The sequence below is a fragment of the Ctenopharyngodon idella genome, chromosome 10, assembly GCF_019924925.1.
Source record: "Ctenopharyngodon idella isolate HZGC_01 chromosome 10, HZGC01, whole genome shotgun sequence".
Classification (NCBI taxonomy): domain Eukaryota; kingdom Metazoa; phylum Chordata; class Actinopteri; order Cypriniformes; family Xenocyprididae; genus Ctenopharyngodon; species Ctenopharyngodon idella.
Window position 1 is genome coordinate 13,549,023 of NC_067229.1, and position 144,179 is coordinate 13,693,201.

At 37.3% G+C, this 144,179-nt stretch overlaps 6 protein-coding genes across 9 annotated transcripts; 2 read left to right on the forward strand and 4 right to left on the reverse strand.

The window, feature by feature from the left end:
• The first annotated feature begins 1,283 nt into the window (after positions 1-1,283).
• On the forward strand, positions 1,284-9,755 carry zbtb37 (zinc finger and BTB domain containing 37). The gene is made up of 4 exons (XM_051907773.1): positions 1,284-1,803; positions 3,334-4,307; positions 4,640-4,739; positions 4,973-9,755. Exons 2-4 carry the CDS (start codon positions 3,364-3,366, stop codon positions 5,492-5,494), a joined length of 1,566 nt encoding a protein of 521 aa, XP_051763733.1. The 5' UTR covers positions 1,284-1,803; positions 3,334-3,363; the 3' UTR covers positions 5,495-9,755.
• Positions 9,012-14,299, reverse strand: serpinc1 (serpin peptidase inhibitor, clade C (antithrombin), member 1). Its single transcript, XM_051907774.1, has 8 exons — positions 14,135-14,299; positions 12,233-12,597; positions 11,938-12,153; positions 11,723-11,860; positions 10,959-11,177; positions 10,698-10,872; positions 10,290-10,354; positions 9,012-10,179 (listed from the first exon to the last, which is right to left on the reverse strand). Exons 2-8 carry the CDS (start codon positions 12,590-12,592, stop codon positions 10,000-10,002), a joined length of 1,353 nt encoding a protein of 450 aa, XP_051763734.1. The 5' UTR covers positions 12,593-12,597; positions 14,135-14,299; the 3' UTR covers positions 9,012-9,999.
• Positions 14,300-14,543: 244 nt separating this feature from the next.
• On the reverse strand, positions 14,544-39,050 carry rc3h1a (ring finger and CCCH-type domains 1a). Its single transcript, XM_051907771.1, has 20 exons — positions 38,881-39,050; positions 33,530-33,965; positions 28,508-28,628; positions 27,864-28,103; positions 27,606-27,781; positions 26,694-26,894; positions 26,293-26,425; positions 26,076-26,194; positions 25,604-25,716; positions 25,238-25,525; positions 23,428-23,630; positions 22,990-23,342; positions 22,744-22,905; positions 22,125-22,271; positions 21,283-21,487; positions 21,115-21,199; positions 20,927-21,020; positions 20,620-20,751; positions 19,871-19,962; positions 14,544-19,471 (listed from the first exon to the last, which is right to left on the reverse strand). The coding sequence occupies exons 2-20, from the start codon at positions 33,758-33,760 to the stop codon at positions 19,315-19,317; spliced, it is 3,252 nt and encodes a 1,083-aa protein (XP_051763731.1). The 5' UTR covers positions 33,761-33,965; positions 38,881-39,050; the 3' UTR covers positions 14,544-19,314.
• Positions 39,051-39,576: 526 nt separating this feature from the next.
• stil (STIL centriolar assembly protein) lies at positions 39,577-51,274 on the reverse strand. The gene is made up of 17 exons (XM_051910650.1): positions 50,947-51,274; positions 50,627-50,713; positions 50,419-50,526; positions 49,428-49,543; positions 49,137-49,315; positions 47,078-47,319; positions 46,910-46,993; positions 46,674-46,760; positions 43,862-44,009; positions 43,495-43,604; positions 43,229-43,355; positions 42,127-43,116; positions 41,919-42,054; positions 41,634-41,835; positions 41,344-41,488; positions 40,953-41,239; positions 39,577-40,874 (listed from the first exon to the last, which is right to left on the reverse strand). The coding sequence occupies exons 2-17, from the start codon at positions 50,710-50,712 to the stop codon at positions 40,151-40,153; spliced, it is 3,771 nt and encodes a 1,256-aa protein (XP_051766610.1). The 5' UTR covers position 50,713; positions 50,947-51,274; the 3' UTR covers positions 39,577-40,150.
• A 753-nt stretch (positions 51,275-52,027) lies between these two features.
• eps15l1a (epidermal growth factor receptor pathway substrate 15-like 1a) lies at positions 52,028-87,548 on the forward strand. Of its 4 annotated transcripts, none has more exons than XM_051909884.1 (26): positions 52,075-52,116; positions 53,612-53,653; positions 53,779-53,868; positions 53,957-54,004; positions 54,083-54,178; positions 54,257-54,322; positions 54,417-54,542; positions 55,563-55,622; positions 56,338-56,580; positions 56,657-56,814; positions 56,901-57,057; positions 57,401-57,463; positions 58,029-58,114; positions 59,926-59,998; positions 63,866-64,027; positions 64,118-64,315; positions 64,545-64,709; positions 70,017-70,122; positions 70,358-70,408; positions 76,850-76,986; positions 77,076-77,136; positions 78,262-78,344; positions 78,536-78,626; positions 80,889-81,094; positions 83,721-83,737; positions 84,420-87,548. In XM_051909884.1, the coding sequence occupies exons 1-26, from the start codon at positions 52,090-52,092 to the stop codon at positions 84,487-84,489; spliced, it is 2,682 nt and encodes an 893-aa protein (XP_051765844.1). In that variant the 5' UTR covers positions 52,075-52,089; the 3' UTR covers positions 84,490-87,548. The 4 variants fall into 4 exon arrangements, with proteins under 4 accessions (XP_051765842.1, XP_051765844.1, XP_051765843.1 ...); XM_051909883.1 differs by having other exon boundaries at positions 80,889-81,047; XM_051909882.1 differs by lacking the exon at positions 83,721-83,737 and having other exon boundaries at positions 52,028-52,116.
• A 3,262-nt stretch (positions 87,549-90,810) lies between these two features.
• On the reverse strand, positions 90,811-93,585 carry klf2a (Kruppel-like factor 2a). The gene is made up of 3 exons (XM_051910529.1): positions 93,235-93,585; positions 91,883-92,795; positions 90,811-91,745 (listed from the first exon to the last, which is right to left on the reverse strand). Exons 1-3 carry the CDS (start codon positions 93,304-93,306, stop codon positions 91,570-91,572), a joined length of 1,161 nt encoding a protein of 386 aa, XP_051766489.1. The 5' UTR covers positions 93,307-93,585; the 3' UTR covers positions 90,811-91,569.
• Between the last annotated feature and the right edge of the window lie 50,594 nt (positions 93,586-144,179).

Genomic DNA, 144,179 nt, shown 5'->3' on the forward strand with positions numbered 1-144,179 from the left:
TACACTTAAATTATAACAAAATTTAATAACTCCCAAAAAGCACAAAAAACAAAACAAAAAAATTAATGTAAATGTAGCTTCGATTCATGCACAGAAGCAAATATGTTCACATATATGAGCAAAGAGCGCCACCTACTGGATACCTGCTGAAATGGCTTCTTCATAGCGTCACCTTTTAACGCAAGATAATCATTAATAATAATTCATTCGCAAAGCTTAAAATATCAGGCATAATAAATGCTTATCATGTACACATTTACACTAAAAATACACATTTACATTTAAATGGATGATATATCGAGATTTTTATGACACGCATCCAGTTTTAAGATGGGTACAGTTACTGCAATCAATTTGCTTCTTTACATTAATATTCTGGATAATTACCATGGCAAGTATGGGCATGCAGATCATTTATTGTTTGACCTTAGATGTACATTTTCCTCTATACATCCACATATGTTTTAATCTTAATCTAATATGTTTAAACTTGATGAAAAAAGATTCATGAACATGTTGAGTAAACTACCTATTTGGCTTACAACCACATTTTTCCCCTAACTAATAATCATTATACTTATTAATGTTATTCTAATAGCCTACTACAAAAAAAAAAAAAAAAAAAAAAATCAACCCTCTAAAATTGAAAACGTAAGTTTAAATGCTGCCTATCACTTGGAATTTCACTACTGATGAAGAACATTTAGATGAAATGATTGTGACATGTTAAATAGATGGAAACAAAGATGGTACTATAACACAATGATGAAACATTTTTACAGTGAACCAAATCATTACTAAGAACAATATAATTCAATATTGCAATGATTTGAATGTGGTTCTGAACACAGTGCAAGTCACGGATGGTAAGGTATAAACAATGGATAAATCACACAAGTTTATTTTAGTTAATGACTAATACATTTTTTTCATGGGTTCAATGGGTTCAGTTTTATTTGAATGGGCCTTGCACTGACCTGCAACAAGAGTTTATTTTACATATGTGTAATTTATTCATTAAATGCAACATTAATGTTCAGAACGGCTTACGGTATTGCAGTAAGTAAATATCTCTTCGTGTATATCTTTATACTCCCTCACACATACCATAGAGGAAGAAACTGTCACCAAAAAATGCAACCAAACTCTTTACCCACTTTCACGGCGATGGTAAAGCAAAAGCATCATGGGAGCACGAGTTCTTTTCGCCGAGTTTCCCTATTGCTTGTTGCTATGGCTGCGATGCGACAGAACTACAGCTCCCAGAATGCCATTTTCTGTACATTGGCTCATGTTATACATGGGGGAATAAGAGAGCGGCGGAAGAACCGAAAGCGACAGCAGAATCCCTGGCGATAAGTATAGCGATTAATAGTGATCGTGAAATGGGGGGAATTCAATGCCAAATCCTTCAAAACAGGGTGTCGTAAAAGAAAAAACGCATTTTGGTGTTGTGTTTTTTAAATATAAATTTGGCGTGGACTGGGGTAAGGCACCTCCCTGCCTTCTCTGCGCCGGGGTGTGTGCGTGTTTTTCGGGTAGGCTTCATCGCATCACCGCGCTGCAGTGTGTTACTGGAACCGAACTGAGGTGCCACGCCGCCGGTTACAGCTGCCCTGCGCCGTCGCCCGATACTATGTCAAAAACAGAGAGAGACAAAGTAACACTGCGAATCAATCCTACTGACCTATGCAATGAAAAAATGGCAACTTTGCTCTCTAACAGCTGTGGTTTGTAGCCATAAAGAAGTGCAATTGTGCCGAAAAATATAGTGGAGCGATTTTTGTGCCTGGTATTAAAAAGGTGAGGTAAAAATGTTTGCATTTCACTGCAAATGTAACTTTCTTTCTTTTTTTTTTTTCTTTCTTTTTTTAAAAAAGGGGGTCACTTTACATTACAATGTTACAGTTGCAATCCTACTGTTTAATTACATAACTACCGAATATTATTAATGAAATATGTATGTATGGTGTTTGTAAAACGGCTTGTAATTGCACAAGCTTGTAATTAAACAGGTTGATTAAATTTAGTTATCTATCATTAAGCATTATAATACAAGTTTTTCAGCATGTTACATTGTAATGTAAAGTGTTACAAAAACATCTTGTCAATTGTTAAAGGTGAAATGTGTAATTTCCGTAAAAATAATGGGTATGTCCACTGGCCGAGAGATCCCTGCAAAGTGGACTATACACAGGGTCAGGGTGTTTGGCCACTTAAGGTGGAATTTTGGATTTGCACTGCAAATAGCTTAGGAAACAAATGTACAGTTATATGACTTTACAGGAAGTAGAAAAAGGAAATGTACCCATGTGTCTTGAATATATGTGTCATGAATATATTTACTTTGCTACAGCTCTGAACGAAGATGCCAGTCATGTTTGTTTTAGCCAAACTTTTTCTGTGTCCAAAATCCCATACTATCATAGCGTGTACTATATTTGATGAATAATTGACTAGGCTGACCAACATTCTTGGTACCTGTAGTTCTTACATGTGAAAAGAGCCACCCGGCTAAATATTTTTATTTGTCAGCTTTTTGACAGCTCCTCGGTTTCACTTGTAGGACAGAAAAGTGGCCTCTGGGTGCACTCCTCAGTCTCAGCAGATGCAGTCTGTCAATTTTGGATAGTGTTCACCTACTGTTACTGCTAGTGTTCACTCATGAATACTGCATATTTGGACACAATGCACATTTGATATACTGCTTTTTGCATACTATTTAATTAAAAAGATGTGCATTTTGTTCAGTTGTTTGCAAGTATAAATTGCTGTGATTATTGTAGGCTGTATAACAATTAGAAAGACGTCACTTTTTTTTTTTTTTTGCTAAACATAAAACAGTAATTTGTTACTAAATATAAGGTTCTCAAATATTACAAATAACTATTGAAATATGCATATAAAAAATACAGTATTATATACATTTACATATTTGAAAGTATGGTAATGTATGTTTATTTCTGCAAATTGACCCTACAAGGCACCCTGTGAATCGGAATTCAGCTACTTACTGTTTTTCAAACAGGTTTCCTGAACACTCTCCCATCGGCCATTGGTCGGCCATTGTCTAAACTCACACCGCAGAGAGACAGTGTTCACACATTTTGTGGGAATTAACCTTCAAACAGTTAACTTAGTAGTTTTCTCTGTATATAGAGTTGGGATAGGAGAAAGTACTTTCATAAACATCATCTTTAACATCGTTTGCTAATAATGCAGATTGTCAAGTCTGGGATGTTGTAATGGATTTATTGCTGACATGGTCAAAAAAAAGTCCAACTGTGACAGTCTTGTCCAGCCTCCTAAACATTTCTTGTTTTTTGTCAGCAGCTTTGAAAAGCAGCGCAATAGGCAGCCCGCATGGAACGAGCAGGAAGCATTCAACTTGATATTCCAGACTTCAGCAACTCCGTCCTGTCGCACCTGAATCAGTTGCGAATACAGGGCCGTCTGTGTGACATTGTGGTCAATGTTCAGGGCCACAGTTTTCGTGCCCACAAGGTGGTCCTCGCCGCCAGCTCCCCTTACTTTAGGGACCACATGTCGCTGAGCGAGATGAGCACCGTGTCCATATCAGTGATCCGCAACCCAACCGTGTTTGAGCAGCTCCTTTCGTTTTGCTACACGGGACGCTTATGCTTGCAGCTTGCTGATATCATCAGCTACCTGACGGCTGCCAGCTTCCTCCAAATGCAGCACATTATTGACCGCTGCACCCAGATTTTAGAGGGAATCCACTTTAAAATCAGTCTATCTGATGTGGAGGAGGAGCTCGGGAATGGGGCCCACAGGACCACCAATCAAACCATTGAGTCAGGAAGAGGCGGGACGGTGCTAGGTGGGTCCCGCTCCCTAAGTCCAAGACATACCAGCTCCCGATTGATCAGCAACACTGGGGTGATCAGCATCCGTGATGTGAGGGAGGTCCGAGAGATCAGTCCCCCTGGGGAGTCCATGAGCCCCCAGATAGTGGAGCACAGCGGCATTGGCTCGGAGGAGGTGGGATCTGGGAAAGAGCCTATTCTCCGTATTAATCGAGCCGGGCAATGGTATGTTGAGACGGGGACTGAGGTGGAGAGAGGTGGAGAGGAGAATGTGCGGATGGTGGATGGGTTTCGGATTAAGACGGAAAGGATGGAGGAGTGGATGGGGGCGGAGACCCAGGCATCGGCGGAAGAGGGGAGCGGGGCCGAAGAGGGGCCGACAGTGATGATTGACACCTCAGGACGCAGCACACTGGTGCAGGAAGGAGGAAGAGGCGGGAAAGGTTCTCAGCCGTCCAGTAGCTTCAGTGAAACAGAAAGGTGTGTAAAATCTTTTGGAAGTTCACTTTCACTGTCAAAAGGAAATAAAAATGTACCCTATTTATTTACATTTTTAATATACATTGTCTTATTGCACATAATTCATCCGAAATTCTTTCTTTATTTTCCTTTATCAAAATGTAATACCTTTCTCTACTTCTAAAACATCATTCTCTTTTGACTTATGTCACCAAGCCATCTTACTTCTCAGCCCCTTCCCTTCAAACTTGTTTCATGATCCAGTCAATTCTAGATGGATAAAATATAATAAGTCTTATTCTGTCAACAAGTGTGCTGTAAAAGATTGAACCCGCACTGTGGTTTTCTTTCAGGTTTAGTCCAACAGGAAGTGTGGTGGTAATGGCTGATCGCCAGAGAGCCAAGAGTGAGTCCCCAGGAAGAGTCGACGATCAGAGACTCCCCACCTCACAGGTAGGCCATCCTAAATGTAGAAGACTTGATCAAGACTTGACCTTTACACTTACTTAGTTTCAAATGAACATCAGTGAAGCACACCTTACCAAGCAAATAAGACACTGTGGATTGCTTGAGTTGTGGTGTGCCTGAGTTAGGAACCATTTGAAGTGCATTTCAACTTGATTTCAATGTGGAAATTGGGTGGGGATCATGAAAACAAACAAAAACCTTTCACCTTTCCCCTACAGGGAGAGGAACAAGCTGTGTTTGACATGGGGGGATACGAGGAGTACTTACGAGAACAGGTAGGTGACCGGTGGTTCCGCTACAACCCCCGTCTCACCTGCATTTACTGCTGCAAGTCCTTCAACCAGAAGGGAAGCCTAGATCGTCACATGCGCCTACACATGGGCATTACCCCCTTCGTCTGTCGAATCTGCGGAAAGAAGTACACCCGCAAGGATCAACTCGAGTACCACATCCGTAAGCACACAGGAAACAAGCCCTTCCATTGCCACGTCTGCGGCAAAAGCTTCCCGTTCCAGGCTATTCTCAACCAGCACTTCCGCAAGAACCATCCAGGCTGTGCTCCACAGGAGGTGTCCCACAGTGCCTCTCCTGAGACCACCACGGTCACCTCCCGTGGAGGCCAGAACGAAGATGAGTCGCCCTCCCAGGAGGAAACCGAGGGCAATGGTGGAGGAGGAGGTGCCGGCTCATCTTTCGGAGAAGGGATCCAACCTTCAGTATCCACCACTGGGCCCGACTGAAACGCTTCAAAGGAAAACATTGCAAGTTTAGGGAGACACAGGACAGTGGGGTCCAACAGGACCTTTTCTCCCTCTGTCCCTTGTCTCCCGCCATCCACACTGAAGTTGGAAGGAGTTGAGCGAGCAGGAGGTTCTCTCAGCTGCTGTCAACAAGGAACGGATAAAAAGGGAGTCTTCTGCATCCTACTTGGATGAAGATCCTCTAAATTTTTTTTCACAAAGATGCAAAGAACAGTTTGCTAGGCATAGTATTCTCTAGGGATTAATAAATGGTATTTCCGCTTTAAACCGCATCTACCTTCACCATACAAACTGAACAGAACGTCAATATATGAAGACAAGCCACACTCCAACAACCTCACACACCACTGGATGCAGTGATTTTTGTTTTCTTTTTTTTTTTGTCTTTAGTCTTTCCTGTCTTTTATATGTTACTTTTTTTATATTTTTGTACTACTACAAATCTTTCAGGATAAAAAAAAAGAGAAGCTCTAGCTATGATTTGGTCAAATTGCGTTGAAATTGCCAAAATTCTCTGTGCCAGAAGATGAGTTTTAAAATGAGAGGACATCGTAGTCCTTTGCTACTTTGCCTTGAGACAATCTTGATAAAATTTATCTGGGGCTAGACTTTGCGTTCCCCAGCCATGGCAAGCTTAGGAAAACGGGTTCAGTTTTTTATTAGGGACCCTCAGGTCTGACCTAACATCAGATTCTTGATTTATTTTTTTGTTTTGTGTTAAGTGCCGATCCGGCCTGCCATAAAACCGAAACACGTTTCTCACACTTCGCCTCAACGCAAGGAAATTGTAGTTGTAGAACTTTGGGTTTATAGCGAGAAACGCTCAGATCATATTATTTTACTGTTTAATGTTGGTGGTAATACTGTGATATAGGCACGCTGGTGAAAAGATGATGGTAGAGTACAGCAGTTCCATATGTATTTATTCACATTTAATTCCCGTTAAGGCCTTCATACATCTCCGAGCTCAACAACTCAGCTGCTGAATGTTGACGATAGTGAAATAAAACACAGGAAATTCTTCAACCTCAGATAAGCTACAATAGACCGCTCAGTTACCTCTCTCTCACATCACTACGCAATACCGATCTGTCGCACGCAGATGCGTGGATGCACTCGGCCGAATTTTATGTTCAGTGTTTTTTTCTTCTCATACTTTTTAACTGCTTATAAGTCGCTCATTGAGATTCGCACGTCTCACCAACTCGTTTTACTGGTCTGACGATATTTTGTTTGTAAGAATGTGTTTGAACAGGGGGGAAAGGGTCTCTCAGAGGGCGTAACCTTCTTCCTTTTTTGTGTCAAGTCTTGCAGGCTTGGTTGTCGATGCCGTTTAGGAAAACGTAAATCGTATGTCTGTGATGACTGGGAAACATTGAAATGCCACGGAATGACTTTGAGTGTAAGATTTCCCTTCATCTGATGGAAGGCACTTTAACCTTGGGGTCAAGTGCCTTTACACTTGGCTTATGAACAGATGTTTCCAGCTGGTGCTATGACGTGAATTTACTGAAGCATTCAGTAACCAAAGGAACTGAAATTTATTGTGGAAGTTCTAAACCCTTAAGATTTGGAGGGCGAAGAGCGGGAAAAAAAGAGATTACATCAGGCACTTAAAGAAAGGGTGGGGGTGTTTTTTGTTTTGTTTTTAGAATATTTGTATATCTATATACATGTCACTTATGCATATTTAGACAAATTTATACTTGTAATAACTATACAGAGGCAGTTTCTAGAATGATCAACAAAAGCAAAGGTGTTTTAAGCGAAAGTAAAGCTGTTATCATTTTTATAAGGCTGTGAATCACACTTGGTTGTGACTGATTTTTTTTAGGAAAGGTTTGATGCGTATTATAAAAATCAGCTACTGATGTTTCCAATAGGGATTTTGTGCACCTCACTTCATATCAACATTACTTTTACCGTTACTCACATCTGTGAACACAGGTCAGCAGGTAAACACTTCTTACAAATATCAGGAACTCACTGTTTACTTTTTGTGTTTACCTTTTTGGGTTGTACCAAGCCGATTTTCTTACTTGGAATTCTAGCTCTGGGTAACTTGGGTCAGCATATTTCACAAGTGCAGCAAAAAAGAAAAAAAGAAGAAGAAAAAAAAAAGAAACGACATACGTATGAACATTTCCTCTCAATGTAAATACCCATGCCTCAGAAGCAGTGGCAGTGAATTACAATCCTGAAACTGTATAATTTCACGTTTGTTGTACAGTGCAGAACCCAGGTAAAGAGCATGTTGATATTGCTTTTATTTGTCACAATGCAACCTCAAGATAATAGAAAAGGGCAAATAATTTTGTCTGTAAACAACATAATCATAACCTACTATGTTACAATATATCAAGAAAATAGTTTTTTTTTTTGTTTGTTTTTTTTTTTAAATGCCTTTGTTTAAATTTAGATTTGGGGCATGGGCCTGTTTTGTGTATGCCAATCATATAAGGGTGATAGTGTTTTAAATTATCTCTATGTGAATGAATTAATTACAATTTAATAACAAGGGATCTATATCTGTAATCAGTCATTCCAATTATTGTACTGCACATCTTAGCAGTCTAAATTTAATCATATTAATTTGAGTTTTAGGGCTAATGATAATTTTCAGCATGTTTCCCTATGTTGACCTTCAAAACATTGATGGTTGACCAACCTGTCTGTTTGTTTTTAATTTTAAACAATATTATTCATTCAAATATTATGTGTTTGGCTTCTGTATTTGTTTTTCAAGCTTTAAATAACATGACAGAGGATAGATGTGTTGCTACAGTGTATATATTAGACTGTAATATTTAATGTTTCTGTATGACAATACATCTACTGCAGTTTATTGGTATTGACTGATCAAGTCATTTCTAACCAAATTATGTCTAATCCTAACACAGTGTTACTGAATGCGTAGTTCCATATGGAACTACATTTGAAGCAATATTTCACCCCATTTCCAAAATTGCCAAGTTGCTTTCAGATAAAGTGGTGCAGAATTAAAGCGCACCATAACAATCGCAACATCAAAAAAAAAACATCGTTCAAACGATGACCAATTGATTTCGACAAGAAAAAAAGAAAAAACTGTGTGTCCTGAACTTGTAAAGCAATTATGCATATTGGCAGATGTGATCAAATTTGTGTCAGTGATCACATTTACCTCATGGTTTTTCGTTTGGTTGGTTTTTCATGGTCTGGCTTGTGAAAAGTGATGCAGTGCATGTCTCTACTTAGTAGTTTTTTTTTTTTTGGGAAGACCGAATGACAACACTGAGCCATATTTACAGAGTTTGTTCAGTCTTGTCGCAAGTCCCTCTGGAGCAAATATTTTGTACTTGCAACACTTTTTAGAAGTGGACACTTCAATGCAAGTAGCCTACATATATATTTCAACACTTAGTCTGTCTGAATAAGCAAGCAAATATGATGCATTGTCAAAAAAATTGTCAGTTGTTTTCTTACCTCAAAAGAATCTTTGTACAAGAAAACAAGACATTGTTTTTCTACTGACCCTCAGTAGAATTTGTTTATTTGCATGTTGTCTGTCTTTTGTAATGGCCAAACATATAAACATTTCCAGGCATCTAAATTTGCACCAAGAGAAGCCAAAATATTGACATTAACGATTTGTCTTGCTATATTGTTTTATCTTGCAAAAAGCAATATAGTCTTTCCACGTGTCTTATATGTTAATCACTTTAATTTAAATCATGCTTCAGAAAATATTTTATTTTACATAACCATGAGATAAAACAAAATATAATAGGTATTTTATTCTTGAAAAAAAAAAAGAGTCAAATTCCAAAACATGAGCATTATTATCATAGAAGTCAATTTCTCTGATTTTATTAGCAAACCAATATATTTATTGAAATAGTAAATACGTTTAAAATTCTAGAAATTATATTCATAGGCGATTAAGGTATAATTGCTTATTTGAAATTAATCAGAGTTTATGATTACTTAAAATTTGAGACTTTTCACATTTAAAGAAGGTACAGGAATCAAAAAGATTAATCATTATTAATGTGAATGCCATTTTCACAATAACCACTATGTTTTTTTCCTTACTGGCAGTGTGTCAAGTCCATTCTTCTAAATAGAAATAAAGCACTTTAAGTGTAACTGTGAAGGATTTTTGATTATGTTCTTTAAATGTATAATTATGTAAGCCCAGATTGTGTGATACTGCTAAACCCAAATTTCTAATATGAAAAATAAACCTGTTTTATCCTTGTTCTGTGCCTGTACATATTGTTTTTATTTTTTAAATCGTCTTTGCAACCTCTTGCTCCTCAATGTATTTGTTTCCAGTGCTTGCTTGGTGGACTGACAAAAACAACATATTGTTACAAATTTTATGTTCATTATTAAGCAATGAGGCAAGAAACAAGGCAGCCTTGTCAAGTTAAAAATTAACCACAAGGATGATCAGTAACCGTCCTCATTGCCCATCCTGTCAAATCCATATCCAATCCATATTAGCTGCTCTCACAAGGATTTGCGACTCGGCCTGTGAAGATCAAGGCGTTGATGCTGGCCTCACGGATCAGCAGAAGGAAGGGCCGGTCCGCAATAAAATAATCCCGATAGATGTTTAAGGAACGTCCGGTAGCCACTACTGCTGTGGCGGCAGCAGCCTCACTACCTTCCTCGTTAACCTGAAGAATTGGAAAATCAGGCCGTTGACTAAGAAATTGTGTAAAATTTGGTTATGCTAATCATAAAAACAGGCTATTTGATTTTACAAAAATTACTGAATGCATCTTACCTCAAGGAAGGCCTTATGGTAGGCGTCAGAGATGTACAAGTTGGGCCCATCACCGGCAACCATCCCTAGTGCAACATGTCATGGGGCAATTTTATTGTGCAGTCATCAACTCAGTAATTCGCCCTGACAATGAAATTCCTGCCATTTTTCAAAACTCATGTTTTTTTCCCCCATGGAATACACTTCCATACAGCAAAAGTTAGAAGTAATCACACCAAGATCCCTAAAGAACCATAAAAGTAGTCTATATGACTTGTACTCTACATTCCTAGACTTATGAAGCTTTTAGGTTCTACAAAAGGAAGAAATTCATACAAGTTTGGAACGACAAGATGACAGAAGGTTCATTTTTGGGTGAACAATCCCTAAACAACAGAAACAAGTTTTCTTATCAGCCTAATGTCATACCTGGGAGACTGGCATTTTCTGGACTAAAAAGATCTTCAAGGCCCATTTTTGTCAGCTGCTCTTTGAGGCTGAAGCTGTCCTCGACACGGAAACGAGGAACCTGCACTGAAACTGAGGTCTCTTTCATGGCATGTAACCAACCAACAAGTTTCTTGAGGTTCATGTTCGCCACCACCTTAATTGGATGCAGTTTTGTTATGTAGGACTACAGGAGAAGATCTTTAAGAAAAACATTTTGTTTATTGTTTATAATTGACTTACTTCCGACAGGTCTGTACCATCAAAAGGTAAAATGAGCACCATTGTGATGTCACCACCACTGTAGGGCAATTCAAGGATCTTCACTTTGTCATCAGTGATTTTGGCATACTGGAATTTCTTCTCTTGGTACATCATGGGGACTGGACACTTGTGTGTCTCGCTAACGTGAAAGTCTGACTTTAAAACATTTTGCTTATCAAACTTGTGTCTCCATTGACCCTGGAACGTAAAAAAAAAAAAAAGATTGTAACAGAGATTCCAAGTCAGGAGTCCAATCCTGCTCCTGGAGGACCACTTTCCTGCAGAGTTTAGCTCAAAAAACATGCCTGGAAGTTTGTAGTGAACCTGAAGACCTTGATTAGCTGGTTCAGGTGTGTTTAATTGGGGTTGGAGCTAAAGGTGTGTTCATGCCATGTCGTAATTACTGTAACGATTCTGAACTGTAAAAATCCTTCACGTGCTTGTAGAACTTGTAATTACAACGTGTAAACTCATACATTTCTGAAAGCAACCACGTGGCTGCTGTACCACCTGACCACTGCAGATTTAAGGTGTGTTCGACTTGAAGCAGCACTGTGCAGACCAATTGGTTTACGACATCAGAGCGATTCGAAAGCATACAGTGCTTTATTTACGGTAATTACGACATGGCGTGAACGCAGCATAAACTCTGCTGGAAGGTTACCCTGCAGGTGCAGGATTGGACCACTGTCATAGGTGGAAAAACTGCATCTTAACAAGTACCTCTCTGCATCCTCACTTACTTTGAAGTAGATCGCGTTCACCAAGACTAATATGGTGTTGGTGTCTATTGAACCTTCAGGCAGGGTGTCTTTTATTCGGTTCTCCGTCTTGTTGGCAATCCATTCATTTATCGCCATCCTCGAAACTTCCGGTTTCTCCTAGAGGGCCAAACTTGAATGATTAGTATAAGGTCAAGGATCTGATACCCTACATTAGGCACTTATGGAAACGTAACCTTAAAATCGAGAGGCATCAACTTGGCTCCGTAGACCATCTCGCTGATGTGCTGGAAGGACTCATTAAAAAGCGTGGATTTGTCTCCAAACAAACGGTTTGCAGAGATCAGTTCTGTTGTCTCATGCTTTTTGCGGTATAGCCGACAGTTCAGCTTGGCGAAGAAGTAGTGAACCTGGTCTGATGTCTTCTCCTTTATCGAATCGAAATGAAACACCTACATGTGAAGGATAGAGAAGGTGTTGAACTGCTTCACTGATCAATCTTTATTTGGAGTTAAAATTACTTGACCTTACTTTCATGAGCTGCTCCAATGTGCTGTTACAAGCCCCTAGCTTCGTCATGGCGAAAGCTGTTGAGATACTAATTGGCGACAGAAAGATGTTTTCATCGCTGGACTTTCCCTCGGCAAGCTGCTTGAAAAGTGAGAGGGCGAAGTGGCTGTTGGCTTTGGACAGTTCCCACACTCGAGGGTTGGTGCCAGCTGGGATCTTCTCGGGTTCTTTGGTTGGTTGTAGCTCAGGATATGTGTTTCGGTAGATGCACATTGGCTCCAAGGGTAGGTCTTTGGGCTTTGCGTTGCAGATATCTTTGGTTGCCTGGACCGAACAGAAGGCAAGTACCCACAAAGCCCACGTACATGCCAACAACTTCATCCTGTCTGAGGTGGAATGAGAAACCCACCCAGGAAAAGTAGTTCAGTGCAAATTCTGGTGGTCAGTGGCGAATTCGGAAGAGATTTAAATTTGTACTTTGTAGAAAAGTAGTGTTATGGAAAAATGTTCGCTCTTTGCCAGCTTGATAAAATCAAATCTGCATTGACAGTAGGGGTGGGAGGAAAAAAAAAAAAAATCGATGGATGCAATCGTGATGCATCCATCGATGCATCACGATTCTTTCTTCAACGATTCTGGATCGATTCTGAGAAATTCAGAACCGATTCTGAGCTTAGTTTTAATTCAGATGAGCGATGACGCTGAGTGTGCGTTAGAAACACCCGCATTCTGCTCGCTTCCAATTCCTCACACACATACACCACTCGAACCTTCCGTAAAATAATCTTTCATAAAGTTCAGAAAGGTTGAAGCGAATTACAATTACAATGACATTCGCGGGCTTCATTGCACGGGATGCGCTGTGAGAGACGTGCGCTTTGTTTGATGTTACACAAATGTCCTTACAAATGCTTAACGAAGGCATCATTCATGTCGTTTGGAATGCAGTGGACTAATATATTTAAAATTAATTTAATTAATTTCAAATGCTGACGCTGTGAAGAGTGCTCGCGCATGCGGCTGTGCGCGACTCCGTGTAAGTGGTTTAATGTACTTGCGTCTCAAAATGGTTTTATGACGCAAAATTAATGTAGCCTAAACATAGCCAGTTTTGTCTTAAGCGATTAAATGGACAGGACAAACCGCATTACTTATTATATTTCAAAAGAGATCCGTGCGTGAATGCAACTTATTAGATCTCCCGCTGTCTATGATTTAACAATCAAACGACAGTAAACATGAGAAAGAAAATGTTCAGATAATCTTAAATAGCACTCTTTGTTTATTGCTTGTAATATGTTTCGTTGCTCCTCTTTATTATTTGCTACTTGCTTGTATGTTTTGAAGTTATATTAGTTTAAAATTTTTAACATACAAATGTTTTAATTTTTTTTTCAATTTCTAATTATTTCAAAAAGTAGGCCTACTTATAATTACTTATGTAAGGTATTGTAAATGTAAGGATTTTAAGGTTAAGTCAGTAAACTAATTAATTAATAAGAAAGTAGATCAAGAATCGTTTTGGAATCGGATCATGACTCCCAGAATCGGATCGTGAGGTGACTAAAGATTCCCACCCCTAATTGACAGACAGTTACCAGCTTGAACATTAAAATTCACAATGGTTACAAAGAAATAAAACCATTTTAAGTTTAATTAGGATAGCAAAGCTAATTTTGCACTTTATTATTCATACATTGCTAATTTCCCAGGCACAAATTAAGGTTCCATCAGAATTAAAATGTACTACCAATGGCTAACTTACTAATAAAGACTTCTTAATTGGATCTTGTCTGAGGTGAAAAGTTCCTCATTAAATTAAATGTTAATTCACAAATCACCAAAACACTTTTACAGCTGTTCCAACAAAACTGCTCTTTTTTGATCAGAATATTCATTGCATTTATGAATCTTTCCACTTACCTGATGTTGTAGTTTTGTTTCTTTTTAAAGACAAGTTTTAGGGCAATGTTGTACTAAAGTAAGCAGCAAAGTGAAGCAAAACACTGCTCTCTGGACAGGTCAGTGCCCTTAAGTGTACTGGAGTGACTAAAGAGATGAAAATTTACTCAAAACAACCTTTGAGCTATTGATTGGTTTTGTTAGGTTAGTCACAAGCAAAGCAAATATGATTCATACTGTAGAATCTGTTCAAAACATTGTTAAAAGAACTATTTCAGTACAAATGTTTATATCAAATGCCTTTTGAAGCCTGAAGTGAAACTATTTTGTTGTTGACAGTGGTAAACTTAAAGGGTCTTTTGTTCAATGTTCAGCATCAAGTGGTTGTTGTGTAAAAGTACATGAATTTGTAAGAAACACCAGAAAGGAAAATGGTTTACAATCTCATTTAATCATAATCCATGCCAGAATCACTGCTGCACATAAAATACATTTCTTATTAAATAATTTTTTCAAGTTTTTTGATATCTAATTCAAAAAATCCAGTTAGTAATACCCCTGCCCTCTCAAAGAAAAGCAATTGTATTATACAAAAATGCAATCCAAATTTTCACACAGTGAATTCTTGTACAAAGAGAGAAGAAAAAAAAAAAAAGGTATTACAACTACATCCACATTGGAGAAATATTCTAAACATTCCTTAATGGAGTATAATATACAAACATTTATTTTCTTATTCAGGTTTAAGTTAAAGTGTACCTTAATTTAAGCAGTCTATCATGAGATAACATGGGAGAAATCATCAAAAACAATTATATATCCCAATGATAGGAATCATGGTATAAAGACCACAATGCAACACCCCCATCTCAAGGAAAATAGTCAATACATGAGTGCAAGCAATGAGTTTCAGTGGGAACAAACATACAGAAATGAGGTGGACAGACAGCACTCTCTTTGGACACACCTGAACACAAACACACAATCATTCATTTCAAAACTACTTCCTACAGCTATAAGCTAAAGCACTAAAGCCTGTATTTGTGCACAACCCTCATGTTTTCAAGTAACATTATGACTTCTCATAAATCTACTACGTGTGTATGTGCATGACGCATACTTTCCCCTCGAGACCAGGGAACGATATGTACCATTAATCATTTATCTGTGTGGGAAAACATACTACAATCTCTGGTGTTTCAGGCACTAAATGTCAAAATTCAGATTTTAATCATTCCTACTGTCTCATTTTTACGATGTTCGACACTAATTAGTACTACATTCGTATTGAACCCTGAACACGGTCAACAATCACAATAAGAAAAGAGTTCCAGTGAGGAAACACTGAGGCTTTTTAATAGACACTGATCATAAATACAAATTTTTTTTTTTGTTTTTTAGAAGTCAGTATTGGGTGGATAAATCTCACGAATTAGTCATATTTCACCCCAAAAGAACTTTTAAAATTTTGCAATAAAAAAAAAAAAAAAAAAAAAAAAAAAATCACATCTTTAAGACCATTTATTTTTAGACAAATAAGCCAATTTACCCCCCCCCCCCCCCCCCCCCCCCAAAAAAATCATTTCCACAATGCAAAAAAAACATTCTCATTACTGTAATACAGTAACAAAAACATAATTCTTTTTTGAAAAATAAAATCAGTATAAATTAAACTATAAATACTACAATGATGTATCAATACTTTTAAATTTTTACAATTACTTGTGCTAAATATCATGAAAATAAAATCCACAAAGCAAAAAATAAAAGGCCGCAAAAATAGGATTCATTTATTGCAATGCATACACACATACTTTAACTTTGGGATGAAATGTGACCGTTCTATGACAGGTTTCATGAGATTCACCGTAGTAAACATTTTGGTTCCCTTTTCAAATCGATAGTGATTCCCATTGGCTCGTCGCGTGATCATGTAAATGTTGCTTTGCAACAAGTTTAAAAGTGGGTTTTCAAATGGCTGACTTCAAACACAATTTCAAAACCACAAGAAATTAAGCCCTTCTGCAAGTGTTCATACAATCTGCGTTTCGTTCAAGGAAACAATGAAAAATCAGTCTCAATTTGGTACAAAGGAGCTGTCGAGGACTGTATCAATGGCTTTTATGAGAACAGTAAACCTTGATTTGTTTACCTGTATCAGACCTCCAATAATGTCATTAAATATGAGCCTTGATACTCTCTCTCTGAATATCGATATCAAACTATGACAAAATTCACAGACTGTCCTTGTTTTCCTGTTCCAATTTAGACTCTTCAAAGAACCCTAACATCAAAAGACCACCATCACACCATGTAGCATGCTTAAATACTCAAGTTCACTTGCACAAAAGATACACAAAATGGCTACAACAACAAATGACCTGGCAATAAATTCCTTTATCTCAGAAAGGATAGGCAGTACTCAGTTTGGCGGTCTAAAAGCCTGCATATTCGAAGAGATCATTTAATATAAATGCTGACTTAGACTGAGAAGAGTTGAATATTATAAATAAAGATGGTTCAGCTACATCTACACACCCAATATGTGAATAACTGCAGATCTGCATAAAGGCACAGTCCTGAAGTCTTCAAGTCTCGAAACAGACAATTGCAGTCCTGAAAACAAAAAGAGTGCACAATGGGACAAAGACGTTTACACCCAAATACACTAAAAACCAACCCTGAGATAAAGACAGGTGTTCCTTTAAAATGAAAAAAATGAAGATGACGTTACCCAAGTGAACCTAGAACGCATCCTAGATACTAAAAATTCCTACAAGAGCATTTCAATTCACCTTCGCCTTTAACTAAACGCCAATAAAGTTTGTAATCCATTTGGCTTCAAACCAACATCAACAAAAAGCTTCTGCTTTTCTGTTTCTTTCGAACAAATTTTGGGTAAATTTGTGCTATCCTTAAAGTCTACACTGTGCATCACAGTTCTGTTACCTAAACGAAGAAATATCCAATCTTGACGATTGCTTAAATGTCAAAAGCTCAGACCAAAGCCACAGTAATATCGTAATAACGTAAATAAAAACAATAGAAATCAACTCCAACTTAACAGAAGTTCCACCAAAATAGGTGCTTTTAAGGTTGCGGCAGAATGTCTCAAGAGACTATTATATGCTAAAAATAAAGCAAACTAATTTCCAACTTAAAGCTAAATTATCGAGGCATGACTGTGTCTTAAGTGATGAGATCTCACCACCAAGGAAGCGATCTACATGGAAGAATGCAAGTTTGAGATTTACAGCGCAAGTGTTTTGATAAACCTACAGCAGTGTTGACTGCAGATTAGCTAACGGAAATATGACGATGTGTTGTGTACCTTAACGATAAAACAAATTTAACAGTCCCATTTTAATGCAATTGCTGATGAGCCTAAAAATGCCAAGGTTCAGGCAGAATCTGAGAACATCGTCGTCTAGCATCTTTGCATGTTGTTTATTTTAGCTAGTTTGATAATGCGTTCACACGCCAAAATATGCCCAGAAAATTAAAAAATGTCTGCAGATTCTACAAACTTTGACTTTTATACCCAGCAACACAATGTATAAGCCATAGGCAGTCACTCTTGATGTTTTTATGTGCCAAACGCCTCACAGTAAATACATTTATCACGAAAAAAAAAAAACAGAACTGGCTAGTGGTGGGACTGACATAAAATATATTTTTGGTTGGGTCAGAAAAAATTCCCAATAATGTGAAATATGGAAATATTCTTGATTAGTAGATTGGCTCTCTTAAAAGATAAGGAGTCCAACTCTTTCTAGTTTAAACAGCCAGACAGGTCACATGGTGTAACACAAATTACAGGAGCTCTGTTAATCCCCCATCAGTATTTGAATGAAGTTGAGGAGGACTGTGATGTACACGGTTGAGCCCAGCCTGTAGGGGAATTCGATCGAACCGGCCCATCAAAACAATGGTCTTTAAACTTCAAAGATGTAACAGAGAATGAAGGAGAGTCTTGAGGCGGCTACAGCTGGATCAAAGTCTTCGTTTTTGCTCTGAATATACGCTACATCTTTCAAAGTGAAAAAACCGCATACACGAAAAATGTGGCTTGTTCTGAAGATCGTAATTTCACTGACAAAGTGAAGAGAAGTACATACGCATTCTTACAACAGAATGCATCTTTATGCATTATCGTAGCGGCTTTCTTTCCATCCTCAGGATGGAAAATTTATGTATACCCACTATGAAAAAAACCAGACTGACCTGGATTGTTATTTCTATCCACATCCACAAAAAAAAAAAAAAAAAAAAAAAAAAAGAGGCTGAATAATGCATCCCTGAGGACATTACGGCAGAAGATGATGATGATTGCAGGCGGTTCAATCGAAATCCCCCAGGCAGTGCAGTGTAATACACTGAAAACAATACAAGGGCCCTATTAAGACTCTTGGGGCTTTTGGGTTAGTTTGGAGTGCAATCAAGGTCAATTCAGTTAACATTTGGATTTACGAGCATTACTGTAACACACAATAATGTGCATTGTAACAATCACACTGTAAAAGCCAAAATGAAGCCTAACGTATGAAACATGACACATAATTTTGACCCTCATCATAAAACAAAATGGTTTCTGTTTGGGTGAATATGCAGCAAGTCTGCAGTTATAGTAAAAAATGATGAATTTGAACACTGTAAACTCAGAAGAAGTGTAAATGCCACACCAAGCACAAAAAGGAGCGTAACTACCGAAAACGTAGCACATTATGAAAAAATGAAATTTTGAAACCCAAGATAGTGGATTAATGATCATTAAACAACATAAGTGAGATCATGTTATAGATGTTGCCTGACAAATACTTAAGACTGAGGATATTTTGGATTCACCCTGATTTATGAGGCAATGAAAAAAGGCTTGTCTCAGGAAAAGCATACAAAAGAAGAAAATACTCAACAGCAGATACTGCTGTAAAAAAAGGAACTAAATCAGGGCATGAATGTGCAAGTCTCTTGAGGCACATGCACAGTGAATCCCACCCAAACTCCACCCATATTTGCCTGACGGGTGTTGGAGGGTCAGCGGAGGAAGCTAACGATCAGGATTAAGCGAATGCATTGGGGTGTGTTATACAGCGATGATGGAGCATCCTGCTCCAGAGGGTTAAACCTGGGACAAGAGAGCCACCTGGTTACTGAGCGCTCCGGTGGTTTGCAGAAGGGGAATCTGAGGTAGAAAAAGCCGACTAGGAGTGGACAACTCCGTTCTTGGGCAGATCAGGGCTGCTGGCCACCTGTTCAGAGGACAAACTGAGAGATGACGTCTTGCTGGTCAGTGAGGACATGCTGCTACTGACAAGACCGCAGTCCTGGACCAAACTGATGGAGCCGTTTAAGCCCTCACTACAACCAAAGAGAGAGAGAGAGAGAGAGAGAGAGGGGCAATAAGAACTGCTGTGATGGACACTATAAACCACATTTATGTATTTAAATTTCCTTAAATGTAGTGGACGTAAATCATGTACTTCTGAAAGCAAATCTGTTATTGGGTGAATCTCACAAAACCGGTCAACCTGTCAGGCCAAATTTCACCCCAAAATCAAAAATAAAGAACAAATAAATACAACTCACACACCTGAAATGTTACTCGTAGAAAAAAGAAGGGAAAAAATACAAAAACATCAAAAAGAACAACATACATACACACACACACACACGTATATATATGTGTGTGTGTGTGTGTGTGTGTGTATAACATTTTTTATTTAAATAATTTTAGTGAGATTCACTTCTATATTTCACCTAAGAGTTAGTGGATGATCCTCTCGTTGCAAAGCGTGTTCGTCTTGTCCGTTTTCGACTGAGACCCGCTTGTACTTGCCATCGTGGTTCTCCTGAAGGCAAAATACTTTAAGCTCAAGCACAGCGATGTAAATCACATTATTTTAACACTTCCTTAATGTCATTAAAGGGATAGTTCACAATATGCACAGTATGCGTATAGTCGTCCGCTGGAAGCTAGTTATTTGAATTGATAAAGATTTAAATATGGATATTTTTCTTACAAAAACGCACCCCTTCGCTTCAAAAGGCCTTTATTAATCCTCTGGAGCCGTATGGATTACTTTGATTATGGATGGATGCATTTTTTTTTTTTTTTTTTTTTTTTTAAATGCGGCCCCCCATTCACAACCATTATAAACCTTGGAGGACTAAGGATATTTTTAAATATATCTCAGAGTGTGTTCGTCTGAAAGAAGATAGTCATTTACTCCTAGGATGGCTTGAGGGTGATTAAATCATGGGATAATTTTCATTTTTGGGTGAACTATCCCTTTCAGTGAACAGTAATAAAGAAGTCATTTTATACTCATTTTATACTCTACAATGCCAAAATAATAATAAAAAACACTACTTTTACAAATGACCTTGCTTAAAAATTGATTTTCTGCTCAAGAAATGCCAGTGGCCTCATGAATTATTCACAGGTAATAGAATATATTAATTATGAATAATTAATAGAAGCTCTATAAATTGCATGTCTCACTAACCATGGCCATCTCCTGTGTCCTAATGTCGATCTCTCTCTCCACCTGGTGCAGCTCGAGACTCAGCTGTTCACTGGACATACTCCCAGAGGACCAGTCCACTCGAGGTGGCTGGGACATCACTGAGCTTGGCTTCTGCCAAAGGAGAGGTTGAGATGCTGAATCATGATATTTTTACATTACACACAAACACACACAGACGTTACGGGGGCAAAACGTCCTCACAAAGATACTTTGGTGCCATTTAGTTGGCTCGAACATGTTGCGAACAGGCCTTTAAAATGACATCCATTTAGATGGATAATCTCACCTCAAGGCTGCGGCTCTGAGTCTGTTGACTGATTTGCTGGTTGACCTGCTGTAGCTCCATCCTCAGCTGTTCACGCACCTGCACAGCAGGGGATCTGCAGGATGAACGGAAAATATTTTGCTCATTTAGGACATTTGCAGATTAAAACTAAACTGAAACTAAGCGAAGGGCGGGGCAGGGCAACATACCGCTCGTTGAAGTGCCCCTGAGACGTTTGGTGCGGCTGGTAGGAGTCGCCGCTCCACCCGCTGTGGTTCACGTAGGTGTAGTCAGCTTAAAAGAGAAGACAAAGACTTTTCAAAAAACTGAAATAATCATGCCATTAGCAATGCTGAGACAAAGCATGAAGAGTTTACCAGCGTGTTTGGCAGAGTTAGGCAAAGGCGGCATCGTACTGTTTGGCGGGTAGCCCGGTTTAGACGTGCGCGAAATGGCTCCAAAACGAGACACAGTCGGCAGGGAGCCAAAGGGAATGATGGGGTCGTCGTCTTTCACGTCTGCCGCTCTGCGTTGAAGCTCCAAGTTGTGCGCTCTCAGACTTTTGCCTTTGTCTATATTTTGCTGGGAGAAATGGTTACAATTTAGCTGAAGAACTTAACTAAATTAGAATAAGCATATTAGAATATGCTTACACTCATTTTCAGCATACTATTTAAATATTTTCAACTTCATTGGTCAAATATTTAAGAATATTTTAAAACCGCTTACATGGAATAAGCCTGAACCATGAACAAAACTCAGTGGTCCTCTGTTAATATATATATGGCCTTTGGTTTGTCAACAGTATGATTAGTACAAACTAGACAGAATAAACACTGATAACCTTTTGTAATGGAACAGCCACTGAAAACAGCTCAAATTTGAATGTGAGGGAGAAAACTGGACAAAATCTACTTGCAATGCAAAGCTTTTCAGCTTTAATGAACTCATTTACATTTTCTAATGCAATTCTTGCCCATAGAAAATTCTAAATTACAATGCTATGGTGTGTGGTTGGTTGCCAGAGAGCTGCTATGCGGTTGCTAGGGAGTTTTGTGTGGTTGCTTTCAGCCTCAAGTCAAAAGAGCTTCTAAGTTTCTATAATATTCTTTTCTCTAGAAATGGCTCTAGAATGTCAATTCGGCTGTTTTATTGTCAGGCAGGTGAAAGTCATAGAAATTTACCTGCTTGAGAATCCCTATAAACCAGCAAAACTTACTGTTTCCATGGAGTTCATGCCCTCTTTGGACTTCATATCTTTGCTGCCGATGTAGGAACTGAAGGTGTCACATGACCAAGGGGAATATGAGGCAGTGTAGTCCGGATCCCGGAAGTGTCCAAAACCGTGGGAGTTCTCCTCCATGTACTGCGAACGATACAGACATTGCAACTCATTACCAAACGCTACCTACTAGGGCTGCATGATTTTGAATTTCGAACTGGGAAAAAAAAAAAAAATTCTAATAAAAATTGTGATTTAAAATGTGATTTTAAAAAAACTCCATATTTGATTTACTAGTTTGTAGGTCTGCACAATTTGACTCAATTTTGTGATTATATACCAATATGACTATAAAATTCATTATTACAAATTATAATTAAATAAAAATATAACTACTATAATATTTCTCTGTAAAATAGAGTATTTCATATAATAATAATAATAATATTTTTTCACTGTAAATAATTATTATATTTTACTTTACATTACAACTGTAAAATTACAAAACTAGTATTTATTCTGAATGTTGAACCATTGTTATTTATATTAAAAGTGCAGCCCTACTACCTTCTTCTTTATTATCATTATTATTTAGTGAAATATTCTTCTGGCTCACATGGCTCTGTCCCCTCATGTCCTGAGGGTAGCTGGGGTCGTACGAGTGCGAGGAGCCGAAGGGTGGCGAGGAAACAACCTTTCTCTCCTCCAGCTGGGCCATGATCTCCTGTCTGCGACGGTGCAGATAGTCGAGGGAGGGCTGTGCTCGTGTGTAGGCATTCTGGGGACACATTATCAGGTTACGTTTTGTTTAGGTTTGAAATGGGACCAGTGCAGTTCAAATATTGTAAGCAATGGATCTTACCCTGTGGTAATTCCTGATCTGACTGGAGTGGTTATAGTTCTCTGTGGCATATCTTTCCTGAGCTGATTCCGGCAGGTACGAGGCAGCGGCGCTTTGGGGCTGTAGTGGCGGGGGAATGTCCGGACTCCTTCGGACCATTTCCTCCCGTGGGGTGAATGTTTGGGGATGGGCGTAGGCTGAGTGGCGACGGCCATCGTGGTGTGAAGGGTATCCATAATGGGAGCTAGGGTTGGCATACTGGTGCTTTGAGGAATAGGAGCTGGGATAAGAGTCCGGATATGGTGGCATGCCTGGATCTGGAGCGGGATGACGGGTGTAGCGTGGGTGGACGTGGTGGTGGGGATAAGGATTACCTGTTGAAATGAGAAAAATTGAAATGTTTTCCATCTAAAAATGCAACATAATGTGTTTTTAAAAAAAATTATAGTGTTTTTGTACCTGCAGGGTACTGGGAGGATTCATATTGGGCGGATGGTGGCGGCGGCACTCTAGCTTCAGAGTAATACAGTTCAGACTGGTGTGGTGAATATGGGTAAGGAACTCTAGGCACAGCAGGCATGTGCTTCTGTCCGACTGAGCCATCGCCAGCCACCCTAGAGAGGGCATTTGTAAGCATTCCTGATTTTGGGATGGATTCCAATCTGCAAATCAAGTGAGAAAGTGCAGTCACTCTGCAGTCTTGCTTTTTTTAAAAGAATAAAAAAAATAAAATAAAAAAAAACTCAAATCAATGTCCATTTATTTATTTATTTATTTATATGGCAAGTAGCGGTGTAATAAGTTGAATAACGTATTAGATAGTTTAGTTATCTAATATTAGTTAATATTCAAACGAAAATGAGAAATGTTGTCTTGGCAACTAACTGAAATAAAATAAGTTGAAGCAGTAAATTACTAAAACTGAAATAAAAATAAATTAAAGCTAAATAGAAATATAAAAAAGGCAAAAAGCAGAGCTAAAATGAAAACAAAATATAAATATAAAAGCTGATTCAAAATATTACTAATAGTATATAAAATGTAAATAATATTAAAATAACACTGATGTACAATTAGTCTATACTGAAAAACTAAAAAAATAGTGTTGCTGCTGCTACTACTAATACAGTAATAATAATAATAATAATAAAAAAGTGAATAAATAAATTCTTGTGTCATAAATAACACTATTTTGATCAGTTATTATTTTAAACATTTTACAGATAATATTTAAAATATTGTTATTTTTCACATAGCTCTTAATACATGCAAATATACATATTCCTTTATATTTTAGGAAGGTGAATGTGATTTTACCAAGTACATCCTTGTTGACCCTGGAACAACATTCCAATCAACCAATCAGGTTTGAGAGATATCAAGTTAATATCAAGTTTAGTCTTACAACAAGGGTTAAGGGATTCTACACCATTCTTATTCATCTATCATTAGGTTTAGGAGTAGGGATAGGGTTAGGACTATGTTTTTTAGACAGGAATGTTGTTCCAGGATCAACAAAAGATGTTGATCCAGGAACATTTCTTACTTGGAAAAAAAATCACATAGACCGTTGTTATGAGCATGAGTCGTTTGTTCATTTGTTCTATTCTGTCTTCCTGTGTATATTGTCTCGTGCATGTTTGTGTTACAGGTGGGCGGTTTCCTGTTATAACTTGCTGGAGGCTGCGATTGGGTCTCCACACCTGACTCAGATATAAGGACCACCCCAAACCTCTGCCATTATTGTGCCATAGTGTGTGATTGCGTACCTCATAGTTATTTGCTTCGCAGTGTTGTCGTTTTGACTAGTCTAGAGTGTCGTACCAGAGAGATTGTGAGTGATTATTTGCGAGTGTGATTGTGATTTCGATTTGTTATATTTCTTGTTAACTTGACCCATGCCTGTTTGACTATGATTTGGATTCTAAGTTTGCTCCAAACCAGTGTATATATCTGTAAATATACTGTTATATAGTTTTTTGCCAAATTAAAGGGATGTAGGGGGTTTGACGCCATTTTATTTTGTATATCTTTTCACTGTGTTTTTGGTTTAGGGAGGTAGGTAAGTTTAAGCTGTATTTTGTTTTATTTATTTTCGTTTTAGGAAACGTAGAGATTAAAAAAAAAAAAAAAAAGATTGTTTTATTTGTTATTTTGGCCTTGTTTGTCCCTGGCATCTCTCAGGTAAAGACACTCTCTCTTTTCCTGTTACAGCTGACCCTTAGCGGTCATAACAACCGTGCTAAGTAACATGAATCAATAAACTTACGAGTCTGGAGGTGAGCCAGGGGCACTGAGGCTCCCCGAGTCCATCTTCCCTGGTTTGTGTGATGGCTCATAAGACGGGTCCGAGCCTCTAGAAACCAGGTGGGCCAGAGTGGATCCAGGTCCTGCTGCTAGGATGCCGTTGGTGATGGAAGAGGGTTTGCGTGGAAGGCCCTCCATCTGCAGCCCCTCGTCAGATAACAGACCAGCGGCGAGGTCCATCTCGTTCAGCTGGGTCAGGGACTGACTAAGCTGTCGGCGCAATCCCAAACGTTTATTCATCTTACGGTACCTGTCATCAGAGAAGAGAAGGTGAAGCTGGTGCTAAGGCTTATTCCGTAGTACTTAACATACTTAGCATGCCGCTCACTTTTCAAGCTCTTCCTGAGAGTGAGCGAAGGTGCAACTTGCTCCACGAGGACAGCCGCCTTTTTGTTTCATGTCCCGACACATGTAGGTCTTGTATTTGCTGTGCTGAGGTGGCTGTGGGCAGGAAGTGAGATATATTTACTTTTTATTTCTGTGCAAGGTACTTGAATTAATTGAAAATATAAAAAGAAAAGCTAATTCAAAATAATAAATACTATAGTAGTATATAAATACTAAAATAACACTGATGTATAGACATTTAGTCAAAAACTGTCTCCCTCTACCTATTTTTATGCAAATTGTGGGATATCGCATAAAAAAAAAAACAAGATGGCCAAGATGTGCATACATTATAAAAATGTGCATAAAAACTTTTTTCTTTTATTTTAATCAATTATTTAAAAATATTAATAGTTATTAAATATTAAAATGTGGAAAAGTTAATATTTTATGTTTGTAATCTGGTTACCAACCTGCTGCTGATCACCTCCCTTTTTGCTATGGTTCTGGATGAAATCCACCAGGCCGTGAACAACGGTCCGCACCGCTTCCAACCCTTTGGCTAGCTGCTCCCATGTGGGTGCAGGGGCATCTATCAGTGAAAAAAAAAAAAAAAACAGGCATAAAGATTCAGACATTTATGCATAATGGCTGTACTGACAAATGCGTGAATAGAGCAGGCCGACAGACCTGGGCTGGGGTCGATGTCAGCCAGCAGCTCCAGATGGGGTCTGAGGCGGTTGAGATTGGCTGGATCTCCGGTTCTCTGAAGGGCAATGGTGAGTTCCTGAACACTCTGAGCAAAGGATGCTGGTGTCTGCAGCTGAACAACACAAAGCCACATAAACACATACTTCACATACCATCAGACAAAATCAACGTTTTACGCACAATGTGACATTTGCTACACCCTAAATGCGCTCTCTACATAGGGAGGGGTGTTACTGGAGAATTTAAACATGTAACACTGGATAGTACCTACAGCGCCACCTAGTGAAATCTTAAAATAATACCTGGGAAATTATATGAACTTGATATGTTTGTAAAATGTAGGGTATAATTACTTCACATGCACTTCTGCAAGTTTATACCTTGTCTATAATGGACTGCATGTGGGACTTGTGGGACTGGTCGCCGTACAGTAGAGATGACCACTGGTCAGGGGCGATACGCAGTCCACCCTCCATTGCAATCTGAACGATCTGAGAGTCGTGTTCTCTCCGAAGAGCCTCATATGTGCGAAACTCCTCCTTCAGCTGCATCAAGGAGGAATCCTCATCACGTTTAGTGACCTGAGGTTAAAACACATAAAATGTTATATATTTTATTATATATATATATTATATATATATATATATATATATATATATATATATATATATATATATATATATATATATCTCATTATTCAATGGTTACAATGAAAATGTCATTTCTATAAAACTGTCAAATATATATTTTTAAAATTTACATTAAACTACATTTGATCATATATAAATATTACATTAGATATAATAATTTGATATAGAATAGAGTTTACAACAAAAAAGCTGTCATTTGAAATAAAATTTAGTGATATAAATGAATTAAATTGTTTGATGTTGAACACACATCACCACACAGCAAAGTACAATCTGATTTAGACAATCCTTTATCTGTTGCTGGTTCGAATGGCACATGCATATTCGTTTAGTGAAGTTCAAAAGAGATTTGCTTATGGAAAAAACAAACGTAAGGAAATGTGTGCCTTGAATTCATTCAGTCATGTTCGACAATCACTAAACTTTTGCCTCGAAAACACTGCTTGTATGATAAAATTATTTTTAGAAATGCTTAATTTTATGTTTTAGAAAACAGGTGCAATAGTCTGGAAACAAATATTTCTCCATACTCTGTTTTCTTTTTTCCATACTTATCCAGATCTGGAAATTATTCAAATTAAATTCCATACTTTTCCAAACTGCTTAGGAACCCTGAATATCCTAAAAGAAAAGTTGAGGCACCTTAAAGCAGGAGGCCCTGTAGAGGAGCTGCACCACATGTCCTATGCTGGTTTTTGAGGCCTGAGGAAAACGTGGTTCGAGCCTCTGGACCACAAACAGGACCAGAACCTTCCGTGAAAGGGCCGAACCATCTTCCAGAGCGAGAAGAACCAGCTTCAATGCTTCTTCCTGCATGGCTTTTGGACGACAACCAATTTTTTTTAGTACCCACAAATGATTTCACCGGCCTGCTATCATGTTATGGTGGTAAAATCTTACCAGGGCCAAGAAACTGGCAGCCTCTGGCTCTGACGGCAGCCCACAGGTTGGAGGAGAGCTGCTGGGGGTTCTGGTGCTGGAGGATGAGCTCAGTGACAGTACGTTCACCCAGAGAACGGGCCGCCCGCATGGCCCGGATGCGGCCCTCCTCCTCCACCAGCTGGCAGTGCACCAGAGTCACCAGCTTCCGCTGCATGGGCCTGCTGAGCACGCTCTGAGTGGCGCCATTCAGCCCTGCACCTGCACACACCAAGACCAACAAAAAACCAAGCGTTAACTGAGCCTTTTCACTGATTACTAAATAACATGAAGGATGATAAACATGGTGAATTGTTAGGCATATAAACAATTAAAAAATAATAAATAAATAATAACAATTATAAGATATAAAATATAAATTAATTATATACATTAATTTATAATATAAAATAAATAATACAAAATTAAACAAATAAAATATTGAATATATTTTTAAAATGCGAAACCATTTTTTGTTCCTTTTTTGCGGTGCAATCGCAATCTAATTATATCTTGATGCTTTTGATTACATATGAGCTGATGATACATCTCTTAAAAACCATAAAGTATACGCTAACTTGTACTGAATAAATGAACAAAAGGGGTCATGTAAAATGGCAGGGGACCTCTGGTGTTGCTCAGGGGTTTAAGATAGAGTGCCAGGTCTTCCACACATGTGCGGGACTCCTCATAGTGCTTGACGTCCTCTGCAGCTGTCAGTAAGGTGACGGGTGGAGGTTTGGATACCTGCAGGAGAAAAACAAAAACAAAACAACATTTGTCTCTTACCATACTAAAGATAGTTCTCGTCTATACGGCATTAAAGGCATTCTTCACATAACTGACCAGCATTTGATGGGACTGTGAACATTCCTCTTTTACAGAACACGTTCACACCCACAGCTGCATCACACCGAGCAAACATGCTCATAACAACATGTGTTTTATAATCAAAAACAGAGAAACAAGGAAAGACTGTTTTGACCATGATGTTGGGCTGTCATGGCTATGAGGTTTAGCTGATTAATGATCATATAATTAAGCTTTGGGTCTAAAAATTTATAATGGTAGATTGATTTTTAATTATATATGATTATTATATAAGATACACTACTGTTTAAAAGTTTAGGGTTAGTAAGTGTTTTTTTCCCCCTCCATTTCAGTAGTGTATGACTGTCTTAGTAGATAGTCAAACTTAGATTAAGCTTCATGTTTATAATAATAAAAAAATAATTGGTAACACTTTAGTTTAGGGTCCAATTCTCACTATTAGTTGCTTATTAGCATGCATATTACTAGGATATTGGTTGTTTATTAGTACTTATAAAGCACATATTAATTCTGCATGTTCATATCCTACATCCCTTAATCCTACCCAATATCTAAACTTAACAACTACCTTACTAACTATTAATAAGCAATAATCAGGAGTTTATTGAGGCAAAAGTTGTAGTTAATAGTTAGTTAATAGTGAGAATTGTAGCTTAAACTAAAGTGTGACCAAAAATTCTTTTCACCATCAGAAATATGTTTGTTTTGACATGAAAATGTTTGAGAATTTTTATGGCTTAGTACACAAATATTGCACTGGGTATAATGGCATGAATAATACGATTTTAAATATTAAAATATGAAGAAATACTTCAAAATATTTCTCTTTTTCATCCACTTTGCGATTTCCAAGTCTGATTTCCATACTCATTGTAATTTTTTGGGACCCATTCCAACTGAATAATATATTAATATATTATTAGTAGTAGAAGTAATAATAATAGTACAAACAAATATTTTACTGCTATTTTTGGACATTTGCATGAATAAAGACCTTTGAGTTTCACGGTTTAGCTGACAGATTTTTAACAAATATTCCACTGGGTAGAATGACATGAATAATATGATTCAAAATACTGAAATATGAAAATATTATTTAAAATATTTCTCTTTTTGGTGATTCACGCTGTATTTTTTTTGGAACCCATTCCAACTGAACAATATATATTAGTAGTAGTAGTAATAATAATTATTATTATTTTCCAATAGTAAAATTTTCTGTGCTAACTTCTTTACTTTTTTCATAATTTCAAGGAAGTAATTTTCTGTGTGTAGTTGCCCGTTTTTAACATTCTGCTCATTTCAGATTTGAACAATTGCTTTCATCCACACCTCATTAGCTTTGTGTGAAAACAAGTAAAGCAAAATATCTGCAGTTACGCAAATGTGAAAGCGTGGCATTTTTGGGTTTGCTTAAATTCCCTTATTTGAATGCAGTGCCCAATGAAGCGCTCAATGACTGTGGTCATCTGAAATAATCGTGACTAGACAATTATGTAATAGTTGCGACAGTCATACCTGACACCGAGTGTGCAGAATAGAGAAGTCTTTTTACAGACAACACTAGGAATGACAGGCAGATGTTGATTCAACTTCCTGGTTCTCTATTGGCAGTGTGAGCCAGGAACCAATGTGTTTTACTGCATCCTGTAATGCATTCTCACACTTCGGTATGTCACATCAGGGCTGAAATCCAACCAGACCGGAACGACCGCGAGCTGATCTTTAGAAACCCGACGCCCTAAGCTCCACTTCGCCATGCTGCACTTGACACGTTCTGCTTGTCCTCTTGATTCAGAAACAAGTGGATGCAGTAAACACTGTGATAAACATGCTCCACCTAAAATACAATTGCTGTACTGTTTGAACGATCAGTGCGGTCTAGTCTCTTTGGCCCTTTGCCTCTTGCTGTGATTGTTATCATGATAATTCTAAAAGGAAAAAAGTACAATGTTTGAGTGACAGGGAACCACTGTAGTTTTACTTCCTCACTGTTATGTTCCATATGTTTTGTATTTTGTTTGTTTCCTCCCTCTCTTTTGTTGTCTAGTGTAGTGAGTGACGGCTCGATTTGGTAGTTAGTGATTTATGTTAGTTAGTGTGTGGGTGTTCGCCTCCATTGTACTTTTGGTTATTTATGTAGTAAGTTTAGTTAAGGTGTCGTATACGCCGAAGTTTTCGGTTTTGTTTCTACATTTTATTTTTGGTAGTTAGTTTAGGGGCGTGGGCGCTAGTTAATGGGGTTTTGTTTTGATTATTTTTTTTGTTTGGCGACACCCTCGTTTTTTTTCTTACTTTTGAGTTTGTTTCTCTTGTATCGTCCAATTTCCCACCCGTGTCAATAAAGATCGGGTTATTTTTGCAACCCTTGTTGTCTGGTCTGCTCTTCCTCACACTGCAACAGCTGCATCTCACCTAAATGTTGCGTTCATTCCACTTAACATCTGTAAACTCGTAACACTCATCCTCGCAGTTCAACAGTTTAGATTGAGACTTGGGGGCACAACTTCATCCATATAAAGTCAATAAAATGAACGTGTTGTGCACCGATGTGCACTGGGCTGGCACACAGCAGTGCATTAAGGCAGTGTTTCCCAATCCTGTTCCTGGAGGCACACTAACACTGCACATTTTGGATGCCTCCTTTTCCTGAGCCATATATTTCTGGTCTTGGAGTCTCTACTAACAAGCTGAATTGGGTGTGTTTGAATAAGAACGGTTGGAAAATGTGTAGTGTTCGGTGTGCCTTCAGGGTTGGGAAACACTACATTAAGTGACCGTACCATTTACCATTGTTCTGTGAATTTTTGCAGGTGAAATCCAGTAATTTCAATAGTAATCTCTGCGATCGGGAGTTTTGTGTGAAAGCAAAAGGTTTCCCTGGAATATTTCGCTCAGGTTCAGTTTGGTCATGAAAATTCAGGAGTTGTGGGACTTGCACGGGCATTGTAGCTGTGCATTAAGGTGCCGTCATATTTTTCATTGTTCGGCAAATTTATGAGGGTGAAATCCAGTGATTTTAATAGGAATCCACGCAATCAATTTCATGTGGGGGCAAAAAAAAAAAAGTTTCCCTTTGCAGACTCTGCTCATGTTCAAATAGGTTGCGAATTCTTGAGTTGCAGGGCTTGCATGGGAATTGTAGCTGTGAATTAAGGTGTGGTCAAATTTACCGCTGACTGGTGAAATCCGGTAAAGTCAATAGAAATCTACACAATTAGGAGTTTTATGTGAGAGCAAAAAGCTTCTGTCGCAGATTTTGTGTGTGTTCAATTTGGTCATGCAAATTCATGAGTTGTGGGACTTGTATGGGCATTGTAGCTGTGCATTAAGGTGCGGTCACATTTATCACTGTTCTGCAAATTTTTGCAGACGAGATCCATTAATTTTAACAGGAATCCACACAAAAATTCATGCAATGGCGTCACATTTAACGTTGTTCGGCAAATTTTCATGGATGACATCCAGTCACTGCAAATCAACGCACTCCTGAGTTTTGCGTGAAGGTGAAAAGTTTCCCCTCGCAGATTTCGGTCACGTGAATTCAGGAGTTGCATGGCTTGGAATGGCTGGATTTCATTTCAATAGCAATCCACAAGATAGGAATTATGTGTGACGGTGAAACTTATGCAGATTATACTTATTAGGGCTGCAATTAACGCTTATTTTCACAATCAATTAGTTTGACTGATTATTTCTTCGATTAATTGGATAAAAAGCCCAATTCTCTTTTTTATTTTAATGACAAAACACCCTATTTTACATCCTGCCCAATGCTGTCCTTCAAACAAACGTGCCAAATGAATGCTATGAAAACATATATAGTGAACATATCTATATCTATGCTAAATGCAAAAGAGCTATAAAGCAAAAGGACAGTTTAAATCCCTACATTAAAAATGAAGACAATAATCAAGATAATAAAGAAAAACACAAACTCAGTGTTAACAGATAAGAGGAATGTTCTGCAGGAACAACATTCACTCTGGACACAGTAACCTGTTACTGTCATTTCTTTATCCTGTAAACGTAAGAAACATCTTACATTTATATTAAATTACACACTGTTATCCCTTCACAGTTACCACTCTCATAAAATACTTGAATTACATGTCGACTTTTAAACCTAAATTTAACATCCAACAACAGATATTTCAGCAAAATTAATATTTTTGTGTTGAATTTTAATTGTCTCACTCTCTAATGCATCCTGTCTGTTCGCTCCTTCATTAAAGTCTGAAGTATAATACAGACTGACCCTTAATACAAAATGGAAATACTTGCTTGAATTTGTAACACTTACAGATAATGATATAACTGTAAAATGAAAGTTTTGCGCTGAGAAAACATAACACACATTCAACAGCACACGCATCTTTCAAAGCGCCTGACAGGGCAAGCCATGTCAAACATTAAGCTATCGCATTAGCTTGAAGCTTGAAATAAATAATTCTCATGTTTTAGGAGCTTGGATCACATACCTTTGCCGCAGCAGCTATTCCTCAACTATTTTTAGATGCATTTTGTCCATAGAAATGCATTATTCAGTGCCGCAATTTGATGCGTTTGGCGGAATTTTTCCACGCACGGTGGGCAGACCCGACTAATCGATAATGACATTCGTTGTTGATGATTTTCAATATTGATTTTTATCGATTAGTTGTTGCAGCCCTAATGCTTATTATGTTCAAGTTGGTCATGAGAATTCACTGCAATAACCAACAGAAAACAGCTTGGTTTGAAAGTGACTTCTATGTGAGCTGTGTGACTTTTTTTGTCATGAAATTTTACCAATGCGACTGCACATTCAGACTCACCTGGCCGCTGACAAGCTGCAGCAGGGCAGTGTTGACGGGCAGCTGCTCGATGTCCGTGCTGATGGCGGTCTGGTCAAATGGGCAGGCCTTGCGGTGCAGTTTGTTCAGGCACATTTTGCACACGGTGTGTCCGCAGCCCAGGCTGATGGGCTTGCGGTGGCTCTCCTCGAAGGTTTGCGTGCAGATGGGACACAACAGAAACTCGGTCCATTGCGGGGCTTGCACGGGCATTGTAGCAAAGAGCGGTCTGTGATGCACCGGTCCCCAAAATGTTCTCTTATTGCTGCATTTGTATCAATGTGCGTTTTGAGTAAAGCAATACGGCGCTAAGTCCTAGAGGTTCCACTGGAACCGATAAAGCTCTTCCAAAGATCACAGTTCTTAAATATTTCCTGGCATTGTGGGGGCGTTCAGCACATAGTGTGAAAAACATAACCTGCAAGACAAAAACAAAAAACAATGTGTTTAATATATAAAAGATGTCTAGCTCATCCCAACATGCCAAATTAACTCAATTACGCAACGTTAATTGTGTCTGGAACCATTATTTTATTCAAATAAAACATTAAAAATGCATTTCTAATACATACCTAAACTGAGCCTCATTTATGAAACATAAGCAGAACAAACTTGTGTGAATCAATGTTATTACATTTCTTGCTTTATATGGAATATTGCAGTATTTATTATAAATGATTTATCTGTGCGCATTTTTTTTTTTTAATTCATGTGCCCTTGTAATCTTTAATCAAAAATACTTTCCCTCCCTCTTGCAGCGACATCTCTTCTCTAATGACATGTTTACTGGTTTGAGGGCAGGACAACCTGTCACTCACACATGAGATCGACCAATAGCAAATCACAACAATCCAATCAATTCCCAATGGACAAAATCAAGTCATGCCCTACTTTTTTCTTGTTCAAGAAGCCGTTTCACTCGGATGTACGTCACAATAGGGAAGAAAAGACTATCACAACTTTCATTTCATGATGACTTTAAACTAAAATAACTTTTAATGAAAATAAATAAATGAAGTTTCACAACTTCAAAACTAACCAAAATAAAATAAAATGGTCTCAAATTAATTTGAGTTTTTGATACAGAAAATAACCAAAAAGGTTTAAAATGTGATAACCAGCCTTTAATTAAACAGAAAAATTAAACTGTCATTAATAAAAAACAAAAAAAAAAAAAACAAAAAAGAAAATTCTAAAAGTTAATAAAAACTAACAAAAAATAAACTAAAAGGACATACAGCAATAAAAACAAAATTCAGTCATTCTTCTTTTTACATAAACTGTTACACTGAATTGAAAACATAATTTAAATTATTAATCAAAGATATATAAAACTTTAAATTAAAAGGCACAATATGTAATTTTTTGCCGCTAGAGGTCGTCTATTCAAAACAAAGGCGTAGCTTGATGATGCAGAGTTTGAGCGCGGAATCATGGGAGATGTCGTCTTCACCCCACAGCTGGTGGAAAAAAATCCGTCGGGACTCAGGCAGAAATCATGTTCATGGATGAGATTAACGTTACTGTAGTTAATATAGAATGATGTTATAACGTTACTCAGTGTGTTCGCTCGGCGGCTGCTATGAGACACTTGTTGCACACTGCAGTAGCATAGATCGATATTAGAATATCATATTAATAAAATCAAGAACACGAGATTCAAACAATAAGACTAAACATGTTGAGCTATATTACAATGATTAGTTTTCTATCTATAAATGTAACCAAACAGTTGTTACCTTGTCTAATAAAACAAAATTTATTAAAGGTTTTTGGCGTTTCCATGGTTTCTACAAAATAAAACCGGAAAGCGATGGTAATGCAAATATGATGTCATTGATAGGCGACGCACGGTCCTGGGTAAAATTGCTTATTTCTCTGGATTTAAACATTCTTGGAAACATCTGGGATAATGTAAGTACATAAGTCAACAAAATATATAACACTGTTCTAGTGGTTTTAAGATATTTTAATCCAAAAATCTTACATATTGCATCTTTAAATGGCATCACAAAAAAAAAATTCTGCTCACTTCATAAATAAGGCACAATAACTAATGCATCACTTTTGATACCAGGAAAACTTCATGATATTCAAAACTTTGTTTATTAAAAAAAGCGTTCCATTTGGAAAAATAAGTTTAAATTAGTTTAAGTAAAAACTGTTCAGTTAATAATCAAGAATTGTCCAACATGAATACAAAGATCACAATCACTAGTGCATAAAAACATATGACTTTATGAAAAGGAAACGATTTTTCCTTTTCGTCATCGTAGACATTCTTATCACTGACCCGAGTACAGTAGGTTTATTTTGGTATCAAAGAATAGCAACCAGGCAAGATCTTCTGGCCATCATCACATTTAAACCTTTTGGCTTCAGCCTGACAACGTCTCTCCAGCATGACAACATGAGCTCTATGAAACATTCAGTCCTGGGAAGTCCAAAACAGCAGCAATAACCTGACTCATCATTTATTACAGCTTAGTCTGCGTACCGTACCTTAGTGCTGCCCAATATAGCCATTATATAACCAAAACAACACCTCCACCACACAAAACCGAGGGGATTTCAAATGACTAATCGTGAGTAAAGTGCAATTGCTTTGACCGCTCCAGCGGGAGACAACACAAGGAAGTGTTTAAACTCAAATCAGGTTATGTGCCCCGCGCTGTGACTCATCTGACAAACATCAAATCTGCGTGAACATGTTTTTAGGAGCGAAGTGGCAGGAATTCTGACCTATAGGGAACAGAAACATGAGCCATAACAAAGATCACAGTTTCTATCACATGCACAGCAATTGCACACTCACGCTTCTGTGACGAAAGGAAGCCGAAAATAAAATTATAGGATATTGAACACCAGTTTCCTTTCTGAATGTTGGAAAAATGTGTACAAACCAACACAAACTATTCAGAACTCCACCTAATCGCAATGACGCCATCAAGAACGCTATTTTAACTTTCGCAAGGATTCCTGCAGGTATTTTTAAGTGTGCGAACTGAACCCTTAAAAAATTAATAAATAAAAATAATCAAGTAATATACAAAAACACTATATATAAACAAGAATAATAGTGTAAATAGTATAAATATATATAAACATTCATTGTCTTACCTAATGGGTGCATGTATATATATATATATAACATTCAAATATGTGCTGTTATCTACAGCAGCCACCCATGCGACTAAGGTACTTCCTTTTGTGGCAGCCATCAAAAGCACCGTTTTAGATTGCCACACCCACACATTTCTGTTGTAAAATCATTGGTACCAGGATTTCCTAAGAACTATAATTAAATTCGGTGGGTGATTGAGGAAATGGGATCACTTCGCTCTCTCTCTATATAAATATTCAATGGGAACACTTTGCGCGCTCTTTCTCTCTCTATATCAGACAGTGCTTAAATTTATTAGACCACCTGTCAAAATAAAGACAAAACAAAACTTAGGAAATTGTCAAAAACTTGTTTAAAACTAAAATTTTTACTGTAATTTATTAGGCAAATAACAAACTGAAGCAACTAAATAGTCTTTATTCACACAACCAAAAATATATTATATTTTATTTTTATTTTGTATGGCCTCCTTTGGCCTTGATAACGGCTTGCTTTCTTGCTGGCATTGTTTTTATGTACTTTTCCACAGTCTCTTTTGTTATTGACTTCCAAATAGTTTCTAGTTGTTCTCAAAGTCTTGCTTTTGATGAAACTTTTGTGGGATATATCTTTGAATTGTTTAAATGACAACAATAATTAGCCTATATTTTAGCATTAGAAACACTACTGTAAAATACTAAAAATTATTTTGGTAATGACCAATACTGTTAGTTTAGGGCAGCTGAGGCACAAACCTTGGGTTGTGGTCTAATAAATTTGTTAAGCACTCTGTGTGTGCATATATATATATTATATATAAACTGTATCTCCCAGCATCTTCAAACAAGGAATTGATGCTGAAAATGCTGAGTAATTATGACAATGAGACCTGTTTGTCAACTAGATGTGATTAAAGGTAAAAGTATTTAATATGAATCAGAAAGGTAATTTACATGCCTGACACTGGTGTATGTGATACGAAAAGAAAAATATGTTCAGATGCCAATGCAGTCATGGAAAAAATTACCACAGTTCAAAGCATGCTGAGACTTTATCTCTTGCCATTTGTCTATTGGAAACCCCCTAAAGCAGGTTAAAAAACATTTTAAGCTTCACTTATCATCATTATCAAGAATTTATTTATATAACTCAAAGTGATTTAACAATATATAAAACTACATCCACCCTACACACTGCTAAAAAAGAGACAATAAGCACGTGTGCATCATCATATTCCCATCAGATTTAGCAGCCAAATTAAGCAAACCAAAAGGATAATTATCAAATGAAACTTCAAGAAACTCTTAGTCAACACGTCTTAAGAAAATCTGACTTCCATGTAATTTTTTGCATAACATCGAGCCTTTCAGGACAGGAAAGAAAGAGACAAAGCCCTTTGACTAGAGTTGGATGTAGCTAAAATATAATAAAACACTCGAGTAAAACCCAATAGAACCCAATTATATCTTAAAATATATATATATAACATATATAACCTACTCGTTTATTTAGCCAAATGCCACGCTATAATGAAGAATCATTACTTATTTAAAAGCTCAGATTGTCAAACTGTTATGCTAGTCAGCTAGCAGGTTAATCAATAGCCATTTCTAATAAAACAAAAACACATTAGTAATACCTACCAAGCACCACGAGATGTTTTCTACATATAAACATCGCATATGAAATTTAAACTAATATATAAATGTGCATTTGGACAGTTTAAATCGATCGGAAATTTGAATATTAAACAGCTAGCCGGTGTGCTAACAAAACAAAGCTTGTAGCGTTCGGCTAAACGTCATTTGTTCAGTTAGAACGAAAGTATCGTGAATACCTTGATATTTGTAATAATATTTTGTTAGTTGAATCATTTTAAAAGCATACAAACTGAACACTAACCAATAATAAAATATATTCTTAGTTTCTTACTGAATAATGTGCTCGTGAGCGTTAGCATGTATGCTACTCCGGTTGATGCATCTTAGGTAACGCTTACAACGCTCATTTGTTGTTGTTATACGCGTTTCAGTCGAATTACACGAATATTTAACGATATTCACTGCAGAAATGTCAATTTTAGCGTTTTAAATGTGATTCAAGCAATGCTGTTTCATTCCTAAGATATACTCGTCACACTGTTTTAGCCTCTATAAACGGTATATATAAAAACAGAACTTAAATCGGCGATACATCTACATGATATGAGCAGTACAGTGAATATACTCACAATATTTGGTTCAGCTCAATCTTCACAGAAGAACGGCGAGTTTCGCCTGCTGCTGTAATGAAAGTTTCTTTGGACTGTCTGACTGAGTCTCAGCGCTCAAGTGAGAGAAGTCCAGGATTGCGCAACCGGAGATCATCCACAGATCAAGATCGTGTCCTGCATTGAGTTAAGAGTCTCAAAACCTATCTAGACATAATTGGTATGGTCCAAAATACTGTTTTATCCCAAAAAACGTCTTTCTAGGTTTTGAAACACAGCCCATCATCACTGATGAGCCTCTTTATTTTTGGTAAAGAGTGAGGAGAAACTCAAGAGGTTGTGTCTGAGCTTGTCTATATTCATAACAAATATTTTGAAGAAAATGGTTCTTGTGCATGCAAAAGTCACAAACATGAAGCCAACATGTTCTAATATGGCTGTTAAGGTAGTCCAAATGGTGTTTAGTAGTTTGGTATGCGGTTGCCAGGGTATTCTGGATGTAGAAAACCATCTTGGGTGGTGACTTACCAGCACAAGTCAAAAGAGCCTCCATTCTAGCCCCTGGTTACTTTTGTGTAAATCTATGCAGTTTTGTTGCCAGGTGTGTTTGCCAAACATTTACCTACTAATTAGTTGACTGAGACATGTTTCTCTTGATCTATCAGGATATGTGAACAAGGTTGTGATGGTCAGAGATAAAACAAAATGAAGTTGAAGTTATATAAAAGAATATGAAATTTATTTAAGAGACAGATACATGTACATAAAGTCATTTAAAAAGAACATACAAAACACAAAGATTAAAACAAACAGTAGTTCTCCCTCTGAAATTGAACATGCCAACTTTAGGTAAATCAGTGGAGTCAAGTAATGCCAAGAAACAAAAGAGAAGATTTTGAAAGCGTTTAAAAATGAGTAAAGGGAAAATGAAACAATACTGCCTTAAGTGAGTCACTTCATACATGACACTAACTATTTGCTGTACATGACACATAAGGAGTCATCAGGTACACAAAAAAAAAAACCTTCAAGCTTTCAAATGAAATAAGATAAAAAAAACATTAAGGCCCCTTCGGGTTAGACAAAACAAGACGAAATTTATAGAAATAAAACATACTTAAAAACATTTACTGAAAAGGGTCTGTACACTTTTAAAAATAAAATCATGGTATACTATGTAAACAAACAATGGAAGACAAATTTTTGAGGATTGCCTTAAAACAGAAAGACATTCCTTGAATCCCTTTGACACACACAAACGACCCAGTGACCATTTGGAAAATGGTGCATTTTAGAAGAGCTTAGGCAGCTGCCGTAACCTACTCAGATCCAGGAAATTTCCCACCGACCCCTGAGGCTCCATGACTTCCTGCATCCTCTGGTTTTCAGTTAGCGAGGACCTACGTTTAGGCAGAACGTTTTTTGAGTCATTCTCCTTCTCCGTGTTTGTCCCGCCATGCATAAGCAACTGCATTTTGGGCCGCAAGTCTCGAATTAACTGCTCTTGAGAGTCAACAGGAGACATATAGAGATTGGTGACTGCCTTGTTTGTAATGTTTTTGAGAACCGCAGAACTTTGTTCTTCGCAGTCTTGCCTAACGCTCACGTTCTTGGACGTTTCGTGCTGTACAGAACACCCGAGAGCGGAGTCTACCAGAACGGCATCCTCTTGCTCTTCCTCACTACTGTTTTCTCCCTCAATCAGTCCATATTTCTTCATGTACTTACAAGTAGCTAGAGACATATTGCTGGGGGACAGCATACTGAGTCCAACGCTGCTCTTTTCAGCAGCGGGTCTTCTCAGGAGAATTGCGCTGGGGTCTGGATGTGGGCTGGATGACTGACCGCCCAATGAGAGTCGTGATAGTTGCGAGTCGCTTAGGTACTTAAGTGCAATAGCGTTGGCCTCCAGGCTGAGGTCTACACTGCCGCTTGGTCCCCAAATGCTGGTCCCCATTGGTTCGGAAAGAGCTAGTCTTGGAATCACTGCATCAGGGTTTATGCAAGCGAGGGTGCTGAAGAGCAAAAATGTGTTAGAAACACAATTTCAATCAAATGCTTTGATTAAACAATCTGTCAGACTACGTCTTTACCTGGCACTCTCCACAGTTGCACGTGTCATCTTTGCCTGGGAAGAGTCCAAGTCTAAGTTCACCCCGAACTGTTGGAGTTGTCTCAACGTTGCACTTAAGACACGGTCCTGACCTGGTGGACTGGATCCGTGCTTTGCTTTTTGAGTTTGGGGTATGGATGTTGTTGGTGATTTCCTTGACTGATGAACTATAGGGGACAGACTTTGTCTGTTTGAGACACTCTGTTGGTCTTGCTCTACCTTTTCACCCACAGGCATGGAGTCTTGCAGACGACTTTGCACTTGACCCTGGAGCAGGAATTAAAATCAAAGTTGGTTTGAACATTATTATTATGTCAATTACAAATTAAATATGTGAAAATTGCAAATAAAGCATAAAAATTGGGCCATACCAGTAGTTCTTGGTAAAACCTTGGGTTGTCCATTTCTCCATTTTCAGACAATTCTTTACTCTGTGACTGCGAGTGATAATACATGCTAGCACTCTCTCCCAACACTGGACTCTGAAACGAATGGGCTCCAAAACCAGACGACATGCTGAATAAGACAAATAAAGACACAATAAACATGGTCTGGAAAACAATAAAAATGTATCTAATAGCCTTCTACAAACCAAGTATAACAGACTTTTAGAGGTTAACAATTGCTAAAAAATGGTTTCAGAAAACATAGGGCTCATTACTCGTGTTGTGGAGATGCTGGATGTAGAGGAGATCCTGGACTCTGCTCTTGGGAGTAATGAAATGCATTTTCAGATCCGAGTCTGGAAGTGACTGTACTGTCGTTTTGACCTTCAGACTTTGGCTCCATCTTAGTTTGCCAATCCAGACTTGAGGCCTCATGTGTGGGGGCCTCCTGGGGAGCGGTCCAAAACAAACTCGCCCCTAAATAACACACAACAATAGACAAGAACTTCATGACATTGAAAGGAACTGATAATAAATGCAACAACCTTCCATCATATTACCTGTTCCTACAGCAACACTGACACTTGTTCGTTTGGGTGGAGATGTTGGCGTCTGATTGGGTCTTTCCTGCTGAGCATCATGTTCACCAGATGATACTGGAGTCGTCTTGCTCTGAGACTCAAGGAGTTTTTGAATCTGTTGAGGAAAGTCTGTTAACAATCAGCAATGACAGGTCAACGCTAAAACATTTAACGAACTAATACAAACCTGGAGTTGAAGTAGCTTCAACTGACGCTCTTGATCCATGAGCATCCTGTACGCATCAGCAGGAAGGAGACCCACAGGGGTGTCCTGGACTTGGCAGCACTGGGCTTGACAGGAAGGGACTTGATCAACAGAACCTTTGTTGGGGTTAACTGTGGGGACACACGGACTGGGCGATGGAGAGTAGTGAACTGGAACAGCGGGATGGCAAACAGGACTTTTAGTTGGAGATATGCGACAACCCAAAGATTGCCGAGAAGGTGAGAGGCAGTGATCCCCAGGTGGGACACTCTCAGCGCCACAATGAAAACCACAAGGATTGTGCACAACGGTGGGATACACTGGTGGCCCTTGCCAGTTGTTTTGATACATGGGAACATTGGTGGGTTGGCTGGTGCAGCAGCTGCAAGGGTTGGCGGCCGGGGTGCTATGGAAAAGTCTGTGTTGGGACGGATGAGGAATGGGGGTCTGGCTAGGCATTACTGAACTCTTTCTGGCACTGCTGTGACCCGATGTTGGAGGTCCAGAATAAATTGATTGGGTTTTGGTTGGAAAACCTTGCGAAGAACGGTGCCTTTGTTGATGAAAAGAACCATTGGGCGAAGCAGCGTTCTTTGTCGAGGAAGAAGATGAAGATGATGATACAGATGATGCTGACGAGCCATCTCTTGATCTTCTTATTGAGGGCAGGGATTTTCTACTTGCATTGGGTTGTGGTGTTTGTTGTCCTGGATTAGGATGTAGTTTGTTTATTGGCTGAGAGAGGATGGGAGTTAGTGGTCTTCGGATTGGGGGAGGTCCAGGGACGCTACTCTGTTCTGGAGGCCTCAACACTGAGAGGCCCTGGTGGGCAGGACTAATGCTTCTCCGCTGGACATTTGATAGGCTATGAGGAACAGGAGTTGAGTCTTGTGTATTAACAAGACTTGCATCCAAAAAGCTGCCATCTAATACCATAGAGAGTTCTGGAACTGAAGGATGAACACGCCTAGTCTGAAGAAGAAAGAAGAAGAAAAAAAAAAAAAAAGACCATTTGAACCTGTTAATCAAAATCTAGCCTGAATAGAGAGGTATATCAGGGGTGCAAGGCCATAAGTTAACAGACCTGCTGACTGACAGGATGAGGGTTTGGAGATGGCCGAGGAGAGAGGTCTTCATCTTCTACACCCGAGTCATGATCACTGATAGACAATTTATTCTGAGGAGCAGCTGAAGATGCTGCAAGAGTCGTCCTGATAAGACAAAGCAGATGTAGTGTGTTATATTTCTTCTTGCTTTGGGAATATTGTATTCTGTCAGATAAACTAAACAGCCAAAACATAAATCTTAATTAAATAAAAGTTAAAATTTAGAGAAATAAAAAGACTGTACCCTGTTAACACAGTCTGAGAGAGCACTTCCTCAAACAGCACAGTTTCCTGATTTTGGTTCTCAGCACTAAGCTCAAATTGTAGAGGCCGTCCTTCTGAAGGCTCTACATTCTGTATTGCAAAATACATAGTGTGATTAAAAACTTTTAATAATTAAAAGCAACCCTAAAAACCAATTAATGTAATATGTACAACACAAAAACCAAAGATCAATTGGAAAAACACAACTGCTCTAAAATACTATTAATTTAATACACAATCAGATTACATAATCAGTACAGATTGCATGAAAAGGGGAAAAATGTTTCCAATAGACCTTGGCATATTGAAATTTAATTTGTCGAGTACAAAAGCAGAGACACACTGACCTTGTAAAGCGTGAACGACTCTGTGCTGGTGTGCAGCTGAAAGCTCATTTGCTGCTGTCCGACACATGGCTTACACTGGTAAAACTCCGGATCCCGGTGAGTCAGAGAATACAGGACCACCAGGAAAGCACCTCCCTCTGACATCACTCTGGAAATCCATCAGATGTAGACATGACCAGGAATTTTTTATTTTGGTAATACTAATAATAATAATTTTTCAGAGACTTCACAAAGATTCTCGCAACACAAAGAGATCACATTTACTTTGATTAACATCAACATACTGAAATAATTTGAGCAATAAAATTAAAACAATGCTATTATTTCATTTCTGTAATATGACCAGAATCATGATTATTAGGGTTGTAACGATACATTCACGAGTCGATACGTATCGCGATACAGAAAGCATCATGATATTTTGAACAAAATAAAAAATAAATGAAACAAATTCAAACAACAGATTTCCAAAACATTACTAATTTTCAATAACATTGTTGTACATACAACTTAAAGGGTTAATTCACCCCAAAATGAGAATTCTGTCATTAATTACTCATCCTTATGCCGTTCCACACCCTTAATAATTTCATTCATTTCCAGAACAAAAAATGAAGATCTTTTTGATGACAGAATGGTGTCAGATTTCCTTCCATTGACTGCCTTTGTAACTACCAATTTGATGCTTCAAAAACTTCATAAAGAGATCGGAAAACTAATCCATATGAATCGAGCAGTTTAGTCCAAATTTTCTGAAGAGAATCGATAGCTTGTTGTGATGAACATATTTAATTTGATGACATTCTGTCATCAAAAAGATCTTCATTTGTGTTCTGAAGATGAACGAATGTCTTACGGGTGTGGAACGACATGAGAGTGAGTAATTAATGACAGAATTTATTTTGGGGTGAACTAACCCTTTAATAAAGAATTTACAATATTTCAAGATTAAATTGTACCTTCTGTATGTAAATTAACAATTGACTAGGTGCATCACTGAACAATAAAACTGAATTTTAACATGAAATCAGAACTAGGACAGCTGAAACCTAAGAGATAACTTAAAGCAGTAAAACAATGGTGACACCAGAATAAAAATGATTATTGATTCTGAACCTGAAAATACAGAATTATACTATACATATAAATAATGCAAGCCATTTTTTTACTGGTAAAATCAGACATTTGGCATTATCAGGACCCACAAATATTGCCCCATTGCATTATTATATATTATATTCAACAATAAATATAGTAGTTGAAAAGACATGATGAGGGTGAGTACATGATGACACAGAATTTAAATTTTTAAGTGAATCATACTTTATAAATACAGTAAGCTGAGTCTTGGATGAAACTAACTATATCACGAGTCATAACGTTTACATCAATGATACATATCGTAGCATTTTTATATTGCAATATCTCGATATAACGATGTATGGTTACATCCCTAATGATTATACCATGAAAAGTGGGTTAATTTTTTTTTTATATATATATATATATATATATATAATAAAATATATATATATAAAAAAAAATTAACCCACTTTTAGGGCTGTCACGATTCCTTGATTAAATTTGAGTAATTGATTTAAAAAAAAAAAAAAAAAAAAACTCAATTGCAATTTGCCCATGTCGAATAACTGGCAAAATACCGAAAATGGCGAGAATCGATGAACCGCATTATTAAACATTTTTCAGAAGCTGCAAGATATATTAGAACCACTAAAAAAATCATAATATATCATAGTGCTACTGTGAAATTCATTCATTTATTCAGTTAAATAAATATATGCCCTGCGGGTGAAACGCAACGCTTTATTTACATGCATTTAGGTTATGAGTTTCTTTCATCTCAGAGCAGCATCGTTCACAGTAAATGCTGCTCCACACAAACTCAGTCTCTGCATGTGCTGTTTGTATGGGTTTCCAATAACGTGCATGAGGGAATGCTTAAAGTCTGACGTGCTTTGTGTTTCATGCGAAGGGTTGCATTATATAATGTTCATCTGGGAGCACAATGTGCAGCATTTCACCAGATTTGTAATGTAAAACATTTACAAACCTACACCAACACAGGAGAATACATCAATATGTTTCTAAATATGTGAACCGTTCACTGCGATTTCAAAATAAAAGTTTAAACCCTCGCTCTGAGTTTGCATGTTTTGATGTCCACATATTCTATGTGTTATTAAAAATATTAAGGATTAAGTGGACATTTGAATTAAATGTTGTTTGGCCAATATTAAGGATTTGATCAAACTGTGTAACAACAGCAATCACCAGGCCGTTGGTGCTCTCTGCTCTGCAGGCATTTGTACATGACCTACATAAGTTGATTATGTATATTACATTATGTATTTTAACAGTGTTGTTAAATGATTATTTGCTTTTCATACTTTATCTGAACCAATTATTATGGCCTCACTGCTATTATACCTAAGCATTTTCATTTTAATGGTTATTATTCACTTAGGCCTATTTTTATTGCCACAAAAAATTATCCAATTACTCAATTAACTGTCAAAATAATCAACCGATTACCAAAATAATTATTAGTGACAGCCCCAATTTTATTATTTAATTTTAAATCAAATGTATTTTATAATATTTTATAGTTACAAAATCAGAAAATTCATTTCAGATGCAGAAAAAGTTAGTAAATTTCTTGAATATTATGAAAACATTTTTAATCATCATAACATACACAAAACCATACACTTTAATTTCATTTTGTCTTTAAATTTGACCCCTTCTTGGAGCTAACTGACTTGGCAAAAGAGCAGATGGATGAGACACTCACTTGTCTTGGAGGGCGGAGCTGTGCAGGTACCTCAGACACCAGGCCCACACCAGGGGATTATGGATGTGTGTAACGCCACTTAACCATCTGTTGCACGAGAACAACTGTTACACACCTACACTGAACATCTTGCAGGAATCCAAGCATGTAATTAATGTGGCTGAATTATAATACCAGCCAACAGGCTGAATAAAGTAGTAAGAAAGTCAACATTTCTAAACAATTAAAGTACTTACATTCCTACTAACGGGAGAGTGTATGCCTTTGGATCAGATTCAAGTATGAGGAGAAGTTTCCTGGTCTGATCCATAGTTAGAAACCTGAGACAGAATGTCACATTTTAAAACACAAAAAGATTCTGAGGATGAAACATGGTCATATAAGGAATTAGAAGAGCTCCTTACCCACGTTTCCTGCTGTTTTGGGTCACACCTGCTGGGCTGCTGAGGTTTCTGGCCAGTGCGGTAGGGATGACAGGCACTGCCCGGACAGGGACGGCATCTAGCGTGCAGGCCAGAGTGACAGCCGCCCAGGACAGGTCAAAGGTGAGTCTGTCCATGTTCTCGGAGCAGCTGAGACGAGCTCGCAAAGTCAGGAGTTTGGACAACTCCAGCATCTCTTTACTGCAGCAGAAATGCTGAAGCATCTAGAAAGAGGAAATAAGCATTAGAGGACCACCATTTAATCTTAATGTGCATAAAATGTTAAATAAGATGAACAACAAAAATGGCAGAATGAAATAAACATTTAGTTTACCCCTCCCATCCAAAAAGGTTTGTTTTATTTGAAGTTAAAGAATGAAATGGATTCATAAAATCTCCCCCACACACAAATGTTAAATATAACATTTAAATATATGAAAATTAAAAAAAAAAAACTAATAATTTATTTTAATTTAATATTTATATTTACATAATAAAAATGGTGTATTTTAAATTAATATACCATTTAAATGGTTTCGGGGTAAGATTTTTTAATGCTTTTGAAAGAAGTCTCTTAGGTTACGTTCACACTGTAAGCCTTAGAACTCTGATTTATTACTCAGATACGATTTTTTGTTTGGCTGTTCATATATTATATATATATATATATATATATATATATTTTTTTTTTTTTTTTTAAACGTGGCCAATATCAGATTCGAGTCTGAACAGGTGACGATCGTGAACTGACCCGCATGCGCAAAAGAACAATAACAAAGATGACACGCAGCATGAAATTATACAAAAGTAAACAAGGAAGTTACAGAAATCAACATTTACATGTTCATTTATAAGGTGATGTGCCGTGGAAGCCAGTAAATTTGCGTGCAAGTGATAAGGATGACGCAGATGAGGAGAAAGAACAAAGTTCTCATACAGTTTTTCCTCAAGTTTTGCTTATATAGAGCTGTCAACATAATACTTACGAGTATAACAGCTAACCATCCCTCCACTGACTAACTTCGCTTTCATATCCATATCTTCCATATTCACAGAGTGACCAAAGAACTACCGGTATGTAAAACATTTGGAGTGACTCCTGTCAGCGCAGAATTGTGACAAATGCTGATCTAGAGTGATGTAATGGTTGCATGAATTCTGATAGGACTGACCAGACTGAGGTCACACTGCAAAACATCAGACCTGTATTAGATTTGGGACCACATATGGAAGTGTCCCAAATCAGAATCAAAAAGATCAGATTCCGTGTGGTTTGTGCTGTTCACACTGTTACAAAGAGGAAAAAAAAAAAAAAATGGGATTTGGGCCACAGTCTGAACGTAACCTTATGTTCTCCAAGGTTGCATGTATTTAATCAAAGACATTAAAAACAGTAATATTGTAAAATATTACAATTTAAATAAATAACCTTTTCTATTTTAATACATTCTAATGTATTCTTGTGATGCAAAGCTGAATTTTCAGCATCATTACTCCAGTCTTCATTGTCACATGATCCTTCAGAAATCATTCTAATATGCTGAATTGCTGCTCAAGAAACATTTATTATTATTATCAATATTAATATTTCTCTGGAAACCGTGATACATTTTGTAGGATTTTTTTGATGAATAGAAAATTCAAAAGAATTTTTTTAAACAATTTTTTGTAACAATGTAAAAGTCTTTTTTACTACCATTAATTTAATAATTTCTTTCAAAAAAAATAAATAAAAGAGTGACCCCAAACTTTCGAACTGAAGTGAATATTAAAATTTGTCTTATATTAATAACACATCCAGGTTAAATTAAGAACATTAAGAAACCAAGGAAACCACACCAGATGGAAGCAGTGCAACACACTTATTATAATTATCAGTCTCTAAGGAACACTGTGTCACAATCAGGGCAGCTGTTACTGACAGTTTACAGGGTGAAGTTAACTACTATTATGCCTCAATAAGCTGCCATAGCAACAAGAGGAAAGTGCCCCAGTCGTTAAATCCTAAACATGTTTTGTCAGCAATTCTCAGATCAGTTACCTTGAAGGAGATGTTCAAATCCTCCCCCGAGTGCACCGTGCTGCCAGTATGCTGAGCTTCAAATACACATGGCACAAGGATGTCTCCGGGGAGCAGTGCAGTTGGTGCTTTCCCAGGACATCCCGTCTGCTCTCTGCCCGGATCAAAACGATCCAGGGTTATCGTCACACCTTCCTCGTCTAAAAAAAATAAGATCTAGTCACTAAAGCGTGGACACAACACATCTAAATATAAAACAATCATAGTAAGATGTCCAAATACAGGCACTCTCAGGAAATGCAATATACTAACCGCTGTCTACTGCCAGCGTCCCAAGCAGGAAACAGAAAAACTGAGGCTTGTTGGTCTGTCTAGCATGCCGGTGAGCTAAACGTAATGCTTTTTCCACAAGTAACAGTCTCGGATTCCTGAAAGACACCAAATGTTATGGAGAACATAGAAATCATTAAATGATTCCAACAGTGTTTTTCAAAATCTTCAGATCATATCAGATAAAAGTCGTTTAAGGTAAATGCAAAAGCTGAAATAAAATATTCAATGATAAACAAACATTTATTTTAGTTAGTTCTAATTTTTTAAGTTAAAGTACTAAAATGACTAAAACTAAGTCTGAAATAAAAACAAATTAAAGTTAAATGGGAATAGAAAATAGAAGAAAACAGAAAAAACATTTTTTATTAATCTTTGATAATGTTAGTTAATAACAATATAACTGTTTGTTGTTAGTTAAAGTCTGTTCAGATCCATAAAATAATATTAACAGATACAACTTTTGATTTTAATAAATGCATTAGTAAATGTTGAAATTAACTAAGATTAAAATATTTGTTAGAAGTATTTTTCACTGTTAGTTTGTTAACAAATGGAACCTTCTTGTAAAGTGTTACCGAAAAACTAATGAAAATGACAAAGATACATAGAGTTACTAAAACTAAAATTAAAATAAAAACTTTAAGTATAAAAATATTAGTGAATACTATAATAGTATATAAACTGTAGTAAAATCGGATGGGTTGGGAGACTTAAAAAAAAAGTGTTGCCACAATGACTGTAAAGAAATTTTAAAATAAGCACAGCATTATATATCACTCTAGGACAAAATAAGGCTAAACACAAAATACATTTTGCTATCATAATCCCTAGTACATGAAAATTAATCAAGATTGTGTTTTCCCCCAGTACGTAATCACATGATATTAATGGCGTATGGTGTAAAATATGAAAATATACTTCACCTAAAAACCTCACATAAACGACGAATAAAGATGAGAGAAAGACTCACCTGTAATATGAGAAATGCAGACTGACAACATCACCACTGGGAGATGGATCCCAGAGAGAGACTTTAGATGTTGGGAATGTCAGTGGAGTGAGGACATTGTCCGATGACCTTAAAAACGTGCAAAATTATTACTTTTATTAAACAACAACAATAACAAAATTTAAAACAGTGGTTTAGGTTAAATGCATGAGAAAGCTTAAGTAGTTACCTGAAGTTTTGAAGGGTTTCTGTTCTAACACTGTTCTCCAAGATGTGGGCTGGCAACCCTTTAAAGTCCACTTGTACACGATTCATACTGGGGAAAATATGCTTCTTTACTGAACTGAATCTGATCATGCAGCAATGTTTTTGCCTGAATAGTGCGCTTTCAAAATATCTTAGATACTCAGATAGAATGTTTTGATGTGTTTGGCAGGTCGGGTGACTTAGCTTACATGCTAACATGACAATACTATTAGAAACACTTAAAAACCTATAACATATCACTTAAAACTTATTATAACTGATGCAGAATATTTAATGTCTTACCTGTGGGTTGTTTGAAAGCTTTGCTCATGCCTTCGTCGTGTTTTAATCGCAACGCTGAAAATCCAGCTGGGTGTGAGCGTGAATACGGACCACAAATGTGTTGAAACTGTCCTTCCAGCTCTTCGAGCGGTAATAACCGCGCCAAGACACGCGTAATGACCCTTGAGTTAATAATTGAACTCGTTTAATGTGCCAGAAAACGGAGAAATGCCAGTTGTTGTCAATAAACAATGAAATACAAGATAAATGCATCCAACAAACGCAACAACTCGAAAATAAATTGTGGCGCTGTTTCCAGGTTCCAATGGCGGGGCGCTGCAGCAGGGCGGCTCAGCCAATAGGAATCCACTTGCAAGGGACGCTCGACCAATCAGAAGAGAGGAACCGGATCCCTTGCTTGCGGAGTGTTTTTGAATGGCTAGAGTAGATAGTATGAGAATATTAGCGGACTATTTTACACGTGAATTCAGCCTTTGTTATAGAAAATAGAAGGATGTTATAGAATAAGAATATATGAATATAATGGCATAGTAATAGTATCTTTGTGACCCTAACTGCTTTAAATATTTTTAATACAAGTTTATTCTGATTTCATGGGTCAACATCAACAGATATTACATGTAAAGTATAATAATAAAATATATAGTTAAATATTCAGCACACACATTTGCACTTGTTGCTCGAAAAAATAAGTAATTTGCTGATATTTTGAATAATTTGCAGATACTTAAATTGATATTTATATCGTTCTAGTTGGAAAGAAAGATTAATGTATTTAATTTTAAACTGTAAGAATTATTCGCCTACCGACAGGTGTTAAAATGAAGCTTGCCAGGTTACGCACTCATGTTTTGATTATAGGTCAGTTTTATTTACACAATATGTATGTTCATTACATTTTTAAAAGTTGTTCCAAGTTTTGTGGCATTTTAAAAATTGTATTTCAATCCTTAATGCAACTTGTACTATACTGTTGAATTTAACAATTTATATTTAGTTTATATCTATTATTCATCGCTTGTAAATTATTATTATTATTAATATTATTAATATTATGTCTGTCTGTGTGAATGGATGCACATTCCGCTCCTCTTCAGCCCCCCTCATTCCCTCACCCGCTGTTTCCGCAGCAACAGGGAAAAGATGGCAGCCCTCGCGACCCTCACTCAGGTAATACCAGATAAAAACACCCATTTCAAGGGAATAGTGAGGAAGAACATTAGTATGCAGAAATAAATCTAAGAATTAGACACGAATTGACCTCATTATTTGCGCTCCCGGGTCGTTTTATCGACGTTTATAGCGAAAATGTACCGGGCCTCGTTAATCGGGCTCAGATTGCTAACCGATTAGCTCGCTTTATATTCCATGTCTGTTATAAAATACGAAAATAACAGTCTAGTTTTCAATGAAATTTGCGATAAACATTCAGTAGCAAGAACATATAACGATAACGGCCATTTATATGAATGAGAAATACTGTAAACAGAGTTTAACTAATGTAACTAGCTAGCCGCAATATATCACAACATCATAAACACTTAAAAGCTGTCAAGACGCTATACCTATAAAGTCATAATTTCCGAATATGCTTATAGTACAATAATAAAAGCTGCTAAATTATATTGAACAACATTGTAATGCATATATATTAACTCATGTTATAATGGGTGTTGGACCGCTAGTTTAGCTTAGCGGTGATGAGAATTAGTGAGCATCAGTAATCTCACTGTACTGCCTGCTTTATGAATTGTAATGGATTAAATGGAATAGTAAATACAGTTATGTGCACAACACATATTAGAATAAATACAAAAAAATACATATATTATTATTATTATTATATTACGTTATCAGTGGTATTTTGATATTAATTATATGCTAATATAGAATTTATTAATATTTTGAATTAACTTTTACCTTTATATTTTCACTTCATTGTAATTTTAGGTAAAGTTTTAATATTATGTGCTTTTGTCATTTTTTTATTTTTATTATATATTTTATAATATATATATATATATATATATATAATATTATATAAAATATTTTTATTTGGCTTTCATTTATTTTTATTTCAGTTTAGTTTTAGTTATTTTAGTACTTACTATTATTTGCCAAGGCAACAGTTTAACATTTTTAAGTTTAGGTTTTGATTCTAATAGTTATATTTTATTTTATTTCAGCTTTATTTTAATTTTAATATCTTTAGTTAAAGGGATGGATGGTTCACCCAAAATTGTCATCATTTACTCACCCACAAGTTGTTCTTAACCTTTATGAAGTTCTTCTGCTGAACACAAAAGAAGATATTTTGAAGAATGTTGGTGACCAAACAGATGCTGGCCCACGTTAACTTACGTAGTATGAAAAAAAAAATACTATGGAAGTCAATGGGGACTAGAAACTGTTTGGTTACCAACATTCTTCAAAATATCTTCTTTTGTGTTCAGCAGAAGAAAGAACTTCACAAAGGTTAAGAACAACTTGTGGGTGAGTAAATGATGACAGAATTTATTTGGGTGTATATTTATCATATTTGGGCGAACAATCCCTTTAACAATTACATAATTACAGTAAAATAATATTGAAATTCTCAATAATTCTGCATATTTGCCATATACCATAATTGAATTTATTTAATCATAAAGTTTCTTTTTCTTAGCTGTCAAGCGGGAACCCTGTATATGAGAACTTTTACAGACAGGTAAGGCTATAATTCTGTTCTAATTTTGTAGACTGTATCATAGTGAGCTCTTTTTTTTTTAATAAATCAATCTTTTTTTACAACAATAACCACATTTCACCCTCATTTATGTGTGTTTTTTGAAGGTCGACCCAGGAAACACCGGGAGGGTTGGACCTACAGAGGCTGCCTTGTTCTTGAAGAAATCAGGCCTGCCAGACATCACATTAGGAAAGGTTGGTGTTTGGGTAAATCAATCCAAAAGTTGTTCTGAAATGATACTTGGATATTCATAATCCGTAATTATCTACTGTCTTTTCTCAGATCTGGGATTTAGCTGATCCAGATGGCAAAGGTTTCTTGGATAAACAGGTAAAAGTATCATAGTTTTTGAGAGCATCAGTCAGGATCAGAAACTAATGCTAACTTGATCCTGTTGTGTTTTATCAGGGATTTTACGTTGCTCTGCGACTTGTGGCCTGCGCGCAGAGTGGGCATGACATCAGCCTTTCCAGTATAAACCTCCCCGTTCCACCTCCAAAATTTGTAAGTCTCAGGGTTTAGGGTTGAAATCATTATTTTCCAGGCAGTATAAACTCACAAATTTTCTCATTTCTGGTCTAGAAGGACCACAGCAGCCCGTCACTGAGTTCTGTGACGTCAACCAGTGAGAGCCACTGGGCAGTGCGGGTAAGTTATCTTGATTGGTTATTGGTTATTTTACTGCATATTGCAAAAGCTTTTTATGAATATTAATCCTAAATCCTCTTTGTTTATTTTTCAGCCTGAAGAGAAGAGCAAATTTGATGGTATTTTTGAAAGTCTTGCCCCAGTGAATGGATTACTGTCCGGTGAGAAGGTCAGACCAGTACTAATAAACTCCAAACTTCCTGTGGATGTTCTTGGAAAGGTAAAATTCAAATAGGTACTTAAAAAAAAATTAAATAAGATTATCTATCTATTTATCTATCTATCTATCATCGTCCAACAACAGATATTTCAGCAAAATGAATATTTTTGCATTGAATTTTAATTGTCTCCCTCTCTAATGCGTCCCCTCTGTTTGACGCGCATGCGCGCCGGCGCTCATTTAGTAATGTCTGAAGTTTAACACAGACTGTCAGGATGAGCCTTCATACAAAATAGAAATACTCGTGTGAATTTGTAGTACTTACTGATAATGATATAACCGTAAAATTAAAGTTTTGCGCTGAGGAAACATATCATCATCTGTTAAAGGGCCTGACAAGCCATGTCAAACATTAGCCTACGTTAATGCATTAGCTTAAAGCCTAAAATAAAGAATTCTCATGTTTTGGGCAGCTTGGATCACGTATCTTTGCCGCAGCAGCTCCTCCACTATTTTTAGATGCTTTTTGTCCATAGATATGTTATTCAGTGCTGTAATTTGACTCGACTGGTGGAGGTTTTACATGCATGGTGGGCAGACGTGACTAATTGATAATGACATTCGTTGTCGATTATTATCAATTTTGTCGATTGTTGTTGCAGCCCTAGTCATTTTTGCTTATTAGTATGATTGAATTGGATCATTGAAGGTCAGCAGCAAAGACATTGGTTAATAAAGTCAGATTAAATACATAAAGTATATTTGTGTTATTTAATTATTTAATAATTCTTTAATTATTACAGGTTTGTGTAACATTCAGAGTTTGCACTTCACTGTTTTAATTCATTTTGAGGAATACAAAGCGCACAACACCTTTGCCTCTTACTCCTGATTTCTCTCAACATGGGGGCAGGAGAGATGTCAGTCTATAAATGGGAAAACAAAGTAATGTGCATTAGTTACTACATAAGTAAGACATTACTTTTAAATTACTACTATTGTAATATATATATATATATGTATGTAATATAGTTTGTACACAAATTTAACAATATCATTATTATATGACTGTCTGATCAGGTGTGGGATTTGAGTGACATAGACAAAGACGGACACTTGGACAAAGATGAGTTTGCAGTGGTGAGTAATTATTTTTGTGCTATAATAAAATCATACTCATAGCATACTACATACTATCATATACTACCTGTGCATGTTTTGGAACTTTGGTTATATTTCCTGTCTTGTGTGCCATGTTTATAGTCCTTTGTAGTTTTTCCTGTTGATTAGTCTCCCCAGGTGTGTCTTGTTCACTTGTTATCTTGTTTGCCCGCGTATATAGAGCCCTTGAGTTTCACTTGTGGTTTGTCAGTCTATGTTTGGTGTTTCCTGTGTTTACATGCTCTCTGTGGGTTTATTTGTGTTTGTTTATTAAATGTACTCTCTGCTCTTAGATCCTTGCCTCTGCCTGCTCTCTCTAAGCATGACACATACAGCTATTTAAGCTTATTGTGTGCAGTGTGCAGATTTTTTTTGCGTGCATGAGATGCATACTAAATTTGGCAAAATGTTCAGCATGCAGTATAACTGTGTGGAATACTATATTCTGCGATGCAATGCACTCCTTTTTACATTCATTATTATATATTATTAAAAATAACAAATGCTGTGAAATAGTATGCAGTATGCATACATACACACATTCATTGTATACTGCTTACTATATATATATATATATATATATATATATATATAATAATGTATGTATATGTATAAATGTATATATATTTAAATTTATATTTTAAAAAAGTGTTAAAACGGCATAATGATGTCAATTTCTTGCACTTTTGTTCAGGCTATGCATCTGGTGTACCGTGCCCTGGAGAAGGAGCCTGTGCCCTCTGTCCTGCCCTCCTCTCTCATCCCTCCATCTAAAAGGAAGAAGTCCTCAGGGTCTCTGTCCAACATGGTGCCAGTGTTACCAGGCAGCCCACCGCCACCTAAAGACAGTCTGCGTTCGACCCCCTCTCACGGCAGCATGAACTCTCTCAACAGCGCTGGGAGTTTGTCCCCAAAACACACCCTCAAATCCTCACAGGTATTTTTGCTGTGTTTTCATGTTGCTGTTGTACAGAAGAATTGAAGAGGGTCTGATGATTTAACTCTATCATCAGCATTCGGTAAACTGGGTGGTACCAGTTGCAGACAGAGGGCGCTATGATGACATCTTCCTCAAAACAGACACTGATCTCGACGGCTTCGTCAGCGGCCATGAAGTTAAAGATATCTTCATGCAGTCCGGCCTTCCTCAAAACCTCCTGGCACATATTTGGTACAATTTAAAATGTATTTTTGATTTTTCTTCACTCTTGCTGTTGTGATCGCCACATTAATCGCTTTCTCTGTTGTCTTTGTCAGGTCTTTGGCAGACACCAGGCAAATGGGCAAACTCACACGTGAGCAGTTCTCCTTGGCCATGCATCTCATTCAGCAGAAAGTGAGCAAAGGCTTGGACCCTCCACAAACTCTGACTCCAGACATGATCCCACCGTCTGAACGCAGCACACCGGGACCTGTAAGTCACATTAGCATGTTTACTACTATGCGCTCATCGTGGGTGAAAGGTTGTAAGTTTGAATCCCAGAGGAAGTGATCTTAGTTTTCATTGTCCTTATGCAAAATGCAATTTCAGATAAAATATTTTCTTGACTAATATTTTTGAGATTTACCCACCTACAGTATGTCTTCAATATGTAAAATGAATGGGCAATGTGAACTGAAACAATATGAGTTTATAATTGAAATGAAATGACTGAGCACTATACAGATTTATGCTTGCTTTAATGTGTTAATGTGAAGCAGCACATAGTTTTGTCCCTCATTTGAAGAGCTTTCACTGTTTGTTTGTTTTTTTCCAGAGTCTGTCAGGATATATGACACCAGTGGGCTCTGAGATGGCCGCACTGAGCGAGATGCGCCGGGTAAACAGCCTCTTTCTCTCTCTCTCTCTTGTTCTGTCGTTCATGTATTTCCACTTAAGTAGCATTTGTCATATTTCTTCAGATAGGATTCCAAACCCTAAACGTTTAGTAGATGAAACTGTAGTCATTCACAATACATCAAGAGAGCCACTAACATCACAAACGCAACCCGAATATCTTACCAAACAATCTTCTGTTCCTTTCCATCCACGTTTCAATGCTGCTGATGTTTTATGCTGTTATTCGCTGGCTAAAATCAGGCAATAATGTTCAAGTTATGGGTAGGTAACGTTTAGAAAAAGACTGAACAAATGCTTTCGATCTTCTGTTAGCCGAGACGTTGAATTGGAAAGCATTTGTGAGAGATCCAGTGCTGTGAAATGGTGCTGTGTCTTGACTTCCCCGTGTTTTAAGCATCAGAGGTGGAAGACAAGCTCGTCTCTGCTCCCGTGTGGTGGCTCCTTGCTGTTCTCTACCCTTCTGTTTGTGTGGTGCTGTGCTTATGTGTGGTTCAAATGCAGCAGGACTGACATTATTTGCTTGATGACCCCCCCCCCCCATACAGGACAGCTCCAGCTCCGTGGGTTCAGGCGAGTTCACCGGGATTAAAGAACTGGACGATATAAGTCAGGAGATCGCACAGCTGCAGAGGTAATATAATACACTGGCATTTAAAGGTGCTTGGGGATATATTTGAATTTCCAAAAGAAAAAATTTCACGTCATAGGATTAATTTTTTTCTTTCCTTTTAATTAGTGTTTTTAGAACCAATGTCATTTACTACTATTCAAAAATTTGGGATCATTAAGATGTTTTTTTTTTTTTTTTTTTTTGATTTTGATTTATTTATTTATTTTCAGCAAGAGCACATTAAAATAATCAAAAGTGACATTACCGACAGTTATAATGTCACACAGTATTTATATTTTAAATAAATGCCGTTCTTTTGAACTTTCTACTCATCAAATAATCTGGAAAAAAAAAAACAGTTTCCACAAAAATATTCAGCACAAAAACAATTACAGTTTAAAATAACTGTTTTCTATTTGAATATATTTTAAAAATAATTTATTCCTGTGATGCAAAGCTGAATTTTCAGCATCATTACTCCAGTCTTCAGTGTCACATGATCCTTCAGAAATTATTCTGTGCTAATTTGTTGCTCAAGAAACATTTATTATTATTATCAATGTTGAAAACAGTTGTGTACAATTTTTTTCAGGATTCTTTGAATAGAAAGTTCAAAAGAGCAGAATTTATTTAAAATAGAAAGCTTTTGTAACATTATACACTACCGTTCAATAGTTCAGGAAGAAATGTTCTTTTTTTTTTTTAGGTAAGTAATACTTTTATTCAGCAAGGATGCATAAAATTGATCAAAAGTGACAGTAAAGACATTTATAATGTTACAAAATATTCTACAGTAGTCAACATTTGAAGTGGATCAAAACCTTTCATCAAAGTTGTCCTAAAACCTTCTTCTTAGGACAACTTAGTTCTTAGCACAACTTTGATGGATTTTTTTGATGCACTTCAAATGTTGACTACTATATTTATAATAAATACTTTTGAACTTTCTATTCATCAAAGAATTTTCAACATTGATAATTTGTAATATCTTAAAGTATTTTTATAATTTATTTTAAATGTCCTTGACCTTGTGATAACAAGTTGGGAAAGTGTTTTAATAACTGTCCATACGTGGAAATGTTTCCATGTAAATCTATACTATGCCGATACATACTACCCCCCCCCCCCCACAGATGGACTACACAGTTTTTTTTTTTTTTTAACTATTTATTTATTTTTATTTTTTAGGTTGAAATTGTGTATTGCTAAATAACTTGCTAAATTTAAGGTTAGCCTTAATAGCCTCACAAAAGTTTGGACATTTTTTTTTAAATTGCACTTGACTTAAAACTGTGTGCAATTTTCGAAATGTAGTTTCAGTTTTTGAGGAGGCACACCTTTTTTCTGCATGTTGCCTCCCATTTTCATTGTCCTCCTTTTATCTCATCGGCCCACCATACCAAACCTAGTATATTTGTCCTTTTCTGAACAGTTCCCTTATAGATGAGCCTGAAATGACTCTCATGCTCACATGCACACTTCAAAGGAAGAGGAAAGGTACCTGAAAGCTCTTGGTGGTGGATGAGTTTCCCTCTGCCTGACAAATCCTCATCTTACCTCCTTCCCCTCTTCACAGTGTCCGTTTAATGTGTGTAGTTTTTTTTTTTTTTTTTTTATGAAATCTCTTGTTTCACTTGCTTATTCATGCTGCAGCACTCTTGCTTTCACACACTGGGATACACTCAGGTAAAACCCTCTCTTGGCTGTCACGGTTCTTGTTTTGTGTGTGTGACAGTTTTTGTGTGTGAAGGAGAAAGGTATGAGGGAGATTTTCTAGTTGCCAACAGTTAATAAAGGTTTTTGTGTTTCTTTTTTTAAAATTATTTCAACAGAGAGAAATACACTTTGGAACAAGACATCAGAGAAACAGAGGAGGCCATCAGACACAAAACCACAGAGGTTCAGGTAAACCTGCTAGTGCAACTGTTTATTTATTATGAATTATTTAATTTGTTATTTATATTAATAATTATAAAAATATACTTAAAGTATTATTAATATATTTAAAAGTAAATGTCTTAATTCATTATAAATATTATTTAAATAATTATTTTATTATTAGCATTATAATTATATTAATTATAAAAATATTTAAAGTATTAATATAATATGTAAAATAACTTTATTTTTATTATTATTCTTTGATTAAATATATTAAAAATATACTTAAACTATTTTAGTATCCATGGCTCGAAATTAACTTTTTTACTTGGTAGCACTGGTACTACCAACTTCAAAAAATTAGGAGCACCGGCAAAAATTTAGGAGCACCACTAAAGTGTGTGTGTATGTATGTGTGTGTGTGTGTGTGTGTATATAATATAATATATATATATATATAATTATGTATATGTGTGATCCTGAATTCTTTGCCACACACTTGTCCCATCATTTCTTGTTTTTGGCACTCTCCCCAAATTTAATCAAGCTCTCGTGCTTAATATGTATGGATTAGTGATGCAGTTATATCCACGGATAATACACGGCTTGGGCGGGCCAAGTAATAAAAAACAACATTCCAATTAATTGCGAGTGGGTTGCAGGTGGATGAAAGATAAATCAATAATGTGTTGATTTTAATGAAGACACCGAACTGTCATTTCACAGTAAAACACAACAAATATGCGTCACTCTTTTACTTTCAGTTTCAACAAAAATGTATATTTTATCGGGGAACCCAATCAAGGAAAACATGCCTCGCACACCTCCTAGTGGTCATTATATTAAACACAAAGGAAAAAACCTATGAGAAAGAGCTTAAAGGGATAGTTCACCCAAAAATGAAAATTATCCCATGATTTACTCACCCTCAAGCCATCCTAGGTTTATATGACAATCTTCTTTCAGACGAACACAATCTGAGATATATTTAAAAATATCCTTAGTCCTCCAAGGTTTATAATGATTGTGAATGGGAACCCACATTCTGAAGACAGAAAAAATGCATCCATCCAAAAAAAAAAGTAATCCATACGGCTCCAGGGGGTTAATAAAGGCCTTCTGAAGCGAAGGGATGTGTTTTTGTAAGAAAAATATCCATATATAAAACTTAATAAATTCGAATAACGAGCTTCCGGTGGACGACTGTACGCATATTGCGCACGTCAATTTGGGCGGAAGAACAACCTTTGACCCGAACGCAATGACGCAATGACGAACGTGGAGGCGAAGAGGAGAGAGGAAAACAAAACACTGATCACAAATTTGAAGTCTAAAACGAGAAATTTTAAAGAGAAATGTCAGAGGATTTCAATATAAGAGAAGAGGAGCTTGAGTTTGTTGCCCAGCCGTATTTGTTTGAACCGTGAGAGGCGTCTAAGCTTACGATACTCCTACATCTTGCGTCATACGTCGCGTCACGGGTTACTCATTTGGCGCAAGTCAACTTGCGCATTCTGCGTACGGTCGTCTACCGGAAGCTCGTTATTTGAATTTATAAAGTTTTATATATGGATATTTTTCTTACAAAAACACATCCCTTCGCTTCAAATGGTCTTTATTAACCCCCTGGAGCCGTATGGATTACTTTTTTTTTAATGGATGGATCCATTTTTTCTGTCTTCAGAATGTGGGTTCCCATTCACAACAATTATAAACCTTGGAGGACTAAGAATATTTTTAAATATATCTCGGATTGTGTTCGTCTGAAAGAAGATTGTCATATACACCCAGGATGGCTTGAGGGTAAGTAAATCATGGGATAATTTTCATTTTTGGGTGAACTATCCCTTTAAAGGGTTAGTTCACCCAAAAATGAAAATTCTGTCATTATTTACTCACCCTTGTGTCGTTTCACATCCGTAAGACCTTTGTTCATCTTCAGAACACAAATTAAGATCTTTTTGATGAAGCCTGAGAGGTTTCTGTCTCTCCATAGAGATCAAACGCAACTACAGCTCCAACGTCCAGTAGGAAAAAGACATCATTAAAGTAGTCCATGTGACTCCAGTGGCTTAAACTCAGTTTTATGAAGCGATGTGAGTGCTTTGTTTGCACAAAAAAACATAATTTACCACTTTATTAACAAAAATAATATTGTCCAAAGCGTTCACGCAACAATGCCAGCTCTCGTGCATTGTGATGCTCTCGTGAACTCTCGGGCATGTGCGTTGAGTTGACGCACAAGTTTGAACACAACATGCCTGCGTTGTGGTGCTCTCGTGAACGCTCGCACGTGTGTTGCAGATCAATATTTTTAAATTATGTTTTTTTGCGCGAACAAAGCACTCGCGTCGCTTCATAAAATTGAGTTTAAGCCACTGGAGTCACATGTAGTACTTTGATGTCTTTTTCCTTCTGGACCTTGAAGTGGTAGTTGTGTTGGATCTCTATATAGAGACAGAAACCTCTCAGACTTCATCAAAAAGATCTTAATTTGTGTTCTGAAGATGAACAAAGGTCTTATGGATGTGGAACAACACGAGGGTGAGTAAATAATGACAATTTTCATTTTTGGCTGAACTAATCCTTTAATAACTTAACATACTTAACTAAAAATATACAGAAAATATTCTGATAAAAGTGAAAACAGGTCTCACCTCAAAAATTATCTGCACTCGCACAAATGCTTCCAAATATTTTCTGAGGTCACACAGATTAAATTTTGGGAGCATATGCGACCAAAATGGTCACAATTTTGATCCTTAAATATTTTACTATTATAATATAATATAATATAATATAATATAATATAATATAATGTATTATAATTAGAAAATATACTTAACGTTTTATTAATATTTAAAGTAAAGATGCATTTACAAATATAATTATAATTAAACTAATCTTATTATATTATTATAAATATTATTGATATTCTATTCATTGTTTTGTAATATTAATTATAAAATATACTTAAAGTATTAATATTTAAGAATAAATACATTTATAAACATTTTAATATTTTTTATAATTATAATTAAGATAATAATTGTACTATTATTATTTGTATTATATTCTATTTAAAATATGTTGTATATATTTAAAAGTATTTGTATTATTGTTCTGTAATAAATTAATTAATTAAAATATATTTAACACATTAATAAAGTATGTAAAAGTATTTTATTTTTATTATTATTCTATGATAAATATATTACAAATGTACTTAACCTATTATTAATATATTTAAAAAAAATATATTTAAATATATTACTATAAATATTATTTGTATTATTATTAGGAAAATATATTAACCCCCGGTTTCACAGACAAGGCTTAAGCTAGACTAAAATGCATGTTTGAGCTGTTATAACTGAAAGTAACTTGTACTGACATCTCTTATAATATGTCAGTGTCATTGTTTTGTCTCAAGATGCACACCAGTAATGTTTTTTTTTTTTTCTAGTGAACGTTTATAAAAGCTACTTAAATGCCCTAATTGAACTAAGGCTTAATCCTGGCTTAGGCTAAGCCCTGTCTTTGAAACCGGGCCTTAAAGTATTATTAATATTTAAAGTAAAAATGCATTTATAAGTATATTTTACTATTATGAATATAATGAAACTAATTTTATATTATAAATATTGATATTTTATTCATTGTATTACAAATATATTTGAAGTATTAATAAGTATTTCATTTTAGTATTTTATAATCTTAATCTTAATTATAAAATTATTTGAAAAGTTTTATTAATATAATAAGGTATCAATAAGGTAATATAATATAAGTATTTAAAGGTATCTATTGTTTTTTAAATGTTATTTCTTTTACTATGCACAAGTTATATGTTGGCTTCATTGGTAACTGGACGTGCGGTTTGATTTACAGGAAATGCAGAACGATCTGGACCGAGAGACATCCAGCCTCCAGGAGCTTGAGGCCCAGAAGCAGGATGCTCAGGACCGGCTGGAGGAGATGGACCAGCAGAAGGCGAAGCTTGAAGACATGCTTAATGACGTACGGCAGAAGTGCCAGGAAGAATCACAAATGGTGAGCCAAAACAAACACAAAGACAGTTTACTAGATCCTCAGATGACATATTTGATGAATGTTAAACCGATCCACTCTATTTCCGTTCAGATCTCATCCCTGCAGACCCAGATCCACTCGCAGGAGTCGGACCTGCAGAGCCAAGAGGAAGAGCTGGGCCGGGCCAAGGCTGACCTGAACCGCCTGCAGCAGGAGGAAGCGCAGCTAGAGCAGAGTCTACAAGCTGGCAGGATTCAGCTAGAAACTATCATAAAGTCACTCAAAGCCACACAGGACGAGATCAACCAGGTTGTGCCTTCGGAGCATTTGATGTATGAACCAAAAGTGTACACTAGGGGGAGACAAATGTCCATTTTTCAAACAGATGTCCGTTTTTTTCAAATGCATTCATGCAAATTTGATTACTTAATAAATTAAAAGACTGACACCAGAAACTTCTATATTTAACGATGTCAGGAAAAGTGTGCTATGCATTTAAGCCTGTAACAAATAAAGCTGATGTGTGTGCATGTTGCAGGCACGAAGCAAACTCTCACAGATCCAGGACAGCCAACATGAGATCAGTAAGAGCATTGAGCAGTATAGCAGCACTCTGAACGGGACCCATGGGGGCAGCATGACCAACCTGGCAGACATGAGCGAAGGCTTCCCAGAGAAGGAGAACGGAGGTTTCGGGGCCATGGTGAGACATCTCTTTTGATTTTTATGTATTTTAGGCTTCTCTCAGAGCTTTTTGATTAGAATGGCAATCAATTAATTTTTTTTAGAATGCACAGTACATCAAAGTCGTAACTTATTGCACAAATTTAGAATGCGCCCTGAGTTGCATAGTATCCAAACTAAATCCATACAGCATTAATAGTAGTATCAAGCTGTTTGTATACATGATGATCTGCTCAGTCAGGCCTGTTCCAGTAAAAATTAATGCAAGTTTATTTTATTTATTACATTATTTTTTGTAAATATATATTTATATACATTTATAATATATATGTATTTGCATTTACAAAAAAAAAAAAAAAAAAAAGTTGTATTTTAATAGACTTCAGACTTGACTCAGACTCGACTTGAAATGACTTCAGACTTGACTCGACACAAAAGACTCTTGAATATTTTAAAAGCAACTCAAGTCTTTTACCTAGGGCTGGGCGATACAGCTAAAAAAATTATCACGATATAATGTTTCATATTGATCGGTATCGATAATTATTGAAAATTTTAGTAGAAAAAAATGTTTGAATTTAACCAATGCATTTTTAATTAAGGCAAACAACAAATAATTTTTAAAACAAAACAAAATAAAATGTAAACAAATCTTTCTTATATTTTATATGAAGATTAAATAAATAGGTGTTAAAGAAACTTGGAGCTGCACAATTCTGGATAAATTGGGAAACTTTTTTGTTTCAAACCGAGATCACAATTCTGAATGACAACTAAACGAAGTAACATGTAATTTGGAGGTTCTGACAAAATATTAAGTGCTGCAGTCTATTTTTTAAAATTTTTAATATATTTGAATTAATTATTTAAAAAAAAAAAATCTGTTTGAATGTATGATTCAATGACACGCCCATAAATACCATAAATACATAAATGTTTTATTACTGGATGAATCGGTGTATTTGAAAGAATCTGTTGAATGAAGATTCAATGTCAAATACATTTTTTAACAGTCACTTATCGCCACCTGGTGGTGAAACAATGTAATCGATAAATGCGTAATTTTCAGCACGTTAAAATTTCTTTCAAAAGCTGATTTGCTCTATTTTGATCGATAACATAGACATTAGTGTTTTATCTGAACTATAAACTTTTATCTCAGTACTTCTGTGATAACCTGAATATTTGTAACACAGAAGTAAAGATACCGTGTGTTTGAAAACACTGTGCAGCTGTTTATACCGACATAACAACTGCTCTCTCAAGACGAACTTTGAAGTAGATCAATTGTAAGATGTAAGGAAACCATGAAACTGCCACACTGACGAGCTGACATGTCCTTTTTTATTCACAATCTCCTTGACGCCGGTAGGTACAGCATTCATTTTCATGTGTTTGTGTGATCTGATCTCACGTGGCGATTGCGTACCTGAACTCCACAGCAGCTTGTTTGCGTGTCACTCGTAGCGCGTCTGTTTGTGATCCAGGGATGGAGCGCACTTGAGAGTTGTTCGATAATTGAGAGTTATATCGAACATTTTTTCTATCATTATCGATTAAGACATACCGTCGATAAAACGGTATCAATATTTATCGCCCAGGCCTACTTTTACCCTTAACTACTGATATAATAAAGAATTTGTGTTGTGTTGGAATGGTTTTATAATATCTGCGTCACATATATTTCCCTATGTGTCATGGTAGATCGGACTCTTGCCATAGAATTTGATTACGTATGTCCATGTATTGCGCGTAAACTCCGAAATTTCAAGAGTCCCATGAAACATGACTGGAGCCACCGTGCCATATGTTCTTTCGTTTGGGTTTATTAACATGTCAGATCGGCTAGATGCACAGAATGTGGAAAAACAATTAAAAACACCCGAACAACATCATCAAATTTTGAGAAATCGCATTCACAAAGGTTAGTCACATTAACTCACACAGCTAGCTATTATACTGTGGTGTAGTGGCATGGCTTATTTGGATTGCCAGCCTGTTAAAATATTAACAAAAACAACAACAACAAAATCTAGCCTTTAAACCTAGCACTACGTTTTATCAATCTATTTGTAGTATATGCATCTTTTTTCTTTCTTAATGTGTGTCCATAAGAGAGAGATAGAAAGAGATGTTAATCCATTTATTACTTAAAGGGTTAGTTCACCCAGAAATGAAAATAATGTAATTTATTACTCACCCTCATGTCGTTTTACACCCGTAAGACCTTCATTAATCTTCGGAACACAAATTAAGATATTTTTGATTAAATCCGATGGCTCAGTGAGGCCTGCATTCACAGCAATGACATTTCCTCTCTCAAGATCCATAAAGGTACTAAAAACATATTTAAAACAGTTCATGCAAGTTCAGTAGTTCTACCTTAATATTATAAAGCGACGAGAATATTTATGGATCTTGAGAGAGGATATGTCATTGTGGTGAATGCAGGCCTCACTGAGCCATCGGATTTAATCAAAAATATCTTAATTTGTGTTCCGAAGATGAATGAAGGCCTTACGGGTGTAGAACGAGTGAGTAATAAATGACATTATTTTCATTTTTGGGTGAACTAACCCTTTAAAGCTTCTATTTTAACGTATTGCAATCAGCATGCGCACAGTTTTCTATTAAACATTCCGAGGTTTGATATTTTCTGATAATGACTGTCGTCAATAACAACAAAGCTGTATAACAAACTGCTGTATAACAAACCGTGACTTACTGGCACCATCTTGCGTCCGCTTAGCCACTGTATTGAAAATGACTACTCGTGTTACCAGGATGATTGTTTTGTACGTTGTAATGGATTATAAAGTAACAAGCTGGATGTACATTATCCCTTACATCATAGGACCTTCATTTCGAACAAAGCAAAACTTGGACTTATGACAAAAGACTCCAGACTTGACTCAGACTCCAGCTTAAAGACTTCAGACTTGACTCAGACTCCAGCTTAAAGACTTCAGACTTGACTCAGACTCCAGATAAAAGACTTGTGAACATCTCTGGTTAAAGGGGTCACGAAGTGGATTTTTTTTTATTGTTTTGTAATGTTTCCTGAGGTGCACTTATAATATTAGTATGATTTTTACATCAAAAATTTTCAATATTTAGAAATAAAAGGCATTTTTCTATCCCGTTTTTAGCCAAATGGCTTGAACGATCTGTTTGAAGGGGCGTGTCTGCTGTGAGACTCCATTGTAGACACCCACTGCTGTGATTGGCTAACATCTTTGCATTTCAAATACATATTACATGTGGAACCCTCTCGGATACTTTTACTATTAACAAATGAACAAATTCGTTAGATTAACGAATCCTGAAAAATGTTGATTTATAGCCTTATTATATGTAGATCTTTTCCCATCACATGAAAGTAGTGCTGGGCGGTAAACCGGTTTCAATTTCGAGACCGATATGTATTTTTCAAAAACTGCCATACCGGTGCTTAGCTGAAACAGCTGCTGTATCCATTCAATGGCCATGAAGCGCTATGTAGAGTGTATGCTTCTATTAACGGCATACCCTTCTTACACTAATGGAAACAACTTTATAACACAACAATAAATAACTCGCAAAACTAACTCTCTTTAATACTGAAAATACCATGTAGAGCTATATGTTTTCCGCGATGCTGAAAACACGGATGAAATCACGGAATCCAGTCACTAGAATTTAGGCCGCGTTTACACTATCAGTTTTTGAGATTGACAACTGCATTTACTTACAGGTGTGAGTCTCGAAATGTCCCGTTCACACAGCAACTTACAGTAGCTTCTCGAACACTGTCTGTATGAACATGCAACGAGTCAAGCCCGTATTCTCTTACTAGTAACCATAACGACAGTGACCAACGTAATATTAAAGATGGCAACGTCCATAAAACTGAAGTCTTATCACCTTTGACATGACAAGATACCATTTGAACCGTGAGTTCATCCATCAAAACTTAATTAACCAAACGCAGCATCAATGTAAACACACGCTAGCTGGAGTCTTTTAACCGTTGCACTCGCGTCTCACATCCTTTGCTGTGTCTCGCGCATGACACAGCATTTGAATTGCGCAAAGAAACACAAAACTGACGGGAGCCGCTCCGGTGGAGAACAGTGACCGGATCTAACACCTGAAGATGATGCACAGCTCATATCTCTGTCACTGTAAGTACTGAAAGCGAAACCACACACGAAACCCCTTATCATAGCAGCTCTCTCGCACTGTATGACGTGATAGACAACTAGTTGTCTAGTCCGGTTCCGTTCACACGGCCCGGATTTTCTGAGATTGTGGTTGTCAGTCCTGAAAATGTACAGGTTTGAGTTCTGTTATAGAATGTGGTTGTCACTCCCATAAATGACCGCACTGCGTGTGAACGTAACCATATTAAGGACTCCAATACAGCACTGGGTCTCTAACATCCACCAGCTCCGTGATGTCGTCATAGAGGAGTGGAAGAGGACTCCAGTGGCAACCTGTGAAGCTCTGGTGAACTCCATGCCCAAGATGGTTAAGGCAGTGCTGGAAAATAATGGTGGCCACACAAAATATTGACACTTTGGGCCCAATTTGGACATTTTCACTTAGGGATGTACTCACTTTTGTGGCCAGCGGTTTAGACATTAATGGTGTGTTGAGTTATTTTGAGGGGACAGCAAATTTACACTGTTATACAAACTGTACACTCACTACTTTACATTGTAGCAAAGTATCATTTCTTCAGTGTTGTCACATGAAGATATAATAAAATATTTACAAAAATGTGAGGGGTGTACTCACTTCTGTGAGATACTGTATATTTTCATACTGTCACTTAAAACATATAGTGTTTTTCTAAATTAAGCTCAATAACCAGAACATTTTTGAACAAGGATGAACCTCATGTGATTGTGATTGAATTCCTGTTGACATTCTCTAGTTTCTGATGGAGAACTTGCTTTTCTTTCTGAATTATGCCTTGCATGCAAAGGTACAATTTGGAAACCAAGCACTGTTAACAGAGCTTCTTATGTTATTTGGAACAGCTGAGGTGCTGGCTTAAACTGCAAATTGTAGGCACAAAATGACTGAAATTTATACTTAAGGGTTCTTGTTTCAAGTATTTTTTCTCTAGTGAGTTAGTGCTTTCCATCTTTTCTCATTTGAGCTGAATATTTTCGGCTGGACCTCTAAGCGCACTAACATAGTGTTTGGCCTACTTCTCACACTCAAAAAAAAAACTAGAATTCTAAGTCATAATCAACTAAAAAAATGAATGTGACAAGATTTCTACAATGTCTTCCAGAAAGAAAACACACTCGGCTAATGTTATTTAAACTCATTACAGGAGGACCCTTTCAAAGTGAAGACCACTGTGTTTAACAGCGCCCCTCAGGAGATGCACACGGACCCCTTCCAGTCTGAAGACCCATTTAAAACAGACCCATTCAAAGGTCGGTTGCGTATTTTCTTTAATCTTTCTCTTTGAAATACTTCTCTTCCTTAGCGAAGGGTCTGGATGCTATCCTAAGCGTTTAGTTGATTAGTTGGGGTTCACCATGGCAATAAGTAAAATCATTCCTGTTTAATTTCAAACTCCTGTTGTGTGGCACATTTGTGAGGCCACGCTTTTGAAACCTTTGCAATGCCTACTAAACACATCTCTCTCTTTCTTTTTGTTTGTTGTAGGTGATCCGTTCCAGAATGACCCATTCTCAAAGCAGACCTCCACGGTTGCAGGTATCCAGTTCATCAAAATGCATAAAGTGCCTCTCAAATGTTGAGCTTTGAACAATCAACTAAATTAATCAATTACTAATTTAATGCAAAAAGTGAAAGAAATTTAAAGTTTTAAAGTGAAAGAAAATTTTACTTGCCCGACCGGAGGAGTAGCCTGTATTAAAACCTCTGTATCAAGTAGCCTGATTAAAACGTCAATAACAAAACAATAACTAGGTGAGAATGACTCTGAGAATGATTTTATTACATTTAGTGCAAGTGGCGATCGATAGTGGTAAGAGGATCAATGTACTGACGGTAACGAGGTGCGCTGCTGAGGCTTGCGTAGCCTCACCTTGAGGAGAAATCGAAAAAAATGAAAACAAAGAAACTCCGTTAACATACTGCGGTAAAAATTCAAAATGTGGAGTTTTATTTGTTACATATGATGAAGTTAAGCAACATCACATGACTAAGAATTAGGGTTGGGAATCGTGAGAAATTTTCCGATTCTGGTTCTGCCTAACGATTCTGGTTCCATTAAAATAATTAAACAACTAATAAAAAATAGTAGTAAGGGAAAAATGCATAATACTTGACTCAAACAGTCCTTTTTGTGTTTATTATTCTTGTAAAATGAATTTAACAGAACAAAATCTCAACAAATTCGCTAACACTTTACAATAAGGTTCATTAGTTAAAACAAGTTAACTACATTAACATGAACTAATAATGAACTGCATTTCTACAGCATTTATTAATGTTAATTTCAACATTTACTAATACATTATTAAAATCAAGAGTTGTATTTGTTAACATTAGTTAATGCACTGTAAAGTAACATGAACAAACTATGAACGGCTGTATTTTTATTAACTAACATTAACAAAGATGAACAAATACAGTAACAAATGTATCACTCATGGTTAGTTCATAAATTAACCTTATTGTAAAGTGTTACCACAAATTAGATAAGATGCTTGAACACACATGTAAGATTCAGACAGATGAAACAGAATATTTTTGTGAGTTGGATTCATAAAGACTTGTTTCTGAAAGAATGATTCAGTGATAGACACATTTTTAACAGTAATTTGTTGCCACCTAGTGGCGTAACAATGCAATCGATACAGTCGTTATTTGAAGTACAGTTACTTTCAGAAGGTAGCCTAATTTATTATACATAAACACCAGCGTTTCTATCTGAATAATAAACTTTTGCATACTTCTGTTATAATTGGAATAGGCCTATTTGTCACACAGAAATAATGTGCGTTTGAAAATATTGTTTGTGAAGCTGTTTATATCTACACATGACAACTCTCTTTAGATCAACGGCAGCGCAAACGCAGATTTGAATGTCGCGATTTTATTTTTGTCAAAGGTTTAATATACACGGGCGAATCGTTGTCATTTAGGAATTAGATAATGTGGGTGATGAAATCGAAAACGCGATCTTTTAAAGATTAATCGTGCAGCTTTGGGCATCTCTCTCTCTCTCTCTCTCTCTCGATATCTGACGCATATGAGTGGCACGAGGGCTTTTCAGTGCATTCATTGCTATAATATTCATGATGTGAGATGTCTCTATTAAAGGATACGCTCCCCGCAATTCGCCCACCCATCGTACTAGAACCGTTTTCGGAACCGAAGCTTAGAAATCTTGCACGGTTCCGGTTCTTTTCAAAAAACACTACCGGTTCCGGATGAGAACCGGTTCTCGGTTCCCAACCCTACTAAGAATGCTGTCTTTCTGAATACCATCACGATTGAAAATGGGACACTGATTTCATACGAAAGTTCAATAAACAAGTAGTTAATAGTAAGTCGCTTACATTTTAGACACATTGACTGTTTTTGTTCTGTTTCAGCAGCGAGAATTGTTCCAATTAAAGATCACAGCAGAGCCATAGCGCATCTTACAGCAACACTCAACAGTGTTTTCATTACTGAATTATTCAGTGTTTTGAATCTGTTAAAGATTCAATGACCTATTCATAAACAACTGCCTCATTCTTGATTGAATCAGCCGTTTGAACAAATTGTTTGAATGACTCAATGACTCACTCATTAAAATGATCACTTACTGCCACCTACTGGAGGTTAGTTTCATGTTTAAAAGTATAATTTTTTTCCCCAACATTTTTTTTTTTTTAAACAATCTCATAACATTATTTAATACAGTTTAAATTTTTTTTTTTTTTTTGAAACTTTCTTTTTATTAAAAAAAGAAGTTTTTATCAACTTTTGTACATAAGGTAGCAGGGGCAGGTTACATTTATGTTACATTAACTTGCCATACTAGTCTCTATGACCCTTCTTAGTTACATATCTAAATACAGTGTAATACTTCTTCATCTTTGCAAAAATATAACCATCTCCATTTGTAGGCATGCAGTCATTTTTTCCATTTTATAGACCTGTTTCCATTGAAGAAAAATTGGAGGGTCTTCTTAATACAGTTGGAATTTTTCAGTGTAAATAATTTTAATTTGATTGGTAACAGCCCAATAGTGTCTTCTTATTCAAATTTAATTTATTGATCATATTTAAGAATTTAAAATGAAAGATGAAGCATACATATTTAATAAGATTAGGGGGGGAATTTGCCCTTTATAATGGAAAAAAAAATGCCCTCAATGTAAATATCACAAATATGCAGATTTAAATATACCAAAATTGATTGAACACTGAGAATATTGCTTCAGAATAAATTATATTTACAACACAAAAAGTCCTATTTTTTTTTTTTCCGGACAAGCAACTTTTTTTTTTACACGGACAAGTGAATGACCGACTTACTTGTCCAATTACTTGCACATGACAAGGCTTAATGTCGAGCCCTGAATATATACATAAAATTGCATTAAACAGAAATAATAATTGTGTGTGTGAAGGGTTGGGTATCAGTATCATTTAAATTTTAACAATTCCAATTCTGCTTATTGATTCCGATCCTTTTAGATTCCTATTTTCAATTCCAATAAGGTAAAAAAAAACCAAAAAAAAAAACCCTATCATTCACATTTATTCCGAGTCTTTTAAGATGTTCAGGTATTCAGTTACAGAAACCTGTAATCAAATGTAAAATAACACTGCACTTTATAAGTAAAATATACATTACAAATATAGTTACAAAAGTTATTCAGTCAAGAACAGCGAGTACATTTTCTGTCTATTTGTTGTTTGATTAACGTTATTATAGAGATGGCAGCAGTGAATATTAGGCTGCTGTTACTTTAAGAGCTGCACTGATCCATGATTTTCTTCGTCAACGGTTTAGATTCACTTAATACATAACAAACTGTGTTTACAAGTATATTGTGACATTTTTATGTGTATTTGTGTGCAAGTGCAAAAAGACGCTGAAGAGAACTCTGTTCAGTATCGCTCACTATTCAGTAAGAGGCCACATCCACACGAAACCAGAGTCACGAATCTGATCTTTTTTTTTTTTTTTTTTTCTCGTCTCAAGAAATATCTGCATACACACGAAACCACTGAAACCGACTTAAAACGATGTAGTATACACGCCAGATCAGTATGTGACGCTGTAATTCTGCTACAGAGATGCACTAAAAACGGAGAATAAGACTTGGAGCATGCGCATTGAAATGGCCCTAAAATTCAAGATATCAGGGCAAAAATGCCCCTACGTGAGTTTTTATATCATATGATATAGTTAAGCAATATCACATGAGTAACGAGCGCAATATCACACACGTGCTGTTTTTGTCCCAAATAGCTTGAGTGCAAATGCGATACTGATTTTATACAACAGTTCAATAAATAAGTTAATATTATGTTACTTTAGACACTATATTGTCTGTTTTTGCTCAAATTTGCCAACAAAAATATTAAATTAATTACCTATAAAGCCAGAGCAGAACTGTTGTGCGTCTCCGAGCAACACACAGCGGTGTTTCATTTCTGAATGAATCCGCATTTTGAGTGAATCAAGTGAACTAATGATTCAGTGAGCCATTCATAAAGAGAGCCATTTGCTTCATTCCTGAATAAATCAGCTGTTTGAACGAATCAAATGAATGAATGACTCCATGACTTATTCATTTAGACATTTACCGCCACCTGCTGGCAGCTTTAGTTTCTTATTTAGAGTATCAATTCATTTAAAGTGCCCCTATTATGCTTTTTCGAATATTACTTTTCATGCGATGTGTAATATAGCTGTCTGTGAATGTAAATGATCTGCAAAGTTGTGTAGTTGTGATAAAGTCATTGTCTCTCAAAAAAAACAGAATCGACTCTGAACCGCCTAAACGAGTCGTCAGGAATTCGAATCCCACTTCCGTGACGGCTACACGTCACTGGGTAACACATTTGCCTGATGCCCGCCTATGTTCTTCATTGGCTGCCCACGAACAACGTCTACTTTGACCCGCCCTCAAACGCTTTAGCTGGTTCTCTTTGTAAACACTTCCAAGGGAAGTATGATTAATTACTGATGTATATATTTTCTACTGGGTGCTCAAAATACATAGTTTTGTGTAGGTCTCCGGCTAACCAGTTAACTTGCATTATTATTGTCTTAGTGAAATACTTACGGAAATCAGCTGTGGCCCACTATTACCTAAAACTGTGTCCATTAATGCAGATTGTCTCTTGTTCTCATTCCTCTGAGTAATGATAAAGGATGGAGCAAGATTTGTTTTACAAACTTTAATGTTACATTAGTCATTCACGTTAGTGCTCGGCTAACGTTTGCACTGTTATTGATACTGTTAATAATACAGTTACCACATGTGCACCGCGATAAATTAGAAATATACACATCGGTTTGTTGATGGACATACGCTTGTTAATGCGGATGGTGAAGAATTACCATTGCAACATCTCATAATGTACGTCCTGCTCAAGTCGTTCTTGCGATGGAGGTTTGGGGGCGAATAACTAGTTCTTGCAATGTTTCATCAGTGCACTTGCGCTCGGATTGATATGGTAAAATCGACGCCATCTGTCTTTACAGTGTGTACAATCACTGAGCTTTAGGAAGCCTCCGGAGCTGAATCAGTTAAGGTAATGAGTGTTTCGTTTCCATCAGAAGCTGTAAGCGGTAGACCAATCACAACAGATTGGGCCGTCTGGCCAATCAGAGCAGAGCCGGCTCACGGAAAGGAGGGATTTAGAGACTGAATTGTCGGACGAGTCGTTTGAGAATCATTGAAAAACATGGTGATTTGCATGTACGATGACTATTGATGGATGTAAACCTTTTACAGGAGACCTCCAAAACAAAATTAGGAACCTTTAAAATAGCATAATAGGGGCACTATTTTGGGGATAGTTTGCCCACAAATTAAAATTATTTACATTTACTCACCCTCATGTCGTTTCAAGCCTGTATGACTTTCTTTCTTTAATGGAACATAAAAGAAGATATTTAGTAGAATGTTGGCAATCAAACTCTTTTGGCCTGTAAAATATATAAAATATTTCTTTCTAAAGCTACTTTTTGTAATTTCTATTTGCTTTTCTCATTTAACACAACGGGCCCTATCATACACCCAGCGCACCAGGCATGACGTAAGTGATTTTTGCTAGTTTCAGCCCGACGCAGTTCACATTTCAGTTATCATTTTCACGTTTTCAAATGCTTTGGTTAACACGGCTTGTCCCGTAGATGTTCCGCTCGCGCCCTTTAACCTTGCGCATGAGCAGATCTGTTTCCTCGCTAGATTAGCATCCAGTTTCATCCATGTAAATAGCGAATCCGCCATGGCGCGAGTGCAGCTGGCTTTTAAAGGGAATGGGAGATGAGAATCTGATTGGTTTATTGCACGTTAGACCCAAAACACACCCATGACTCATTAAGAGAATAGGGGCAACCCTTTTAGACCATGTACCGGGTGCGGCAACCATTTTTCCTGTCGTTAAACTAGCAAAAGTGGATTCGGACACACCCGAAGTGCACTTGCGCCGTGCGCTTTAGACCATGCCCTTAGATCGTTAAAATAGTGCCCAATGACTTTAAATTATCGTTTGGGGTTAATTTCTCAGCCAAATTTGATGTGTAATTAAATTGCGATTAATTACATCAAAAAAAAAATTAATCTCTTGACAACCTTAATAATCTTATCAATTACATTTTAAATAAATGTGTATATATTTGTGAGCATAATTTAATTATGAATGAATTATGAAATGCCTCTCATTGTTGATGCATGTAAGGGTTCTCCTGCAAGAAAATGTTTAAAATGCCAATATTTAATTTCTGTTTATGAAAGACACCACAATTCTTGCACAAAGCTTCATGGTATTGAACATCATGTTCAGGTACCTTGGCGCAGTTCCCTCTTAGTAATAAATGAGGCTTTCAGTTCCCCAACTCTCATAAAATGTGGGCTGAAAATAGAAAAATGATAAGATGATATAATGTAAATGATGATATTCAAATGCAGGAATGTCCCCTGGACAGTTAAATTATGATCTAAACTCTTTCAGATCCTTTCGGTGGAGACCCTTTCAAAGAAACCGATCCGTTTAGGACCTCTTCTGAAGATTTTTTCAAGAAACCTTCAAAGCCGGACCCCTTCAGCAATGCTGATCCTTTTAGCAAAAGTGCCACTCTTCCCTCAAAGGTACCCAGAAAAACAACAACAACATCACATGTATCCCCTTCAGGTTTGATCTTTGTTTCTCCAAACACCTCCTCTCTTCTGTCTTTTAGAGTCATCATTTCTCTAGTAATGACCCCTTCAGCTCTACAAGCCCCAAACCAAAAGGCCAAGGTACCGTTTGCACGTCTCTCACTTACTTAGCTGAATCATATCATCCCTGACACTCCCTTTCTTTGAAGATGCTGAGCAAAGATCAGCCTGTTCATTTCTGCACACAACATTCTTGAACCTGTGAAACTGATCTGGCATCAGCTGAAAATGCCTTCTTTTCTCTCGCAAACGCCTTGAGGGACAGGCTCAGGGTGCATTACACAACTGCAGGGTGAAAACTTTCACACCTCATGCCCAGTGGTGTCACTTTTGTCTTTTTTTTGAAGACCTCTCTGAGAACAATTCAAGAGAGCATGTGTGAAGAAGCCGTCAAAAGAGTTCCCATGCAATACGTCCGCTCGCTCGCCCTTTGGCTGCCCCAACTATGTGAAATTCCTCTGCAGTTTCAGTAAACAGTTAATGTAGCATTCAGCTGCAGCATTGTTGAACGATGCCAGGAAATGCTCACCACATTTTTTTTTTTAACATGTGGGTTGAAGCAAAAAAAAAAGAAAGAAAACAAAGCAACTTGACGCTTGTCTCATTTGTTTTGAATTTTTGAAATGGAAAATTAATACTCCTAATTGATTGCTTCATTATGCATCTAATTTGTGATTAAGGGAAGAAGTATATATTTAACCACATGTATTGACTGAAATAATGAAATAAATGTAATTTATTTATTAAAATTAGAAATTAGTCAAAAGTCTTCAAATAAATATTTCAGTGACCCTTGGCCATAATATTGTTTTAAATAAATTAAAACCTTATATTATTATTATTTTTCATTTAATACTATAGTGAATGATCACTGAATTATATATTTGGCCACTTTTATTGGCTTATTTTTAATTAAATAAATGATTTACTACTATCAAGATCAAGTATCACTGAAGTAATTTACCACTTTTATTGACCAGAGAAAAGTAGGAACAGGATAACAAATTTCATATTTTATTACAAATATGACCCTCAAATATCATATCATTTTAAAATGTCTAACGTAATTTTTCTATTTTCTTGACGTTTAATACTACTACGGGCTGTTTTGAAATACATTTGTGACATACTATGAGATACTTATTTCTGTGGACACATTTAATCATAGAAGATGTGTGCTTAATTGTTTTTCTCTGCCAATTCCAGATTTCTTCGGTACTTTGGACCCGTTTGGGAGCAGTTCATTCGGCAGCAATAGCGGATTTGCAGACTTCAGCCAAATGTCGAAGGTAGTGAAAAACATTCATTTTTGTTACATTTGCATCTTAAGCATAGTGGAACTTAACTTTCTCACACGATTGCAGCATGACATTTGTAAGATGTGGTTTTGATTGATGTTCTGCTCATAATTTGTGTGGTTTGCACCTTATGTTTCTGATAACAGCCCTCTGCTTCTACTTTCCACTGCGATTTAATATAGGGCTTTGTAGATGACCCGTTCAGCCGAAAACAAGACATGCCCGCTCTCCCCCCCAAGAAAAGTGTACCACCACGGCCCAAACCACCCAGCGGTAAGCATTTAACCTTCATCTTGAGGCCCACAAACCAACTGTGACCCTTTTCAAAAAGTTTTTATACATATCTAACCATATAAGGTAATTAATCAAACTAGTTTTAGTATCTCAAAGTAAACGATTACGAAAAATACACACACATGTTGTGCGAGGAACCTGGTGCAATAAACAATACGTAGACAAAACAACCAACATGAAAGACCTGGAGAATGTTGTTTGGGTGGGTCACTCTCTGTGCTTTTGACACTATTTAAGAAGAAAAATCTTCAAAGTGCACCAGTAACATCTCTTTTAACTAGTTGTTTGTTAGCAGTGAAAGCAAAACAGCTTTGAACAAAGTTGTTGACCTCAGCTAACACTTTCACATTTTGGAAGTATTAGTACTTCGGACCAAACTGAATTTTGACTGTCCATAATGATATATCGAAGACATTCTTGCTCTTCCTTCATTGGTTGTCAACAGGAAATCGAGTTACAACCTTAATATGTTTGGTTAAGCATTTTATTTTTTTAGTTTTCCAGTGTGCAATAACATGTTCTTATCTCCATCCAACTCGAAAATGGTGCGCAAACAAACCTGAATGGAAGATACGTTTATCACTTGGAGAAAACGAAACCTGTGCCGTTTCCTCTCTGCAGTCGGCAGTTAAGAGGAAAAGGCGAATCTGTGCAGCTCACTCTTTTTCTTTTTTTTTGCAGCAAAATGGTTTTTCTTTTTTTCATCCTACAAAACAAGGGAGTGCTTTCCTGGTGTAACCAAGGTTTATAGTTGGGTATGGAGGTTAGAGAGGGAGGTTTGTTCGGTGTGCTCACGGTGGTATAGCTAACATGCTTCGATGATCTGCGGTTAGCCTGCACTGCCAGCATCGTGTGCTGATCTACACACCCCTCTCCACTTCCTGTGTGTATGTGTGTTTACACACTCTAGTGGGTAGTGTGGCCTAGCTGCCACAACTTTTTCACATTTTCATATTTTACCCTTGTTTGCCCTCTTAAAACATGTTTTGAACATTACAAGTGGCGTTAAATGATAAATTCTCATAATATGTTAATGTATATGTTTCAAGCTACTGCTTAATGGCAATAGTATGCTAACAAATTGAATAAAAATTAAAATAAAGAGCAATAGACAAGCAGTGTTTTGCTGAATAATTAAAAAGTTTTTTCTGGGATTACTTGAATTTTAAAACGCAAACCAAAATTAATTTGTTGTAAAATTGAAGATTCTTTTACTTCTGTTAATGCAACGTATCATTAAAGAGCACTGCTTGTTTTTGACCTTTTTCCCTCAGCAGGGTGGAGTCTTTTTTTGCGGTTTAGTATTCCGTTTACTGACAGAAAGAAACTGATTGCTGGTCTGGTATAAATAACAGCCCTATTGAACATGTGGTTAACACCTTTAGAGGAACCAGCAACCAGTTTAAAGTTCTCACGAGCAAGTACATGCCAGTCTCGGCAAATGGTGCAAGAGGGGGAAAAAAGTAGTATGCATAAGCATTTTTTTTTACATTTTTGTCCGAAGATCCTCGCTGGTTTGTGATTACATTTCTTGCACAAATTTCTATAATAAGCAAATTGCTTGTGCAAGGATTCTGCTTTCCTATAAAACAAATAACATAATTTGCGCCATATTTAGTTCTCTTGATGAGTGTTGAAAGAGACAGACATTTCAGTGTTACCGCATCATACATGCTTGAACCACTGTGGGTTTTTTGGTTGAGCTTGTGGAAAGTTACGTGCAAATTTTATTTAATAATTACATATTGTTAAGAATTACACTACCATTCACAGGTTTGGGGTGTTTATTTGATCAAAAATACAGTAAAGTCAGTAATATTGTGAATAATATTACAATTTAAAATATCAATAAAAGCATTAATTTCTTTCAAACAAATTATTATATTAATATTTAAATATATTTAATAACAACTTGTTTAAATTTTAAAATATGTTTTCAGACAAAATCATCAGACATATTATACATTATATGATGTTTAAATGCTGGTTTCCTCTTTGTGTTTTATTGGGTAAAGATCTGGGTTGGTAACCAATTTTTATAAATCTGTTTTTTGATTTCTATTTTTTTTAGTAGTAGTAAGTAAATTAAGCAATCAGAGCTTATTTGACAGTTATTATGAAGTTATACAGTCAAGGATTTTAAACCCTATGAAATTTCACTTAGCACAGTGGAAATGAAACGCAACGGATGGTTTAGACACTCTGTAAAGCTTTTAAATGAAAATTGCTATTTCTCAACAGGTAAAAGCACTCCTGTAAACGTGCCGGGATCCGCTGATTCAGCCAAGACGAGCGATCCCTTCCAGCCCTTCAGTGCTGACCCCGGCGATCCGTTTCAGAGTAAAAAGGGGGTGGGAGACCCGTTTAGTGGCAAAGACCCGTTTGCTCCATCTGCCTCAAGTAAAGCCTCTAAAGACTCTTCATTGGGTTTTGCTGACTTCAGCTCTGTAAGTTGAGCTTAGTGATACTCTTCTCTTGTCCGGTCCACTTGTTTCTTTCCAAAATCGAAATAAACCCAACCAACAAACCAAAAAAGTGCTTTCTAGCGATCATCAGTGAGGTTTCCTAGAGCAGACCGCACCATTGGCTCCTGTACCGCTCAGTCTTTCGCCTTGTGTCGGCTACTCATTTATTTTCCTCCATGTCTGCAGTCCATCTATCTGTGATTAACTCACCAACGCACAGAATTCTGGATAATAAGCCCTAATCAAGCAGCCAGACATCATCTCTCTCTTTCAGTTACTCAGATACAGTTGTTTGTGGCGCACATGGCTATGATGTCATCTGTCGTATTGCTCAGCACTTGCATGGGCTTGTGGGAAGAGGAGCAGTCGCACTTGGTCATACCAAGCGCTCTCGGCTAAGCTAATGTGGCTTCTCGTTGTTCTTCTGTGACTTTTTTTTTTTTTTTTTTTTGGTTAGCTTTTATGCAAATGTGTCTTGTTTTTACCCGGAATGTACTTAAAAAAAAAAAAAAAAGAGAGATACTATGTAGTTTATGCAGATTTTAGTTTGATGGTAAAAATGTAGAATCTTGCAAAACAGGGGTTTAAAATCATATAGCAAATTATAAGATATTTTCCTGTTTACTTGTAAATTTAAGTGACCTACAAAAAACATCAGTATTTATCGTTAGAATCAATGTGAAAATGTCAGTATTTTTGCTGCTTAATTTTTATCTAAGAGAAACATGCATTTTCTCAAATTTTTTTTTTTTTTTTAAGAAACGTTTTAATTTTCTCTTCAACAAAATGTTGCTTTTTATACTAAAAATATGTCGTCAGTATTTTAGCTTCATTGTCTGCAAAATGGACCATCGAATTGGCTCCTAAAAGAAACCTGTTTTGCTAGCGTCAGTGTGCCCAATGTCGGTATTTTAAAATGTCATTAACGCAAAAGTTTGTTAGCTTGAACAAAACGTCAGTGTTTATAGTGTTGTTATTGTGTCTCAGTATTGTCGTTTTTTTTTTTTTTGTCTGCAAAATGAACCGTCTGATTGGCTCCTAAGAAGACTGTAAATTTTCTTGCATCTTTGTTTGCTTAAACATCAGTGTTAGTAGTGTAATCAAAGTTCGTAATATTTTCGTCTCCTGTTTCGTCTCAAATCTCAAAAGTTTGTTCATTTGAACAAAACATCAGTGTTTGTTTTACCGATTTGTCTGTTGTCAGTATTTTCGCCAGTTGGACTGTCTTGATAATTTTCTAAAAGAAACTTAAATTTTCTTGCATCCCAAAAGTTTGTTCGCTTAAACATTGGTGTTTGTAGTATTAAGTTCCCAGTATCAGTATTTTTGTCTCATGATCCTGCAGCTTTGATCATCTGATTGACTTTTATGAGAAACTTAAATTTTGCGAAAATTCAATCAAACAAATCATTTATAGAATTACCAATGGTAAAAAAGTTTGTTTCTTTCTTTCTTATATCAAGCAACTCAAGCCTTGTAATGGACTCTTCCTGAACCAGCACTGGTTCTCACCGTTTTCATATCAGTCATCAGTTCATATTTCAAGAAGTGTGGGCAGCTTGCATTGACACATCTGCCGTGTGGTCACACTTCCACAAGTCAGTGGAACAAGCATAATCATCATTATCTTGATCTTATCTCAACTTATGTATTTTCAGCTCACCTAAAAGTTGTTTTTAGGAGGAGAATAGAGGTGAAAGTTTTCAGAAAAATAAAAGTGAGGTCTCTTTTCAAAGTCGATTAGGGGAGATCGTTTGACGTGGGAAGTGTCAGTATCACTACTCAGCTCTCAGGCTGTCGTTTTCTTCCGCATGGGATCAGTGTGCGCTCCATACTGCAAATCCGCTTGATCCTAGAGCCACAGTGTTTGACATAGCATCATTTTCATCCGCCCTGCCTCCTGTGCTTAGTATTGCTGTGAATGACTTGGGTGCAATGGACCTGCTAAACCATCTCTGATTTAATACGTGACCAAAAATTACGATTTTTACAAATTACCAGTGGTATTATATTATTTTGTATTTTCAAAAACCAGTGATCAAGATGGTTTATTTTAATTACTACAAGAAATTTTGGCATTTGAGCAGACTGATCGTTTTATGATGAAAATGCCACCCCACCCCCCAAATTAAAAAAACTTTAAGACTTTTTTTATTAAGCCATTTGTTCAATACAAATTATAATGTAATTTGTAGCTAGAGTTTATGTATGTGATATTACAAAAAACATGAAAACTAAAAAATAATTTAAGACCTCCAGGGTGGTTTAGCAATGCTCTCATTCATCTGTAGTCAGCTTGGTGTGCATGTTATGTTGCATATATTAAGCCTATATATTACTGTACACAATTTGAAACTCTCAATTGAAAAAGCTTTGTAATGTCTTTTCCTTCTGTCATTTTCTTGCTGCATGAGATCAATGCACGTTCATTCTCCTGTCCATGACATCATTCGCTATTAATGACCAATTAAAAAGGTCCATCATGAGTCATCAGTGGTAGTGGTCTGTTGGTGTTCAATCAGCATTTGTGTGCAGTTCAGTGGATGGTTGCGTGGTAGTTTGGTGTAAATCTCTTTTGTGTTTTTTTAAATCCATTCCTCTCTTGCAGGAACTGAGCGAATTAAGGTAAGATCTGTCTGAAAATGTGGTGAATCTTTCTTGCCTTTTGCTGTTTTGCAATCTCAAATGAAGGTCACTGAATAATATGACAAAGAAAATGTTCAAAATGAGCCATGCATGCTTAGATTTTTTCATTTGTACACGCGCAAGATCAAAATGTGCACTTTTGATTTGATTTGATTTGATTTAAGTAAGTATTTTATTTTAATTATATTTTCAATCTCTCATCAGTGGATATTGAGCAAATTCCTGTTATATTGAGCAAATTTCTGTACCATTATCAGCACCAAACAGATTTGCGAAAATTAAAAAATTGTTTGGACAAACTGATAGTCCTTCCCCAAATTCACGTCATGGTTGATTCAATGTCAAATGGATTGGTGTCGCTAATGGCACAGAAATTACTGTTTTTTATTGTTTTTTGATGACTTCCAGTGCCAAGATTGAAACCATTTTTGGTAAAATGTGGCATAAAAAGATTTATTATCTGTGTAGCTGTTTATATATATATATATGCAAATATGTATATTCTATGTACCAATTTAGTACATTTAAACTGAATTTTTTTTTAAGCAAAGCACTGTGCCGATCAGTTCAGACTGCAGCTTCAGTGATTCACACCACTGTGCAATCCCCAATTTCGGACCATTGGGTCTTAACGTGGCGTGTTCCTGTTTTTCCGGCCCAGTTTGGTAATGAAGCCCAGCAGATGGAGTGGGCGAAGCGGGAAAGCGAGAGAGCGGAACGGGAGCGGCTGAAGAGACTGCGCCAGCAGGAACAGGAAGACCTAGAGCTGGCCATCGCTCTCAGCAAGGCCGAGATGTCCAATGCCTGACCACCATCCCCTCTGATCCACCCTTCTGTACACTACAGCGACGATTGTGTGTGTGTACATGATGGACTGAGATAAAATACATGCAAGTGGGACACAGTCCCTGACAGTTCAACCTCTATCCTTTTGTGTTCATGCAGGAGGGCGGCCTATGGTTTGTGAATCAGCTAACTCACTCTACATGCACTGCATTAACCTCTCAGATGGAGTATATAGTTTATTTAAAGTGTATTAGTATGTGTGTGTGTGTGTGTGTGTGTGAGAATGTGCATCAAAAGAGCCATGGACATTTGAAGACCATTATTGGTCTCTGCAGATCAATATCTCCACTGGTGGGGAAAAAAGGGACTGAGAAACCACTAAGAAAGTTGCTTTTGCGGTTTGATCCTGGGTCGAACCAGAAACTTGAATTACCGACGCTACACTCCCTCCCTACGAGCCCTTGAGCAAGGCACTTAATTCCAGGTTTCTTCCTGAATTCAGTCGCTGTAAGCGTACTGTAAGTCGATTTGGATAAAGAGCATCTGCTAAATGATAACTTACTGGCTCTGGCTGTAGTCAGTATAGTACACACTGGAATTACAGCAGCGCCTGCAGACTAAACGTCTGTAAGGAGCTCTTGACGTGACGGAAAGCTGAACGAAAGACAGTGATTCTGTAAGTGTCGTTTAAGAGAGCTGATTGATTCATAACTGAACTTGTTTTCTTTCACAGTACTGTTCAGAGGAGAAGGATCAGCAAAGCTTCTACAACTGCACTGATTTTTTTTGTTTTCTTTTTTTCCCAATTTTTATTTTACCATGTTAAAAGATTTAGCTGGTTAACACCGCTGCAGGACTCGACAGTAAGGTTTTTTTGGGCCCCACTACAAAAGTTTTTTTTTTTTTTATTTATCTAGAAATATTTGATTTTTTTTTTTTTTTTTTTTTTTTTTAATCAAATGTTACATTCTCTTTAAAATAAACTATATTTTTGTCTTTACAAAATGAAAATTTACAAACATTTTGTAAATTTTCTTTTTGTATTTTTTTATTTTTTTTTAAATCCATCTATCCGTCTATCGTTTTTACATTCTATCTATTGTTATTTCATACTATCATTCTGTCGCTCTATTGATCTATTTTTCTATCTGTCGTTTTACCTAAATGTATGTACAAGATCAACAAGTCTAAGATTTTCAGTGAAAAGGACTGTGCAAGTGACTTGTCAACTGGCCTGAAACTCTTTCACACATGCCAACTATAGAGCCAACCTTATTGTTGAGTTCTGCACTATGGTGTAATATTTTGTTGTATAAAAAAAACAAATGCCTCCATGAGGGAACTGATAAAGTATTTTGCTGTTTAGATTTTTGTCGTTTTCAATTCGTTACTAATTTTGTAATATAGTAATATAGTTTTTGCTTGAACCCGTAAACAGGCCCGTATGGAATGTGAGAGACTTGTCGCGTTTTTTTTTTTTTTTTTTTTTTTTTTTTTTAAAACAGTGTCAGGATTACTAAACACCTTTTGATAGCTGAAAGCACAATCAAATTAGCCAAAATCAATGAATGCGACGATGTGAACTTTGTGAATTCAGGCGCAGTAGAATCTTTAAAAAACAACAACTGGCAATTGCTGTTGTCGTTTACTGTTTGCTTTGTCCTAACTTGAACGTTTTGGTGATGGTACTTCCTGGCACGTTTCAAACCTGTGTTTTTTTTGTTTTGTTTTTTTGTTTTTTTTTAAGATTGAAATATCGTACAACTTTTTTCTTTAAACATTCAATCTGCTGGTCTTTAACGGTAGACTCTTTAACTGGTACTATTAACACGTTTTATCCATGAATGATCTGTATTCACTCATCCAACCTTGGATCATTGAAATAGCTGTTTCTTCCTCACTTCGGTTTGGAATAACTCTTGAATCTATAATGTGGTGTGTCATTACAGGTAAAATCTTTATGCGTAATGATTGATGCTCATTTGCAAAATTGTGGACACAAACTGTGACATATCCTAGTACACTGCTAACTTTCAGCTACGTTATCTTTCTGTCACTTTTTTTTTTTTTTTTTAGTTCTGCTTTTTTTTTTCTTGACTCTCAATTAGCTTGTGTTTTTTTTGACCGCAAGTAGCTGCTCGACACTCCTCGGTCACGTTAGTGTCACACTAAACAGTGTTACTTTGTCTTATTTAAAATGCATAAAATATATTAGATGGAGCCTAGCTCATAATGAAACTTGTGCGATGGTTCTTGAACCTTAATTTATCTGATTACAGTACTACACTAATCTTTAGTCAGTTGCACGTTTTTAACAAAACCGTACGTCTTCAGGACTGGAATCGAAAGCTGTTGTGTCCCAGACACAGATAACGCCAGATTTTGGCCTATGAAGGGTTTTGTAGGCCAAGAGTGGGTTATTCATGTACAGGGGGCTTTGGTCCCGGCTTTCTGCTTTTTACTGTTACAAAAATAACAGAACCATTCAAACTAAAAAACAAACCGCAAACATTTTGTTAGCGCTCCTTTTATGCTGTATTTGTCCTCTATACCTCCATTGTGCAATAGTTTGTATATTTTATTTGTTGTAATACCTGTAAATTCATTTAATGTTTTCATATCCTGTTTTATTATCCATGTTTTGTTTTGTTTTTTAATGATGAAAGTGAATATTTTTTTAGTTACTGTCATAATTTTGGGCATATGTCCCATAAAACTCGAGCTGAATGCATTCCTTTTTGGCCTGCCTTTAACCCTCGCCTGTGTAGATAAGACCGATATTAACTCGATAGAGAAATGCATAAGAGTATACATAAACCATGTATATTATGTGTTATATTTGTCCTATGAAACATGAGTAACTGCACATGTGTAACTCGAAACATTTTAAGGATTTCAGACTGCATTGATAGTGATTAGTGATGCTTGGATTCCTTTGGAAATGTTCATGCTCCGTATGTTGTCCCTTGATTTCACAGAATAAACAAAAGATAACATTTCTGAAGCATGTATACGTCACTCTATTCAAACAGTGTAATATCTAATATAGCAACCCCAAAACATATTTGGACACTTAAAAATGTGACTGTCACTGCCTTATATCAAACCAGATCACTTTATCTAAAAAACTTTCTGAAAGGTTTCAATTGTTTTTCTTGGTTCTGTTTTGGTTTGTTTGTTGAACTCTGAGCTGTTCATCTGTAACTCAGTGAGCTCAATAGATATTTTTTAGTATATTGTAATATTTTTTTTGCCTCTTTCTTTGTGTTCAAAGTAATCTCACATATTTAGCCTAATGTAACCACCTGAAGTCAAAACATGTCCATAGTTAAATCTGATGAACTAGTCCTGTGTGAACTTGAAGGGAACTGGCTTCACACTTCAGACCAGTTAAAATTGTAATGAAAATGGCTTAGAAAAATGTTGTAGCATGACGGTTTTGCACTTGGTTTGATATTTTATGTCAGTGTCTTTGACACATGACTTGTTGGGATCATTATTTTGGGGTTAAACTGTGTTTTTTCTCAGAAGACCTAAGGTGCAAATGTAGGGCAAGTTCTTGTAAAAAAAAAAAAAAAAAAAAACCCTGCATATTAAATTGCTTTATTGTAACTACTAAAATCAGAAATTCAATCTGAATGCAAAAGGACTTGTATGTCATACTTGTATGGTTTCTAATTTCTTGAAGACTTCCTTGTAGCTCAGTGAAAACTGTATCCTGAAACACAAGAGAATGTTAACTGTAACAGGAAATTCCGAGATTGGTATTTACTTAGTTTGTGTGCTAGTGAACTTTGGGTATCAAAACTGGAAAGAGCATTCTAGATTTGACTGCTGATGTTTATTCCACATTCCCCAGTTTTGTTGGGAATGCTTGACCTTTCTAATAACTAGTGTATGAAAAACATCTTTGACCTTGGTGAATGCATGTCTTGACACTTTCCTTACATATGTAGGGAGTTTCTGGGAATAATGGCTACATGTCAAGTGAGATGGTCCAGGTGTGGCAGTAATGCTCTTGTGTTTTACCAGAGCAAGGTGAGTATGTTAAATACGACACACATGTACATGTTGAAGGTCTGGATGGGGTCATCATGGTAATAAGATCCTGTGTGCGCTCACTTGGTTGATTGGATTCGAGGGGACCCTTTCACGGAGTTGAGCGTATTGACAGCTGGCTGGGAAATGTTGGCCCTCTCCTGCGCCAAAAATTGCTCGGAACGGGTATTGATTTAAATCAGCGCGTTGACTAATCGTACCTCGATCTGCTCGTGAAGAGCTCCAGACGTGAGCGACCCAAGCTGGATTTTGTGTATTTAATCAGCTGGGCCAGGGCCTGGAAACAAGGGCTCTCCACCGAGTAATGCTGCCCTGGGGATGTTGCAGTGCACTGACGGACACTCTTCTGCACACCACCAGGACCGTCAGCAGAGGTATGCTGGGAAATGTAAGCCAGATGGCCACTTTCCATTATGTTGTCGCACAAATGTGGTTTTTCTTCAGCCATTGGGATTATCATTTTTCAGTCTTTGTTTTGTTGGTGCTGAGGTGATTTTGAGGAACTGACATATAATGTTATTGCCTCCCAATGCAGCAATTTGCCTGGATTTTGATGGTTTGTCCCAAGTTGGCGCAAATGACGTACGAAACATCATGTCCTGATGCTGTGCTCCATGGGAAGTATCATTATAAAAAGGTTTTGACAGGCTTTACAATGGACAATAGGAAAGTCAGTGTATCTTCTGCTGAGATGATTCCCATGCAAGTCCAGCAGGTGGCAAACTCTTCCCATGACATTCGCAAGTTTTCCAAAGGAATCTGCACCAAAAGCACACGTGAAACCAAAGCAGCTACTTGGACAAAAAGATGTTGGGTGATATTTCAAACTTCCAATTAATTTTCCCATTACAATCTTTTTGTCTATATCTAGTTCATTAAGATAAAAGAAAAATCAACATCTTTCCAGGTGTGGCTCTAATGATTGATCCCAGAATATGAAGTGGACTTCAATTAGTGTCCCTGGTTGGTGGGTTAATTTTTAAAGAGAATTCAGGTTAGTTTTCTAGGGTAATTTATAGTGTGTGTTTTGTTTTGTTTTTTAAACGTTTTGCTTCCGGCATGAGGAATACCCTCAGGACATTAATAATATCATCGCTCACTCTTCCAAGAACGTAAAAGAATCTTGATTTTATCTTTCCACATGAAATCCGAGGAGCCTTCTGGCTTGAAGCCAGGCAATTAACATAATCCTAAATGCATCATTGGTGTCATTATCAGTTTCTTATATAGGTTGAAACCATTTCCTAGGTGAATAGTGTCATGTCTCAGGTATCTCAAGAGATGTAACTTTTGCAGCGGACATCTGAGGTTCATTGGAGGATTAGGGAATTGTTGTAAGTTGAAACGGTACATATTCGCCTGGCTGATTTATCAACTATACAGCAACTCCGAAAAGTGATCTGAGACTAACCTGAAAGTGATATGAAAATGTTTTTCTTACTTCACAAAGTAAGCCATCCATTGACACAGTTTTAGTTCCTCATTTCCTCAAAATAACCATGCAGTGAATACCTCTCAAACAAGTGAGTGGTATAATATTTCCATGCCACTGCACAAGGCCCAGAAAAACACAAGAGAAAGGTCTGAGAGTATTATCATACAATACGAAGATGTGCTTTGTTTTTTGGACTAGTGTCACACCATTAGATACATTATTGGATTGGATTGCTGCTGTGTGACCTGAATATACCAACTGGTATTAAGAGACATACAAGTGGTTTTGTTTTCCTGTGTTTTAAGCACCCAGAGGACAATTGTTTGTTTAACTAAGAACATTTAGTGCAAAACTAACATTTACATAAAGACTTTGGTGCCAGCTACCCTTGAGCTCGATATGTATTTATCTGATTGACTTTACAGTGCCTGTAAAGTTTGAATTCTCACCCCAACTGTAAAAAAGAAATTGGAAGCAGAAACTTCACCCACATCTTCCGTTGTTTTTCCAAAGCGTCTCTCTCTTCAATGTGGTGTAGCCCTCTGCCCAGACATGGCTATATTCAGTCTCAACAATTATGTAAATGTAATGTTTGTATTTATAGGTCTAGCCACAGCTCTCTGGCATGGCAAAGTTGCAGCTGGGAAAGATTGCAATGTCCTTCAAGGCTTGTAGCATCTACCCTTGGGTGATACCACCGAGATCTCGTCTGAAGGATTCGAAAAGATTTATTGGTGTGCTAACATACTGAACATATCGACAGACACAAATGTTTATATCTCAATTAAGTTTAATATGTACATTAAGTACAATATTTACAGTGTATAAATTATGTACATAAAATGTTTGGTCCAGAACAACTCACATAGCCCTTATCATGTCATCCGAACATGGGACAGTCTGCAATTCATGATAACAACATACAAATTGTAAGAATACGTTAGAAAAAAGAAACGCAACAACCATAAGACCCTGATTTTTAATTTTGTTTATGTCGATAAATGCACAAATTACTTCAAACATTCAGTTAACACCCTTTTTTGTTAACTTTTAAGGCAGTTTTGAAAGAAGAAAACATTGTCTTACAAAGCTTATTTAGTTTCTTGAAACAATAGCATACAATTTTTTTTAAACGCCAAGAGTATTTATGGCACTCGTGAGATGTATACATGAATTAAAAGGCACTGTTGTGATGTCCATAGCACATCATGTTAACTTAAACATTTTACTGTTTGATTCCAGTTCCGTCTTGAGGTTTAGGTCCAGCCTAGCATGAGTTGAACTTGTTTGGCATTTGTAAAGCTCTTTGGAAAAGAAAAATATATTTTGTTTCTTAAAAAAATCTGTAAAGAAATGAAGTGTAGAACCAGCTACAATACAAAAGTCTGTGAAGGATTCAGCAATAGGTCAAGTTAGTTCATGTTTCCTCTTTTGTCATACTTTAAATAGGGGATACAGACAAAATGCTTGCTTTGAACATCCATGATGTTCATTGTTCAGTGCGTTTAGTCCAAATATTAAGAGTCCGTTCCTACATATGGCGTTTCATATGGAGGGCGAGATGATCGGACCGGGAGAAGGCACGCTCGCACAGATGGCACTGGAAGGGTCGGTGTCCGGTGTGCTTGCGGAAGTGACGGGTCAGTTCATCAGAACGGGCAAACTTCCAGCCACAACCTTCCCAGCTGCAATGGTAGGGCTTCTCACCTAGTGAAAGAGAAGAAAAGAAAGACAAAGTACGTTAACGTTTATTCATTTTCAGCAATCGAATATTATCATGACATTTCAGTTTCAAAAAAGCAGTCAATTGCGACGTCACCGCATTGGCGTAGATGTTTATTTACCTGTATGCGTTCTGTGATGCGCCTTCAAGTGGGAACTTTTTGTGTAGGTTTTGCCGCATCCAGAAAAAGTGCAAGTGTGAGTCGCTGTCCGTTTCCTCGGCCAGGTGCGACGTCCCCTTTTTGGTTTGGCGTCCATCTCCAGAGGAGATGAGGGTGGTGTCAGAAGTACTCTTTGGTTGGCATTGGGCATCCCAAGCCCGTCGTCGCACACGCTGAAGTGATGTGCATTTGGATAAGGCAGCTGCATCTGTGGAGGTGCGGCATGGGGAAACCCTGTGCTGCCTTGGTAAGACTGCGTGAATGTCATCGCATGGCACATCTGTGACTGACAGTCTGTGTTGATGAGCTCTGCGGGGCTCTGCGGTGGAGTCATGCTGCCTGCCCCCTGGGGCGAGTTGGCCAGTCTTGGCTGCTCGTATGACCTCATGCATGCACCGTTTCCCTCCTGTTTGACTTTGGGAACCATTCCTCTTACAGGTCCATAACTGTCCATGCAGGGTTCCACTTTGATACACTCCGAAATGTCCTGATTGGGGAAGGCAGACCTGACCAGGAATCGTCCCTGCATGTTGTTGTTGGGCAGAGATGGCTGGCAGTAGGTGTCTACATCGGATTGCAGAAGCTCTGCCATGAGGCTGGTAGTATACGGTGGAGGTGACTGGTTGATCTCGGGCACTGAGTATGTGGTCGGGGCCACCGTTGGGTTGTACATGTTTCTGGACTCTTGCATTCTGTAATCACTTCCCATACCGAGTCCGAGATGATCAGAACCTGCAGTGTTGGCCAGAATAAACTCCAGATCCAGATATTTATCAAGATCTTCATCATCTGTTGCTCTGCTGAGGTTGTCCATGTTTGATATGTCAGCTATGCAGCTGAGATGCATGGACCTGTCCAGTTCATCCTTCCACCTCTGCAATGAAACAGATTAATTAAACTTACTTTGAGATTTTAAAAACAAGAATGCACAAAATAGTATAATTAGTGTGTTAAGTATTAAACAACTTTTAAGGGGGTCAAGAATTTGTCAGTAATTTTCAGCGCGGTTCAAGTTTATCTCGCAGAACTCAGTCTTATAGAAACTGTTAACTACCTTAAATACGCTTTAAATATATATAATTTATTTATATATATATATATATATATAGTCAATGTACAATCGAGCAGCTGTTGCTATGGTTACGTCCTAAGGCAAACGCGATTTATTTTCGGGAGGACACTGTACATTTAGCGCACTTACTTGCAATATAACTTTTGTATTTCGTGAAATTGTTTGCAAATGCTATTGAAATGTGTATGTAAAAAGAACTGCATAATCATAATAATGACGTGAAATAAAAAGAAATACTCACGTTTTCCCAGCATTTTTCCTTCTGTGCCGAAAATGTGGAAATAGACGGTAAAATTGTTCCACTCAAAGCCATTTCCAGTCGTCACAGTAAAATAAAAAGCTTCAAAATCGGGGACCAGTAGCAATCCCTCCAAGAAACTTTGGTTGTAGTGCACTACAACTAGGTTTCTGCTCTTACACTCTGTTTCACACTCATGCAGCACGTATGAGTGGTGGAAGACCTTATCTTATAAATATCACGGCAGTAGAAGCTGGACCAATTGTACGAAGCGGAGGAAATACGCACTATCCGTCCCTAATTTTAGCCCCGCTATATAGCTGCTGCTCTCCGGCTTGTGCGCCTTTCGTCTTGGATGGTGAGAGCGCACGGGCTCCTTCTTTAAATCACCGGAGTCACTCCACGCCCCCTCGGTAAAACGAGTTAAACGAGTACAACATGATGCGAGAGATCCCTCCTCTTCTCTCTCTCTCCTGCCTTTGAGGAGAAAAAGAACAGAATGGGAGAAAAATACACATCATTAACACGTTGTTTAAAGATGAAAAGTGTCGATACCAATTGCGCGCGCCACTGTGAGCCCTCGAGACACGTAGGCTATAACAAAGGGGATTATGGCATCAGGCATTATTGCATTTTAATAATGTATAATGTGCTGGCTCAAGAGCAGATAAAATTAATCCATTTAATCCCTTTTTTTTTTCCAGATAAGTGAACACATGTATTTTACTCCATCCATTCCCCAAATAAAACTAAAAAAAAAAAAGTTTTAAAGAAGTTAGTAAAGTTTTTTACGTTAAATTTTGCTCAGTTTTGTGAAATCACATTAACATTTTTAAAAACCAAATGCTGGGGGAAACAATATGATTTTGTATATTTTATGACATCATAAATAAAAATGCATTTTTATTTTACTTTAATCTGACTATACTTTGAAATATGCAGTTTGATGATGTAAACCAATCAGTTATTTATTCAAAATGGGGCTCTTTGTTTTCCTACTGCTAGCAAATGTGACCACTGACATATTTACAACAAGTAGGCTATTGTGATAATGATTTACCTCTCTCTCTCTCTCTCTGTGTGTGTGTGTGTGTGTGTGTATAAGAAATATTATTAAAATTAACTTTAAATATTATATGTACCAAAATCGGTAGTGGCTTTATGGAGATTTGAGACAAATGTCTTTCAGAAGGGCAAACAAGAAGTCAACACAAGTCTGCCATTTCATTTATATTTTACGGCTTTGTGTAAAATACATCGACTCTTTTTAGACACAACTACATTTTGTTCACAAATGTAAGCTTGGGATTAGTTATAGACTTTATAAAAAGCCATTGTTAAAGTGATGCTGTGTTCTTTAAAGTCATGATGTAAGCGTGTGTGATATTATGGTACTCCTGCACCTGCAGCCGAAGTCACAATTTTATCGGATTTGCATATCATTGGACCGAAACATTAACAATAACACAACTCTTGGTGCTTTTTAACACCCTTTCAGGCTCCAAATGTATATGTAGTATCAATCTCTAAACAAAACACATGCCATTAAGCTCTTAAAACCCCTTTCATTTGCAAATAGACCTGGAGAGGCTGGGATTTCCCCCCAATGGCAGGTATCGGGCAAATTACTTGTACTAGTCTACGAATAGTTATTTTTAGCTTCCAGCAAATTGCAAGGTCCAGTCACCCACAATGCAGTGCAAAAGAAAACATAAAATGGTGGTTTGTGTGAAATTACATCACTTCTCTATTTTTGTGCGTCAAAAATAACATGCAAATGGTAAGAACGTTATGCATGAGAGTTCAAATTAGGTGCACCCCTTGTATGACGTAAACCGTTCACAGTAGAAATGAATGCTATTCCCTTGAACACACCAACACTTGTTGTGACTGCGATTACTCTTTGATCCTTCCCATTGCACCTTTCCAGGAACAAACTGATACGATTCAAAAGCTCAATTTAGAAGTACAGTATGTTATTTGGGCACGGAGAATATTGACAAGGCCTTAGAAATGTCAGAAAAGGGTGTAGTTTTATTGTGTAGTACAACTAGTTCTCCCCTTAGGGCTGAATGGATTACGCTTTAATACGTCTGTTTCTAATTGTGCTCTGATCCTGCATTTAGAAGGTTTCCGACACAACCTCACATTCCACCTGTACAGGTAAACTCTTTAAAAAAAAAAAAGAAAAAAAAAATTAAAAAAAGACTGGCATGTCTTTACTGGCATGTAGAACCATTAAAGCTGCAGTAAATTTTGCCTCTTTGTCGCCATCTCTGTTTGAAACCTGCAATTACAGTTATTCGTGGAATTGTCATCTTTACTTGGGTTGTGCGTTGGCATGGCTCCACAGTGTATTTAGTGTGTGTTAGTGTTACCTGTAGATTTCAATTTCTGTAGCCACTCCGCAGTCTGAAGTCTTTTGCTTTTGACTACGGGTGAATCTCCAGTTGTCATTGTTGATTGTCATTTGGACCTTTTTGGATTACAATCAGCCATCAAAATGATAAGTTTAATTATTGCAGCTGCTGTGAGAAAAGGCTATAAATGATCCGCCGCCTGTAGCATCCTCACATGCGATATAGCCTGCTGGCTGGGACAACGACTTCATGTAAAAAGACGTGACATAGTGACGCAAAGACGAATAGCTGCATGCTCGCATGTCCCGCGGAAACCCACCGTACCGATTTTATTATAAAACATTATTACAAGCTTACCGTTGTGAATCGGGGCTGAGGTAAGGAGATAGTTTTGAACACTGACTGGTTATACTGTTATGTATTGATTTTGGATAATTTTTAACCAAAAAAAGTTACGGACTGCAGCTTTAACATCCATCACTCTTAAAAATAAAGGTTCCAAAAATGTGGTTTCGCAGTAATGCCCTAGAGAAGAAACTTTTGGTCAAGAGTTCTTAAAATAACCATTTTTACTTTGTGAAAAGAAAATGTTAATAATCTGAAAAACCTTTTGGCCAACCTTTATTTTTAAGAGTGTGGAACCTTTAAATTGCACAAAATGTTCTTTAAAGTGGAAAAAGGCTCTTTGTATTATTAAGAAAGTTTTTCTTTATTATTATTTATTTATTTTATTATTATTATTTTTTTTAAGAACTGTTCACTGAAGGGTTCTTTGGGGAACCTAGAATGGTTCTTCTATATGGCATCATTGCGAAAATAGTCTTTCTGAACTTTTATTTTTTTGTAGTGTGTACGGGCCTATTTGCTGTCTTCTTGCTTGGCATGATGAACTATAGATGCTTAATTATAGTTATTCTGTTCAGACAAAGAGATATAGAGAAATACCTCTTGATTTCCGTCTTTTATCTGTTTTATGTGTTGGTATCTTTGATTCTTATCAGTTTATCAACTTGTCACGCGACTGCCAATGGATAATGAAAACTGTGCCCTGGAGTTTCTTCATGGTACACAAGTTATTGGCCTTTGAAGAGTTTAACAAGTCCATTCACTTTCCCTTTCATACGATATGCAGTTTTGGAAAAGGTATTATGCTTTGCGTGTGAACTGAGCTCAAGTAACCCGCTCGGCATCAAGCGTTTATTTGGAAAAAGTTTTTTTCTTGCTTTGGTTATCCAGTGTAATGCATAGTTTGCTGCTTGAGTCAAACCCTGGGAAACACCTGCTCTTTCTTCACAGCGGGACGGCGTTGCGGCTGCCCTGGGCCCTGCTTTCGAGAGAGAAGGAAACCGAGAGTCCTGCCAGAAAGTGCGCAAGTGAGAGTTTGAGACGGAATGGGATTCTGAGCAGGCCTTTATATACGCAACTATTTTTAACCCCACTCCCTCTCGCCTATCACAGGGCTTCCTCTCTCGGACGCTCAGGAAGCAAGCCTGGCTCGGCTTCCTGCCTGCACGCGGGTTGTTGAGAGCCAATCAGGGAAGGATAGCGCTGTGATGACCAGGCACTGACTCAAAAGGAAAAAGAGTTAAAATCATGCCACATATTTGTGTGATTAGATTTCAGTGGAGCAAGTGATTGTCTGAGAGGGAGTTTGACATGTAACACATGTTTTTTGAGCCTTTAGATTAATTATGAACTCAAACTGAGACCATTTATGTATCATGCTGTCACTAACCGTATTTATTTCTCCTTAAACAGTGCTTCCCAATATTTTTGTTTCATGTACCGCCACAACCCTATCAGAAAGTACCCCTTCATCAATTCAAATTTTAATTTAAGAAGGAGAATATAGAGTCTATGTATTTGTATGTAAATATGTAGCAGCATATATCCAAATGTACAATAATGGTTATGTACTGATACTTAAGAATACCAATGAGTAGGCTAAAGGTTTACAAATAACAAAATAGCCATTTAGTATTTAAGATTTGATCTGACTTCCACTTAACGCCCCCATCCAATTTCACCATCCTATCACTTTCAAGTCCCACCATACATCCATTTAGTTTTCATTTGGAAATACACCACATTATGAGTTGCAAACAAATTCCCATTGATTTTAAGTACCACCCTGGTGAAGACTGCAGCTAAAACACTTTCAAAACCACTTTGTTTACTGAGGACACTCAGAAATGCATGTCTGTATATTCTCGGGTCAACATCAACAAGGAGTTTCATAAACATCTCATCGTAGTCTCCATCTCCTCAAGGATGAAGGAGGAGTTGACAGCGTAAGATAGATCGTATGTTTTTCCAATTCTGTTTTTTTTTTCCTCGTCGGTTCATGTGGATTTAATTGGTTTGGTAATTCTCCTGAGAGGCGGCCAATTTATAGCCTGTTAACACTTGACATCATGCAGGTCGTGCGTTAAGAGTGCAATTTGCAAAGTTGGCTGTGAAATATGCTTGCAGTAAAGATATTTACAGCAATTAATCAAGAAAAACTTTTTTTCTGCCTCATTATGTCCAGTTCATTTTGGCCGTGAAAATGAAACAACAAACTTATCAGTGGCTTCTGGATAGCATGTTCCTAATTTTTGTTATTTTACGGCCTCAAAATGTTTACAGGTTTTGATATGGTGTTGATTCTGTGGCCCTTGGAGAAAACGGACTACGTCCAATTTCATACTTTAGGCCGGTCACAGCTGTAACTTGACCAAAACATAAATTAAATTCGTGCAAATTCAATCAATATCCAAACAACTTTTCCTCCTCGTCGAAGTGATACCATGAGAACATTACAGAATTGTGTTGTGAGTGATGAATCCAGAGACGGTGGATTGGGAAATTATAAGCTTGGGCTGAAATGTTTTGCAGTCGAACCTGGCAGCGTTTGTGTAATTTCAACATCTCCCTGTTTCACTGTTATAAGTCTTAAAGCCACAGGAATTGCCATGGTGGGCTGCCAAAATCCAGTTCCTTTTTATGCAGGAGTAGGAATTATGGACAAAGAAGGCGAGGGAGTTACAATAGAGAGTTGAGTCTCTAAAACCAGGCAAGTTTTTATACGCCAGCCTGACCACAAACGTGTCCGCGTTTCCTTAAATCTTGCCAGCTGCGTAAATACACCAGCCTGCACTTACACACAGGTCCCTTTCTATTCCGGCTTTGAACTCATTTCGTCTACGTTGTGACTGTAATGTCATGTATAAACCTAAAATGGATGGCCTAAACCACAAATTCACCAGACATTCCTGAGCTACATGACCCTCCAGGTTACTACTTTGGAAGGTTCAAAAATATCACGAATGTTTTCATGATAAAGGTAAATCGCGATACGAACTGAATAGGTGCACGTTATGTGCCCAAACACCATGCAGGCTGTTTTTTTCCATTGGCACCTTGTGAACCATTTATTAAGTTCAACAAAGGTGTTGTGTACATTGTGTACCACCATTCATTTTTACTGTCTTGTTTTGTTTCTATGTACTGTACTCTGTGAAGGCACATTATTATTGTGGAATGCAGTGTGGTATGTCTTTCCCTCCCGTCAGAATGTAGTGACACACATTCGCCTCACATGAATTATAGACTCTTCGTGCACAATCGTGCACATTTGAACAGCAAGTTCTGCGGTTTTTCTCCCAGGCCATTCTTGATGGTTTTCCAGGATTATTGTTGAGGCATGTTTGAAAGACGACATGCCAGGCTTGTTTTTTTTTTTTTTTTTTTTTTTTTTTTTTAAATATTCTCTCCATTGACCGACATTTTTTGGGCTGATTCAGTGCCTAGTGGGCATGTACCAATGTGTGTCCCTTATCAAACATTTTCACAAATGTAAACAAAAATATTGTTTAAACACTTAAATGTTTCAAAGTTCCAGCATTGGAGTTTGATGTCATTGGAGAACCTTGTACAGTTCATTGATTTTTTTTTTTAAAACAGTAGTTCTCACTGAGCAATGCACTTTTGCGATATCTCCCTGCCTTAGCTGACATGCACGTTCAGGTCTTGGAGACACTACTAAAGAGCTGATGATGTAAATCAGGCCTTCTGCTTTAGAAGACCATCTATGCACTGGTGCTCTGTTGTCAAATGATACCTACAAACATCGGAAGAACATATAATGAAACAAAGAATGTTTTTGCTCGCCTAAAAGGCAACTAAAGAACTGATTCTTTATGAGGAAAAAGGTTCTTTACTGAAGGTGCTGCAAGGTTGTGTAAATTTCGTCAGCTATTTTTCCCCCTTAGTCTTAGTTCTGTCAAATGTAGGCCTACTTTTTATTTTTTTATTTTTATCATATTTTGTCAACCTTCTGTTTTTTGTTTAGTCAAGTTTTAGTTGACAGTGTAGAGAGAGCATGTGTACATGGTTGCCAGATTGCAAAGATTAAGTAAACCACCATGCGGAAAATGCATCCTTTTAACAGAAAAGCTCTAATTGGGGGATTTAAACACTTTAAATCTGGCAACCACAAGCAAGAAAGCTCGGAGAGGCTAAACTTGACATAAACTGTAAACCTGTCCCTCAAATCTGATTGGTTGATTGCAGTGTTGTTCCAGGATCAACAAAGATGCTGATCCAGGAACATGTTGTACTTGGTAATATCAGGTTCTGGCCCAATTGACCCTTCGCCGGGAGTTTGATTGACAAGCGATCTAACCAATCATAACGCCGAATCCGCCATTTTGTCCGACAAAGCAGTCAGGAGTTAGAAGATTAACCTCGGTGGACTTGAACTTGAAAAATGGTATGTATTTACGTCTTTCCGCGTTTGAAACAACATTCCTTCTCATGTTCATTCATGTTTATTTGATGCTATAAATTAACTAGTAGGAAGAGAAGATCGGTTCACGAGCCGCTTGAGCTGAGGCGGTACAGCAATCTGTCACGACACATTAAAGAGCCACAAAACGGTTTTTATTGTTCGAATTTCTTAACAAATTACACAACTTGGAAGCTAGGACTTTGTTTAATATCATAAGTAGCCTGCTCTGTCTTGTCTGTCGATCTGTTGTCAGTGTCGTCTTTGCTCCGCGATGTATTTTTCGCTGCGTGTGGCGTGATAGCGCCATGGTTTGTCGAAAAAAGCAACAGTAACTAATAGGGGTGGGACGGTTCAGATTTCTTACGGTTCGGTTTGTGTCACGGTTTTAGTGTCACGGTTTCGGTACAGTTCGGTATGTGCTATGTTCAATAAAAAATAGGACAATTGTCAAATAAATATAAAGAAAATTTTCATAATTCAAAGATCCAGTACACTGATACACATGCGTTGTGTCGTTTTTCTCCTAAGACATAACCTACTATGTTTGTTAGGATACTCGCTAAGATGGGCATGTTGACATAAATTTTGTGTGAATTTGTCCGTTTAGGTGCAAGACTTGAAAGAGAATTTCCGCGAGAGTATTTGCGCGCTGTGACGCGGCTCTCCATGTACGCGCTTCGGATGAGTACACACACACAAACACACATACACACACAAACAAATCTCCTCACAGCGCGCGAGTTCTCTTTCGTGTCTTACGGATGAATGTTTAAATTGGCAAGGTTTGAATGAGTTTAGTTTAAACACAGATAGCAACGTGAGATGTTCAGGGTCAATTGTGCTTTTACAATTCCAAATTGGTATTTCCCACTTGATTTCAAACATATGGGGCTTTTCCACACCCTCAAAACGGTTTCTATGTATTCTTTTCCCCCCATTAAATGCTCAGTTCTTTACTGACACCTTTAAGGGCCGTTCACACCAGACGTATTTTTGCATTCCATTTTTCTGGATATTATAAGGATAAACATTTTAAGGATTTTTTTTAAGGAAAATTCTCAAAACAAATGAACTCTTTCCCCAACATTGATGGAATTTTCCATCATTTGAGACAACACTTCCTCGCCATTGATGGAATTTGTCTGCTTTCTGTGTTTTCACTATTATACGGTAGGGGATGCTATTATGCATCTTCTGAAAGAGTACAGAATCTCCGGATCAAAACACAGGTAAAGAAGAAGCAGAAATGAGCGATAAAAGAATCGCATGTTGTAGTCTTTGAAAAAAAATGCAATTTCCTCAGCTTTTTGCTCAAAACATTCAGCTTTTTGCTCATACCCACATTCAAGTGTTAATAAAAAAGAATGCATGAAGCTAGAATAAAACTTTGCTCAGATATTCATGCAACAAAATATTCTGGCAGCCATGAAAGTTTTATGAATATTATCCAAAATGCTGGCGATAGCTGGCAACTTTTAAAAAAAACACACAGGGAATGAGTTAATGTATGCAATCTATGAAAACAAGTCTTAATATCTATTGCAGTGTTGCTTTGCAAGTAAATGTCTTGTTTTTTTTTTTCTTCTGGAAAATAAGACTGAAAATGACTTTTTTTGCAGTGTGAGATTGGTGCATTTCAAGGATGTACAGAAAGGATGTGATGCTTTGTGAAAGTGACGACCTCAATTCGATTACCAAAAGTTGTTGCAACGCACTCTAACATCCATTGACCAATTCCTGTGAGGTGGGTCCATTTGTATTCCCACTTGATTTCAAACAAAGCTGAGGTTCTAACGCATTTTTATCCATCAAACGATTTGTTCGAGATTTCTCTAGCACGTAGATTTGTGAGTGTAAATGTTACCAATTTTTATGTGGACTAACAAATTCTGTCTTCACATGCACGAGAATTGAAAGGAAACCAAATTATGACAATAGAAGTGAAAAAGGTGTGTCGTACTTCGTCACATCAGATAGCGGTTAACAAATATCACTTTTCAGAATTTCTGACTCATGTTTTTTGAAAAATTGATTGGATAAAGCCCCACAGTGAAGTGCATGTGTGACAGTTGGATTCTCTTATCATGCAGACGGGGTGTAGTAAACGGATCGAGCTTTTGTAAAGCTGTGTTTTTCATTTTTAGTGTGAGCCAGGTATACCATTTTGTGGTTTTGCACAATGCTTGATCAGATAGACTAGGCCTCCCTGTACTATTGGTTCACACTTCAGCCTGGTGCACTCGCTGCATGTTTTGTGTGTGCGAGGGTTTTCAGCGTGTGCATCTACAGGATGTGTGGTCTGTTAAACCGCACCTCAGTTTCAGTGCAGACCAGCTCTTGTAGCAACCATGTGCCCCACACCCAAAGCTGCACACTCTCAGCGAGATGCTAATGTCAATAGTTGTCACATTTATAAGACAATGGAAACATGATCATGCTTTTTGACTTCTTGTTGTGTCAGAGAACTCATCTGGTTAGGGTTTCTCTGAGAGGGGTTTCTTGCAAAACACTTTGGTCTTATAATTTCCATCTTCCAAGATTATACATTGAATGTGAAGGAAATAAAAGTATGATAAATAACACGGAGGAGTAAAACGATAAACACTTCCTCTGTGGTTTGCATAAAGGCCTGATGTGCTTTTGTATTCTTTGAATTCACTTCTATCTCACTTGGAATAAGGTATTGCTAAAATGGTTGCAGAATATATAATGGTGTTGCCTGTAATATTTAAAATAATAAATCTCCAGTACTGTAGGTCAACAATGATATCAGGCGTGCAGTGTAAAAGCTGAAACAACATTAGGAATTAGCTTGGAGGCTAACAACAAAGTGCTGCAGTTAAAAATTACATCGGACAGCAGGCGAGTTGGTTGTGGTTCAGTCCCCTTCACTCCTTTCCCATCATGCACTGGGGCATGAATAATTAATATGGCCGCATTGAATGTTTGCTAGTTTTATTCACAGTGTTGTTGACTTTGTTGTCATGTTAAGTAACATATTGTCTTCTGATGTCAGGATGAGCTTGTTTCTCTACTTAAAAAGATCATATAGATGGTTGTTACCAATAGTGTGTCTAGTGTTGAGATCTGTGTGTAGCTTTTTAAGGTTTTTTTTTTTTTTTTTTTTAAACAGTCAACAGACTGTTCGTGTGTTGTTGTTGGAAGTTTAAAACTAAGTATTTTTTTATGAGACAAGTATTCATGATGTGTATCCTCAGAACAATTTTTTTTTATTGCCTTTTTTTTTACTGTATTGTCATTCCTATTATTTTTAATTTTCTGTCTTATTTTATTTAATGTTATTACATTTTATTATCTTATTTTTATATTTTATTTTCTCCTATTTTGTATTTTCTTATTTCATTTTATCTTATTTCTTATTTTTTTGTATTATTTCATCATCTTACTTTTGATTTTTCCTTTTTAATTTTATTTTCGTTTTATATTTTTATTTTTATATATTTTATTTTATCCTACTTTGTATTTTATTTTATTTATCGTATTCTAGTTTATCTTGTTTTTCTATTTATTTTTTGTATTTTTATTTTATTATCTTATTTATATCATATTTTTGTTTTATCCTATTTTATTTTCATTTTATATATTTTCTATTTTTCTTTTATCTTATTTTATTGTATGGTATTTTATAATCTCTGTTGTAATTAAGAAATCTTTTTAGAATTAATCTAAATAGATAATTGTTGTAATGTTGGCAGGTTTAAAGTCACTGCAGCTTGACTTTTCAAGTTCAAGCACAACATTTAAAAAAATCCACCTATAAAAGCTATGCAAACCATTTTCTTCACTTATTTTGAACCTCTACAAACTCATTTTTTACAGTGTCGGTGTGTCACAACTGTATGCAGCCATTTGTTCAGCAATACCACTAATGGCCTACAAGTTACAGGGGTTGATGTGAAGGCTAAAGCGGCGGAGGGTCTAGCTGGGTGTTCCACGTGCAAGCACCAGGCAGCCATGTGTCTTTAAACCCAATGGCTGTTTTATTAGAGCAGTAATTACACGTCAGCTAGATGGGGGGTCGGTCGGTTCTGCAACAACAGAGGGACCTCAAGGCACTTGCAGCCACTTATTACAGCTCAGATCAACGTCTCGATATAATGGCCTCAAACCACTAGCGTGGCCTCTCTCGGGGGGTTTGGGCTTTGAATAAGCAGGTCCCACTTATCTGGGGTTTGACAGTGCCTTCCTGCTCCGAGCTGACTGTCCCCTGATCTGTGATTACACCGTAATTAAGCGTCTGTGTGATGGGACATCAAACAGAACACAAAGTGTATTTTTTGGTATTTTCTGCAGAAGATCAGAAACGAAGCAATGGTCTCAGTTCCGCAAAGAAAATCGGCGAAAAGTCACAAAGGCGTTTGAGTAACTGAAGCAGTGACAAAATGACTCACAATATCACACAATAAAATGATTCGGCAACAGAAAGTGCCTGAAATTGCTCACTGCACTAATGAAACGTGCACAGATGTGGCACTTTTTCACTCCCTCGGAAACGTGGTGACTTTCAGAAGCGGTAATTACTTCCTTTTAACTGTTAGTAGAAGGTAGGTAGAAAACGGAAGCTTGATATTATTCAGATGACTCTTAAAAATTAAGGTTCTTTATTGGCATTTATGGTTCCATGAAGAACCTTAACATCCTATTACACAAAGGGTCTTTATAGTGGAAAAAGGTTCTTTAGGTTTTAAGAACTGAAATGTTCTTTGGGGAACCAAAATGGTTCTTCTATGGCATCATTGTGGAAACCCCATTTTGGAACCTTTGTGCTTTTAAACCTTGTGCTTAAAATCTGCACTTTTAGCTCCCAGCAGGCGGTTCTGCTTATGCTAACATTGAGGTAACACTTTCTTAATGTTTGGCTCGTACTGTTTATGTGGGATCATATGCTTTTCTCTTACATCAGGGCCAGAGCTTATGTCTTTCATTCGCTTGGTAATTATGTCAGCATCCAAGTGTCTGCACAACGTAATCATAAGTTGCCCATGTGAGCATGGAATGTTTTTAGATTTACAAAGTAGTTGCTTAGCAACACCAGATGTTTATAGGCTCATGTTGGTTTTGTTGCGTCAAGAAAATGCATGTTTTTAACCTTGTGTCAGTGCAGTGAGATTACAGTGGAGTTTGTTGAAGTATGCTTCTGCTGAACTAACTTATGCACAAGTTGAACATAAGCCAAGATGAATTCCTCCATTGTGGTCACCTTATCTCAGAGAAAACATCTTGCAGAAACTCTGCTCGTAAAACTGGATCATTGTGATGAGGTCCAGTGAAATGGACAACCTTTAATGTGAAGATATTAACCTCACCATCACCAAGAGTTTTATAAAATAAAATAAAAATACAGTAGTCAACATTTGAAGTAGATCAAAAAAGTTCATCAAAGTTGTCCTAAGAACTAAGTTATCCTAAGAAGAAGGTTTCAGGACAACTTTAATGAAAGGTTTTGATCCACTTCAAATGTTGACTACTGTATATAATTTAAAGAATAAAACAAACATTCATCTTCAAGAAAAGTGCACTGTAATTTTTTTTTTTTTTCATTGAATTGTGAGAAATTGAATTGTGTCCAATAATGTGCATAACAATTACAAGCTTGGCAAGTATTTCAATTAATACTATAGACGTTGAGTGTTTCCTGTTTTTATGCAGCCTTTTTTGTTTATATTTGTTCTGGCTTGAGATTTAGAGAAATCTTACGACTCTGCTGTCATGCTTAAGATTTCAACCAATGATAAGACTTGTTTTCCTTCAAAATGTAAGTGAAAGCAGGTGTGTATGTGTTTTCCTTTTGAATTGTAACCACTTCCCTTTCACTTTGCGTCTGCAGATATCTGAGGTCCGTTCTTCTTCTGAACATCTCTTACACCCTTTTTAACCAACCAGATTGTAAACCAACAGCGGTGCTAACGTATGTACGGAAACACCCATTCCTGTCAATAGGGCCTCTGTTAGAGCTAGTACACATAATAACATTCATTCCTATGTACTGTAATTGTTACTTTTAAATAGGCTGCACAATTAATCTAAATTGAATTTAAAATGGCAAAAGGCTGATAAAGCACTGGCATGCTATGTTTCAGTGGTCTCAGAGTAGTTCATACTACATAAATGTCCCACATAAATGAAGTTATTGTGGTTTGCCTATATTGCAGCTGCTTTATTTCACTCATTGCCTGCTGCCAAACACCCATTCAAATCTATTGACAGTATTTCACCAGATCAGTAATGAGAAGATTAATAGATTGAGAATTATAAACATTCCTTAAAGCTCTTCTGTTTTGACCACTTCAGCCTGAAAGTGATATTGAGACAGAAATGTATTACTAGGTTCCAAAAAGGGTCCAGGTACAGTGTGAATGCATAGGAAACTGGTTTCACTTGGGTCACTGAAGGATGTGCAAGTTTGGTTCTTTTATGCCCTGTTTACACCTGGTATGAAGCATTTTCGTCAGTGCGATCACAAGCGGACGAAGCTAAACACAGGAGTAAACAGGGTCTAAAACATTTTGAGCTTGTCCACTTTCGACCACTTCCAGAGGTAGTCAAAAACGCATTTGACCTGATTGCTTTGTTAAACGCTTATGTGGTCGAATGCATTTGAACAGTCCACCTACTCTCCACCTACTGACCTCATGCTTAAACATTATGGGAAGCGTGATTTAAACTTATGAAAAACGTATCAAGCATAACATGTTCTCTGAACATTCCTGATTTCTAACACTAACTCACCGGGTTCGCCGTGGTCTTGCGGCTATCAGAGCACAAATGAAAGCTGCTGCTCTCCATATGTTTTTTTTTCTGTTGTCTACGGTCGCGTTCATATGTAAATTGCATGAGCTTGTTTCAGCCATTAGATCAAAAGATCTGAAAGCCCACAGATGTACCCGCCCATAGACCCTCCCCTCGAAGAAATCAGAACAGAAGTGGTCAAAAGTGGACAAAAGAGATGGATTAAACACCAGGTGTAAATAGGAATGTGTCTCACTTGTCTACATTTGATGCGTTCAAAGAAAACACATCTTGATAAGAGGTGTAAGAGGCCTTAAAGGGGACCTATTATGCCCTTTTTCACAAGATCCATGACCCTCGTTTACGTCATTTTACGCAGTACAGCGTAAAATGACGGCATGGCCAAACACTTTACTACAACAACTCTTCCTCTTCTCTAAAGCAGCCCAACATGGCCTCGCCCCCTTTGTTGTGTGTTCCTGGGGGCAGGGTTTATTTAAATTTTGGGGTTTGTGATGTCACAAACCCGAGAAGAAGCTCGTTGTAGTCCCTACCAGCCGTTTGTTGTGATTTCTGTAAAAGAAAATATCTCCCTTTGCATTGAACTTTGAGCCTCGTAACTTTGCAGACATTTTTACGCTCTAACAGCAACAGTTAGTTACACACTAACTAAAGTAAAAAAAAAAAAAAAAGTGAAATCATAATCAACCACCCCTTTAAAGGACTCAAGTGTCAGGCTCTTTCTATTGGCAGTAGTGTGTGAGGGAAATGTGACTTAGCTTAAAGACAAAGGCATTTTTGTATAGCGTGAACATGAAAGCTGTTTGTTTCATTGTGATTTTATGCCTTTTGTTCTTTTAGCTTTGATATCTTGGCAGTAATATGAGATGTTAAATGTTTATCAGTGTTCACCTGCTTACACGATTGGATGAAATGAAACCCAGTCTCTTTTGTTTTCTTTAGAGCATTTGTTTTGGTGGCTTGTGTCTGTGTGGATGGACATTATTTTGGAAGGAAGTGGGCCTGACAGATGTTGGTGTCTCTGTGGAAGCATGGTGACGCTCTGAATCTCCTCTGTGGTAAGATCTCAATCCACAGTCATGCAGAAAAACAAGCATTTCTCAAGGCGATTCTGCCTAAAACCCAATTCGCTGAGAGCTCATCCTCCATTTTCCCTTTTGCTTCACCACATGTCACACATTTTTACTACGTCCCAGTCCGTTGCATCAGCATACCAATCCTCAGCAGTCATTTTCCTCTGGATTGATAAACATCGCAAACTGCCATGAAGGTTTTGTACGCACCATACACCCACACTCAGTGCTGGTCTGAGACTTGTGTTGAGAGGTTGGGCCTTTTCAATGAGTCGATGTGAGTGCTGCAGAAATGAAACAAGACTTTATTGCAAAGCGCTGATTAGTGGTTTCATTCAGTCTGAAGCACCTGCTGTTTTCTGTGTTCCTGTGAAGTTGAAGTTCATGCACTATAGACCCTCAATTATGTTGTATTCTCTGGGAAATGAGCAAAAAAATTGGGAATATGACAATAAAGCGTATGTTTTTGTAGGAAGTGATCTGACTCAGTTTAACGCCATAGTTTATATAATAATGTACTATAAGTAAGCCATTTGTAGGTCCATTTCCCAGAAGACTGTAAACCCCGTGGCTCTGTGGCGCTTTCAACGTTCTTCTGTTTGTTTGAGCATCCCAACCAATCTGGTCTAGAATACCTGTAGAAAAGTATCCGTTAGCATTCGCATTCATCTCAATGGGAGTTACTCTGCTAGCACGTATATATGATTTGATGGCTCCTAAGCAGATGAAAAAATGCAAGTCTATTTCATTCTTTTTTTTAAAAAAATATTTAAAAAAAATTAACATAGCCCCAAAAGAAAAATGTTAGCAGCAAAATGTTGGCTAACCGGCTCATGCTAACCACCCAGACTGTGTTTGGCTGGACTGTATGGGCTAGTTAGCTGGTAGATACCATAAATATATACATCTTGACTCCGGCATAGCAACAATAAAGGTGCTCTTGCACTTGGTTTGATTGCCTGTTCCAAAACCTAGTTTAATTGCTCCCTCCTCCCCTGCCCCCGCTGGATTGTGTTCACATTATATTATTTGGGTCCGAAATGCTGTAGGTTCGCATTACCAAAGCAGTTTCACACAGTTTTATCGAATAATGCGTCATCAATAGCAGTTCACTTACACGTTTTAGTATGATTGGGTTCAAATCAGCAGTGAACCGTACCGGAGTTCACATGAACCTTACCCCAGACCACCCTTTTTATGCAGACTCTGGTACGGTTCGCGGGTGTCAGTCGAATCTGGGTGCGCACCAAAAGTGCTAGTGTGAAAGCACCAAGAATTATTACTTAAGTCCAACTGAAATCGTACTTTTAAAGCGCATGTGAATGAATCTACAGAAATATTCTCATTGTCAACCGTTCAGTTCGCATTTTTGTAATCCAGCAGTAGACGTGCTTGTTTACCAACTATATTATTACCTTTGCACAAGCATGGATTATAATGGGTAACAGCTGGAGGTTTTGCAATAGGAGTCTACCACGAGCTGGTACTAACTCTGACTGATTTGGCAGTCCTGGTAGAATCGTTTGTCTTGAGACATTCCATATGCGAAGATAGCGTGCTTTTCGACCTCTGCCAAACCGTGATGATAGCGATAAGTAAGTTCTGATTGGGTTGGCGCAGTGCAGAGTCGTGTGCTGTATATCTGTACCTCCATGTCACATTTTATTAAATGTTAATTCGTTGGAACTACATGATTGATAGCAGAAGAATGCGTCCGAGTGGGAGTGTTCGCAAGCCCCTGCCAGGAGTTTGATAAAGCGGCATGTCGCGCACTGAAAGTTGAATCTTTCTTGAATGTTTTCTTATAACAGAGCGCATCGCGAGTTCCCAAGAATGCTGCAAGGATCCGAACATTAGCCCGCACACAGCATTCTCCTAAGGGGAAGATGAAGAAGTAAGGGGAGGAGGGGAATTGCTCCATCCAGTGCTGTCAAAGAGCTGCCAACTCCTGTTGGCCACACATCTGCTGTGCATTAAGACCTGGACTCTTCGGTGATGAAACCCAGCCTTGGCTCACAGGGGGAAAGCCTCTGATTGGAGAACCAGCACTCTGTCGACTCCGGGGCTCTGAGCCCAACTCAGCCCTACAGCTGGGTGGGTTTCCCCCTCTGTTGCCATAGTTTCCTTGCAAACACGAAAATCAGGCGCCTTGCAAAAGCATCTGGGCCCCCTCTCTTCATGCCTCGGTGTTACATCATGTGGATTCCAGCACTTTATCTTCCTCTGGTTGGTGTCCATCTCCCATTGAGTCCTCGGGCAGACCCGCTCTGTTTTGATAGTTCGGTTTCTGTTGTGCTACTATGAATAACCTTACTGACTGGGGTTTGGAAATTGCAAGGACATTTATGCTACGTCCACATTAATCGGGATAAATTTGCAAAAATCCTTTTCTCGATGTTTTGGCCTTTCGCACACACTGAGACAGCATTTTTGTCCTGCGAAAGTGGTTACCTTCACATTCACATTTTCACATTGTAGTGTGAACTGTAAGAAATGGAGGTATTCAAAAACGATGACGCATGTTTAGTCATGTGACGCATATTGTACCCATATACATCTATGCCTGTACTGGCATTGTTTGCCTGCTATTCACTTTCCTAAGATAAATGTACTTATAAGGTACATTTAAGGTAAATACTTCATACAATCATCTTACTCTTATTATTCTGCTCGCAATTGATTTCCTGCGGAATGGAATGGCAACTTGTGTAAGTGGTGGGATATTTTACTAATAAAATGGATCGTGCCAGAAAAATAGCATGAGAACATTATGATGTTTGGTCTCTCTGTGAGTTTTTATAACATTTTACACATACACAGCAAGGTGATGTAAGCATTTTCAGATGTTTTAGTGTGGGCAAGCAACTTTTGTAAAATTCTTAAAAACATTATTGTGGATGGATAGCCTTTTGAAATGAAACCAACATTTTCAAATATGTGTAGATTAATGTGGCCTTAGCATGTGTAGCACTCAAAAACACCTTGATTCCTGTGGCTTTACTCGATGCACACTGAGTAAAAAGTGTGTGAAAGGTGCTTGTACCCAAGCAGAAGGTTCATGCAGCTGCGCATACCACTTTGGTATCCCACACCTGCCGCTGCTTACAAAGAATCAGGTCAGTGTTAGCTGCATGCACTGTTGCGGTTTTAGCAGAAGTGCTAACTCAAGCCTGAGTGTTTGTGGCAACTCCTTGTAAAACAAAAGAAAAGTGAGCATCTGTGCACAATGCGGTCTGGAAGAAGCCAAACATTGGTACACTTTACCTTGCATTAGGGCGTGGAACTTAACCAGCTCAGAATCTAAGGGTGACCTGTGATTCATGAACATCTAGAGTGCAACAGTTTAATATTAAACCTCTTTAGATGTTCTTTTAAGATTGATTAAGTGGGAAATAGCCCTTTGTCCTTTCATTCAACTTGGATGACAAATACTCTTCACATGACAAACTTCCCCTTCCAGGGAACTCTGAGGGTTCCTGCTTGATGGAAAGTTGCAGAATGTGAACTATGATGATGGTTTCAGACAGTATTTCAAGCCTTGTGCATTGACGCTGTCCAATTCTACATTCCCCCAAACCAACTAGCCCAAAAACCCAGAAGGAAATGGTTTTCATTACATTCTTGACAATTAAATTGTAGACACTTAATGTGACCCTAACCTTTTTACTGTGTTGCCTTGAGGTACACCTCATTGTATTTTTAGAACTGTCATTTTAACGTTATTTTAGTGCATTTTTATGTCACTCGTGTCATTTTGCATGTAAGAAATGTTACTATCAGAGTACTAACATTCATGTGGGACCTTTTCATTGATATTGCTATTTGTGATTCATTTTAATAATTTATTGGCAGTGTCCAAAATGAAAACGAAAAATTATGCATTAATGTGTCAACTTTTCAAAGCAAAGACACATTAACAGCTGATGTTTGGAATAATAAATAGGTAATTTATTTTTTTATTTTTATTTTTTTATATTCTACACCACCTCAATTTATTGTTGATTGAAGGTGAAAACAAACCTATGAAATGATGATTAAATGGAAAGAATGTTGTATACGATGACTTCTGGAATATGGTGATGCAACCACAGACGCGACACGCATCTAAAAAGACAGGTGTGAAATCGCTCGTAAAACCCTCACACTGATCTCTTTAACCTGGTCCCCACTTGTGAAAAGCAACAAAACAGGTGGAACATACCTCACTGAGTTAAGCAGGTGGACAGCTATGACACAAAAGGAAAGAATTGGGCACTGCTGTAAACACATTTTAAGAGAAGAATTGCCTCATCAGATCCATAAACTGGTGAGCTCCCAGACCACAAACTGATCAAATCACAGGAACTACTTTGATGACAGTCCATGAACTAGTGAATCCAGTTCCCATGAGTCTCTTGCCTGCATATCCCACATCAGTATTATCTTTATTTATTTTTCCAAACACCCCTTTTGATGTGTCTTTGCTATGGAAAAGCTGACGCATAGCCACAATCTGAGGTTTTATTCTGGATACTTTGCATGCTTCCAAAGGCCTGTGAACAATAATGTGTTTGAATAAATTATTTAATTTAACTTAACAGAGTATTAAGTAGCCATTTTGACATGGTGCAACCATTTTGTCATCTCCATAGCATTGGCAGCGATTGAAAAGATTTGTTTTTTTACTATTAGGGATTTTAAAGTATATTTGTGCTATGGATATGAATACTAACTCAAATTATGTGGCTTGATGTATTATTGAGGCGCGCTAATATTTAAAAAGACTTACATTTTTGGGGGCAAAAAATCTCTGTGCTACAATTTCCAAACACACATTTTCTTTGTAAAATGTAGATTTGTACTGTTACTTTGGTTTGCAGAAATGATTGGCGACTAGCCCACTCTTGTACTCTGTTTATAGAGCAGAAAGGGCACATCAAAGAATCATTTAATCGTTTAGAATTTGGCTGGAAATTGAAGCATACAAAAGATCATATCTTGATTATGTATGTTTTACTTCATTGTGTCACAAAGCTAGCTACCCTGCTTGACAGGCTAAGCTAGGTTCAAGCTTAGCCAGGCTAGTAAAAATTCCTGGGTGCAGGTGTGCAGCAATAAAGTAAAAGGGCAAAAGCCTATTTTCCACCACTGCTTTTCCACTACGGCAAACCAACCGTCACTCTCACCAGTAACCATGACTCACACAACACGCTCAGACAACACTGTAACTTTTCAGTCGAAACAGGTGTCACAGTAGCTGATGACAAATGCCATATGTCATTCCAATCAGTAACCACAACCTCCTTGATGTGACAAAATAATAGTAGTTCATGGCAAGATATCCAGGCCGTATGCCCACCAAACACTTGATTGTCATTTATGAAGAAAAACATTTTTCCACATAGAAAAACTGTTGCTAACACGCCCAGCGGGTTTCATAGACTTCAGGGTTTATAGAGAAGCTTAAAATGAACTAAACAAATCAAATTGCTTTTAGAACTAAATTAAATTAAACTGTTGGTGTTGCATTTAGCCTGGGTAGGAATTGGCAAATACTGCCATGGAACGCCAGTAGCCATGTTTTGATTACGGAAACGTTCATAGTTGTTGTTGTAGGCACGCTGTTTGGAGCAACAGGCGCCAAGTAATTGTAACATGCATTTTCAATAAAAGCTGCTTTTGTGCTTCTGATTTCTCACAATCTATATTTGTATAAGTGTTTTTAGCTCTCTAAGACAACCCGATAAGACAGCCGCCTGGATTTCCCAGCACTGATAAAGCATTACAGGCGTAATCGTGACCCTTAGTAGCTTGCTAATGAAGGAATTTCAAAGCTCATTGCTGGTGTTGTAATTACAATCACTCTCTTGTTGAAAACCCTTGTGTATACACATTTCATTGTGACGCCTTGAGCTTTTTGTAAGCACTCTTTGATGGATACCAAAAGTCTTCCTCACTCTCTACTTCCGAACAAAAACATTTGTGGTGCCATTTGATGAAAAGACGTGCTAATTTGGTCAACAAAGTGCACGGAAGTAGGCTAATGTCATGTACAAAATCACTGTTAGCAAAAACTATAAAATCTTATCTGCACCTAAAGGGTGCGTATTAGTATCTTAAGGATAAATATTAGTACATAGGTGCATATTACTATCTCAAGGATACATGTTAGTACCTTAAATGCCTTTAAGGTACTAGCATGCACTTTTAGGGTGTACTCACACTAGGCGCTCTGAACCGTGCCCGAGCGTGCTTGACCCCTAAAGCCCGGTTCGTTTGACAAGTGTAATCGCTCCTTTCTGTGCCTGGGCGCGTTTCGTTTAGCCGGCCCTGGTCCGCTTGAAAGAGGTGGGCCAGAGCGCGGTTCGGTTGCGCTCGAGCGTGGTTCTCGTGCAATGTGAGCGCTAACCGCGCTCAAGCACGGAACAGATACTACTTTTGTGTGCACTACTGTCATCGTTACGATGGCAAACATCTTTATTACTACTCTGATAGTACATTTATCAATTCATGCAAGTAAATCGAGTGTATTTGGGTTTATAACAGGTCTGCTTCTCACCTTATTGATGAACGAATTGTATTTTGTGAGTAAAATTCCTTCCATTAATGTCAGCTGCCTTTGTAATAATCCTCTGATACGTGCAAGAGAAAATCACTGAGCGGCATAAATAATAAATCTATTAGGCAGTATCTTAGCGAAAGTGCATTTCTTCCTGTTTTCTTCCATTCAAAAAGTTGCATCGTATATGACGTAAGTGTGCTCCGGCCTGGAACGTTAAGTGCAATATGAGTGCAAGCCATCGGGGGAGTGGGAAGGGGGAACAATCGCGCTCGGACTTGGTTCAAGGCAACCGTGCCTAGTGCGAGTACACCCTTAGGAGTAGATAATGTACACTGCCCCAGTGACAGGATGGTGTTCCACATTAGGTTACAATTTGTCCACATTTTTTCAAACAGTATAAAAGTAGTTGTCCTCTACATCTTACTTGGGCTTAAGAGAAGACTGTCAAAAAAAAGTGTAAATTTTTACCTGACTAGGGCATCCTTTTATACCTTATCTACTCCTAAAGGGTGCATATTAGTACCTTAACGATACATATTAGTACCTAACATGTACAACTAAGGTATTAATATGCACCTTTTAGGGGTACAATGATGTCGTTTTGGGGGTACTGCCCCAGTGACATTATGGTCTTTCTCGTACAGGTACAGTTTTTTCAGATGGTGTACTAGTAGTTATCCTCTACATCTTTTACTTGAGAGCTCGAGGAAGGGGGAAAAAAAGTAAATATTTTTACCTGATTAGGGCAGTACCCTCAGAAGTACCTTTGTGTACCTTATCTACTCCTTAAGGGTGCATATTAGTGCCTAGGTTGCATATTAGTACCTTAAAGATATATATTAGTATCTTATATGTACCATTAAGGTAACAACATGCACATTTTAGGGGTAGATAAGGTACAATTATGCCGTTTTGAGGGTATTGCCCTAGTGACATTATAGTATTTCCCACACAGGTACATTTTTTTTGTAAAAATATTTGGATGGTAATACTAATAGTTAGGCTTTTTGCTTAGGAGTTGGAGAGAAGACAAGATTTAGCAAGCAAGTCATGAGCAATGAAAGGTCTTGTGCAACACTAACCCTGACTGATTTGTCATTTGTAAGCCTTTAAAAAATCCCTTCGCATTACTCAGTTCCCAGTTTAGCAGGAAACTTCTACCAACTATCTCATCCAAGCTCTGTTGCATTGACGCTAAGCAAGTCTGCTTATATAGCCTCTCCCAAAATAGCCGCGCTCTCATTGGTGGAAAAAAAGGTTCTCACTGAATCACTTTGGGCCAATTAGAGAGTAGCACTTCCTGTTCTGCGAAAGATGTTTCCTGTTGATAGCCAGGCGCCGAGGGACAAGACATTGCAAAGCTTGCCATGTTTTGCTGACCTTTGTGAGGTCTGTAGAAACACTGCTGGTGATAGCAGTGTGCCGTGTGCAGGAACACATGGCCCCGTCATCTGCGTGAGAGCCAATGTTTTGGTCCGAGTGTAAACACACGCGCTGATGAGGTGCCTTGACTGTAAGCACATGTGTCTATGCTGGCTTCCCGGTGGCTCGCTATGACACTAATGATACATCAAGGTCTTTTCTATTTGAGCTAGTAATGCATTAGCAAAGGATTACAAGGACTAAACAGCGTGTGGTTGTATACATTGGAGAGTTTGATTGAGTTATTTGTTTTCAACAGCGTTGGATCTTGATTCTCAAACTTGCTCAATATTTCCAAAGAGTCTCCCATTAAGGGTTGCCAATGCAAGGCTATCATCGTAAATGCCGATGCTTTCATTCATGATGTTTATGTAAAGTTGGTGCGTTAACATCCTCCATTTATTACCAAGAAATTAAGAAATGTTTAATAGCTTAGGGTTGTTGATCACAAGGGTCTTCAAAAAGCATTGATTTAGAAATGGGTTTTCCAGTCTGACAGCACCAGACACCTGGTGTCACTTTGGGTAGCGATCTACACTCAGCTGTTTTGTTTAAAGTTTAAATCTGAGAGCTATTCAAAGTCATCCAGAGCCAAGCACAAGACGTCCAGGATTCAGGAAACAGCGTTGTATCCTGAGACTGATCTCTCAGGCAAAGGCCTGAGTTGTCTGTTGTGAAAACATTGCATTTCCTTGTTCTTAAAACAGACAAAATGAATGGCTAAAGCCAACAATGCAACTTTCACAGCACTTTTTAAGGGGAACTGCCACTTACAAAGTGTACTTCACACATACTTAAATGCACGGTGAATAGTGTAGCGCTGTTCTCTGGATGTATTACATAAGTTAGTGGATTTATAGGCCTGCGATAAGCCCGTTGAACTGGTTATTAATATCGGTAAACATTACAATAGTAACTGTCAACAAGCTGTTGATTTCATTTTCATATTTTAAAAAAAAATTACTTTTAAATAGCATTTTTGTTTTCAGGGGAAAACATGTCAATTTCAGCATCTGTTAACTGTTAAAAGATGATTATTTTTTGGTATTTTGGCATTTTATATACCACAATGTACTAGTGTTGTCAAAAGTACCGGTACTTCGGTACCAAGTCGATACTGAAATGTTGAAAATGTGACGATACCAGCATTTCTGTAGTACCGAGAATCCGGGTATATTCGGTACCCACTGATAGGACTGTGGCAGTATTTACTTGAATATGACACGAGTGAAGCACAAAGCTTTGTTTACAAAAGAAATAATAGGTTAGCAATTAAATGTGACATCGCAGCCATGGAAATATTTTGGTTCATGCTGAATGAGAGAGGTACACGAGTCCATAAATTTAAGCACCCGATTAGCAGAGAATTTAACAATATTCCATTATTCCACTGAACATGGAATCTCTGTTTCTGTTCCCAAATCTTCATTAATGCAGGGGATTATAAACGTTTCTCTCTTTCGTTCGCTTTTAGGCCTATTATAGGCTATTCGCATTCTTTACTGTGGTAAAGTAGAAAAAACACAGTAGAACAGAAACGTTTTTGCTTGCACGTAAATTTCTATTTAACAGTTTGTGCTTGTTATTATACTTTATAAGGCGCGTCAAGTTTATTTGTATAGCGCGTTTCACACACGCTGGTGATTTTTACTTTCACTTTCTCTGGCAGCGCAAAATCAAACATAGCCTGAATGTCTTGCCCCTGCGGAGGATAAAACTCGCTCTTCAGACCTTTTACAACAAGTGTCAGTTGTTTGTAACATCAGGAGGATAACATGAAGATATTATTAAAGAGAAATGGTCTCTTTCCTGCTCGTGTCCCACATCCCTCTCAAAGAGCAGAGCGGTAGGCTATATGACGCATCTTTGTGTGGAAATAAAAAACGAATGTTTTTATTTTTTATTTTTTATAAATAATATTTAACTTTCTTATTATTTAGGTTACCATTTTACCAATATTTATTTCATAGTTTTACAGGCTGAAGTGTGTCGTTTCACTGACGGAATAGCTAAAATAAACACGCACGTCTGTTACAAAATGGAAATTTTGGTACCGTGACAACACTACAATGTACACTACATAATAATACTTGGTATTGGCATTGAATACCTGTGTTTATACCATGACATTTAGTTCTTGATCCTGATTGACTGAGAAACACTGGAAGGTGTTGATTAATCTGAAAGTTCACATTATAGTTCAGTTTCACTTTCCAAAGTGGACTTTATTAGGATGGACCGTGCACATAATTCATTTTCAATAATTCATCGGCCTGTCATCAGTTATTCCTTACATGTGATGTGTATTTTAACTGTTAAGTAAACAAAAAATGAGAAGTTATAGAAACAACCACACTTATTTATCCTGGCTACGATGGCAACAAAAAAGACTTTATTAATGTTAGTTATTCATTTATTTGTGGGGCCGTTGAACTCATCAAACTCATAGGCATTTCAGGTTTGAGAGGTTTCCAAAAGTTCACGCCGGCACACATATATTTACATAGTTGTGCCATCACTTATATCCTAAGCATGCATGCAGTGCGCTTGCAGCTTCAAATATGACTAACATGAATGCATAATAATTATGTAGCATTTTGTGTGTTGCAAAATTAAAACTCTGTTGAGTTTTTATTCTTCATGTGTGATTTTATTTTTGTAATTTTTTTTTTATACATTTTAGATTGTGAGTATAATGTCTTTTTTCTTTTAAATTTTAAAATGTTTAATCACTTTTTTGCAGTAGAGTATTTGTTGCATGCATGTCACACTATAGGACAATGAACTTGTTCAATGCTACTTTATGGTTAGTTTACCTGCAAATGGGGCGAATATGAATGAAATGGTCTCCTTTTATTTTCACGCCGCAGGTTGACATGGGATTGCGTGAAGCGATGACGTCCTTTCTTTGTGTGCCAAGAACTGTTCTGATATGAAGCCAAACTAGCGTTAGTCATTGAAGAAGGCAGAGTATTCACGAAAATGTTACAGTAAGCACAATGGGCCTTCCTTTTTTTTTATCATGTTCACAGGAATCACACACACAGGCCTTTTCTTTTTTCCTCAAACAATGGCTGATTACTACCAGGGCCTTGGCTTGACGTTCTCACATTGTGTCGATGTTTGAGTGTGTATTGAACTCTGGCAGTGAGGTAATATCCTCAGCACAGCAGCACGTTTGATGTTTGTTTGTTGCATTGGAACCAAGACTGAACACTGACATCATGGCTAACTTTGGCTTGCAGTACAATACTTCTTGGTTTTCTAGAGAGCTTACGTGGTGGAATATCAGATAATTGGCAATAACAGTGGCATCCCTGTGCAAATTAACCTTTGATGGCACTAGTAACTGACTGTACACAAACCCACACCGCTACTAAAAGTGACAGATGGTAAGTGAAGTATCAAATAGGCCTTTGAGAGGGAAGGATTGCTATATTGTAAACATACCTGTACTGTTGACCCACACTACATAAAGGCACTTTGGGCGAGTATATGTGCCATAAAAGAGTCCTTTGTGTCGAAAACAAAAGCTTCAGAGCTTTTCTTGCACCTTTACCTAGCTTTACAGTTATTTGGTAACATTAATCACAGTAGAAGTAAAGGGTTGTGTTTACCCTAGTTGTGTCCTGCTAAATGGCTAAAAAAAGTTTTTAGGGGTTAGTGAGGGTTTTTTTTTATTATTGTTTCTAAAAGAAGTCTCTTATGCTCATCAAGGCTACATTTATTTGATCAAACGTAATATTGTAAAATATTATTACCATTTAAAATAACTGTATTTTGATATATTTTGAATCCTTCCGAAATAATTCTAATATGCTTATTTGGTGCTCAAGAAAAATTTTGTACTATTTTCAATGTTGGAAACAGTTGTGCTGCTTAATATTTTTGTGGAAACCATGATACCTTTTTGATGAAATAGAAAGAAAGGGAAAAAAGCATTTATTTGAAATAGAAATCTTTTGTAACACAAATGTCTTTGCTGTCCTTAATGCATCCTTTCTCAATAAAAGTAATAATTTCTTTAAAGAAAAGACATTTTGAAGCAGTATCAGTCCATTTAGCCTGTATATCATCTGTCTTGTGTATTTAAACCTCAAATAACCAAACCTAAATAAGACATACTGTAGTGTACATTAAGACTGGTTTGGTGGATGCAGTTCTTGGCATTAATCACAGAGTACAGGATCAGAATGTATCAGTTATTTTGTAGACGTATATTCTCAGAATTTTGGAGCATTGTAATTCCAACAGATTGTCCTGTCCCAAACTCTTACCATTGGTTTCTCCACTTCCGCTATTATGCTGAGAAAAAATATGCATCTTTCAACCTTAAATAACCTAAAGACATACTGTACCACACATTACGGAGAATGCATTTCTAGATATTCCAGGTAATCACAGAGTACAGGATCACAATGTATCTGTGCCTTGGCCAATCTATGTTACTAAGACCATCTTGTAGGACACTTATTTTGTAGACGTTTATTCTTAAAATGTTGATGTTTTGGAACATTGTCAGTCCAACAGATTGTCCTATCCCAAACTCATGCCATCTTTTCACTTCCAACAATCTTTTTCCATTGCGTAGAAAACCCCCCAGCTTAAATCAATATGGTTTTATGTTTTTTTTTTTTTGCCTAAAACCCCTTCTAAAACCAGCAAAACAGACCAGAATGCAAGATCAATTAAAGACCTTTATTCCTAAAAAAACCACTGACATTTTGCAACATTGTCAGTCCATTTAGCCTGTGAACATCTTGCGTCATTAGACCTCAAATAACCTAACCTAAATAAAACATACTGTACTCTACATTAAGACCAGTTTAGTGAGTGCAGTTCCAGGCATTCCAGGTAATCACAGAGTACTAGATCATCAATTATTTTGTGAGCGTTTGTTCTCAGAATTTTGACGTTTTGAAGCATTGTAATTCCAACAGATTGTCCTGTTCCAAACCCTTACCACTGGTTTCTCACAGAATGTTTGTCCATTTATGCTGAGGGGAGAAAAAAAAAAAAAAAAAAAAAGGCTTAAACCAGCCTAAGATAGCTTTCTGGCTTTAAGCAACCTAGACCAGATAGCAAGATCAACTAGAGTAGAACTGATCTCAGGTGGTTTCAAGATACCTTTTGGATCTTTATTTTCAAAAAATTTTGCAGCATTATCATTCTGTTTTGCTTAACATCGTGTGATTTATCTGGCGTCTTTCAACCTTAAATAACCTAAAGACATACTGTACTGCACATACTGTACATTACGACAGGTTTGAAGAATGCATTTCTAGGGATTCCAGGTCATCACAGAGCACAGGATCACAATGTATCTGTGCCTTGGCCAATCTATGTTACTCTATGCTAAGAAGACCATCTTGTAGGACAATTATTTTGTGGATGTTTATTCTTAAAGATGTCCTACAATATTTGTCCATTAGGTCAAACTGCAAGATCAACTAAGACCAGAAACCCTTCGTACACTCTTAAAAATAAAGGTTCCAAAAGGGGGTTTCATAGCGATGCAATAGAATAACCTTTATTGTCAAAAATATTGACATTTTGCAGCATTGCCAGTCTGTTTAGCCTGTGCACTTTAGGTAATAACCTAAATAAGTCACTCTACTGTACATTAGGACCAGTTTGGTGAATGCAGTTTTAGGCATTCCAGGTCATCATAGAGTACAGGATAAGAATGTATCCAATTATTATTATTATTTATTTATTTTTTTTTACACATTTATTCTCTGAATTTTTACATTTTTTGGAGTATTGTAATTCCAACAGATTGTTCTTCCCCATACTCATACCATTTGTTGCTCTAATGTTTGTCTGTTATGCTGGGAAAAATAAACAGCCTAAGATGTTATTCTGGTCTTAGCTTTTGCCTAAACTCCATCTAAAACCAGCAAACTAGACTAGACTGCAAGATCAACTAAGACCAGAAATTCATCTTGTCGTGGTTTTTGGACCTTTATTTTCAAAAACATTGACATTTCGCAGCATTGTCAGTCTGTCTAGCTTGTGCACATTGTCTATCTTGCGTCTTTAGACCTCAAATAACCTAACCTAGAAAAGACATACTGTACTGTACATTATGACAGGTTTGGTGAATGCAGTTCCAAGAAATCTAGGCCATGTCTGCGTTAACAGAATGTATCCGTGCTTTGAACTGTTTGTTCTAACAACGTGTAATTGGCTGATCTGTGTTATGCGCCTGGGGCGCTTGCTGCTGCTTCTTCTGCATGTGAAGATACTTCGAGTTCCTTGATGAAAGAATGATGATGTGAACTTTATACCATTCACAACAGAGGCATTTGGGTTAACCTGAACTTGAATGAGTTTGTAAAATGTTATGGTCCTGAATTAGTCCTACGCAACTACAGTATGACTTGAACATGATTAAAGACCACGTTGGTCAATAAAACGATCAAAACTCAATCAATGCTGCCAAAGCCATATCAAGTTTTTAATATCTAACTTGTTGCATGGCAACCATGTGTTTGTTTGGGTTTTGATCTGAAGCACAATCAATAAGGAAAAAAAGGAGCGATGGACTGTGAGCTTGGAAATGTATTTCACCATCCCTGCTGCATTCCTTCAGATCGTTTGATGAGAACCACTCAGTGGGAGAAAAAAAGGGCTCTTACTTGCAAGTGTTTGCTGAATGAGTCATTTGCGGTGTGGGTACATATTTGTAAAAGGTCTCATAATGACAACAGTTCGAGTGACAGGCTGAACAGGAAGCCCAGCAGGAACCTTTACACATAGGGAGTTCTGGCACAAACAGAGCAGCAGTTTATTATATGATGACCTGATGGTGGGAGAAAATAAACAGTTTTTGAAAAATTTTCATTTTTAAGTTATGTTGCAACTTAAAATGCATATGAAATATTTAAGAATTTTCTCTATTTCTAGGTCACATCGAAATTTGCGATTAGATGTACATTATATATTTTTGTTAATTGATCCACTTTATCTAAAAGTTCCAAATGTATAAATTGGAATTGGAAATACTTTTTAGTTTCATTGCTTTGTGGTACAGCATTGTAATATGGCATTTTTCAATGTTCTGTTAATGGATATAATTTGAGTATATAAATGCATGAATAAAATAATATTTCTTTAATTAATTGAAAGATAAAATTAGCATTTTGTTCCATTGTCCATAGTGGTACAGAACTGCCATATGCAATGTTTGCTCAAATGTTAATTCATTGATTTAAAAATCTACGCTCTTAAAAATAAAGGTTCTTTATTGGCATTGATGGATTCATAAAGAACCTTTACTATCCATAGAACCTTTCCATTGCACACAAGGTTCTTTATAATGGAAAAAGGTTCTTTAGATTTTTAAAATTATGTTCATACTAAGAAAAAATGGTTGTTTTAAGAACTGTTCGCTGAAGGTTCTTTAGGGAACCTAAAATGGTTCTTCTATGGCTTTGCTGCAAAGTGAAAAACAACATTTCTTGCTGTCAAATATCCTGGGATTCATTGTCACAAGTTAGGAATAACTTATGTGCTTTGGAAATGCCATTTGGGGTCTTTGTGTTTAACCGAGAGTGTCTTTGGTTCCATTCAAACAGGTTTAAGGAGCTGGCGGATGTGTGAAGGTCACCGTGAGGGTAGGAGCCTGATGGGCTGCACGTGTTTACCTACTCATCAACAACAAAAGGCAACCATTGCAAGCTTAACCGTGCATGCTAGTTTAATGGAGTATGCAAAGGATACACTTTTGTCTGGCTACAGCCGTCATCAACTGTAAACGCTGTTTTTGCCTTAAATTACAGTGTTATCCCTGTGCCAAGTCAACAATTTTCGAGGCCGTCGCTACGCAAAGCCTTTGAGGTATAGTTATAGGCCATAAAACGTAAGACGCAGCTAGGTTTGTTGTGTTGGAGCCGAAACACTTATTCCTTTTGCACATTAACATGGACCGAGGGTGTGTTTGGACTGAATTTTTTCCTCTGGTGAAAGATACGTCTTTGTTTATCTGATTTTTTTTCACCCCCATCTCACAACTGTTTTCGTAGGTGGTTATATTTATAAGCACCCGGGGAAAGCCTTCTAAAAGCACTAATGGAATGAACGTGTTTACATTGTCATAATACATCAGTAAATGGGCCATTCATGTGCGCAGTGCCCACATGTCAAGTGTGAGTTACCTGTTTTGACTCAAGTTGGGCACAGATAAAGTGATAGTAGATCAACTGAATGGATGACGTAGGAGGTCTTATCACCTAGACGAACGTCTGGAGCACATAGTAGTTGAATATTTATGGAAGAAGCCTCCGCGACTTGTCTTTGAGTGTCTCCGGAGTGCAACCCCACAGTTAATCTTTGTTTAACCCCCCCTCCCCCTCCCACCCAAACGAGTTTCAACCATCTACTTATAAAAAACAACTTTTCCCCGCAGTTTATTAGTACTTTTGGGAGCTGTGGAAAATCTGTGATGTACCTGTAAATTTGATAGCCCACAGGATGAAAAGAAATTATTGGAAATTAGCCTAAAGTTACAGTTAATTTTACCATAAAAAACTACTGTTAAGCATTTTATGGGTTTGCGCTGTAAAATATGGCTCTCGGTTCTTCCAGGAGTTTGAATTCAAAGAACGTTGTTCACTTGTATTTGCTGTGTAAATAATTTAATGCTCTGTGAAACATTTTTAGATCCCCGAATGAGTGATTGAGCTGGAAGCGGATTACGGTGCTGATATACGATACGGCGATGCAGTTGCAATTGCATCTAACAAGGTTTGCATGGTGTGTAAGTCCAAAAAGAAAGTCTAAATGTTCATGTAATGCTTCACATTGAAACCTATTTGATTTCAAGTTCCTCGCGCCAATGCTTTCAGTTACTTTAGACCACCAGGACTTTACTAGATTCCCCCCTCAGACACACATGACATGTCTTCAAATTCTGGTAAACCCCTTTGCTTTAATCATCTTACTACGCTTAACCGCACTTTAGGGTTTAACGTTCTGTAGAAAATCTCAAGTATAGCCTTGGATGTTGCAGTTGGTGTTTTGATCTCAAGTATTGCTTCAGAAGAGGAAACGCAGAAACTCGTGAAGTTGATTGATCTTCTATCTGCTTGTTCTGACAATCTCATTGAGTTTCGTTAATAACACCTTTTTCACACTCTGTACATCGTGCGGCCTAGGTAGAGTAAACGTGTAAATGTGTCAGAGGCCGTGTGTGTAAACAAGATCATTCAAATGTCAAAAAGAGATCCAACACCCTGTTAGATAGTGAGCTTAGTTTGTTTCCCCTCCTTTGTTTGCCTTGGTCATTTAAGAAAGATATTGCATCGGGCAAATACGGCTCACCTAATTACAGTTTCACGACCACTTGATGAAATCTGTGTCAAGAAAAGTTCACTGCATTGCATGACTTTTAGTATTTAGCAAAGTATTTATGCAAGCTACATGTTATGTTGTTTAATTAAAAGGATTTTTCAGCAAAAAAAATCAAAATTCATGTCACTCCAACCTGTATGACTTACTTTCTTGTGTGGAGCAGAAAAGAAGATATTTTGAAGAATGTTCTGACTGCTCATTTCTATGCAATTACAATGAATGGAGGCTGAGGCTTTAATGCTCCAAGTATGAAAAAACATCATAAAAGTACTATAAAATTGTCCACAATTATGGTACTTTTACACATACAATAACATACTAAAGCCAGACAATTGCTTTGTGTGAAAAACAGTTTGAAATTTAAGATGTCACTGAAAATCTGTGAGAATGATGTCCAATTCTTAAATGAATCATTCGTGATTTGTTTATCTTTCAAACTAATTTGGTTCTCAAGTTCAGCTCACTGAATCAATGATCTGTTGTGGTGTTAAATAGCGACTCACGAATGAATCGTTCTTTTGAGTCTTGAGTCTTTTGAATCTTTTCAATGTGTCAGTTTGATAGATTCAGTTCACAAAATGAACTAAATGATTCACTTGATTTAGTTGTAGCAGTTAACAGCTTAGTGGGGGAAAGATTAGCCCTGTCCAAATACCCACACTTGCAGTCTTTGCACTTGACCACTTGTCTACTTACATGATGTATTTCCTGTATTTGGCTCAAGTAGGTGTGAAGACTGCAAGTGTGTGTAGAACTTTTGATTACCCAATGGGACACACTTCTAGTCTTGAAAAAAATGCAAGTGTTTACAGAGCTTTTTCTTAAAAAATTATTACTTTCAGTGCTTTGCATTTTAAAATACACTTCTAAATGTCTGTTCAGTGGTCTCTACGTAACTAACAGAAGACACAATATTAAAATTGTGGTGCTTCTTTAAGTGATAAAAAGCAGTTGCAAATGATGTACAAAATACACACAACCTACCCATCTTTGCATCAATAAAATGTGCAACACTTTATATTTTACTACCAAATTATATGTAATATATAATTAATTTAACTTATAGTCAAATGTTTTCCTTGACATCTCGCGATTTCGGGGCATGTGAGTTCCCGAACATAATGCATGATGGGGTACGCTAGCCTCAAATAGCGCTCCGAAGCGGTATTCAAGATAGTGCGGGTTCAGTGTGCATTAAGGGCACTGCACTTGGGCATTTTTAAGACATGGGACAGTCTTGTGCACTTACTTCCTGTCGCATGCACGCGCTCTCAAGTGGCCAAGACCGCAAGTGTGGGTATTTGGACAGGGCTTTTATTACAGAATAATGACTAAAATTGGGTCTGTTCCTCACACAAATCTATTGCATGACTTCAGAAGATTTGCAGTAATATGGATCACTTTTATGCTGCTTTTTCATCCTTTTTGACGCTTCAATCTTTTTTTTAGTTTTTATTTAATTCCATTGAAAGAGCAGCTAGTACAATTCTTTCAAGTATCTTCGTTATTTTTTTCACAGAAGTAAGTCATAAAGGTTTGGTACGACATGAGAGTAAGTAAATGATGACAGAATGTTGATTTTGGGTGAACTATCCTTTTAAAACGAACTAAAACGACAATCAACCCAAGTCAAAAGAAGCGCAAAGTGAGCTATAGGTATTTGTTGACTTTTCGTTTTCTCATCAGAGGTAATGCTTGTCATTCTGTTGTTTTCAGACCTTCCTTTTCACATTGTTGAACCTCTAATTTGTGAAGGTAAAGTTCAAAAGATCACCTAGTGCATAATTACGACTGTTATGTCTAACTCGAAGATGCTTTGTTCTCCAAACTGAGCGCTGAGCAAACATTTCCATTCAATTGATCTGTTGCGGTGAATTCTCTGTCAGTTCGACTTGTTGCTTTCAGCCGCAACTTTGGTGGGCTCCTGAAGCACACGCACGCATGCAAACACACACACACACACACACACGCACTGTCCTCTGTTTCTCTTTCAAGTCAGGTGTAGACGCATAATTATGTGCTTCATTCAGGCCTTTAATACAGGCCCAATTTTCAGAGTTGAAATGGACGTTCAGAAGCTGTTGGTGTTTTTACCGTTTGCATCTGCAAGTGAGTTGAAAAACTGACTTGACCCAGGGTAAAACAGACTGTGAAATGACAGTCATCTGACAGGAACAAAGAGCAGGTAGACAATATGCCATGATTGGATGACTTCTGAAAATTATAACAGCCTATTTGAATAGTGTGCAATCTTTCATCAAATTTACAGTTCAATAAAAACAGATGTGCTGAATAAATGTTCTTAACCACAGAAAAGATGCAGAAATTCAGAAAAGTGCAGGTGTAAATCCGTCAGTCATCATGGTCTTAGATAACGTCTCTCATGGAGTGCTCTTAAAGTGATAGTTCACTCAAAAATAAAAAATTACCTCATGATTTACTCACCCTCAAACCATCCTATGTGTATATGACTTTCTTCTTTCAGACGAATACAATTGGAGTTATATTAAATAATGTCCTGGATCTTCCAAGCTTTATAATGGCAGTGAACAGAGGATGAGATTTTGAAGCCCAAAAAAGTGCAACCATCCATCATAAAAGATATCCACATGGCTCAGAGGGTTAATAAAGGCCTTCTGAAGTGAAGCTATACGTTTGTGTAAGAAAAATATCCGTATTTAAAAGTTTAAAAACTAACATAACTAGCTTCTGACAGACAGCCGTACGCATCGTTTTACGGCGAAAGAGATGAATCTTGGAAGATCCAGGACATTATTTAATATAACTCCGATTGTATTCATCTGTAAGAAAAAAGTCATATACACATAGAATGGCTTGAGGGTGAGTAAATCATGGGGTCATTTTCATTTTTGGGTGAATGAACCCTTTAACTTTAGATTTTTACACAATATTAGTGATATTGTTTTAATACAGGTTGGATTTCATGAAGATAATGCATTCAGACAAGATCGACATCAGTCAGGAATATGGCATGTACCTTAACTCAAAGCATTTGTCCAATTTCTTAGCATTTGAAACTATCCTGTCTTATAATGTAGTTTCTAAATCTCCTGCTTTTAATATGCTTTCAATAAACTTTAGTATTTGTTCATGAACCTGGTATTTTGATGGTTTGGATGAATAAATGTCAGGCTTCAATATTTTCTGACTAACATACTGTAAAAAAAAGCATATACTTAAAAAAAACTGCACTTTAAAGGATTGCTAAGAAACCTAAAAAAATAAATTGTTTTGCCGTGAATCAACCTGCCCTGGTTTTATTTGTTTCTCAGCCATTCTTCCTTAAGAATGCAAGACTTATGACTAATAAGTTTTTGTTAGGGAGTTTTTCTGCTCATGTAGCAGTAAAAGAAAACTTTAGTATTATGAATATGACAGAAACACCACAGGAGTTGAGTTTCATGGGAATGAGGACAACTAAGGCTCCTGACCCAGTACACAATATCTATGCAACATCTTAGTCATTTTGTTTTAATAGTTTGGTTTAACCAAATTATTTTGGGTTTATAAAAATGACATGCCTTTAAATGCATGCTCCCAACGTCAGCAACTGTCAACATTCTTCTAATAATCCTGCATTTAAACCGAGTTTTAAAAGTTTTTAAAAAAAAATAAGATAATATATGACAGCCTTTTATGTTGCTAATAACTTGTTCTTTCAGAGTGTTGAACGCCAGCCCAGATGCAGAGATCCTGTAATAATCATATTGACTGAAAGTTGACCCTGAGGGGAAGTTTAGTTGCATGGGAACACAGTGATCCCATGCACAACGTGTCTCTGGTTTTGTCTCGAATGAACTTCGAAGAAAGTACACCGCAGTTGTTAAGAATAAAAAACAAACACAAGGTGTACTAAGGCTAAAGCAATTAGCAATTACAGTTGGGGAAACGGGCACTACATGCAGAGGCACCAAAGACGTCTCAGGGATAGTGAAAAAAAAGTTCAAACACCTGTCTTTGAGCATTTGTGCAAGGTTGTACATGTAGTAAAATATTGTAATTATGACTATTATCATTTGTAATCACACATAAAAGAGCACTAGTTTTGAGATATTAGTAGAGCAAGGCAAAAGGTGCTAAAACTACAAGTCAGAGTTTCCTTTTCATGTGGTCAGCAGTGGTTGTTTTACCTTTTGAGAGCCTTGCTAACTGTGGGAACAGGTTTCAAGAGATGAAAATGATGTTAGCTAGCATGTGAGAACCTCCTTTCCTTGCCAGCCCCCAAAATCTGTGCCAACTATATTTGCATATACATGAGCAACTTCATTTAGCATAGCATCCGGGTCTCATGATCGATCATACAGCTACCCCGTTTGCTCCGCAATGTGGTTATTATTACAAGATCAGCGACAGCACCTGGGGGTCGGTATCTACCTTGGAGCCTCTCCTGATGCCCACCTGCACTCACAAGGCAATGTTTTGCTGATGGGGAAGAAAAATTCCCCAAGCTTCTCCATTTCTGCCCCTGTAGATCTTGGCCCGTCGGCGGCTAGGGTGAGCAGGATTTGAATGCTAATGCTAAGGCCTGGGGAGAACAGAGAGGGAGATGGGTTATTGTTGCATGTTCAGGTTAAGACAATAAACTGAAGAAAGACGAGAGAGCAGGCAGCGCATTCCTGCTGCTGTAAGCTCCGGCAGTTTCCCACAGGCTCCCACTGAAAACCTGCGGAGGGGAAAATATTTAGCTTGGAGGTTCACACGGCAGCAAAAGCAGGCCAAGCTAAACCGCACGTATGATGACTACGGTTGGGAAGGTGGAGGCGGAGACGCCGACAGACGGTTGCTACGGTACATGAGAGGGTCTGGAGCCTGACCTGACATTCCGGCCGCACCGTCAGCATGCCAACTGGAGTAACTTAATAAGGTACGGTGAAACTCTAGTAAGCCGGTTTTCCACACAAAAATGGCCAAAAAGTTGACCAGAACTGAGTTGTTACAGGAATATGAAGGCCAGGAGGGTGAATCACAGGAGTTTTGGTATTCCCACACAATTTCCCTATACACTTTGACAGCTGTTTCACAAAGTTTAGCTACTGTACAAAAAAAATGTGCAAACATTGTACCTTTTTAGGGTACAGCAGCTTGTCACTGGGGCAGTACCCTTAAAAACATAACATTGTATCTTATTTACCCCTAAAGAATTCATAGTAGTACCCTGAGTATTCATATTAGTACTCTAAGGTAGTAATATGCACCTTTTAGGGCCCAACAGTTTGTCACTAGGGCAGTAAAGAAACTTAATTTTACTTTTTACCACTAGAAGTGTCATAGTAGTACCTTAAAGGTACATATTATTACTCTAAAGTACTAACGTGCACCTTTTAGGGGTACAACAGCTTTTCACTGGGGCAGTAACCTTAAAAAGGTACCTTATTTAGCCCAAAGAGATTTATAGTAGTACCTTAAGGGTATACGTATTGCTACTCTAAGGTTCTGATATGCACTATAGGGTTAGATAAAGTATAAAGGTATCCTTTTAAAGGGTACTGCCTCAGAGACAAGCTGTTGTACTCCTAAAGGCATATTTTTTTGTTGAGAGTCTAAGGGCCGAAAGTAGGTCAATTGGACATTCTTTTATAGAGTCAACCGGTTCAGTTCTTGTGCATCGTATTTCAAGAACACCAGCTACTGGTTTGTCTTCTAGTACATGGAGCAACTGTTTCTCATCAGTCCTCCTGAGATTTGGAGAAGAAGTGGTTTGCAAGTGAGCTGGAAAACATTGTGAAAGCTTGTTGACGGTCAGTTGCGGGGTCACCGGAGTCTACGATCCATGACTCCCCCTTAACCTCGGCACATAAATTAGGTTTATGTGGATCCAGGGTTCTTCAAAGAATCCTAATGGAGATTAGCAAGCAAGAGTTTGACCTGGTTAATTACCCCTGCGACTACTGCAGGTACAAATGCAACCCCCCTTTCCTTTTTGTCCACCCCCGACGCATTGATAACATCTCCCTCCGCCATGGACCCTCAAACTGCCTCAGAGCTTTAACATTGTGCTGCTTCCCTGAAGAAGGCATTCAGACATGCTGGAGACAGCGCTCACTAAAAATGCCTCTGTTGAGCTGAAACCTTCTTTTATTAAGCTAATTAGACCTTGTGGAATAAGGAGGCTGGTGGAAAGTGCACCCAGCTGCTAATAAAATCAGCGCCCTGACATCTTTAAACACCCAAATGCTATGTGTTTATCCCTTTTCTTTAATTAATACGCTACAAGAAGTGATGCAAAAAGGATTTAGCATTAAAAAAAAAAAAGCCAAACATAGACTTTTTTCAAAAAGAGGGTTGATATCAAAATGTTGCTCTGTTCAGTTGTCGCAACCAGTCTAAAAGAGCAACACTACACTCTTAAAAATAAGAGGGTTTTTGAAGTGATGCCATAGAAGAGACATTTTTGGACCCCCAAAAAAACTTTTTCTTAACGGTTCTTTAAAGAACCAGTGTAAAGAACATTTTTGTAATCTAAAGAAACTTTTTCCACTATAAAGAACCTTTTGTCCAATGGAAAGGCTTCATGGATGTAAAAGGTTCTTCATGGAACCATTGATGCCAATAAAGAACCATTATTTTTAAGAGTGAAGGTTTGACCAACCAAAGGCAGAAATGAAAAAAAATTCCACCTAATTTTGAAAATTTATTGTTTTTGATGATCCCAGTAGTGTAAAAATGACTTATTTATTTATTTATATGTGTAGTGATGTGTAGTAGTGATATACTGGTCAGAAAACCGCATTTGTACAGTATTTAGGCATGTTGAGGTTGATAATATTTTCAATTACACAGTATTTACACAATATTTGGCCATTTTGAGATTGCATTGGTCAAACACTAGCATCCACTGATGAATTATTTCAAATAAGGCCAGGAATGTGTTTTGAGAAAGTAAATGGAGACCAATTTGATTTCACTTTATGTTGATAATCCAGATTATCACCACTAAAAGATAACAATTCTTTTTTGATTTCTCCTCCAGCCTATATTTTTCACTGACCGTTCTCTGCTTTTTCCCCCGTTCCATTCTTTAGATTCACTCTTCCAAGCAGAAGAATTGCTGAGAGTGCAATGTCTGTATTCTTTATCATCCTTTTTATTTTCCCCTCTCAGAGTTAAGGAAAAACATTTGGGAATGTTTGAGACTGTCCGTTTAAGAGTGTAACTGAGGACTCTTCTTAAATCTGTCAGCGTCTAATTTCAGCCATGAGACCCCAATTAAACTCTGTGCCAGAACATTTACTGCGTACGGCACAAACACCTGCTGATTATTAATATGTCCAGTTGTATATCAGAGGATGTGTGTATGAGGAATTAATTCCCTGTGGACCTCAGGAGCAGACAGGTGCTTCACAGCTGCAACAATGGAATTCCAACGGCTCTGACAAAGAACTTATTTAGATCACAGACGAATGGAATCGCTTCTTTTAGTTCTGACCTACTCAGCTTAAAATTTACACCCCATGATTCCCATGTAGCTCTAAAGGAATCCCATTGTTTTCTGCCGTAAGAGATTTGAATAGACCTTTCTTTGGGACCAAGCTCTTGGCTGTTTTCCAAAGCCATTGTTGTATGTTTTATATTTAATGTTTGTTCATGTCATCTTGGATTTCAATTTGAAGTTGGAAGTCACGTTGAAGAAAAAATCATAGCATTTGACTTTGAAATAAATGAAATATTCCATTAATTTCAATAAACCTCCAGTGATGGGACCTGAAACAGCATCCAGAGCTCAAGTGTGGCTGAACGGTGACGGGTGTGAGGCCCGAATCCATTACGACAACTTTCCTGCTGTTGACGCTTGTTTGCTGGCAGTCTACACTGAAGTGTTTTGGCAGTCTGATGGTCTCAGGTTGCACTTATTTTCTGTGTGAGGTCTACAGATGGTTTTGAAACGCTGCCCGAATCCTCCCCCATTGAATAGCAGCGATATAATTTCGGCAAAGCACAATTCATCTCATTCCTTACGTCTGGAGATGTTGCATCAGTGTCTCTTGGGGATTGACTATAGCTTTACAAACCTCATTGCAAAAGATTTAATGAGGAAGATTGTTAACCTCAAGCGATGTAGTTGAATTTTCCTATATTGTTTATGGAAAACAATTGTCTTCACATGTTTGAGTCATCCAAGTGATGTACACAAGACTGTATTATTGTTTTTAATGAGATAATGTTACACAAGTAGAGTAATGCGATGAATGTATTTGAGCATAGTTGTGGTTTAAAGGTTTAATGTGTGAGTCATGTGAGATATTTGTCATATTTATACAAGATTATGTTTTACTGAGTGCAGCTATTCTTTTAGTCCAAGTGCCTTTGTTAAACTGTATAGCTATTTATGCATCATGTGCAGATCTTGTTGAAGTTTTAAACTCATATCTTTCTTATACCCCGCAGATGCTTTGCATGTATGCTAGTAATTATTTTCTTTGGAGATCAGGCATTATAAGAGCAAAAATTATCTTGTTTTGATGTAACGGATGTTGTGTAAATAAAATATTACATTATAAAAATTAAATAAAACATTAAAATTTTATTTAAATTATAAAAATGTAAATTTAAAAATAAAAAAATAAGTTATAAAAAATGTATATAAATTAATTTATTTATATTACATCAGTTGGGTATTTTATTGAATAATTCTTTTTTTTTTTTTAAGCTATTTTTAAAATTATTTTTGGATTATTTATTTCATTATTATTATTTAATTAAATATTAAAATTACTTTTATTTTTTAATTGAAAATTTATTTGTGAGCCCGATTTAAAGGATTAGTTCACTTCTGAAGGGAAAATGTCCTGATAATTTATTCCCACCCCCCATGTCATCCAAGATGTTCATGTCTTTCTTTCTTCAGTCGAAAAGAAATTAAGGTTTTTGAGGAAAACATTCCAGGGTTCTTCCCATATAGTGGACTTCACTGGGGTACAATGGGTTGAAGGTCCAAATTGCAGTTTCAGTGCAGCTTCAAAGGACTCTACGTGATCCCAGCCAAGGAATAAGGGTCTTATCTAGCGAAAAAAAAAAAAAAAAAAAATTATATACTTTTTAACCACTGCTCTGCGATCCGCACACATGACGTAATCACGTTACAAAGGTCATGCATGATGTAGGTGGAAGTACCGATCCAGTGTCTACAAAGCGAACGTGCAAAGACTAAGCCAAAGGGCCTTTACAAAAAAATAGGTAAAACAACGATATCGGATGATTTTGAAGTTGAAGGAGAAAATTAGATGAAGGTTTTCACCCTACTTCCGCCTATGTCATGCGTGACCTTTCAACGTAATGCATGGTGTATTTCAGAGCAGTGCAAGACAAGCATTTGTGGTTAAAAGTGTATAAATTTGTATTTTTTTTAGAAAATGACCAATCGTTTAGCTAGATAAGACCCTTATTCCTCGTCTGGGATCACGTAGAGCCCTTTGAAGCTACACTGAAACTGCATTTTGGACCTTCCACTCGTACCCCAGTGAAGTCCACTATATGGAGAAAAATCCTGGAATGTTTTCCTCAAAAACCTTAATTTCTTTTCGACTGAAGAAAGAAAGACATGAACATCTTGGATGACATGTGGGTGAGTAAATTATCAGGACATTTTAATTCTGAAGTGAACTAATCTTTTAGATAGAAACAGTTGAGGGCTGTATGACACCATTTAAGCTGTATTGTTGTTGTATACTATGCATATTATGTCATACTTCACTTTATTGTTTATATTTCACATTGTGTATTCAAACGACATTTTTAGCATGGAGTAATTCACCTCAACAAATTCCTTACATGGCTGATAAATTTCAATGTCAACTTCAAGTTCTTTACAGTTTCCGTTTAGCTTCCCACAGCTGTAGGATGGCGTGTCTAGTCCTGAGTCATCTCTTGATGAGACTCTGATTTCCTGGCTATCATGGCCTACAGGAACTTCGGTCTCTGCTCAGTCCATAGTAAATGGCTGCCATTTCCTCCTGTCTACTGCCTGGCCTTGGGGTCTTGGAGAGCGACTGGGCCGTCAACACAGGATATGTGTAATCAGCTGATAGGGGAACCATCAGGTCTGGGCATGGAGGGTAGATGACACTGTCTGTCCCTGGCACCCTCAAACCCAAACAATTTCCATTCCCAAACAAATGTCACCGGAAATGAACTCTGATGACTGTCATTGAGTTGAATCATGCGAAGGGAAAATGAAAGCTTTACAGCTGCTCATCTAGCAGTTTAAGGTGAGTTATTTTTATCTACCTTTCCAAGTTAAAAAACGATATTCTGGGTTAAGATCAATCGACAGCACTTTTCACATAATGTTGATTACCACAAAAATTCATTTCCACTTGTCCCTCCTTTTCTTTAAAAAAAAAACAAAAAAACATCTGGTTTACAGTGAGACACTTACAATGCACTTAAACATTAAAGTACTCAATGATTCAATAGTGTAGCCACAAGATGTAAACAATATGAGTGTTAAAATGATTTTATTGTTAAAAAATTACTTTTAATTTAGTTTAGTTTTACTAACCTTTACACTGTAAACTGAACTGCTTTACAGCTCAACAAATGCTGTCAACTGAGTTTAACTTGTATTGAACCCTGAAATATTCCTTTAAGTGGCAATTATTTGCACATTCATATGTAATTTCAACATTTTACAAGAAAATGTCATTGTTACTTGCCATTTCTTTGTAATTTATATTGAAAATTGTTTCAAAGTAAATCCTACCTACACCAATTTTTTTTCAGTGAACGTGCTATTAATTACCATCAGGAAACATATAGAACACATTTCCCTTCAGCTCCTTTCTTATAATCTCGGGTGCTTCAGTCGGATGGGAAAACAAGCTTGTTTCATGGTTGCCACGGAGAGAGGGGCCCAAACAGAGGAGATGTGATTCGATACACGTTTATTTTCTCCAGCTCGCATCTCCCTCCTCAACAGGGGCGCGCTTTCGAGCGGACGTCTTGCGAAGGACAGGCGTGTCCGTGACTCTCTTCCAGGGTATTTTCCAGCCGCCATGTTAACTTGGCCTGACGACAGCAGAGTCGACAGCAAATGAATTTAGAGCTTGTTATGGGCCAGCAATAATCACTGGCATGTTCGGATTTCTGTCTCCCGAACCGCAGAGAAAACACTCCGGCTGATCAAGAAAGAAAACAGGGAGAGGATTCCCGCCTGACGGACGTCAGTGATGGCGTAACCTTGGCGCGCGTCTTTATGCATGTGGAGTGTCGTCAAGATGACTGAGGCTCATTTGGAGACACTCCAGGCCTGGCGTGGAGCTCCAAACTGGTGTACAAGTTGGTGGAGAACACGGGAATGTGTTTGGATAGTGACCACACCAGAGGGTTGCCAAAGTCCATCTGCAGGTTGCCCTCGTGGTCTTTAGGGCACAGTGGGACTGTAGGCCACCCCCCGTCAGCAAGAAACCGCCGATCTAGTCCAATGGGGGTCACCACAGTCAGCCGAATGCCGTAATGAAGCCCATATGTGGATGCCACAAGCATCTTGATCAAATTGGCAGCTATCCCTATATTCTTTCTCTCTGGCTTTCTCTTCTTTCCCCTTTCTGTCAGGCTGCTGAGAGCAATTATCTTTACCTCACCTCTCCAATGAAGCAAGAGTCCTCTCAGAAAAGACATGACTTCCTGTCTCATCTCACAGAGGTCTTAGGGGCCATTTAAACAACTAAAAACGTTAAACATTTTATATGTTTATCGTCATGTACATTCATGTACGTGTTCAGTCTATAGACGCGTAGTGTTTTTTTTACAAACTGACATTGGCAATTACTGGTCTGGCAGCATACTACAGCATTTTTAGTCGTTTTTGCAGATCCTTGTGAACAGGGATCGTGTTGACAATGGTGTCATCTTTATGCAAAAAACTTTTTCATTTTTAGTACATCGTTGTTGTGCAAACATACCCTTAAAGGGTTAGTTCACCCCAAAATGAAAATGTAATTTATTACTCACCCTCATGTTGTTCTACACCCGTAAGACCTTCCTTCATCTTCAGAACACAAATTAAGATATTTTTGATGAAATCCGATGGCTCAGTGAGGCCTCTATTGAGAGCAAAGCAAACTCTCAAGGTCCATAAAGGTACTAAAAACATATTTGAAACAGTTCATGTGAGTTCAGTGGTTCTACCTTTATATAATAAAGCAACGAGAATAGTTTTTGTGTGCCAAAAAAACAAAATAACGACTTTTCAACAATATCTAGTGATGGCCGATTTCAAAACACTGCTTCTGAGCTTTACGAATCTTTTGGCGCTCCGAACCACTGATTCGATTCGTGAAGATCCGAAGCAGTGTTTTGAAATCGGCCATTATTAGATATTGTTGAAAAGTCGTTATTTTGTTTTTTTGGCACACAAAAAGTATTCTTGTCGCTTTATAATATTAAGGTTGAACCACTGTACTCACATGATCTGTTTTAAATATGTTTTTCGTAGCTTTCTGGGCATCTGAAAGTGTTAATTACCTTGCTGGCAATGGAGGCCTCACTGAGCCATCGGATTTGATCAAAAATATCTTAATTTGTGTTCCGAAGATGAACGAAGGTCTTACGGGTTTTTTTTTTTTTTTTTTTTTTTTTTTTTTACAAATATCATGAATTATTAATTTATAAAAATCAAAACGTGTTTGGGGAGGTGCACCACATGACATTTTAGAACCGGAACTTTGTCATAAAAAAAAGGTCAAATAATATTTTATGATACTTTTTGACACTGAAACAGTCATGAGGGTCTGCAGGGGTCCTATGATGTCACTTCCTGTTTTTATTTGTTGAACTTTGATCAGAGAGAGAGAGAGAGAGATTTGGACAATTTTATTTGTCCAAATCTATTTAAAAAAAAAAAAAAAAATAAATAATATTATATATATATATATATATATATATATATATAATATAAGTGTGTATATATATAAGTATATATATAAGTAAAATTGTCATGTTATTGTCCCACCATCCCAAAACGTACAATGGGAACTGCAGTTGTCATTATTTCTATCCGAACTTAGCAGATTTCCGTAGCCTTCAAGAGCTTCAAATTCCAATCCAAACTCAACTCATTCACCTCAAACCTGAAGTCATGAAGACTGAATTCTGTGAACAGAACCCGTGTGCCTGTATAAAATTGTCCAAAAGTCAACAATGAAAATCATTGTGAATGTTTCTCCAACTCCACGTACAACCAACCTTGCAGAGTAAGTCGGCAAAGCAAGTCCGTTCTGTAATTGACGTTAACTAACCTCGTCTCTTACCAGGCTCTCTTCCAGGAATACAATCATAAGTCCTGCCAGAGGAATCGCTCCTTTTCTTTCTCTGGAATGTATCGTTCCTGAATATGGGTCCTGGGGGAGTAATGGAAAAATATGGGCATATTTCAATAAACAATTGCAGCAGATGCCGAGCACTGGCCAATTTTATTCCAGCCCCTTGTTTCATGGATGACGTGAGACATTAATAAAAGACAGAAAGACTTGACGAGCCACCATTCAGAATTGTTTTCAGGTGGTCTGTTTGGGCACTTAACCTTTAAATGTTATTGTACTGTTCTGTCCGTTGCTCGGCAATTGCTATCGCTATACAAGACAGCGAAATCCCCTCACTAGATCCGTGGCAATAAAACTTCCTACGACTTAAGTGACGTGATGCGCTTGATATTGTTTAAGAGGCCATCGTTAAAATCCTGTCATTTTAATGCGCGAGAGTATCATTTCAACTGGACTCCTAAAAGTAATTCAAAACCTTTTTTTCCATGTCTAACAAGAGCTTTGCATCTTCGAAAAAGTGTGGCTTGCCAAAAATTGGGATATGTTTCTTAATACCCCCTTTAATATAATCCCTATTGGCTGCCTGTTTGCTTTAGTTGGATTACAGTAAATGAGCTTCAGGCTGCTATCAAGTAATAACAAGCTTTAACATCTAATAAGCACCTTATGGAGAGCCTTGGCTCACTGTTCATGCTGTTCTTGCGGGCCAATTATTAATGATTTCATATCACAACAACTATTATTACATTTCAGAGAGGTCATAATGCCATGATCTAAGAGGTCATTCTAAAAATGCTCATTTTAAAATGGTTGGTTAATGGGACACCATCATTTTTTGGAGAAATCATCTTAAATTACTTTATAAAAAGTAATTATTTAAGAATATATATTTCTTAAATATATTTCTGTTTTTTTTTCTTTGTTTTTTACAAATATTATGTCAAGTATAAAATGTGATTTGAGAAATATATACACTACCGTTAAAAGGTTTAGCTTCTGTAAGATATTTCACCAAGGCTGCATTTTTTTTTAACAAAAATACAGTAAAACAGCAGTATTGTAAAATATTCAGAGATGCAAATCTATCCATTTATCTATCTATTCATCCTTTTATCTATCCATCCATCCATCCACCCACCTACCTACCCGTTGGCCATCTATCCATCATCCACATACTCATCCCATCCATCCATCCATCCATCCATTCACCTACTCATCCATTTGTCCATCCATTCATTCATCCATTCACATACTCATCCATTTGTCCATCCATCCATCCACTCATCCATTTGTCCATCCATCCATCCATCCATCCATCCATTCACCTACTCATCCGCCCGTCCGTCCATCAACCCATTTACCCATCCATCCGTCCGTCCATCAACCCATTTACCCATCCATCCATCTATCCAATTCTACATTTTTATTGGATAAGCCTAAAAGTCATAAAAAGCTAAATTAAACTGTACTAACTATATTAAAATAAACTTACTAGTTAAATTTAGTTGAGTTAAACTTAAACTTATTAATATACATACACACACACATACATATACATACACACACATATATATATATATATATATATATACACACTATATTGCCAAAAGTTTTGGGATGCCTGGCTTTACGTGCACATAAACTTTAATGACATCCCATTCTTAATCCGTAGGGTTTAATATGGAGTTGGCCCACCCTTTGCAGCTATAACAACTTCAACTCTTCTGGGAAGGCTTTCCACAAGGTTTAGGAGTGTGTTTATGGGAATTTTTGACCATTCTTCTAGAAGCGCATTTGTGAGGTCAGGCACTGATGTTGGATGAGAAGGCCTGGCTCGCAGTCTCCGCTCTAATTCATCCCAAAGGTGTTCTATCGGGTTGAGGTCAGGACTCTGTGCAGGCCAGTCAAGTTCCTCCACACCAAACTCGCTCATCCATGTCTTTATGGACCTTGCTTTGCGCACTGGTGCGCAGTCATGTTGGAACAGGAAGGGGCCATCCCCAAACTGTTCCCACAAAGCTGGGAGCATGAAATTGTCCAAAATGTCTTGGTATGATGAAGCATTAAGATTTCCTTTCACTGGAACTAAGGGGCCAAGCCCAACCCCTGAAAAACAACCCCACACCATAATCCCCCTCCACCAAACTTTACACTAGGCACAATGCAGTCAGGCAAGTACCGTTCTCCTGGCAAACTGCCAAACCCAGACTCGTCCATCGGATTGCCAGACAGAAAAGCGTGATTCGTCACTCCAGAGAACACGTCTCCACTGCTCTAGAGTCCAGTGGCGGCGTGCTTTACACCACTGCATCAGACGCTTTGCATTGCACTTGGTGATGTAAGGCTTGGATGCAGCTGCTCGGCCATGGAAACCCATTCCATGAAGCTCTCTACGCATTGTTCTTGAGCTGATCTGAAGGACACATGAAGTTTGGAGGTCTGTAGCTATTGACTCTGCAGAAAGTTGGCGACTTCTGCACACTGTGCGCCTCAGCATGCACTGACCCCGCTCTGTGATTTTACGTGGCCTACCACTTCGTGGCTGAGTTGCTGTTGTTCCCAATTGCTTCCACTTTGTTATGATACCACTAACAGTTGACCGTGGAATATTTAGTAGTGAGGAAATTTCACGAATGGACCATCACGGTACCACGCTTGAATTCACTGAGCTCCTGAGAGCGACCCATTCTTTCACAAATGTTTGTAGAAGCCTGCATGCCTAGGTGCTTGATTTTATACACCTGTGGCCATGGAAGTGATTGGAACATCTGAATTCAATGATTTGGAGGGGTGTCCCAATATTTTTGGCAATATAGTGTGTATATATAATGCGTGTGTATGATGTGATTTGCATCTCTGATGTGTGTTTTAGAAGCCACAAGATGCTAATAAGGTGTGGCAGTGGTTCAGGATGTGGGCTTACAACTCAAAGATCCTAAATTCAAACCCAGGTAAAAATGACTCATAAACAAGAGAACTACAGAGATTTAACAAGTTTTTTAGCTATTTATCTACATGTGCTCCGCTGAGACTCGCCTCGCTCATTCGCGTGGCGCTAAGCTAACGTAGTACTATGCAAGCATAAGAAACAAATATTGGGTAAAACGATCTGTCTTAAATACACTAGCTACTTAATCACTACCAGTTCAGTATAGAATAAAATGTTAATTTACAGTCAACATTACTCATCTTCCATCTTAATTACATTCTTCATTTTTACATTTTTCAGGGCGTGTTGCAATTCAGTCTGGGGGTTTTCTTCTCCACAAAGTATATATGTGAAGCTGCCTTGAAATTTGGCCAAAATCATGTACCTTTTTAGCATAATTAATTTGCCTTCAAGCATATAACTACGTTTTACATTTGTTTGACTAGCTGTTTGTTATTTAACCATCTTTAACTGCTACCACACTTTCTGCAATTAAGTCTTGATGTCCTGGCACACATACTGTATATCAGAATATTTCAAATTATGCAATGAACTCCATTATAATTTTTGGTAACACTATTTTACAGTATCCTTGTTACACATGTTGCATAGTTACTAGAGTAATAACTATAAATTATGCATAATTACATGTAACTAACCCTAAACCAAACCCTAATCCTAACCCTATAGTACGTACATGCAGTTAATTAATATTACTCAGTACTTAAATATGTAATTACACTGTAACAATGACACCTTAAAATAAAGTGAAACCTAATTTACCTGATACAGACCCAGTAACTTTCTTGTTGGATCTAAGGCTCCATATTTCAAAGTTTATCTAATTTCCATTGCAACATCACAAAGCATCTTAAAATGAGGTACAACAGGATAGGAATATGCTCTCCATTTTAAAGTTTACTACAAAGTAAACAGACTAAACAGTAAACTTCATTGTACAGGCTAGCAGGTGTGACGGCATTTGTTAATGTGTCTCAGTGCAGGTAAGCCTGACGCTGTATAGTGAATGCAGTGAGAACGTTTAGCGTGACAGCTGCCTGTTTCCTCTAACAGTTCAATATGCTAGCGGCTGTATGATCTTTAGCATGGCATTATGATGAATACATATCCTCTTTGTGCATTTTAGCAAACAGATGTGAGACAGGACCTGCTTGGAGGAGTGCAGTGCATTTACAGCTCTGAGAGAAGAACGGTGCCAAAATCTGCATTCGGCATGAGGTTCTTGTGAGTCTTTGCGTGCAAGTGCTTTGCATAGCTGAAGTCTATTCTGTTTTAGTCCTTTTTTTTAAGTCAGGCACGAATGTATCTCAAATGTACTTTGTTCTGACACACTGATTTGATTTTCATTGCCTGCAAGTTTTTGAGCATGTGAGCCATGCTGAAAATAAAATTCAACTGAGTTGTTTTAGAAAGCAGATGGAAACAGAATGTCATCTAAGTTTAATCTATATTTTTTTAAAATAAAATAGTGTGAAATCGAGGCAAAATCACTGTAATGTACAACTTGGAGTGGCGTGTTGCTTTTATAAAATAGCGACAACAGCCAGGAAATATTTTCGAAAGTTCGTCCACCTTCATTTTTGGGCAGTAATTATATTTTAAGAGCTTTGTTTTGCTTAGTTGAAATTGACTAAATTGAAGTTTAATCCAACCAAATTTAACTAGTAAGCATATTTTAATTTAGTTAGTACAGTTTAATGTAGCTTTATGGTTTTTAGGCTTACCCAATAAAAATGATGGATGGATGGATGGATGGATGGATGGATGGATAAACTGATGGATGGATGCATAGATGGATGGATAAACAGATGGATAGATGGATAAACAGATGGATGGATGTATAAATGGATGAATGGATGGATGGATGGATAAATGGATGAATGGATGGATAAATGGATGGATGGATAAACGGATGGATGATGGATAAACAGATGGATGATAGATCGATAAACGGATGGATGGATAAACAGATGGATGATGGATGGATAAACGGATGGATGTATAAACAGATGGATGAATGGATAAACAGATGGATGGATAAACGTATATATGGATGGATGGACGGATGGATAAATAGATGGATAAACCGATGGATAAACGGATAAACGGATGGATGGATGGATGGATAAACAGATGGATGGATAAATGGATGGATGGATAAACAGATGGATGGATAAATGGATGGATGGATTGATGGATGGATAGATAAACGGATGGATGGATGGATGGATAAACGGATGGATGGATAAAAGGATGGATGGATGGATAAACAGATGGATGATGGATGGATGGATGGATAAACTGATGGATAGATAGACAGACAGACAAATAGATAGATAGACAGATAGATAGATGAATAGATGATGCCATCTGTCAGGGTGTGAAGATGTGATGTTGACAGGAGGTACTGTTATTTACATGCTCGA

Bases quoted from the DNA above. Each gene is read 5' to 3' on its own strand.
- zbtb37 (XM_051907773.1), top strand. From the start codon at position 3,364: ATGGAACGAGCAGGAAGCATTCAACTTGATATTCCAGACTTCAGCAAC. The intron at 4,308-4,639 runs GTGTGTAAAATC...GTTTTCTTTCAG, and splicing joins AGCTTCAGTGAAACAGAAAG to GTTTAGTCCAACAGGAAGTG. The intron at 4,740-4,972 runs GTAGGCCATCCT...TTTCCCCTACAG, and splicing joins AGAGACTCCCCACCTCACAG to GGAGAGGAACAAGCTGTGTT.
- serpinc1 (XM_051907774.1), bottom strand. From the start codon at position 12,592: ATGAAGTTGTTGGCATGTACGTGGGCTTTGTGGGTACTTGCCTTCTGT. The intron at 11,178-11,722 runs GTAAGTGAGGAT...TTTACGTTCCAG, and splicing joins TGAACGCGATCTACTTCAAA to GGTCAATGGAGACACAAGTT. The intron at 10,355-10,697 runs GTATGACATTAG...ATGTTGCACTAG, and splicing joins AGAAAATGCCAGTCTCCCAG to GGATGGTTGCCGGTGATGGG.
- rc3h1a (XM_051907771.1), bottom strand. From the start codon at position 33,760: ATGCCCGTGCAAGCCCCGCAATGGACCGAGTTTCTGTTGTGTCCCATC. The intron at 26,195-26,292 runs GTCTGTCGGCCT...TTTCACTGATAG, and splicing joins TGACATCGACCCCAGCCCAG to ATGCCCCTGCACCCACATGG. The intron at 19,472-19,870 runs GTGAAATATAGA...CTTTGGTTGTAG, and splicing joins GATCATCCACTAACTCTTAG to TGAGGGCTTAAACGGCTCCA.
- stil (XM_051910650.1), bottom strand. From the start codon at position 50,712: ATGAATCGTGTACAAGTGGACTTTAAAGGGTTGCCAGCCCACATCTTG. The intron at 49,544-50,418 runs GTGAGTCTTTCT...GGTGTCTTTCAG, and splicing joins CTGCATTTCTCATATTACAG to GAATCCGAGACTGTTACTTG. The intron at 49,316-49,427 runs GTTAGTATATTG...TATTTTTTTTAG, and splicing joins GACGCTGGCAGTAGACAGCG to ACGAGGAAGGTGTGACGATA.
- eps15l1a (XM_051909882.1), top strand. From the start codon at position 52,090: ATGGCAGCCCTCGCGACCCTCACTCAG. The intron at 77,137-78,261 runs GTACCGTTTGCA...TGCCAATTCCAG, and splicing joins CCCCAAACCAAAAGGCCAAG to ATTTCTTCGGTACTTTGGAC. The intron at 81,095-84,419 runs GTAAGTTGAGCT...TTTCCGGCCCAG, and splicing joins GTTTTGCTGACTTCAGCTCT to TTTGGTAATGAAGCCCAGCA.
- klf2a (XM_051910529.1), bottom strand. From the start codon at position 93,306: ATGGCTTTGAGTGGAACAATTTTACCGTCTATTTCCACATTTTCGGCA. The intron at 92,796-93,234 runs GTGAGTATTTCT...GTTTCATTGCAG, and splicing joins AGGAAAAATGCTGGGAAAAC to AGGTGGAAGGATGAACTGGA. The intron at 91,746-91,882 runs GTAAATAAACAT...CTCTTTCACTAG, and splicing joins GCATCACAGAACGCATACAG to GTGAGAAGCCCTACCATTGC.